Genomic DNA, 114,008 nt, shown 5'->3' with positions numbered 1-114,008 from the left:
GCTGTGTCAGAAGTTGTGGCTAAATTTTATTATTTCCATTCATGGAACAAGGTGATGTTAAATTATGGTAAATACAACTTTAACCTTCGGCCGGGGGGTTCCTAAAGCAACTTGCACCGGGACCCAGCTCAAACTTGCTACACCACTGGTGAAAAGTTAGCTCCTTTTCCACCTTTTTCCCCTGGAGCTCACATGTTGAGTAATAACCAACCAAATGAATAATAGATTAAATGAAGCCGCGAGACCAAGACTGAGCGCGCTGATGTCTGGAGAATCAAGCAACAAGTGAGGAGGCATCCAACATGGCGGCCGCACTGGTGATAACGAAATGATCCCAAGCTAGAATAGACTTTATTGATCCCACAGGGGGGAAATTCAATTGAATAGAATAATTTGAAGAAAAATAAAAACAATACATAGACCACCTAAAGTTTGGGTCAGGACCCCACTGTGGGTCACAAAGAGCTACACAAGTTCTTGAGATGGTTTCCAGAAATTGAAACACATTTGAAAAACATTTACTGGAGCTTTATTTCAGGCACAATTGTTATAAAAACTCAACTGAGTGATGATGAATGGATATAGGTCAATGTCAGCTGAAGTGTTTTGAATTATTTAGCTTTTTAAGTGTGTTTGTATTGTCAAATCAGGTATCTGAGGTCACGAGTCTTAACTTTTTCTATTTTGTGGGTCTGAAGCTGAAAGGTTTGGGAACCACTGGTTTAGACTGTTGATAGTAATCAATGAAAATAACATTTTAACATTATTTTCCAGGACCTATATAAAGTTTTTATGTCAACAACAATAGTTGCTTTATGTGCAGGTAGTGATTTTGTAAATAACAATGAGAAGAATTCATGATGTAACTGAGAACTGTTTTACACTCTGGTAAGAGCCTTATTATTACAAAAATCCTCACTTAGGCCTAATAAGCCTAACATTCAGACTGTAATCCATGTTTGTGAATTAAATGTGAAAGGTTGCGTTTCAACCAGGAAGTTTATTTTGTTTATGTTTATTTATTTGGCAGACGCTTTTATCCAAAGCGACTTACAATTTATAACCTATAGGGCATGTTGTGATCTGTGGGGGAAACCGGAGTACCCGGAGGAAACCCACGCATGCATGGGGAGAACACGCAACTCCACGCAGAAAGGCTGCAGCCGAGTTTCGAACCTGCAACCTTCGTGCTGCGAGGCAACAGTGCTAACAACTGCGCCACCGTGCAGCCCTGTTAGTCAACGAGAGTACAAATCTGGTGATATGGTGCTAAAAGGATCGTCGTGGTAGATTCAGGAATGAGCTGCAGCTATAAAACACTTTCCCCCTCCAGAGGAGATGGCTGTCTGACTTTAATGAGCACACAAACAACTTCATCAAACTTGTGCCATTGGCAATCCACATGGGATCACGTGAAAGCACAAATGTTACTCATTATCTGATCTGTTTTCAGTCAAGTTCCAACTATTATTTTACCAGATTTTGAGCAAAAACAAGTAAGGGTTCCTCTAAATAACAGTAAAGTCAAGGAACTGTAGTCGTGTGAAACTTGGTACACAAAAACAGAGGCTGTCAGTTGAGGCCAGAGGTGTTTCTTCAAGGCGTGGAGCAGGAAGCAAACTTTAGTGTTTTGGAAAACATGACGTGCATTTCTTCATTATGATGATTTAATAGTTTTCCATAGAAGAAACAGGTTCCCTTTCCTGAGGAGATTCACTTTAAATGTGACTCTGTAGTAGCCTGGCAAGCCAGACTAAATAAATGTATTATTTAGTCTGGCAACGCTCCATTGACGGCTCTCGGTTGTGGGGCGGGTTCTACCGTTGTCTTTCAAATGATCTCCGCATGCTACTGGACAATGAATGTGGCATACTCTTGTTTCACTCTGTTGCATCATCCCACCCACCAGGCATATAGAGTGCCCTGATTGGCCCACAAAGCGGATAAAGCTCTGTGATTTGTTCACTAAGCAGATGGAGCACTATGATTGGCCCACCATTATGGACCAATCACAGCTCTTTATGTGTTTGAAACCCCTCTAGAGAGCTGTGATTGGCTAGCCAGAGTCCTGGTAGGAGCTGCGGAGGTTCCAATGGAGCGTGCCTAGACCAAACTTTGCAAAGCAAGAATTTGGTCTAGTTCACTAGGCTAACTCTGTAGAGGTGTGTTATGTGCAGCCTACTTCATACAATAACCTTTACTTGTCCATGCAATCGTTGTATTTCTCACACATAAGCCCCGTTACATCAGCGCATCGAGATGATTCTACCAACTGATTTTGTAATTTTGAGTTAGGATGGTCTCAAACTGCTTTCCCGTGCGGATGTGATGTAACCTTAACCTTGTGAATTCATGGACATCCACGTCTGCGCTCGCCTCATGACAATGTTTGTCAGGTCTCCCTTGGATCTGTGGGAAGGGGGCAGAACAGATGTTGGGGCAGGAAGTTCCTAATGTCATCCAGATGCGAGGACAGAACACCGCCTCTGACACAACTGGAAAACTGTCTGCACTATTGGTGGTGACTGCAAACGTGCACATGGTACAATATTAAAGCTGCTTTCCAGAGTTTTCCCCTTTCAGAAACGATGTATGATTTTTCAGAAATCTTTAAAAGCGATTGTCTCATCATGTACTGTGATAAAATGTAAGTGATACGTCTTTTTTTTTCACAGCCAGGAAGAGGACAGGGATTGTATCTTTATAGTATTTTCTAAAATGGGAAAAGGGTTACAACACAAACGGTTGTTTTCCGCTTGGTCCTTGAGCTCAACCTGTCTATTTAATATAGCGTAATATTGTTTTTGGATGGTAAAAAGTGCAAGGGTCAAAATTTGACTTTGTTAAAATGTTAAACTCAGAGAGATTATAATAAAAAATAATCATTAAAAATGTTTGTTCAGTGTTCTACATCTTTAATGTAAAACAGTAAATTTGGTCTCTTTGGTTCCCAAAGTCAGAGACTCTCTTGGTCAGCTTGCTCCTAACACCAAACCTTCTGTCAGAAATCTTGGCGTGACCTTTGACCCAGCTTTCACACTGGATTCTCATGTCAGTTCTCTTGTTCGCTCTTCCTTCTTCCATCTCAGGAACATTGCTAAGCTGAGTCCCATTCTGTCCCGCTCTGAACTTGAGACAGTTCTCCACACCTTCATCTCCTCACGCTTAGACTACTGTAACTCTCTTTTCACGTGTCTGAGCAGAACCTCCCTGAACCGTCTACAGGTGGTTCAGAATGCTTGTGCTCAGCTTCTGACCAAGTCCTCCAAACACACCCACATCACCCCGCTTCTCCTCCAGCTTCACTGGCTGCCAGTCAACTTCAGGGTTCATTTCAAGATCCTGGTTCTGGTCTATAGGGCCTTAAATGGACAAGCACCATCTTACATTGGTGATCTTCTTAGTCCCTACACCCCCAGCAGGTCCCTGAGTCCAGTGATCAAAGCCTACTGGTTGTGCAGCACCAGGCTAAAGACCAAAGGTGACAGATCATCTGCTGCTGTGACCCCCAGACTCTGGACCTCTCTCCCCATGAGCCTGAGATCAGTGGACTCAGTGGTCTCCTTCAAAAAGCAGCTAAAGACTCACTTGTTCCAGCTGAGTTTTGTATGACCTTCTTCACCACTCTCTCTTTATTCTGCTCTCCCCACCTATTCCACCTTCCTCAGGATCCACCGATTTCCCTCTTTCCTGTTCACTCTCTCCTTAACATTTATTTAATCACAAATGTCTATTTTTGCTCGTTTGAAATATATTTTTTAACATTTTCTAAATGCTTTTTTATATTTTAAGTTTTTTGCTTTTGTGAAGCACCTCGTGATTTTTATCTTGAGGCGCTATAGAAATGATGCTTTCTTCTTCTAAATTATACAATTGTATCATTTAAAAGGCCCTCTAGTGGTGAAACTACATACTGCTGCAAAAAAGGATTCTTTAGTTGTTTTATTAATCAAAACACATTTTGCTGACATATAAAAAAAAAGTCCAAATTTAAAAGCGATCGAATGAGAAAACAAACAACTTTTCTAAATATGGAAAAACCTTTATATGAATAACCTGGACAGTTTTTCTTAACTGGAAATATTAAGAACACAGAACAACCAGAAGTGAACAAAGAGGCAATAAACTATGAAAAACCAATAAAAAAAGTTTCCCACTGAACAGATTACAGAATACGTTTTTTTCAACTTTTCTTTGAGCCGAAGCTTTTTCCATTATTATTCTCTGCTGTCTGGACACCAGCCCTCGAGAGGGTTGAACCACTTTCATAAACTCCTCTCTGCAGTCCATTAAAGACTTCCACTAATCTTCTTCCTCTTCATCAATTAGGACCATTTTCCGCCTTCGCTTCACAGGAGCAGAGATATCCTGGTCCAAGTCTGCGTCACCGTTTCTGTCTATGTCCATCACACCGCTGGAATCGTTCTCTGTAAAGAAACTTGTGTCAGTCAAATGTTGTTAGAAAACAAGGTCCTGGTGAAGGAACAGAGTACCTTTCTCTTCCCCGTCATCATCATCATCATCATCATCATCATCCAAAATTCTGTTCCTGCTTCTTTTAGCGGAGGTTTTCTCCTGGGATCTGTTCAATCGAGAGGAAAAATGAAAACATTTTAAACGGGTCTCTGCTGAGGTTTCACCTTAAATGCTGCATTTTGTAACTGACCTTTCAGTTTCACGGTTTGTATCATCAGCAGCAGCTTTACCACACACGGGGGCTAAAGTAAAAAATAAATGATCCAAAACAATCAATTTATATTTAAACTTCAAAATACAAACTTTTAAAAATACGCCATCTTTAATTAGCTTTGTAATATTTATTTATCTTCAACACATTTCTTAGCTAAAACGATACAGAAATAATCCGTTTAATGGAATCTAAAGAGCTGGTGTGACGTTATTCGTTCCTTCTGTAACAAATCCCTAAACTAGCGTCATCTAAAGCTTTTATTAAAGCAATTCAAAAATGATCATCTTTACAAGAAATGTTCTCCCATTTGAAACTAGATCCTCAGACGAAGCCAAGGCTGCCTGTATGAAAGTGCTTCGTGTGTAAGGTGACACTTAGCTTAGCGTGAGAGCTGTAATTAAGCTGAGCTAAAGACGATGCTGCCACACTTGCCTGCATGCTCAGTCTGATGCTTCCTACCACGTGCAAGCAGCAGAGCTCTGAGAGCCTGGGACCTTTGATTGGCCGAGACCTCGTCCTCCTGAGGTCCTTCCTGTTTTTCGCAGTTTTCAGCTTGGCCCTCTCCTGGAGCCAAAGCTGCAGCTGCACTCCAGAGCTGATCTGGACTTAGCTTAGCTGGGATCCTCCAGAAAATCTCCTAGTTGCCAAAAAGTGCACATCAGATATTCTCATTTATTATCTCTTGCAGCGTATCAGGCTTTTTTAGATAATCCAGTATCACAGACACACAAAGACACACTTGTTCGTTTGCAGGCGGCCGGATTCCCAGTTTGAGTAACAGCTTCTGGAAGCGCTTGTTGTCCATGGCGTCTTCATTGGCCTCACCAAAAGGGACAAGTGGGACAGGCTGAGACACTTCTGTGAAATGGACCAGAAGTTCATTAACACTGATTAAATTAGCGTTGTTCCTCCTTCGTGCTGTTAACGATAACGAGAACCATCCCTGAACGACCATCAGGAGAATGTTTACATATGAAGTGTTGTTTATTTCTCCCCCTCCACACTCACCGTCATCTTTACGGTGTTCTGCAGTTTTGTTGAGCGAGTTCTGCAGCCACAACAACGATCCAGACATGCCTTTTACAGAAAAACAAAAAGCATCTCTGAGCTAAAGAACAGTAGTCATGTCCGAGTCCAACTAAGGAAGCTGAAGGTTAGCTGGTCTGACCTTCTCGTTGCAGTGCGTTCACCATGGTGCTTATTTCTGCTCTCTTCTCTCCTGTCAGCTGAACGTTTTCACTTCTTTTCCCACCCCTCTGGTATTTCTCTCTCTCCTGATCTCCTTCCTCACTATCCTCAGACTCATCTTCTCTCTCATCTCCATCCACAGAACTGTCTGGAAGGCCTTGTGTTATCTCAGCCAAGAAGTCTTCTTCAGTCTGTGACAGAAAACGTTTTATATTCACAATAAAATGATGCACCACACAAACACGATCCAGGACGTTTATACCCAAAAGTTCCTCTACCATTCCCTTTCCAGAGCTCTTCCCTTGAGCGCCGCGACTTCTCTTTTTATAAAGTTCTCGCCTCTCGGACACCAGGCCCATGCTCAGCAGCTTGTCCACCACACGTGCACGCGACCGCTTGGCCGTGAGCTTCTTCAGGATGTTACCCAGCACATCTGCGGAAACACAAATACTTCCTATTGACCCAAAACCCAAAATGTTGAGAGCAAGCCTCATCCATCTGATTCTATTTAGTATCTTAATACCATCAGAGTCTTTGAACTCTTCAAAAAGCATCTGAAGCTCCAACTCCTGCTCCTCCGTCCACAGAACAATCCGCGTGCCAATCCTTTAAACAGGACAAAAACACTTTAAGAATTAAAAGGTTCAATTAAATCTAAATATTCTGCCATCAAAAAGTATTTTTTACTTTATTTTCCTTAAAGGTTCTCATTTAATCAATACATTTGCAGTGGTCTCTAGTAGGAAGGAATGCCTTGTAAGTCATACTCAGGGTTGAAAAAAACCCACAGCGACACCATTTCCAGGGACTAGAAGCGAACCACATCACAGCTGAGCTTCAGGTGGCATGTACTGAGTCTTATTTCCTGATATTTGGACATCCATCCCTGGATTGTATAAAATTCCCTGGATTGTATAAAATCAACATGACTACCACTGACTTGCAACACTGATGTTTTATCTCCACAAATAACACGAGTTTGAAGGAGTGTTGCTGTGTGGTGGAGTTGCTAATGCTAACGGTTAGCTTCTGCAAGTCGAGACAATCTCTGATGTTTAATGGACACTAAACTAACAACAACCATCCTTGTTGCGAGTCCATGAATTTTAAAGGGATTAATGCAACTTTTTCATATTTTTAAACCATTTTCTTGTGCCCCACCCCCTATCGCCCTCTGTGGTCAGAATATTTCACTTGCAGCTTCACAGTTGCAGGTCCAGTCTGATGGACTTAAACTTGAGCTTACACACCTGGGTCCAGCACGTTTCCTGCATGTTTTAGATCAAGAACACAGCTGATTTGTTTAATTTAGTGATAAATCTCCCCTGTAGACACTAAAGAAGGCTGGGAGACGTTTCAGCTGTTAGATTAAGATTATTAAAGACGAACGCACAACGAGGAGATTGGTTTTGGTTCTACAAACGGACATGAGGGGGTGCTAAAAGCAAGCCAAAACTGCCTCGTCTCTCTGTAAGTGACACTGACGTAGATCTGTCAGGGTTTTTTAATCCTAGAGTTTCAACGTCTATTTTCTATCAGAAGCTGGCGCAGGAGGTACAGTGGGGCAAAAAAGTATTTAGTCAGCCACCGACTGGGCAAGTTCTCCCACTTAAAATGATGACAGAGGTCAGTAATTTTCATCATAGGTACACTTCAACTGTGAGAGACAGAATGTGAAAAAAAAAATCCATGAATTCACATGGCAGGATTTTTAAAGAATTTTTTTGTAAATCAGGGTGGAAAATAAGTATTTGGTCAATAACAAAAATTCAACTCAATACTTAGTAACATAACCTTTGTTGGCAATAACAGAGGTCAAACAATTACTATAGATCTTTACCAGGTTTGCACACACAGTAGCTGGTATTTTGGCCCATTCCTCCATGCAGATCTTCTCGAGAGCAGTGATGTTTTGGGGCTGTCGCCAAGCAACACAAACTTTCAACTCCCTCCACAGATGTTCTATGGGGTTGAGGTCTGGAGACTGGCTAGGCCACTCCAGGACTTTCAAATGCTTCTTACGGAGCCACTCCTTTGTTGCCCGGGCGGTGTGTTTGGGATCATTGTCGTGTTGGAAGACCCAGCCACGTTTCATCTTCAAAGCTCTCACTGATGGAAGGAGGTTTTGGCTCAGAATCTCACGATACATGGCCCCATTCATTCTGTCCTTAACACAGATCAGTCGTCCTGTCCCCTTAGCAGAAAAACAGCCCCAAAGCATGATGTTCCCACCCCCATGCTTCACAGTAGGTATGGTGTTGTTGGGATGCAACTCAGTATTCTTCTTCCTCCAAACACGACGAGTTGAGTTTATACCAAAAAGTTCTACTTTGGTTTCATCTGACCACATGACATTCTCCCAATCCTCTGCTGTATCATCCATGTGCTCTCTGGCAAACTTCAGACGGGCCTGGACATGCGCTGGCTTCAGCAGCAGAACACGTCTGGCACTGCAGGATTTGATTCCCTGCCGTTGTAGTGTGCTACTGATGGTGACCTTTGTTACCGTGGTCCCAGCTCTCTGCAGGTCATTCACCAGGTCCCCCCGTGTGGTTCTGGGATTCTTGCTCACCGTTCTCATGATCATTTTGACCCCACGGGATGAGATCTTGCGTGGAGCCCCAGATCGAGGGAGATTATCAGTGGTCTTGTATGTCTTCCATTTTCTGACAATTGCTCCCACAGTATATTTTTTCACAGCAAGCTGCTTGCCTATTGTAGATTCACTCTTCCCAGTCTGGTGCAGGTCTACAATTCTTTTCCTGGTGTCCTTCGAAAGCTCTTTGGTCTTGGCCATAGTGGAGTTTGGATTCTGACTGTTTGAGGCTGTGGACAGGTGTCTTTTTTACAGATAATGAGTTCAAACAGGTGCCATTAATACAGGTGAGGACAGGTGAGTGGAGGACAGAAAAGCTTCTTAAAGAAGACGTTACAGGTGTGCGAGAGCCAGAAATTTTCCTTGTTTGAAGTGACCAAATACTTATTTTCCACCCTGATTTACAAATAAATTCTTTAAAAATCCTGCCATGTGAATTCATGGATTTTTTTTCACATTCTGTCTCTCACAGTTGAAGTGTACCTATGATGTAAATTACGGACCTCTGTCATCATTTTAAGTGGGAGAACTTGCACAATCGGTGGTTGACTAAATACTTTTTTGCCCCACTGTAGGTGTAGGAGACTATTTTCATGCTCAGCCTGCATGAATAACTCAGACAGATTCTAATCAGAAATAATCATAAAAAATATTTTTTCCGTGTTCTAAGTTCTTACTTCTGTTTCTTTAGTTCTTTGGCGTTGTCCACTAGACCCATGTGCACCAGCTGAGTCACCACATGTCGCCGAGTGCGGGCGCTGTTGCTGATTAACGACAGGAGAGTCTCCACGATGTCTGGCACTAGAAACAGAAACGGTTTCTTGAGTTTTTTGTTTAAGGCGACTCATTATTTGTTTTACTAGCAGCGTAACCCAGAAACAACAAGTCCCAAATATGAAACTAACTTAATGCAACATTGTTGTTTATAATCAGTGAACACATCTCATCCTCCTGGTGGTCATCTCAATCTGGTGACTAGTAACACAACAATAAAGATCAAGGCAGACCTTCTGAGTCCCGGTGCTCCAGGTAGAGCTTCCGCAGCTCCTCCTCCTCTTCTTCGGTCCACGTTGGCTTCTTCCCCTCGCTGAAACATTTAGAACAATGACAAAAGTGACAAACATAAACACACAAGCCCTAGGTTGCATTTTTAGTTTGTAAACAACGTCTGCTTGATAAACACAAACAAAAGCAGAACTCTCACCCCTCCTTCCTGTAGCCTTCGGTCATCTCGCGTACAGCCCCCACGTTCTTCCAGAAGAGCAGTTCCACATACGCCTTGTTGTTCTGAGCCGCCACTGAGAAGAAGCGGTTCACCACGTACTTGGAGAAGGTCACTAGTTCCTGTGAAGGAAGAAAAACAGGATTGTCTCTCACGTCTGACCAACAGTAGATTGGAGAAGCAGCGGTACCGACGCACCTTGTACGCGGCTGCAGCTGGATCGCTCATGATTCGATTGAAAATGTAGAAGACCGACAGCTGGAAGAGCAGGGCGTCCATTTTCAGGTCGACAGCCAAGCGGTGCAGCATTCGCGCTATGCAGTGGTTTGTGTGGGGGGTGTTTTTAGAGTAAGACTTTAACAGCAGCAGGTAAGGACGTACGACGGCGGGGTTGGCAAACCTATCAGAGTGGAGATGAGACAGAAGCTGTTAGGAGACTGTACCCACCCAGAGACGACGCTTTTACCCTCGCTCACCTTCTGAGGAAGTCCAAAAAGTTAAACTCTTTTTCAGTGACTTGAACAGACATCAACTCTTCCTCTTCTAACTCGACTCCATCATCCTCATCCTCCACTGTCTCAGGAGGTGGTCCTGAAATTAAAACGAGGAGCTAACAAGCTGCACAGATGCAGCGGCGCTGGACTAAAGGCACATTAAACTCACTGGGCAGGTTGGCATGGAGGATCTGCTTGAGAAGCTCCAGTTCTTCTTCAGGTTCCACGTCAGCTGAACCAAACACGTCGCCCTCTGGCCACACCTCCCTGAGCACGAAGGGAGGAAAACCTCACTACTTATTCTCAGAGGAAGTCTAAACTCAGAAAGCTAGTTAGTAACAGTGTCATAAGAGGAGGCTGTTTTACTGACCTAGCAGCGCGCATCAGGGCCAGAGCTTCAGGTCCCAGTCGAGCCAGCAGCGCATCTTGAACTCGGACCACCGCCTCCATTCGCTGCTCCTCAGGAGGAGTTTCAGACGCGGCGTCAAAAGGCACGATGGTCTCGGCCAAAGAGTCTGACAGCTGAGAACAAATGTGTTGAAAGTAGGGTTCGTTAACAAACTACAGAAGAATCACTTGTACTAGTTCATAAAGCTGCATGATGCAGAATGCTTTCCCACGGCTCCCCCTAGAGGCCAGAACCCCCCCCCCCCCCCCCCCCCCCCACAGACCTGAAACCCCACAGCTCTCAGTTCCTCCTCCACGATCTTCCAGGTCTCCGCCAGCGTTTCTGGGGTTGATTCTGGAGGCAACTGCTTCCTTCTACTGTGAGGCTTCCTTCGTTTCACTTTCTTCCTCTGATTGGGGCGAGTTTAGATATAAACACCTCGGGTAGAGATAAACGCACACCTCAAAGAAGCAACAATGAATCTACCTGCACAATTAGATTACTGCGACCTTTGCAGAAGCGCTCCAGCATGCGCAGGAACAGATGCGTTGACTCAACCAGGTCTTTGAGGTAGGACTGCGGCTGCTTGGTTTCATCGTATTTTCTCAGCAGCGTCAGAAAGATCTCCCTGTACTCCATCAGGTAGAATATGTTACCTGTAGAGGAAACAAGCAAGGTTTCAACCCTCTAAACCGTTAAGATCTTTGTTTTGAGTCATTTTAAAGTGACTGGAGAGCATCTCACTTTTAATGACATTGGAGCTCTGGCGGATGCTTTCGTCATGTGAGCGGTCCATCTCGTTCACAGTTAGCAGCAGCTCTTGATAGGCTTTTAGAGCCAAATGCATCCTAAAAGAACAAAAACATGAGCAAATGATAAAAAGGCTTCGGTTTAAGTAACTATAAACAGCTGTCGGGCTCACCTGCGGGACCAGGATGTGGCCTCTTTGCGGTCTGTCAGCATCATTTCATAGTAGTTGGTAATGTTGCGTTCAATAAAATGAAACGCACGAATGGACATGGTCTCTGACACCAAGTCGGCGCGGAAACCGTTGCCACGGTTGAAGGCCATGAAGAAGCTGAGCGCCCAGAGGTAATAGGTCTCATCGTGCTGCTGAGTCTGCTCCCGGATCAGGTTTTCCTGGAGAGAAGCGGGAAAAACAAAGTTCTGTTGAATCCTCTGAGCTAAACAACTGACTCAGTCACAGAAGTTTTTTAAATAAATACTTTATAAAAACCTCAAGTCAGAAAACGACCTCCAGCTTACAAAGTCAATAAAAACCACAATTCTAAAAAAGCTGGAGGCCAAGTATGAATCTGATTCAGTGCGCAAATTAATGCGAAAATGCACTTTCCTCGATCCTCGTTACCGCGGCAGATATGAGCTTGATGACAACGCACTGGATGAAATCAAAGCTGAATTACAGGCTGAGATTGTGAGCTTAGAGGGGCAAGCAGCACCAGAAGCAGTGGCCATCCGAACCATAGAGGAACGAGCACAACCTGAACCCCCACGCAAAAAGATGTCTCTGGGGGCTCTCCTGCAAAAACGAGCCGCTGACGCTGCGCCGGAGGGTCCCGTCAGCGCAGAGCAACGAGCTGGAGCTGAAATAACAGCGTACTGTTTGGAACCTGTTATTTACGGGGACGAAGACCCTCTTCTCTGGTGGAAATATGGTGGCAGTCGTTTTCCCCAGATGTCACGACTGGCCCGGAGGTATCTATGTATTTGTGCCACCAGCTCACCATCGGAGCGGGTTTTCAGCACCGCAGGTAAAGTTGTTGGTCCACAACGTGCAAACTTGAACCCAGAAAAAGTAAACATGCTGGTTTTTCTGGCGAGAAATCTTAACTAGATTTGCTGCAACATGCCGTAATGCTCACACACCCGTGTGTGTGTGTGCGCGCACGCGTGTGGTCGTGTGACAGTTTTCTTTTTATAATTTTAATGCAGTTGTTTTGGTTGCAATAATTTTTATAATTTCAATGTTTATGGTTATTCAACTCTTGTTGACTGTTACGGCCTATTTGCACTGTTTCATGCTGCTCGTTGATAAGTTGTTCACTTGATTTGCGCACAACAGCGGTCCAGGGTTTTTACGTTGATTTATTGCTGTTGGACTGTTGACTCTTTGCACTTGTTTATAAGCTGCGTTTTTTGTGTTAATAAATGTTGTTAATAGTATGTGAGTTGCGTTGTTATTTTTTTAGTAATTGTTTGGTATTCGGATTCAAAAAGGTGAAGGTCCACTTGAGGCTTACGTCATACTTTTTAAGTATTCACGGTAATACTGTATACCGGGGTAAAATTAAGTGGAAGTTAGACGGTATTCAAATTTGGATACCGCCCAAGCCTACATGAAACAGAGAAGAGAATCACGCTGGAAGTGACTGACCTTCACCAGGTACATCAGTCGGTTGTAACAGTTCTCTAGAAAGTCGACACAGAACTCTCTGAGGAAGAGTCGAACGTTCAAGGCCGAGCGCCGCTTGTCCTTACATTCTTGAGCCCGTCGATTCCTCCTAGGGACGCGTCTCACTGCTTTGCCGAGGTCGTGGGTGTAATTTTTAAACTACAAAATAGAAAGTCAAATCAGCTGCAGCTACCTTAGCAGGAAGTTTTTCAAATGACAGAAGAGATACAGCAGGAAGACGACTCACGTTGTTGAGATTCTGGTGGTAGATCACATCTTTGTCCCCGATGGCTTTGAGGCCTTGAACAACGTAAGACCCACCGAAGCGAGAATGTCTGGAGGGAAAAGCCTCGACGATGAAATCAGCCATTTTTTCTTCATCTAAATTGGCCTTTAAAGGTGTGGAACACTTATTGAATCAATCTATTTACAGCGGTCACTAGTAGGAATGAACAGGGGGAAAATACCAGTGCACCATTTCCAGGAACTAAAAGTTACAAACATCACGGCTGAGCTTCAGACGGCAGGTTTTGGACTCTTACTTCCTGATATTTGGACATCCATTCTTGGACTGGATAACAGCAACTCGACTGTACCACTGACTTCCAGCGCTGATGGAGGAGCGTCTGCTGTGTGGTGGTGTTGCTAATGCTAACGGTTAGCTTCTATTAGCGGAGATGTTCTCTGCCGTTTCCTGGACGCTAAACCAACGACAACCTTCCCCGTTACAAGCCAGGACGGGTGAGTCCCTGAATGTTGTTCAGTGTGATGCAGATCGGTCAGGATTTTCAAATCCTCGAGTTTCACCGTCTATTTTCCATCAGAAGATAATGCGGGAGAAAGGTGTAGGAGACGATTTTCATGTTCAGCCTGCATGAAACACTGAGAGTGACTGATCATAATCAGAAATGATCATTAAAGTGGGTTTTCAGTGTCCCACACCTTTAATGTGTGTAGAGATTAATAAACAGAACCTAAAAATCTTACATTTTCTCTTCTTGAATATAAAACAGTGTGTAGAAGATGTTGTTTCTGCTACTTAAGAGAAGATTTTTTATGTCACAGCATCAAACCAGCTCAACTGGCATTAAAGCTCACTTGTAATTCAAAATAATAAATAAATGTCATAATAATAATAATAAATAATAATAATAATAATAAAATATTTGAATTTTTACATTCCCAACATTTCTAGTGAAACCTTTTTGGAGAAAACGTTTCATTGTGGTTATCTAATTAATTATTAACTTAATGTTCTTATTGGAGAAATGAATAAATATACTGCATCTAAAGAAGAAAATTCAAAAGGACCCAGTTGTAATGGACACAATCCTTTACTGGTTGCTGAAGGAGTTTTTTTTTCTGAGACGACAACAACTATAAAATGATTATGACTAACTGAGAAAGAGTCACACATTATTTGAAGAGGAAAGTCCAACTACTCCATAATCGTTACGCCGACGCCACGTTCATCATTACCTGGTCCCTCTCTGCAAGTTACGAGAGCGTTTCTCAGCGTGTTCTTTCTCCCTCAGTGCCTCCAGCTCCTGGGAATCTCTTTGTTTCTCTTCAGTTGATCGAGCATGACCGGCGCTCACCAAAGCCTCTGGCGTCTGGAAATGGACGCAAACAAAGTTCAAGTACAGAACAGATGTTAGTCAGACAGTAAAGCCCAACGGACGCAGTCTAACCTGGTCTCTGAACATGAGGGAGATGATTTCCAGCACATGCATGCTCCACTGCTGCTCACTCTGAGCACAGGCGATGAACTTGACCAGGTCATCAAAACCACTCATGTGAAGGGCCCACAGCACCCGGTCATGAACACTGGCATCATCGTCCACCTTCTATACAAAAGAGGTGACCACAAATTGGGATTTAAAATCTGGGAAAAGGTTGGAAAACAGCAAAAGCATTTATCAGATGAAACACGCATTTATTCTCAGAGACGAACCTTCTCTTCACAGGGGTCTGCAGGGACATGAAGCACGTTTCTGACCAGCAGCAGAATCCTCTCTATAAGCAGGTTGTCTTCTTCCTGTCTCTGCTCCCAGTCCTGAACACGACAAGAGAAGACCAGTAAATACAGAATAATCCATCAAAAAGAAATTAAAATAAGCACAAAAGTGTCGAGTTCAACGACGCACGAGTTGTAGGAGGCTGTACAAGGTCTCACTCAGAATGCCAAACACTTTCTCGCTTGCAAAGGCCTGAAGCAAATAAGAACAAAGAGTATAAATGCAAGCGTTGCTTTAAGGTAACTGATAAAAACATAAATATTCAATGTAAAATGTTAATAAGATACCTCTTTATAGGCTTGTAAATGGGATGTCACTTGCATAAAGTGATGCCTGAACACCGGGTCATCCGGGACTTTACCAAAACACAGCATGGCAGGCTGAGTAAGGTTGACCACAAGTCTGAAAAATGGAAAAAAAGGAGATTATTAGGGAGGCACAATTAATCAGCAGATGTTAGTCATTTTTTAACATATCAGTCAGATATATAAAACTGGGTTGATATTAACAACTGATGTATTTTCCATCTTGTTTGTATTTGTTTATCTGTTTCAGAGGGTGAGGGGGGTGATGGTATTTGTTTAGTCATGTGACAGTGATTATAATCATCCCAGAATCGTAAATGTGTCTTATGTGTACATAATAACGTAAATTCAGCTTTAATAATTTCCATTCTATAGAAAATCTGCTGCTTTTAGAAGCATCAACGTCAGTATATCGGTATCGGCAAATATTGGTTATCGGCCACAACAGTGATATTAATATCAGTATCGGCCCCAAAATTTGATACTGGTGGATCTCTAGAGATTATTTTTGTGTTTGAGGTTATTATTACAATAACATCTAAAAAAAAAAAAAAAGAAAAGCTCTGTTGAGGGTCACACCTGATGCAGGCATCAAATAAGGATTTGTCTTGTCTATACTGAACAATAATTGGCAGAAGATCGTTCTGAACGATCTGGCTTTCCCCGAGCTGCTGGCGGACATCACGGGTGTCATCTTCATGACGTAAATATCGGATCAGGTCTTTTACGCTCTCTGAGGAAAAAAGGACAACAGCTTAACAAAAGCTCTATGAGAACATGAACAAATCCATTTCTAGTTAAAAAAGGCTCTCACCCAAACAGTCTGGCTCCTTGTGATAGGTGTCTCCCTCAAGGTATCCAAGGGCACTGCAGGTTGCCAACAGTTCACAGTTCATCCTGAATGAGTTTACACAGCATCTGTCTGCCTCAGGTGTAAGGGTTCAGTCCAATCGGTCAAATCCAGCGACCTGTCAGGACACCAAGGGCCAAATTCTGTTTTATTTTTGGAACCAGGTCATGTACAAGGTGCATCAGAAATAATACACACTGATCTAGTTCACTTCTGGGTCACTAAAAGTGTGACTGTTACCGATGACGAGCTTTATTAAACACTTTCATCCACAAACTTAGCTTGAACAAAGAAAAAGTTAAGAAATGATGAATACTGATACAAAAGGCCAGACAAAACAGTTCATTCTCCTCATTCTGACGTGGTCGGAGCAGAGCTGTTAGCTTACAGCGGACACCAAATTAGTTCAACCGTAAAAACAAACCAATGCGAAGCTAACCTGTCCGCTCAGAGAACGCTCCGTGTCCGTAGCTGTTGTGTTTAACGTCCGTCTGTGACAGAAGTTTATATTTTCCTACTTTTTACGAAACGACGTCGTACAGCTGCTCTTAAAACATACCTGCAGCAACAAAATCTCGCGCCAAGACCTAAAGCGGAACCGGAAGAACGTCACCAGTGCGGTTCTGCGTGCCCTGAGTTTTGTATTTCAGTCAAAATAAATAAATACATAAAATAAATCAGGCAAAACAAAAGCGGCTCTTCGGACCTTCAGAAATAAAACAAAAAGTAGCATTTGAGCGACAGAATTTTTTAATCCAACGTACTAACGCCCTGCAGCATGAGTTTGTAGTTTCTAATCAATCAGATATAAAACTATAGGGCTTGGGCTCACACGTGATTATGTGTTGCATTCTGGGATATGGAGCATGCTGATGGTCTTACCAGTGTAAACAAACCATGAAAACAAACAGTATGTGGCAGAGAAGAAGCAGATTTGGGAGAAAGGAAGCATTAAACAACATGCTAAAATCCCAAAAGGATGCAGAATATACATGGACATGTTAAATAATGACGTCAGGGACAGGTATATGGACAAAATCAGCTGTATAAAAAGTTTAGATCCATAAAAGACCTAAGACTTGTCGCCGCAGTGCTGCATAATGGGCATTTTCGGCTATCTTGTTCGTGGTGTGAGCGGATGGCTACGTCCAGATGAGAGGTAAACATTTTATTTGCTGGTTTGTCTTGAAAAACAATCAAAATTGGCATCCATAGCATAGAGGTGTAACAGGAAAAGTTGTGTTGTGTGTCAGTGTGCCCGCATTAGCCTAATGGTGTGTGTGTGTAGCCTATGTGTGTGTTGTGTGTGCATGTCGCGATTGAAGGAAAGAAACAATATATAAAAACTGTACACCATCCGAAACATACCAGAATGAAAATATTTTGGAAGGTGATGTTTGGTCTCCTTACAGCTACGATCCAAGCGAGCCGACGAGACTTTGTTATGTTAGACACTTGGTTATGCCTCCAAGCAGGAAAACTGTGGAAAGTTAGCCTGTTTTCCCTGGCGATCACATGTTGCACCCGATGGTTGCACCCCACAACACAGCAATGATTTACCATGGTTGTGGAATATAACCGATCAAATGAATATTAGATCACACACACACACACACACACACACACACACACACACACACACACACACACACACACACACACACACACACACACACACACAGAGACATTCATACAGACATATAAATTATTTATTTAAAGGCACAGTTTTTTTTGAACGGGAAAAGCATAGGTGTATTTAGATTTCACAATAATGTATGAACTATTCAAATAAATAAAAAGCAAATGCAGCATAACGACCAGCAACAGAATAGAAATGCTGTTCTTTTTAACAGTTTGTTCTTTGTCTGAATAGACTTTTAATTTCATTATTTGTAATCTGCCTTTTGGTTTTATTGATGGTCACATGTGGTCTATAAGAGGTTTATATGTTTTTATTTAGGTCAACCGGATGTAAACACGAGAACTCAACAATCAAAACAATGAAATTAAAACCAAATACAAACAACTTACTTATTTTAGACATTCTCCCTCTCCTGATAATAACATTTTACTTACTTTGACATTGAATGTGCTACTACTAGTTTACCCGTTGAATTAATTATACATTCACTAAGATGAATACAATAAAGTTTCTCTCTCACCAAATAGAATATTTACTAAGAAATCACAATGTTACCATAGAAATACTACTTTGTATATATGTTGCATGTGTCTGTGTGTGTGTGTGTGTGTGTGTGTGTGTATGTGTGTGTGTGTGTGTGTGTGTGTGTGTGTGTGTGTGTGTGTGTGTGTGTGTGTGTGTGTGTGTGTGTGTGTGTGTGTGTTGGTGTGTGCGTGTATGTGTCTGCTCTGTCTTCTCGATCCCCAGTGAGTCGTGGAGGATGGCTGCTTATACTGAGCCAGGATCCTCTGGAGGGTTCTTCCTGTTAAAAGGGAGTTTTCCTCTCCACTGTCGCTGCATGCTTGCTTAGTATGAGGATTGCTGTAAAGTCACTGACACTAGTCAGTGACCTGATGCAATCTGCTGGGTTCCTTATGTAGGAAACTTTTTACTGATTGGCTTAATGAACTGACCTGTATGTATTGGAATGTTTACTTTGTGAAGTACATTGAGACGACTCTCGTCGTGATTTGGCGCCATATAAATAAACTGAATTGAATTAAAATTGCTCTGAGTCTTCATTAGATTATTTATTGCTCTTCTTTTGTCTTCTTAAATAATCAAATATTGACTGCACTGCTTCAGCTGTTATTGTTTTGTAGCACTGCTATTGTAACTAATATTGAATGGGGTTTGTTGGGCTTTGAAACTGCGGTGTTCAGGTATATTTATCATGTTGACAAAGATGTAAACATATTTCAAAGGTATAAATGTCAACAGAAAACCAGTATTAGCGCCAATGAAGTTTATTTGCACATACATTTTTATTCATTAACCGTGCTACATCATTCAAAAGCACATTTTGCAAAAGTCTATTTAGTTGATCATCTTTTCAGTTTCATCTTTTCTTGCCTGTTACATGTTCATTTATCATCCACATCTCCAATAAAAAGACAGTCTTAATAATAAAAGGGTAGCAAAGCTTCAAAAACAAAAGCAGACAGATTGAATTAACCTTATTCTGCCATTTAAGGTGTGTGGGGCAATAAAGGGCAGTGTCAGCACATTTGTTAGTAAATCAGTCTAAAATTAAGCACTAAAATCTTGTATTTAGCTACTTATTTCTGCCTGTACTTTAAATGTCTACTATAAATGTGTGGTAGCCTAATTCCACAGGATTGCACTGTAAATCAAGGCCTCGAGTGGTACAGTAATAAACGGCATAACACGAGCGTTTAGCAAAAGTTTGGTGGCTTACGTAGCACCAAGGTGATTCTCTAAAGGTTGCACCTTTGCTGAGGGATACATTGCTAGACAACAACACACATAACTAATGGGAATGAGAACTAAATGTGCCAGAATTCTTAATTTCTTCATATTTTTCTCTACCATGGCACATTGTCTAACTTCACAGCTTTTATCTAGTCGTCTATGTCGGTTTTTCCAGAGTCACTCTCCTTCTCTCTCCTGGATTCCTTCACCACCTGATGCAGAAAGAGAAACACACTGGTATGAAAGTTGACCACTTAAGGAAGGGCAATGCAGTTTTGCTTTAAATCATTTTACTTCTCCATCTCTGGTCTCCACAGTTTTAATCACCACAGTCTTCTTGCCCTGAGTTTCAGGAGCTTTTTCATAATCTTAAAAAAAAAGAAAGATTAAATCACAGATGACTGCTTTGAATTACTACAGACAGTCCTTCACATAATCACCCACACCTCCAGTTCACAAATGTACAAGACACACCAACAATTAATCCAAATTAGTTTTTAGAAATAAATGGAAAATATCTCACCTCTGTCACCAAGATGATTGCTCATTCCTACGTTGAAGATGGGAACAGAGATCCTGTGACAGAAACAAATAATTTCAGGCTGTTGTTCTGCAGTAAAATTGAATTTGCTCTACTTAAACTTAGCATGCATGTAATTTGGTCTGAAAAGACTCAAGAAACCCAACAAAAGAATTCAGGTTTAGAGCCTTGAAGTTGTGGTCTGATCCTTTAACCCTCCCACTGCCCAAACGGGTGTGACCCCGCGAGGAAAATTGACCATTGAGCAGGATTGATGGTTCACCCCTTGGGTCCATGTGGCAGGGGTAAGGAGTGAGCACCACCTCACCCTGCCACGTGGACCTCAAGGGATAAACCATCAATCCTGCTCAATGGTCAACTTTCCTCACAGGGTCACCCATAAAGAGAGTGGGGGGGTTAAGCCATCGGTGTCCAAACACTAATGAAGGTTAAAATTGCCACGTAAATAGTACTTGTGGTCAACAAACATTTTATTTTGGTTGCATTTTATAATAAGTAAATAATAATGACTTATTAAGCATTAAAGGTATGGGAAACTTGTTTAATCAATACATTTGCAGTGGTCTCTGGTAGGAATGAAGGCCTTGTAAGCCACACTCAATGCAAAAACAGCCCAGAATTTCTTGGATCAGCACCAACTATCCTGCTGCTGCACAGCAGGATTTAAAGTCATGTTTCCTGATATTTGGACATCTCGCCTCAGATTGGATAACAGCAACGCAACTCTACCACTGACTTGCAACGTTGATGTTTCATCTCCACAAATAACACAAGCCTGGAGGAGTTTTATTTTGTGGGGGTGTTGCTAATGCTAACATTTAGCCTAAACTAGTCGGGAGGTTCTCTTCTGATTCCTGGACATTAAAACAGCAACCTTCCTCGTCGTGAGTCAAGATGGGTGAATCCATGAATGTTAAGTGACAGTGTGACATGGATCTGTCAGGCCTTTCAAATCTAGATTTTCACCGTCTATTTTCTATCAGAAGCTAATTCAGGAGATAGGTGTAGGAGACAATTTTAATGTTCAATGAAAATACATATCTAAGCAGATATCCCCCAGTCCTGAGCCCTTTGTCCTGACCTTAAGGACAGTAGCTTTCTGGAGTTTTCCCCTTTGAGAAATTATGTATGATTTTTCAGAAATACGTAAAAGTGATTATCTTATTATGTACTGTGATATAATGTAAGCAACACGTCTTTTCTTTATTTTTTTGCTAAGCACGCCCCCTGCCCTGCAGAGCTCTGTGCAATAGGAAACTGAGCGCCAACCAGAACTAAACAACAGCGTTAGACTGCCACTTATGTGCTTCAAATGTAAGAAATACCTCGGCTGATGCAGAGTTGATTAACTTTTCACAGTCAAGTAAGTCTTTAAAATATAATTATATGAAAACATACAATACTTGTAAAACAGCGTGTTTTAGCTCGGTTTGTTGGCCACAGATGCACATTTATAAACAAGAAACGTGAAGTCGCCATCTTAAAAAAAACGCATCGACTGACTATTTGTGTGATATGCTTGTTAGCCACTAGATGGTGCCATCAGATAAGATAAATACTCCGGAAAGAGACTTTAATAGTTAACAATAATGATAATGTTAATAAAGGGACCCTTATTTTAAAGTGTCCCTGTTAATGTTTTTTACTTATTTAAAATAACAAAGATAATTGTTTATGTATTTTTTTATTTGCATTTCTCAAAAATAGTTCCGACATTGGAGCATCAGTACAAGTCTGAAAGAAGAAATGTTGAAAAGGGTCTTTTGACATAAAAATCCTACTGGTGAGACTAAATTCATCCTCCTGGAAATTCAGTCAGGGCCAAACAGAATCACCACCAGGGCGGCAGGTGGCCCCCGAGCCACACTTTGGACATGGTCAGTGTAATGCACGCGTCTTTGATATTTCTTCCCTCACCTGCTTTCCTCTCCCTCCAGCAGTTTACGGTAAGTGGCGATCTCGATGTCCAGGGCCATCTTGACGTTGAGGAGGTCCTGGTACTCCCGAAGATGGCGAGCCATCTCTTCCTTCAGGTGGCGAATCTCGTCCTCGAGTCTGCCCACGTTGTCCTGGTAGTTGGCAATCTCGTTGCCAAACTGGTCCTCCATTTCACGCATCTGCCTGAGCAGAGCTTCATTCTGGGGAATCACAGCAGCACAACAGATTTGGAGCAGTTGCGAATGCGTACCACACATTCATGAAGACGGTCTGGTCTTACTGTGTTCTTAAGTGCATCAATTTCACAGTTGAGGGACTGAATCTGCCTCCTGGACTCGTTGGCGTCCTGCTTGGCCATCCTCAGGGCATCAGTGTTGCGCTTTGCAGACTCAGTCAAGTCAACAAACTAATAAAGCAGCAAAAGAGGAAACAAAAATAAAGGAATGAGTATGTTTGTGTTCCTGTGTGCTCGAGAATGTGTCTGTCCCATCTGCACACCTTGGACTTGTACCAGTCCTCAGATTCCTGCATGTTCTTCAATGCAATGGTCTCATACTGGGCCCTGATGTCCCTCAGAGCACCAGTCAGGTCCGGCCTGGAGGTACTGTCCACCTCCATCTTCAGCTGCTGGGTCTGGACACTCACTTGGACATCTTGGATTTCCTGAATTTGCAAACAAACCAACTCACCGACACAGTAAAATCTATTTTCATTCATTTTATGATAATAATATTTGTTTCCTGTTCTAACAGGATTTAGATTACTGTTAGCATTTTAGATCAATTCTTTCCCAAGAGTTTTGCTTCTACAGTAGGAAACCACTGGCTAAGAGTCAGCATTACTTACTTCATCGTGGAGTTTCTTTAGGAATTCAATCTCATCCATTAGAGATTCGATCTTCCTCTCCAGCTCCAAACGGGACAACGTAGCATCGTCGACATCCTGAGTTTAGGAGACAAAAGAAGAGCTAAAGTGTAAATTCCCAAGAAGTGTTTAGTATTTGTATTTATTTTAACAGGCCAGTGCAGCCTTGAGTGATCAATACCATCTAAGGAATCTGCCCTGTCACACTGTGACTCTGTTATGAAAGTGCTGGAGGCGTAACAAAGCTAATCAATGAGTCTCATCATCAGAGACAGCCCAGCGACTCTGGCGTTTACCTTGCGGAAAGCAACCAAGTTATTTTCAGCATCAGCTCTCTTCTGGGCTTCGTCCTCCAACCTGAGAGCAGAGAACAGTTTTATAATGGGTTTTAACAGGAATTGCAATTGTATATGAGAATTAATTTAATTTAATGTTTTCCCTCTAATATCAGCCAACAGTAGAGCATCAGCTGGCGCTAAGCTTCCTGGATCCATTTGGGAATTTGCTGTCTCGTTAAAAGGAATTTGAGAGTGCAGACCTGCAGCTGCTCCTTTCAGCAAATGTTGCAGGTCAGCATTTCGCTGAGGTCGTCTGCACAAACCCGATTTGATTATCTAAACATACCTCCACCTTTAACTTAAAAGACTGTTTTCAACATGACTGTGCAGTAGCAGAAAAGCTTTAACCTTGACTTTTTGTTCTGCTCTAATAAATCATGTTCTCTCTTGTGTTACTCAGAATGAGCCATGACCCAGAATGCACTTCTCTCCTGATCAGCTTTTTTCAGATTGATCATCTCTGAGTGCAGCTGAACCCAGCTTCATCCATTCAGTCAGGCAGGTTCAACCCAGGATGGACATAGAGTATTAGTGGGTCCCTGGTTCTCATCTTTAATTCATGTGGAGTTACGCCGGGCCTTTTTTGTCCTAATGGGCTCTCTGGCACCATCCCATCAGTAAAGAGGGACACTGTCTGAAACACACCTAATGGAGTTATTGAGTCACATTGATTTTCCCCCCTGACACCCAACCCCTCTATCACCCTCTCCCTCTCTCTCTCTCTGCTCCCATTTCCTCTCCTCCTCCTCCCTGCTTCTCGGCCTGCCCCACCCAATGTCTGGTCCCTCCCCCCACCTCCTTTCTCTGCAAGCATGCATCATCGTGTGTCTGCTATTTAACAAATTCACATTTATATTATTTACTTAATTATGCAATGATTCCTATATCACATGGTTCTATTGATGATGTCATGTGCTGTTGTTTACCTCCATATCTCATGAAATAAATGTATCATTTGCAATCGCACATCACATCATTCTGCACACGTGATGTGGTGCAGCATCATGCTCTGGTGCCACGCCCAAATCTATCTATCTATCTATCTATCTATCTATCTATCTATCTATCTATCTATCTATCTATCTATCTATCTATCTATCTATCTATCTATCTATCTATCTATCTATCTATCTATCTATCTATCTATCTATCTATCTATCTATCTATCTATCTATCTATCTATCTATCTATCTATCTATCTATCTATCTATCTATCTATCTATCTATCTATCTATCTATCTATCTATCTATCTATCTATCTATCTATCTATCTATCTATCTATCTATCTATCTATCTATCTATCTATCTATCTATCTATCTATCTATCTATCTATCTATCTATCTATCTATCTATCTATCTATCTATCTATCTATCGTACTGACCTCTGTTTGAGGAGGGTCAGGTCATCGGCCAGGTTGTCCCTCTCCAGCAGGTACTGGTCCCTCTCTTTGCCGATTGCATCCATCTGACGCCTCAGCTCCCTGAGCTCCTCCTGGAAGAGCTCCGAGGCCCGGTTGGGCTGGCCTTGCTGGTACTGGCCCTTGTACTGGTTCAGCTCCTGCGTCAGAGCACCGTTCTGCTGTTCCAGGTACCTCACCTTCTCGATGTAGCTGGCAAAGCGGTCGTTGAGCTGCTGCAGCTCCGCCTTCTCATTGCTGCGGGTGGCAAGGAACTCCTGGTTGACGGCTTCAGCCAAGGTGAAGTCCACCTTGTCGTAGGAGATGCGAGGGGGCTGGGGGCTGGAGCGGGTACGCTGTTGCTGGTAGGTGGCGGGGCGGGACGCCACCATAGGTGAGACTGAGCGCATGTAGCGGCCTCCAGAGACGGGAGGGCGAGAAGATACGGGGGTGAAGGAGGACAGGGAGATGGGGTGTGGGCTTCCAAAGGTGCGCCTGTAGGAGGTGGAGGAATGCACTGAAGAATGGCTCATGGTTGTTCTGGCTCTGTTCTCTGTGGCTGTGGAAAGATGAAATGCTCCTGAAGCAACAGGACATCCGACTGAGGAGTGAGGAGGGTTTTATACTCTCAGGCCCTCTGAGCATCACACCTCCTCCCCCCTCTCCTCTCCTCACTCCACCCTTCCTTTCTTGCTCTCTCATCACCATACAGCTCTGGCCACTCCCTACCCCTCAGAGTTGGACCATGCCTTTTTCTGCAGTTTCACTGGTCTCCATCCATCTCCTAACCAGAAAAGCTGGCAGAAAGCCAGACCAACTTCTTAATTCTACTTTGATGTAAAGACATGTGCCTAATCTGTCTTCCCCTGGATTCTCATCCATAAATAATTTCAATCTGTTCTTATCCTGATTATCACAAAATCACTCATGCTCGTGCCGAGGATTTGATTTCCTGGTTCCCAGTAGAGAACCTGAAACTCTACCCTAAACCGAATCACATGGATGCATTGATTCAATTCTTTTTTCCGCTCGTCCATTTGTCTCTGTGTCTCTCTGCTCCCTGTCTGTCTCTCCTTTTACAGTAATGGAATACTTTATTGATATTCTGGCCGTCTGGGGTAGAGACATGACTCTGCAGTTATATTATCTTTTTGGAAAAGAATCATCCAGTAATCTCTGTTTTTCCAGACAAGTGTGGGTTTTTGGTTCAGATCATAGATCAGCAAGTTCATACAAGGTGGCAGACAATTATCAGTGATGTTCTAGTTCAATATGACTTGCTTGTCTCATTAATAGTACGGCATTTCTTAGAGGTTAATGAGTACACAACACTGTTTGCTTCGCATTTCACTGCATGTGTGCTTTGCAGCATTGTGCAAAAGCAAACATATTTAAAACTAACACAAAATACTTTCTTTGGGTAAAACTGCACGATGGCCATGTCTCTGTAAAATATGATAAAGGAATGCACGAAGTTTACTCGACAGATTTGGACAACTAGTTCAATGCTCAAGTAGTTATAGGAGGACTATTAGTTTTGTAGGGAGTGTTTATTAATAATGATGTGAAACAGCAAATAAATAATGTGGGATAATTTTTTGCTTTAGTAATTTTTTGGAAGGAATATGTTCACAAATGAAGAAACACTGTAGACGCTGACTTGAGTCATTCTTAGAATAAGTAAAATTTATTTTTAGCTGTCAGAAGAGTGTTTACACATCGTGTTTATTCTGTGTTTGAAGTACAAAAAATAACTTGACAGCTAAACATAAGCAAGACATTGAACTTAAATCGCTTTAATTCACTTTAACAAATTAAATCAACCTAATTTTCTTTCAAAAAGTCATAATAAAAATGATGTTTACATCCAAAGTTATAGTACTTGTATTGTACTTTGAGAGTCTGTAGTTTTCACATTCCTAATCCTCTCTGTGTGTTGGTTTGATTCATCTGTGTCTGAACTGAGCACACAGACATTACTAACAGAGCATGCTCCGTTTTAGCTGGGCGTGGCACGATCTTCTCCTTGTGTCTGATGACATCACTTTTCTAGAATATTGAGTTTAACAACCTTGCATAATGTATTTCATGTCTTATTCACAAATTCCTGTCATTTTAATTAAAAAAACAGCAGTTTTCTCATTCAATAAGTTTCCTTTTATTTTTTGCAGTAGCTCACATATTGGGAAGAAAACGCAACTCTTTATTTTTTATTATCTGTGGTTTTCACCAATACACACACTTTTGCTGGTTGTGAACACACGGTCAAAGCTGATCTGTGATAAAAGGCCTGTTGGATGTTTCTCTGTAATCTAATCAACCTGCTTCATGGTCAGTAACTCTCTTCTCTCTGACTCATCCTCTCTTTCCTCTTGTCAAACAGAATCTCTCATCCTGCCTTGGAAGATGGTTCACTTTAGCCTAAATTTAGGAGATTTTTAGAACATGAACCTGCACACACACACACACACACACACACACACACACACACACACACACACACACACACACACACACACACACACACACACACACACACACACACACAAACACACACACACACACACACACACACACACACACACACACACTATTTATAGGTTAATTCTGGATTCTGTGTGTAACACTAACCCTCAACCAGATGTCACCATTAGTAAATGATCCTTCCACAGCTCTTATCCCAGAACTCCCCAAGGATCCCCGCGTTCAGCCACCTAAACAATAAAATATCTGTTCTCATCTTCAGCTCAATATGTGTGTCCAGTTTCAAACGTAAACATGCATTCAGGTGTCTCAATGATGTTGGGATGTAAACGTATTTATTGCGTTACATTTTCATAAAGATGAGCTCCATCTAATATATTCTTCAGTAATGTCGGGTTTTTGCCCCAGATGGAAGCAGGTTTAACCGTCAGTAAGTGGCAGCAACACAAACTCACAGTGTGAATTTTTCCAATAAACATAAGCAAAAAGTAGATTTATGTGTCATAATTTCAGGTGAAAGTTGATTAAAGAGGCTGATCAGATCTGAAAGGTGAGTGAAGTTCTGCCAACAAAAGGGTTAAATGGGTGGAGATAAGGGAAGAAGGGAGCTAGTTGAGCAGCCTGGTGGGAATGATTCAATGATCGATGATAAACTGTTCTCACTGGCTGGCTGGTTTCTTTAGAAGTTTGGAGGAGAACAAAAGATCCAGGTAACTGAGGAGGGGTAACCATTTTTAAAACCTAATTCTGTTAGATGAGTGAGCTCTGGTTAGCCGTGAACTCTGCCCTGACATCTATTCAGATCATTGGCAGTAGTGATTGTTATCGTGACATCCCTCTAAAGGTTTCTGCAGCGCGGAGGAAATACGGAGGTAATTAGATCTCTTAAAGATCTGTTGCTATGGGAGTGGCGAGCAACATAACTGGTCCAGATTAATCAGAGCTGCGTGGCTCCCGGGGAGATGTCCCTCCCTGACTCATCTTCACTTTTACAGTGAGTTTTAACATGAACGTTGGGTTGCTCTCTGTTGGTGAAGCAGTGACTTGTTAAAAGCTGCAGGTCAGAGAAAGAGACGACCTCCCGGGTCGCCTCCTGGCTGGAGAGAACAGAGATGGCTCATACGGCTGAGAGACAAGTTAATAGCTGTATGTGATTAATGGTTGTGTTTCAATCCCCTTAATGGAGTGCTGCAGTGTTACATGTCTGTTAAATTCATGTGGACTGTGAGTAAAGAGACTGATAGAGAATAATGTGCACATCAGCAGGAAACAACCAGGTTGTCTTGTTTCCGTCCATCTCTGTAGCAAACAGACATCTGCTTCCTGCACGTACAAGTGAAATTAGAAAATAAAGCAATGTATATAATTCACAGGGAAAGAACTTTGATCCATTATCGCTCATTTTATGTCCTCGTAGCTCCGCGTCTTTGTTCACATTGAGGCTGTAGTTTCTTCTTCCAGTAAAGGATTTTCTGCAGTGACGTCAGGTTTTATTCCTGCTGCAGGGCGTTGTGGAGCATCGTGCAACAGTCAGGGAGAGGATAATAACAAGAAAGGATCTTAATGCCGTTCAAAATCTTGAGTTATTTTGTTGTCATTTTCTTTTGACTAAACGTGTTTTCTGTTAAACGCGCTCACTTCCTTTCATTGTGGTTGAACACGTTAATTATTTATTTTGTTAATCTGCTAGGAAGTCTGCCAAGATCCTCGTGCACTCTTCTGTTAATCCGCGTTCTCTAACACTAAATCATTTCAATGTGGATTATTCAGACAAAAATACATGCGACTGCCTGTAAAACACTGGATTCGTGTTGCTTTGTGTCTTTAAAGACTTTTATTTTATATGATAAATTGTATAGCGCCGCTCAGAGTAAGGACTCCAAAGTACTTTACACTACAGTGCATCACTCATCCATTCACACACACACATTCACACACTAAAATGTTAATCCTCACTTTGCTCCCAAACTCAGAACACAACAGCTTACATTTATTACATAATTTAAGTTATAAGATAATGAATTTGCCATAAATAGCTCCTAACCTTTTCATGGAAGCTGTATTAATAATGTTAGCGATGATCAAGCTTCCCTGATGGTATTTGTAATGATTTCTGCTGTTCTCTCCATAGCATAAAACAGAACTAAAGTGGTCCAATGTCCAGTGAAAGGTTATTAATCATCACAGAGCTAGAGCAGGTTTGATCTCCTGAGATTAAAGATGCAGATACAGCAGTTGGTTTTAAGATGCAGCACAAGTACTGGTTGGACTTTTTGGTTATAAAATCACCTGATGCATGCAAAAATGTTCATCTGTTACACTGAGTAAATACATCATAGACCCGTTTGTCCAGATTTAAATGATTTTAAAAGGAAACGTGTCATTAATCAGCAAAAACACGAAAAACTTTGGTTTTACCAGAGTTTTACCTGTTGATGATGTGATTCTTGCATCCAGATGATTTGGTAAAACAACTTAAAGAAACACATGATGGTAATTAGTTGAATGTTTTTATTTCAGAGTCACTCACATGATATTTCTGTGGAAAACTTTATTAAACTGTAAGAAATTAATTGAAATCTATTTCATATGTTTAGTATAAGCAGGCCACAAATACAGCTGTGATAATTATTATGTGATTATAAAGATGTTGTAGAACAGGGCTATTCACAGCCTCGAGGGCCGGCATCCAGCACATTTTGGTGGTTTCTCTGCTCCAACACACAAGATTCAGCGGTTAAAGCACCTGTGCAGCAGCTCATCAGGCTCTGCAGAAGCCTGTTAATCACCTGCTGATTGAAATCAGGTGCGTTGAAGCAAGGTTAAAACTAAAAGGTGCTGGATACCGGTCCTGTTGTAGGACATAATAAATATTTTTCATTATTTCAGTAAAAATCCTGATTTGTACATGAGTTGGTTTTCTCAACATGTGCATGTTTCAGGTGTCTGGACCATCTGGTGTCATTACAGAGTGACAAACATGAAGCCAAACTGTTAGCAGATGATTTTAGCACGTGGATTGATTTTCACACAACCCTTCCCTGAAGAAGTGGACGGCTTTCTCCTGGTGACTGTCGACTCAGCAGATTCCACAGCATCAAAGGTACCGACGTTACTGCGAAGCTGCCTCTGTTAGCGTCCTCCTGGCTCTCCCTCAGTGGCTGGTACTGCTTAAACCGCCTGACACAAGTCAACATTTAAAATTTGTGTTATGTCCTGCAACCAACAACCCATACAGCCAGGAAAATCAATAGATCAATCAAACAATAGATCAATTAATCAAAGTTTGCTGAAAGTCATAAAATTACACTTTTGTTAAATGAATTTATCAACAAATAAAAATAAAAAGGGGCATATGCAATACTCAGATCCTCCACCAGATGGGAGAAGATATTTAGGATTTGAAACTGGGTTTTAGAGGAAAGCACTAGTGCTGTTTGAGAGGTAGACATGCTGAACATTAGAGATATAATTCAACTTTTACAGTTTAAATCATAAAGAATCCGAAGAAATTTTTTTTCATTTTTCTAAATGGTCACTGAAGCTCTTGACTTGGTTTGGTTGCTAAAACCAGCTTGCTAACGGACAGATTCTGGTTTAGACTTGTGGTGATCTGACACTCACCTGTACATCAAACCCAAACAACAAACCACACAGGCCAGGACCATCCCACCCAGCACAGTTGCAGCAGTTCCAGCTGGTGATCCACCAGAAGCTGAAAGAAGACGCATCACATCACACCAACACAAAACCACCTCTTTCTAAGTCATTACCATGTACATTGATCACTGTCGCTCTCACTCACCCACTGCCACATTGACTCTCGCGCTCGCCACGGCCAGACTGACGTCATTGGTCAGAGACACGTTGAGGCAGAAGACTCCGGTGTCGTTGAAGAACTGACGAAGGACCAGCTGGCAGTCTGGAGAGGGTGAGGCTGCATTGCAGATGGTTTGGATCGGTGTGATGCAGTCAGCATCAGAGATAACGGTGCACACCTCGCTTGGCAGACTACAGGAAGGAATGCAAAGGAGAAGTTTCAAGGAGAATAATCAGAGAGGCTTTAGAGCTAAAAGCTGTAAACGAAGAAGTCACAAATGAAATACAACCAAAGGAATCTATTCACCTTCCTTGACAGGAAATAGTGACATCTACAGCATTCTGGTCCAGCTCAGTCATCATTGACACGATATTGGAGACTTGAACAATCTCCACACTTTCTATTCCCTCTGCAGGATTGAAAGAGAACAAGAAGGGTGTTAAAACCTCTTTTAAACAGCAGCATCTGATTTGTGACACGCATCACAGTGAAAGACTTACGAACAACATCCACAGATGTAGCGAGGGAGCCGTAGCGGTAGATGGTGCAGTCTGCTGTGAGCTCTGGCGCTTGTCTTTTGGCTACAACCAGAGCAACCTGAGCAGGATCTGCTTCCACTTCAACCTGAACCTCAGCCTCAGCTGGAGCTGCTTCTTCTTCACCCGCACGAACATTCAAAGAAAAACAAATTTGTTATTAGTTAGTACTTTTGTGTCTAGACATATCTTCTTACACTTTGATGCATTTTGAGTTGGAAGGAACTCTTCACCTGCAGCTGCTACAGTAGCTGTGACTGCGTTTTCCACTATTTCAGCCTCATCAGCTGGAGCTCCCCCTTCTGCAGCCGTGGCCTCAGTGTCAGCGAGAGCAACAACATTTTCAGCAGCGGCTACGGTTTCAGCTTGGATCACTTCTGTGGCGACAGAAGTAGCCTCAGCAGTCTCTACAGGAGCATCAACAGCTTCCTGCTCCACAGCTACATCCACCACAGGAGCAATGGTGACGGCGTCAGCAGCCTCAACTGCAGCTTCTTCGTTCTCTGCAACAGGTATGGCTGAAGCAGCAGCATCAGCCACAGGCACGATTTCAGCTCCCTCAGCAGCTGTCTCCGCTTGTGTTTCAGCTGCCGGTGCAACAGTGGCTGTATCTGCAGCTACATCAGTCTCCTCCTCCTCAGAAACATCTGCTTCTGCAGCAGGAGCAGCTGTGTTGGCAGGATCTTGCTCTGCAGGGACAACGGCTTCATCTACTCCTGCAGGAGCCACTGACGCAGAGACTTCTACTGCCTCTGTGTCGGTTTCAGCAACCGGTTCCTCCTCAGCTGGCTGCACTGGAGTGGCATCAGAGGCAGAAATATCCAGGGCAACTGCATCTCCTCCTTCCGCTAGAGCAGCTGGGACAGCTGCAGGGGTGGAGGCCATGACTACAACAGCTGGAGCTGCCGAAGCATCAATGGGAACAACTGGTGAGGAAAAGAAAGTCAGCTAATAGAATCATAATGATATTGATAATGGTGACACGTTAAAATTCCTACCACCTGCTGGGTCAGGACACGTGTTAGGAATGCTCGCCATCAGGACCACCTGAGGTTTGAAGGTTCCTACTGAGAGGTAAGTGTGTGTGACAGAGCGCTCCCTGGAGATGAGTGTCCCACTGGTGTCACCAAAGTCCCAGCTGAAGCTGATGTCTGCACCAGTCAGGTACTGGCTGGGGTCGTGGAGCGTGATGGTGAAGGCGATGGCTTGGTTCTGGATGAAGTTCTGGTCGTTCTGATTCACATCGTTGACTTGAGAAAGTGAGATGCTGAATGGAATCTGGTCTGAGGACAGAAAGGGAAATTTATGTTAAGATATTTTCCAAAGCCCTGAGTTTGGCAACAGTTCAGCAGTTCACCTGTGATGGTGAAGACCGTTGAGGCATAGCCGAGGGGGATGAACTTGTTTTTTCCTCTGCAGTGATAGATGACAACCTCCATGTTGTAGGAGCCCAGAGGGACATTGTCTGTCCCGATGGTGAGTGAGGAGGAAGGTCCGTCTGCAACCTGCCAGTACCGACCTGCAAACAACACAGAGTTCACTCTTTAAAGGTGTGGGAAACTCATTTATTCAATACATTTGCAGTGGTCTCTGGTAGGAATGAATACCTTGTAAACCATACTTTGGATAAAAATAAAAATAAAAAGCCCAGAAACCTCTTCCTCAGTATACGGAAATGTCTGCTACATCAAAAGAGAGCTTAACATGACAGGATTTGGAGTCTTATTTCCTGAAATTTGGACATCTTGCCTCTGATTGGCTAACAGCAACGCAACTCTACCACTAACTCCATTTGCTCTGCGATATGGATGTTTTTTTCTAACAAATAACAACTGCCTGGAGGAGCTTCTGCTGTGTGGTTGAGTTGCTAATGCTAACGGTTAGCTTCTACTAGTCGAGACGTTCTCTGCTGTTTCTGGATGCTTAACCAACAATAGCCTTCCTCGTCACGAGCTAGGATGGGTGAGTCCGTGAATGTTAAGTGACAGTGTGATGTAGATCTGTCAGACTTTTAAAATCCTAGAGTTTCACCGTCTATTCTCCATCAGAAGCTAATGCAGGAGATAGGTGTAGGAGACTATTTTCATGTTCAGCCTGCATCAAAATGATAATCAGAAATTATCATCAAAAAGTTTCAGTGTTCCACACCTTTAATATTGGTTACTAGCATTTTACTAACAATTGAAAATTAGGTGTTTTTGCTTATTTAATTTTATCCTAAATATTATAAAAAGAAGCCAATTAAAATAAAACTATAAAGATGTTAATACAGAATAATTTAAAGCTTGTGTTGTTTGACGAGTAATATAGCATATCTAGTCTCGAAGCCTAGCCAGCACACATAGGTGGACATATATGGGCAAGCCGTATTGGTCCCAGCAGGGGTTGTCCGCAGTTTTCACGGTGGCCCCACATAGGTTTGCCCAGAAAGATTCAAAACCCTCTGAAAATCCATAGGATATTTGCCCAAATATCTTTCTGGGCAAACCTATGTGGGGCCACCATGGAAACTGCAGAAAAACCCTGGTGGGACCCATACGGCTTGCCCAGTTATGTACCACATGGGGCCCACCTATGTGTGCAGGCTGGGAAGCCTTTCCATCAACTATGTGACATTTATGATTTAGATTTTAAAGGATTTGTCACATTTTTTGAAGCAGACATTTACATGAAAATAAAGAAACAACATAATTTCTAACAAAACTTAGCAAAAGCTGCTTTTGTTTCAAACATCAGAATTTACCTAAAGTCTTCCACACAAACACGTAGCGGGGTTTCCTGTCCTGGGTCCGGTTCTGAGTTCTGGTGAACGCTGTACCGTCAGGGAAAACTCCAGTCCACTCTGGGTTCTGGTCCGGATACACAGCCTGACCCTCCTGATACTGGCGTCCTGCGTAAAGACAGGGACCCATGGTCAAGATGAAAATAAAACGGGCCAGTCATTCGCTGCATTTGACACGTCACCCCCTACCATTGATGGTGCAGTTCTGCGCCCACACCACCTGACCATCGGGCAGAGCGGTCTGGTTCGGGGGGAAGTTTAGGTTGATGTTGAAAGTTGCTTTTGCTCCTGTCAGAGTTGGTGCGTCATTCTTCAGGTCAAAGGTCACCTCACCTCCTTGAAAACAACATCAAAGACAAGTTAACGTCTTTAAATGAACTCAGGGCCGCATTCCTGTGGCAGCCTGACCCCAATTTTAACTTTATTTGCACATTAAACACTTCCACCAACGACAGTCCACGCAAACACACTTAGGGTCTTGGGAGTGAGCACACTCAACGGCATTTGGCAAGGGGATCTTTCAGCCTCATCCCGAGTGCCGGTGCCCACTTCCAATTTTAAACTGCACTTAGACACAGAGGGCTGTGAGGAGTAGTGGGGTTGTGTGGTTGCATCAGCTGGCGTAGGCCAAACGATGCCTGCACCGCCCGCTCACTACAGCCATGGAATACACCTCATCAACACGCACTAACACTATATTGGAGCAGGCGGAGGGAGACTAGGGGTCTTAGCACACCTCTGTTGTCGCTTGGCTTCCCGGGGCTGGAGGCTAGGAGGGGGAGCTGGCTGTCTGATTGGAGGCTGGGATGGTGGGTTGCTTTGCTCAGCGTTGGGCGGGGGAGCCTGCTCATTGTCACCCCAACAGAACGGGGCAAACTCTGGGCGTTGTACCCCATGTGCAGCAGTACCGGGACCAGAGTGAATAGGGTGTGTATGGGGAGCATGAGTGGGTGTCTAGTGTTTATTTAGTAAGTCTTGGGTTGTATGTGTATGTGTGAGAATGAGGGAGGGAGTGTGTGATTGTGTCTGTGTTTGGCTGATATGTTGGGTGGGGTCTTGGACTCCTCCCCTCTCCTGGGACTTCTTGTGCTGCTACACATCTTCGCCTCCCCTCCCCCTGCCACATTTGGTGTGGAGTATGGTGCCTTGGTCTGCCCGAGTGTTCACAGCTCCCGGGTCAGGGGATTTAAGATTTTTGGCATTGGTCTGATCGATCCCGGTGGCTGCCTGGTGGGATCTGAGTAAATGGGCTCTGTTGGGTCCCCGGCGGGGCTGGGTCCTGGGCTCGGCCGGCCGGGGGTGGGAGGCTGTGGGCGGGCCTGTGGGCTTGCCACTGATATCTCCCGGGACTCTGCTGGCTGCCCCGGGGCAATCCTCTGTGCCTCTCAAGAGGGGACAAGGGCTTTTCTGGTCGCAGTCTCCCTGGGGTTCCTGTGCTCTGGGGCAGCTCCTGGATCTCTGGGACTTGGAGCTCCCTTCGTCTCCTGCACATCTTTAGGGGGCAAATCTGTGGCCCCTCACACTCTCTATTGGATGCTCCTATGGAGAAACCTTACATATACAAGCACGTGTACACACACAGGTGCTCACATGGTGCTCTCATAAGTATGGACTTGGACATTTTCAACACAGGTCTTAAGGCTGTGGTTGGCACTAAATGCACTGTGATTTATTATCGTTTGATTGTTCAGTAAAACAATGTTGATTTTATAAAAAAAGAAAGAAGAAAGAAAAAAGAAAAGAAAGAAATGAACTCATGGTGATGCAGTTGGCAGCACTGTGGCGTCGTAGTGAGAAGGTTGCAGGTTTGAATCCCAACTGCAGCCTTTCTGCGTTGAGTTAGCATTTTCTTTCCATGCAGCCATGACTGAGTGAGTGAGTTTACAGGTAAAGACAACGAGCCTCACCAAACCAGCAGTTCCTGAACCTCGGGTCTCCATCCTGCCAAACCGGATACATCTGGGAGTTCCATGATCGATAACGTGTGAATTGACTTCTTTGTCCTGCAAAATTAGTCAAATAAAACCAAATTTTAAAACCACTGACTCATTTATTGAGACTATCTGGAAGCAAAAATTGAACAAAATTTTCCGAGAAAAAGATGACAGCGTTAGTTTTTATTTGTTGGGGCCGTTATCTTTTTGACTGTTTGGTTTGTGTGAGAGTTCTGGTTCTGGACGGGAGTGGAGGGTGTGAGGGGTTCTTGACTCGGGAGTCACACGACCCACAATCCCCCCTCAATCCCTTTCATGTGACTCTCAGCTGAGTTCAGCACCAGTAATCCCTGTGGGAGCTACGGCGGCTCCCAGACTCCATTTCAAGACCAAAATTAAACTTTTTTGAGCAACGGCAAAATTTGGTAAATGTTTCGATGCAGACATTGGACATTATTTAAGGTCATTAACTGGTTACTGATTTGAATATGACGTATGAAATCAGCGTGTTAATGTGAATAAATCTTTGCATCCTCAGACAAAACGTTGAGTGTGTGAGCGTGAAACATGCATGGAAAAGCAGATCAGAATGTTTGCTGTTTGATTTTTGGTCCAAAGCATGAATAACTGCAGTAAATAAAATAAATTCCTATGCTGTGTTCAGATTAAATTATGTCTCTGAAATAATGTCATGCAAAGGTTGGAGCAGAAACCTCTGAAAAAAATCTGTTTCAGAAAGAATAATAGGCAAAGTTATCAGTAAAGTTTAGAAATGTTTTGAACTTTTGCAGATTTCAGCTGTTTTGTTATCTTGTGAATATATAAAGCAGTTTAAAATGGATTCATCTTTGTGTCCTGAAGGAGAAAAAAAGATTAACTCAAGAAAACATTTATTTTCAATTTGTTCATTTCATTGTTTTAGGTAAATTGTGTTTTAAATGATAAATAATGAAATTAACTCATGTTGTCTTGTGTAAAATCTCTTTTTGCACCATAAACATTTTTGTCTTTATTTTCTGATGTACTCACGGATCGCCGCGGCCGATATGAAAGCCAGAAAGAGCAGCACCACAGTCCTCATCCTGGTTTAGATGGTGTTTCCTCTCTGATCCCAGATCCTCACCCTGCTGTCCTGAATCCCAACACAATTCCAAAACAGACTCCCAAGCACCTCCTCAGTCTTTTAAGACAGTCCTGAACCTGAATTAACATAATATATGTTCTCAACCTCTGACATCACAGAAAGCTGGTCCCACCCCCTCTGATGAGAAACATTTAAAATGAAATGTTATAACTTTTTTATTCTAATGCTTAAACCCAGATTGTTGAATGGCTCCTTACAAGAATATTTGTGAGTGTAAACTGTTCTAAATTAAATAGAAATCCTCAAGTACCTTCATGGAAATCCAGTTTCAGCACAATGTCAGTCAAATTTGTGATGCCTGTGAGCAAAGCCCAAGTTCTGGTCTGGTAACGTGACCTTACAGCGATGTGTGCATGGGTATCACAAGATCACAGCGTTCAACAGCATCTTTTTGTTTCCTTTGTCAGTCCTGCTGTTCACCTCAGGCTGCGGCAGCTCACAGAAAAGGACAAGAACATTTTCAGACTCTCTTTCTAGATGTTCATTCAGAGGAAAAAAGAGGACAGAAATTAGCATTATAAAACAATAAATCAAGAAACATGGGCATTTTACCACATAGCCATACTCTGGTGTTAAACACAGTTTAAATTGTGTGGACAATTTTAAATGGAGCCAAATATGTCCATATGGGCAAAGGGGCTAAGCACATTAAATTGCCTTTGTGAATGAAATGTGTTGCCTTGCCTGGCCTAGTGCAAGAAATTGTAAAGGCAAATGTTGACGGAATTGAATCCATAATCCAGGGATCTGCCTTAGCTTCCTCACCAATGTTCACAGATGATGTGATCGTGTTTTCTGTTAAATGTGTGGAACACGTGTTTATTTAATACATTTGTGGTCTCTAGTAAGAATAAATGCCTTGCAAGTCATACTCAGGGGGAAAAAACCCTCAGATGTGCTTGTTTCAGGAACTAGCAGAATGCCACGCAGAGACAAATATACGCAGATGCCCCGTGGACTGGCGCTGCTGTAGTGGTTGACCGCCATCTTAGATGGGTCTCTATTCACCCCAGTGCGTTTGTTATACTGAGGAAGGTGCTTACACAACTAAAAACACATTTTATTAGCTTTTTCACAAAATCAGACACATGGTATGGCATGAAACTTAAAATATAAATATAATGAAACAAAATACATTAAAGTAAATTCAAATAAAAAAATGTCCCATCAGGTAGGCTAGAAAAGTCACTAGTAATCCCACATGATCTGTTTTAAATATTATGTTGGTTGTTGCAACCGTACGCTGCACATAAACAAGCTGAGTTGCTCACTCTGCATTGACTTTGGAGAGCGAGGAGACCTATCCAATATGGCGGTGACGCTGTTACGCTCTACAGTGCTTAATGAGGCTACGTATTGGTGTCTATGGAATGCCACAACAGGATTTGGAGCCTTATTTCCTGATATTTGGACATCTCTCCTCTGATTGGCTAATAGCAACGCGACTCAACCACTGACTCTGTTTGCTCTGCAATGTTGGTATTTTATCTCCACAAATAAATTAGGCTTTGAGGAGTTCTACTGTGTGGTGAAGTTGCTAATGCTAACAGTTAGCTTCTATTAGACGTTCTCTGCTGTTTCCTAGATGCTAAACTAACAACAGTCTTCCCCGTCTTGAGTCAACATGGGTGAGTACATGAACGTTAAGTGACAGTGTGACGTAGATCTGTCAGGCATTCCAAATCTTAGAGTTTCACCATCTATTTTCTATCAGAAGCTAATGCAGGAGAAAGGTGTAGGAGACTATTTTCATGTTCCACCTGCATGAAAAACTCAGAGTGATTGATTATAATCAGAAATAATAGGTTAAAAAATTTTCAGTGTCCCACACTTTTAAATTTATTTAAAAACAGCTAATTTTTAAAATGATCTTAAGCATTTTTGTTGAAATCTTGGCCTCATCCAGTTAATCTTGTTTGGTTTTGACTCGTGTTTTGCTTTGCAGCTAAAGTCTTCATGTAAAAGTAAAAAAAAATGTAAATTGCGATTTAAATACTCTTATTACAGATTAAAGTGCTCCAAAATAAAATGACGTTGTCAAAGAGAAATAGTTGAACAGCCAAATAAAAGCTGCAAATTATGAGAGATTAGTAAAAGAGTTTTACATCATGATCACATCTGTTATAACTGTGACAAGGATGCAGCAGGACTGATGATCATTGGGTTTTTCCTAGAATTCATTTGAAAAATGACATTTAATTAAAAAAACATACAATTAACGCTTAACGGTTTATGTTTTATTATTTTTTATGTTTTAGAATATATATTTTTCTAAATCTAAAACAAATGATAAAGCTTTTTATTCTGTATAATTTGGCCTTTTCAGGTCTCTTATCACAGCGACGGCGGGTGGTTTTCTTCAGCGATGATGTCTCATGGCTGTGAGGCTGTTCAGGCTGCACCACATGTGACCCCTCGTGCTCACAACACAGCTCAGGAGGAAATAAATCCCCGGAAAAGAGCACCTGACTCAACATACCACAAATAGTCAACCTTTTCCCTCTGCTTTGTGTCATCTAATGATTGTCCCGACTCAGTGGGAGCAAATTTGAACCAAAATCAGAATAAATCTTCACTTTCTACAAAAATTAAACACGAAAATGACAACCAAATCTACATACTACTTTCTTTTATTTCTAATGTCCATAATGGCATTTTCTTGAAAAAAAAATGAAACCAGAAGAGAAATGATGAATAAAATAGTCTGAAGTGTTTGGTAATGAACGTTTCCTGATGTTAACAAATTTATACTGAACATTTTCTAAGAAACCAAATCTGATTTAAGAACACTTATAAAGCAAAAATAATGAGAAATGATAGCTTTGTAGAGAAAGGGTTTGTGTAGTAAATCTGTTGTGTGCTAAGCCTCAGGGATTTGGTCATGTGCATTATTAAAATGTGAATTATTTCTATGTCTGAACAGACACAGAAACCGTTCCTCACAGAACATCTGACTTGAGATGGTTCATCATATATTTCTTATGGAGCTACTCAAGCTGCCATCCGTTTGGTGTGAAGAAGCCAAAATTTCAAATGAAAATGTCACGTTAAATAAGTTCTGGTCAGTCAGAGTCCCCTTTGTGACTGGATGTTTACTAATGTGGAAACACTGCCTTAGATGAGATGGTGGTGCTTCTCACCCAGAGGGCAATCCAGATAGTCTGAACCATGAACAGTGGTGTCAACATGGTCTAAAGAGCATCAGATACATTCTTCAGGAGGAGCAGCAGATCTTTTTTATTTCAAAGTTCAGCTAAAATGTTTAATCCTGCCCTTCCATCTAGAGATGAACGCTGTTGTCTGCATGCCTGGGAGAACCACGTGAAGGAGTCAGTCAGTCCCTCATAATACGCCACTGTGCTGTAAGATCTGTTGTCATGGAAATAATCAGGTTTTTGTTTCTAAACAATAAAATATATTCACAGAAATTATGAAAATGATGAATGGAAAGAGTACAGACAACAGAGCTAAGAGTCTATGGGATGCAAATAAAGACAGAAATAAATAAATGTTTGTTTCCACTAGAGGGCACTACTAACTCTATTTTGTTCTGTCACTGCACAAGATTACCATATACATTTACCACATTACACACAAAAGGATCAAAAGCAATTTAATGTCCTTATCAAATGTTCTGAAAAAACAATGAAGTCATATTTTGAGAAAAATTTCTTTTTTTTATATGTCTTTGTTAAACCATTTTTAACCTCCACTTTTTTATCTTTGGTGTCTTATGACTTGGACACATTGTTTTTGTCTGGAATAAAGTTTGATTGACTGAAAAAGCTATGAGAATGTGGAAGAAAGTAACAATAATGTAAGGTATGTTTACCTTTTTCTTTCTTCTCATTCATAGATTTTTGTGTTGTTTCAGTGCATCAAACATACACAGGTACAAAAAAGTTTTGAACAATAGGGAGAAAAAAAGACAATATATAAATAGGTGAACAAAATGTTTAAAAGTCATTAGGCCATTATTAATGAAGTGCAAAAAAGAAAATGTTGAAATAAATAAATAACAGTTTCATCTCATGTTAAGAATCGGTTAGTTTGTTTAATCTTTAAATATAAATTTCAGGTTTTGTAAAGGCAAAAAAATTAGCCTCTAAGGCAGTGAACCTCAACTGGAGGCTCGTGGGCCACATTCGGACCACCAGACCTTTCCACCTGGGTCCCAAGTAGAGCCCTGCACTGAAGCCGTGGGCCCTCGGGTCGGCCCGGCCCGACGGCCCGAGGGCCGGGCTTCGGGCCAACGACTGTGTAATTACCTCGGACACGGGCCGGGCCGGGTGCCTTTATTTTTAAGTGAATTCATTAAAAAAAACTGAAATACTTAAACGCAGCAGCACCTGCCTGCTTCTCACGCACTGGCACCCATTAGCTCTGTTAAGGTCTGTGTGGTTTATAAATGTGCCTATATAAACAAATTCTCAAACTACTGATTGAAACATGTGCCCCTATTCTAATATGCCATTTTATGTCCACTTTGATATGTCAAAAACCATTCGTTTATTCTCATGAAAATGGCAGCATTCTATTTTTCTGTTAATAAATTCGCTCTGCAGTAAAAAAAAAATACAGCATTCACTACTGGGTTGGAGAGCGCATTTTCAGAGTGGCAGATTAAATTTACAAACGCTATATTAATTGGGGGTGTTTCTGAAAATGTGCTCTGCAGTTAGAAAATTAGAATGCTGCTTTTTTTTTCCTAATTGCACAAGAGCGCATTTTCAGAGCAGATAAAATTTACAAACGCATCCAATTAATATAGTGTTCGTAAATTTCATCTGCTGCTCGAAAAATACGCTGTTAGAAAAAAAAGCTGCATTGAATGCTGTTTTTCTTTCTTTCCTTTCTTTTTTTTTTTTTTTTTTTTTACTACGGAACGCTTCCCACAGATAATTAGAATGCTGAGCCTTCTATCACGCTAAAACATCATGAAAGGTTAAAGAAAAAAAGTCGGCCTCGGGCTCGGGTTGGGCCAGAGAATCCTGAAAACTTTTTCGGACTGGTTTGGGCTGGGGCTCCACCCCCTCGGGCCGGGCGGACACGGGCTCAGATTTTAGGCCTGTGCAGGGCTGTAGTCCCAATTCTTTGCCCCCCCCCCCCCCCCCCCCCCCCCCCCCAATAATTGTTTACATTCTCCAACCACAACTAAAACTACAATGAAGACAGTTTAGGTGGAAAACAAAGTCATTTAAATTATTGATAAATTAAGATACAATAATGCTTTTAGTTATTTTAGAGTGCATCTGGCCCGTCTACTGTAAAAACCTCAGGACCAAACTTGGTTGAGGACTCCTGTTCTAAGGTAAAGAAATTAATTAAATGTTTAAAAAACTAACAATGGCAACTTTAAACTTATATGATGGTAGGCTAAAATGGAATTAATGTTTGTGAAATTAGATCTAATTGACAAGAAAATAATTTTATAAACACATTTTTTACAAACAAAAGCACTCCACATCCCTCTAAGATGACGTCAGGGTACGTCATCCATTTTGATCATGTGACCAGTGAGGGCTGCTCATTTAGTGTCTCCGTCTCATCCCAACTTCTGGTGATTTCTAACAACACGTTAAATTTAACAAACACCAGAAGTACTTTTGTGAACATTTTTATCTAATCTAAAGCGTTGGATTCATTCATAGCGGTCCCCTGTGAGAACACTGCAAGATAAGCAATAAAATAAAGAGTACAGTGCCACCCATTCGAAATAATCGGTGTATCATGAAGTCAAAAACGAACGCTCCTCTTACAACGCGGGAAACGCCGCTGTGTTGGTTCAGTTTTGTGGACTGAGCTGCGACCGTCGCGCTCCCCTTTTGAATTAATCCACATAATTACTATCGAGGCTGGGCACACATGCCCATATACCTGTTTTTGTGTTGTCGTTTGATCTGAGAGCGTTTCATCTTCTACACGAACCCCCTATCTCCCGCTCGGCTGTTTCCGGACTGGCCGAAGGGAGCCGGGGCGGCGGTTAGTGTCGGTTTGTCCCCGCGTTGCTCCTTAACATCGCCCCTCTGTAGCCACCGAGCCGCTGTCGCTGCTGCTGCTAGCGCGCACACAAAGAGACCAGTATTGCTAAGCAGCTAAACTTTAAACAGTCCCGCTCTTGTAAGCAAAATGGACTCATTTCAGAAAGTGGAGAAGATAGGAGAAGGGACGTATGGAGTGGTGTACAAAGCCAAGAATAAAGTGACCGGAGAAACTGTTGCTCTGAAGAAAATCCGCCTGGACACGTAAGTTAAGAGGCAGGAGTTATCTCCAGAGCTAACGCCGCGCTAAAAACATCCACTAATGCTTCAGATTTTTTTTTTATCCACGACCTCGTGGCTGGTGATCGTCTGCCCACTTCCTGCAACAACAGAAATAAGCGTTTCTCGTTAAACTGTAATTATTCAGTGCCTAATATAACCTCCACACAGGACTAAGTGACGTAGCATCCTTGGATATAACCCTGTAGGTTAGCTGGATATGTTTGTTTATGTTTATGCTTATGTGCTTAGCAGACGCTTTTACCCAAAGCGACTTACAATTTTTTGCAAGTCGCTTTGGGTAAAAGCGTCTGAGCAAGTGAAATATGTAACTATTTAAGGGAATTTTTCATTGTCTTGTGTTTTAGTCTACGATCAGATGTTACTAGTGAGTGATCAGAAGTAGTTTTCTGACTCTACATTGAATGCTATTCTGTTTCATTCCTTTGGTTGATTTATTAGTTGAATGGACATGTTTTATAGTTTTGCTGCTGTAGGAGGGTACCTTTCAGTATCTCAAGCTGTCAAACTACCAACATACCCAAACTTCAGCACTCTGAAAAAAGCATTTGGATCCTTATCGATGTCTTCCAACACAAATACCAGAGATGATCAAAGTAAAAACAGAAAGCAGTTTTCAAATGATGATTTAATTTATTTATTAAGGAAACAAACAACCAATCAACACCCTTAGCTGCATAAACATCCATCAAGCATCTGTGAGAACTAATAACAAGGCTTACATTGCTGTGAAGGATTCCTAGACCACATTTTTTTGACATTGTTTTATTCCAGCCAAACGAGTGGGTTGACATGTTTGAAGTCATGGTTCCATCAATTACAGTAAGTGGTCAAGGTCCTGAAGCAGCCCCAGACCATCACTCTGCCACCACCGTGTCTGACTGTTGGTATATTGATGTGTTTCTGAAGTTAGTTTTTCACCAAAATAGTCTCACCACTCCAGAGAATATTTTCAAAAAAGTCTCAAAGATGCTGTTGACTGAAAAACCATTTTAAATATGTTTTTCCTGATTATGGTTACTGAGTTTTTCATGCAGACTGAACATGAAAATAGTCTCCCACACCTTTCTCCTGCATTAGCTTCTGATAGAAAATAGACGGTGAAACTAGAATTAGAAAAGCCTGACAGATCTACGTCACACTGAATAACATTCATGGACTCACCCATCTTGGGTGTTGTTGGATTAGTGTCCAGTAAATTTTTTGTTCTAGTGTCCAGGAAACAGCAGAGAACTTCTCAGCTAATTCAAGCTAACCTTTAGCATTAGCAATGCCACCACACAGCCGAAGTTCCTCCAGCCTTGTGTTATTTGTGGAGATAAAATGTCTATGTTGCAAATCAGTGGTCGAGTTGCATTGCTGTTGTCCGATCCGGAGTGAGATGTCCAAATATCAGGAAAAAGACTCCAAATCCTGCCATCAGAAGGTCTGCTGTGATGTGGGCAAATTTTAGGTCAGAAGAATGGTGCACTGGGATATTTCTTCCCCCTGCAAACAACTTACTCGTCATTTATTAGTACTAGAGACTACTACAAAAATGCATTGATTAAACAAGTGTTCCACTTTCTAAAATATCATCAAGATGCTCTTTGGAGACGGTGAGATGGGTCTTTGTGTGGTCACCAGAGATGTTTTACGGAACTGTCCCATAGAGGCTTTTTTGTCTCATCTCTTTCTTATTGTTGAATTTGACCTTAAACTAGCAAAGGCACCATCTGCTGCTGTGTGGGATCATTTAGCGTACTCGATAGCCATGTTTCCACTATTGAAGTTCCAGGAAAACACAATGGATCAGTGTTTTCAGCCGTTGTGTCTGTACAAAATCAGCCTTTTCAGGACTTTGCAAATACGTCAGCATATCATCAGCATGTTTGCAATGAGTGACGTCACTGATCAGCGCGTCCATAGACAATTAAAACATTTTAAAAGTGTAAGAATATAGTAAGAATTTTACAGTGAGAAAGTCCCAAAAGAGTCTAATGTTTCAGTCATTTTGGAAGAAAGGTTACACTGAAACATATTTCATATCCAGCTGGTTGTGGGGATTGCCACTTTTTCTCCATTCAAAACAAAAGGAGGGTCGTAACTACTGTTTACCATCAGTGAGTGAGGGGGTGCCATATCTACTGCAAGCTAATACCGCAGCGCCGACAGTTGTAATTTGACAACTGCCGGCAAAAAGCACAGGATAAAATTTTGACTTCATTTCTACATAATGCACCTTTAAAATTTTTATTCCGTCAAAGTACGCCATAATTTAATCCGTTCGAGGTTAGGGTTGCAGGGATTAACCGGTTTGACTGTTAACCTCGGTTAACTCCCCGTACAGACGTATCCAACACCATCTATAAAAACAATAAAAAGACAATATGGCGTGAGCCGTTAGGACGAAAACAAAAGCGAAAATGAACGCGAGCATGCAGCAGAAGCAGTGACAACAACCATCGGGACCATTTGGGATATGAGGAGAGCAGCTGCGTGACATGAAAAGCATTTTGCGTTTTACTCATCATCGGTGTCTGATATGGCAATTTGTAGAATAAATTCATAAATGAATGCCTAAAACAATAAATGTGTAAGGGAGTATATGTTTTTGCAGCACTGTATAATCCTTGTTAAAGGGAATGACCGTATTCTAGGGATGGACAATATATCAGCATCAATATCGGTATTGGCCAATGTTAGTCATTTTTTAACATATTGGTATCGGCCTGATAAATAAAAGTGGGCCGATATGAACAACCGATATTTTTTCAATCTTGTCTCCATTTGTTTATCTGTTTCAGAGGGTGAGGGGGTGATGTGTATTTGTTTAGTCATGTGACAGTGAATGAAATCATCTCAGAAGCATGTGTGTGTTGTGTGTGTACATAATACGGTAAATTCAGCTTTAATAATTTTCATTCTATACAAAATCTGTTGATTTTAGACAGATTAATGTCAGTATAACAGTCTAGGCAAATATCGGTTATCGGTCATAACAGCGATTTTAATATCAGCATCGGCCCAAAATTTCATATCGGTGCATCACTACTGTATTCAGCAATGCCTGCTTGCTGGTCATTATTTGTTTTGGTGTAAAGCTCTGGTTTGTTTGTCCCTAATGCAGAGAAACAGAAGGCGTACCAAGCACGGCCATCCGGGAAATTTCACTCCTCAAAGAACTCAGTCACTCAAATATTGTCAAGTAAGTTCTTAGTGTTTGAGCCACGGCCAGAGCACGTCTGAACCGTTGCCAACTGTCATCATTTGTTTTTGTTTTTTTATTAGACTCCAGGACGTCATCCATACGGAGAACAAACTTTACCTTGTTTTTGAGTTCCTTCATCAGGATCTGAAAAAGTTCATGGATTCCTCCTCAGTCACAGGAATCCCGCTGCCTTTGGTCAAGGTAGTCATCACTTTGTGACTGTCAGTCCTCAAAATGTTAGGATTGAATCTTCTGTGCAAATTAGATCTGATCTTACTTTTGTTGTTCTTTTAGAGTTATCTCTTCCAGTTGCTGCAAGGCCTGGCCTTCTGTCACTCCCACAGAGTTCTTCATCGAGACCTGAAGCCTCAAAACCTGCTCATCAACGCCCAAGGTGAGATCAAGCTGGCTGACTTTGGCCTGGCGAGAGCCTTTGGGGTACCCGTACGAACATACACACATGAGGTAAGCTGTCTAAGTGGGTTTTATCAGGACAGCTTAGTTTATTCTTTTAGCTTCTTGTACAAAACCACTTTTCTGAATTTCCAGGTGGTAACACTTTGGTACAGAGCACCAGAAATCCTCCTGGGCTGCAAATACTATTCCACAGCTGTTGACATCTGGAGTCTGGGGTGCATCTTTGCTGAAATGGTGATAAACACAGCCTCATAAATCAAAATAAACAGCGTTTGTGTGATGTGGAGTGTTGTTGACATCTAACTAGTACACCTGTGTCCACAGATCACCAGGAGGGCTTTATTCCCCGGCGACTCTGAGATAGACCAGTTGTTCCGAATCTTTCGAACCTTGGGAACGCCTGATGAGACCGTTTGGCCTGGAGTCACATCCATGCCAGACTACAAACCATCTTTCCCCAAGTGGGCTCGACAGGATTTGTCTAAAGTGGTTCCTCTCCTTGATGAGGATGGAAGGGAACTTCTAGGAGTAAGAACCGAAATAATTTCCCTCATTCTGCTGTACATCTTACAGATGGTAATACCAGTCATTTTTTTTACTTTGTTTTGACTCTATCTTTTAGGAAATGCTGAACTACGACCCAAACAAAAGGATTTCTGCCAAAAATGCACTGGTGCATCGATTCTTCCGGGACGTCACCATGCCAGTTCCTCACCTGAGACTTTAATCTGTGCAAATTAGCAGGCTGTTTTAAATGCCAATAATCTCATTAGCAATAAGGACCACCATGCCTTGCTTCAGTTCTGTGCCTGGGATGCACACTACAGGATACGTTATGATTCTTCAGCCGCGTTCAAGAAGCTGGTTTTCCTGGAAGTTCCAACTCTGATGTTATCAAAGTTTGAAGTGTTTAACTGTAATTTCTAATTATATTTTGCATATTTATGTGCAAGTGCTATATTTGATCTGTTTCTTGTGATTATCTATGAGTTCACGTCGGAGAGACACATCAGTGCCTTTCACTGAATTCTTTAATTTAAATGGTATGTTCGCATGTGGATGCCATCATCCAAAATGTCTGGATTAGAATTTCATTTGATCAAATTTGTGGGATCGTGTAAATTATAAACGATGTTAAACTGAGCTGCAACCAGGGGAAAAATGGGGGGATATTACATGGTTGGTGCTTAAAGAAGTTAAAATTAGTACGATTATCCTCCAGGTTCAAGCAGCGTTTGGTCCCAAAATATCTGGAAGTGGTTTTAAAATGTCATCTTTGAAGCGACGGTTCTGATATACAAGTGTTCTACGACATTTTACAGAACAAACTTTGCTGTTGTATCTTTAGATTTTATCCAGACTCAATGCACAGTTTTTATAGATGTTTATATACATTCAGACAAAATAAATGTGTTTCAGCACTTGTTTCTGGTTTTATGGCTGTTGTCAAATCAAATGGTGACATTTTTGATGTTTCCACTGTGTAGTTGGCATTATTTAGGTTTTATAGTGAAGGTAAAAGGCCTCTATTTGTGTCCTTCTTAGGGTTCTACAACCCCCCAAGGCTCCTCACAATACAATCCGTCATACACACATTCACACAGCAGTGGGGATGGGTGCACTGACAGAGGCGAGGCCTGGCGGGCACCACCAGCAGGCAAGGCGGGTTAAGTGTCTTGCCCAAGGACACAACAACAGCGTTTTCTGGTCAGAGCCGAGATGGAACCTGCAGGTGACGCTCATGTTTAATCAGAAATAATAAATCACAATAAAATAAAACAAGCAAAGCAAGAAAACTGATTTGGGTAGATTAAAGAAAGCTGTTTTATTAGAAATGCATTTCAATAAGTGAGATGTGGTCATGCACTCAAAAAAAAAAACAATAGTGCTAGCCAGCTAGCAGGTTCTCACACCAGATTACATTAATGATGTAATACAAATACATTATTATTACTAATGCCGTCCTAAAGATACATTGCATTCATTGTTTAGGAAGACATGTTTATGAGTTATGATGGATTTGGTGTCACTCATGCTGGAGCAACAAAACAAAAGTTATGAAAACAAAATCAAATTTGTTTGACCAATAAACTTGACTGGATGTATTTTAACCTAAAAAGAGTGAAAATAAGTGGAAAAGTTGAATCTAAAGCATAAAATAAACAGTTAGCCCATGAGGTTAGTAGATGGTAATGTGACATGTGTTCACATAAGTTCCTTAAAAACAAAAACTAATCCTTTTATTGCGTTGTAGACAAAGTCTACAATTGTCATATGATCACAATACGTCTGATACTGCAGTGTTTAAAATCAGTCTGTTGTCCAAATCGCTTGTTTTACTAGGACTAGTTCATTCACCTTAAATAAAAAGACTAAAATAACAGTAAATAACTATGTTTAAAATGACAAATGTGCTTATCATTAATAACCACTACTGCTTCACTTGAGAGACAAACGTCATTTCTAAACATTTAATTGGGAACAGTTAAAAACCTCGACTTGCTGTTTTTCAGTTCAGATTTCTAATTTCGTTTTCATGGTGAGCTTGTAGAGGACTTGGTAGCCGTCGTCCCACGCGTACAGCAGCTGCTCCTGCGGGTTGTACTTCAGGCTGGAGTGAAACCCGTAGCGTTTGGGGAAGTAAAACAGAGGCGCCTCCTCGTTCGTCACCATGTCGTTCACGTCAAACACACACTGCAGCCGTGAGCGACCAGGCTGCTTGGTGTTGTACACGACGTACAGAGTGCCACAGATGACAAAGCCCACCTCTGCGTTCTCTCTGGGACAATTTGTCTCCCACATCTGCTCGATGTCCAGGGACCTGCTGTCCATTTTAGCCAGAGAGATGTACCTCTCGTTCTGCCGCGTGGCGTAGATGGCCCACAGGCCTTCCTCATCCACAGCCAGGTCTATCATGGTGTCAGGGTTCAGCTCATACACAGGGATGTGGTCCTGCACTGGGAACACTGCACTATCTGTTAGAACTTTATTCATTATGTCGTATTTAACCACTGACGTCTCCTCAGCCTGGTTTACGTAATACACATGGTTGTTGTAGACCACGTGTCCAGTTCCCTCCCAAGCAGAGGGGAGCTTCAGGCCAGTGGACAGGGAGAAACCCAGAGAACGGGTCAAGTCCTGCATGGTGCCGAACTCACTGATGGTGTCCCCAGATGTCCCGTTAAAAATGTAGACCTTACCAGTGGTGTCTTTGCTCCAAATGCCCTTTGACCCTCCGACTCGCTTCTGGATCTTCATGGCTTTTATGCTGGAGATCATGTCGTTGCAGTCTGGAAATGAGACGGGAACATGCTCAACACTGTGGTTTGGCTCCATGACACATAAGGTGGGCCTTGTTAATCTTCATGATTATACATAGATTTATTCGATATAAATCATTGGTTGTTTCGATAAAGAATTCCCATTAAATAAATCATTTAGGAGACACACAGAGATACAATAACAACCTCTGAACGCTTCCTATAGCTTCTAATGAGCGTCTGGATTCTGGCTGAAGGTATTCTGGACCATTTTTCTTTCTAATTCATCTCTAGTTCATTCAGGTTTGATGGCTTCTGAGCATGGACAGCTCTCTTTAACTCACACCACAGATTTCCAATAATATTCAGGTCTGGGGACTGAGATGGCCATCCCAGAACGTTCTACTTGTTCCTCTGCATGAACGCCTTAGCAGATTATGAGCAGTGTTTAGAGTCGTTGTCTTGTTGATAGATCCAGCCCCGGTGCAGCTTCAGCTTTGTCACTGATTCCTGGACATTGGTCTCCAGAATCTGCTGATATTGAGTGGAATCCATGCGTCCCTCAACTTTAACAAGATTCCCAGTCCCTGCACTGGCCACACAGCCCACAGCATGATGGAACCACCACCGTGTTTTACTGTAGGTAGCAGATGAACTCTATAGTCTATAGAAAAAACCCTGCCCTTGAGCTCACCTGTGAATTTGAGATATTTTTCCTTCTGCTTCTCCTTCACCAGAGTCACCTGCTGCTCGATCAGCTTGTCGTCCACGTCCACGCACGGCTGGACCCCGTTGTGCGTCTCCAGGTAGTCCAGTTCCCGTTCCACTCGGTCCACCCTCGTCCCCACGCCGTCCAGGTTTATTCTCAGAGTTTCTTTTTCTTTATCGAGACTCTCCAGCTGTGACACCATCTGCTGCTTCAGCTCTCTGAGCTCTGAGGCGTAGCGTGTGGTCTGCTCCTGCCACAAAGAGATCCTGTCCTGTTTTCAATCAGAAAAATTAAAGCAGCAAAGTGTGAACTCAACCTGTTTACATTTCAGTAGAGATAACACACAGATGTTTGTTTTTTACATAGTCGTACAGTAAAGGTCTGAAACAGCACAGTAAAAAAATTTGGTCACTAGAGGTTGGAGATGAGTTATATTTTTGTGAGTTGGATTTAAAATATTTGTTTTAGAGGGGATTAATATAAAATAAAAAGATTTTTACTAAAGATTCTGGCATAAACAGAATATATTTGGTAACACTTTATTATAAGGGTCTCTTTATTAATGTTACTTAGTGCATTATTAAGCATTAATAAACAAAGGGTCCTTTAATTAGTGCTACTAGTATTTGTTAAGTATGTGGGGTCCTTACGGTTAGGCCAAAGAACCTGTAGGGGGGTATCTGCTCAGTAATGCATTACATAATATGGTTAAGCAGTTGTCAATACTTCATTTAGTAATGTTTCATAAAGCACAACATAATGTTAATAAAGGGACCCTTATTGTAAAGTGTAACCCTAAATTCTGACTTACAGGCTATGTGGAGTTTTTGTTTTTGCAAACTGAAGTTTTGTCCTGTAAAAAAATCGTGTTTGTTTGTTTTGGAAATGGCCAAGATGATTAACATTTCCTACATTTTAGTTATAAAAAATATTTTATGCGTCGTAATTTTTGCAAAGTAAATATTTCTTCTGATGCTCTGAAAGTCTTTCAGTTTTTCTTTGAACATTTTTGTCACGTTTTGGAGGGATGTTAGAACCCAAAGTGCAGAAACCCAGGATGACACGAGGCTGGGGAAGATGTAAAGTAAAATCCTTTATTTTAGGAGTAACCAAAAAAACAAAAGTAATCCAAAAGGCTGGGAGCCAACAGTCCAAAAATCCAGATAGAGATCTGGAGATCCAAAAATACAAGAGGCACGAGAAGAACTTGACAGAATTACAACAAACAACAACAATGAACCAACAAACACAGAGTGACAAGACAGGGCTTAAATAGACTGGGAAGATGAGAGGGAGATGAATTGCAGGTGTGTGGGGAGAGGGACCAGGTGAACACAATTACTAACTCAGGGAGGAGGAAGAAAACACTGGTGGGAAAAAACACACTAAATAATGAAAGGCTGTAACAAAGGAAAATGACCTAAGAGAAAAAAACAAAAGACCAGAAGGTGTGAACCATAACTAATATTCTAAGGGGAAGCTGACACTAAAGGAAAACACAACAGAAAGAAACTACAGGGGCGTGGCTAAGAGGGGGCCAAGAGAGCACAGGACCTGGGAGAGGGAAGTCTGAGGGGGGAAACCTAGAGGGCAAACGGGGAACACCAGGAGACACATGAGGAAGATGCAGACACGACACATGAGGGCGCTAGTAAACACAAAAGGAGAACCTGGAGTGGGAACTGGAGGGGCTGGGGAACAAAGGGACACAGAACGTGACAATTTTTTGCTCTTTCATCAATTTTCCCCCAAGAGCTGAACATCTGCAGACAACAGTTTTATTTTTTTATTTATTTATTTTTTGTTTTTTTTTAAATCACCTGAATCATCCAGGCATAAATAAACTCATAATTTCACAAAATGAACCAGCTGATAACCTACTAAAGAACCACCTTTTAGCGATGTTTCTCAGCCTTCTGCCACAAACACACAGTTTGTTGTTGTGCCTTCAGCTGAATGCAAAAAAGAAATAACAAAAAACCCATTTTGACGTATAAAATAGCATTTTTCCTCCATAAGGATGATTCTCAAAGAGCTATTAGCTGGAAACTTGGCACACAATGATGATGCATCACTCAGGTCGTGTTTCAGGTCTTTGCTGGACTTTTTCTGTTTCATATTCGTCAGTTGGGCATAGATCATTATGTCTGAATGTTTTTCTTTTAAAAGTGGATTCAAAATGAGTGAAAAGGCTTCAGAATGCACAAATAAATGTTGTTCCAGACCAGTTAAAAAGACTTTAAGAAAGTCAGGTAATCATGTTGGCACAATACTGCACAGTCAAACGTTTTTCTTCTAAACCAGTTGAAAAGCTAAGAGCTCATGTTCGTGGAAATGAGTTGCACTTTCCAACATCTGCATTCCATTGCATCTACCGTGTCCTTGAAAGTTTCCTCTCAGGGGGACTCTGGAGCTCAGGGCCCGGTAGGGAGGTAAAGACAGTCTTACCTCTATAGCAAGCAGCCTCCTCTCCAAGTAGTCGATAAGAGCTTGATGCTGAGCCGTGGCAAGGTAGGCCAAAGTCACCAAGATGACGAGTCGTCTCATTTCGAGTCTTTTAGCTCCCTTTAAGATCCCGTTCTGAGTGAGGGAACTCGGGAGCCAGCAGAATCCCAGAGGTGGGCTGGAATGTTTTACTAATCTGTCTGGGAGGAGCCAGAACCAAGTGGAAGAACAAGACAATACTTCTTACTGCATTTCCTTAAAAAAAAAAAGACTTCTCTCGACCGGTGGATGGTTGTTAAAACAACACTTATTAAGAACGCTCTTTTAAATGTTTAGCATGTTTTGCTCTGAGGGTTCTGGACACATTTTGTGCAGAAAACTAATGTGGACCGTGACCACCAGGAGTTACATAAGAGAAGGAAGGGACGAGTCTGGAGTCAGAGGTGTTCTGCTTCTGCGTGATGGGAGAGAAACAAGAGTGGGGAGTAGATTTAGGATAAAAGTCGTCGTAAAATATCTGAAAGGAAATCTGGATGTGTTCTCGTTTTCATCAAATGAGAAGCAAATCATTCCACAACTCCACTTTGGCATTTAAAAAATCTTAAACACATTATGGAATAAAGTTGGCACAATGGGAATTTTACTCTGGTTTTGTGAGGTTACTCATAAGATTGTGCATCCAGTATAGAACCAGCTGAATAGTTTTTAGCCTGCTTGCAGTAATTGTGTCCCATTTGCCACATATCCTCTGCTGGAGACAGATGGTCCAGTTGGGTCTATGAGATGCTAGCATTTACAAAACAAGACTTTCTGTGAAATGTTTCCAGTAACAGAAGCTGTTTCTGGAGTATTTATGACCTTAAGCTGCTAAAGTCAGTTTCTTAACCCCCTACAATAAATTAAGAAAAGCCTGGATATTAAATGTGGATTGTGTTATAAAAGTATTTATTTATCTGATCACAAAGCAATTCCACTGACTGACAGTTTTGTTAGATCCATCTCAGAGACTTAACATAAAGTTTATTTCCTTTGCAAACTAAAGTTTATGTACTGTCTGAGCAGTTCTTAAAAGATGTAGTTTAATCCGATTAGAACACCCAGGTGTTCGTGTCAAGTTGTATTTTTTGCCTTTCGTGCACTAAATTTCATTCAAATTCCTTGAATCATTCTTCTACATGATGCATTACATCAAATTTGCTCTTCGTGGAGATTTCTAGACCAATAACAATAAACTTTAGTATGCAACATACTGTAAACGTTAATGTTTTCATCTAAACTTTATTTTTATTTTCAGGTATTTTATAGACCAAAGAAGCTCAGGACCACCTAAGAGACTGAGACAGGACTCAAACTAAAGTTTCTGCAGGGTCTTCTAGTTGTGACTCAACAGCCAAACAAACACAGTCATTAATGGACCAAATTAAAGAGAAAAGAAGGGACAGATTTAAAACTGCCTCTCTATAATTACTCGTCCACCTTTCTAAACAAAAGCCAGACGGTGGCGCTCTCACAGATGTGGGCTGTTTGAAACATGTCCCATAATGTTTGGTAGGATGATAGAAGCCGAGAGAGGTTCCTTTGTTGTTAGACGTGTTAGATCACAGATGTTTGTTGATCTGTCCATCTATGGTCATGAAACCCAACGCTGACCACACCCCGAGCCTCTGGTGAATGGACTTTGCAAAACAAAACAGAGATCATGCCATTCTGTAAGAACTGCGAGAGAATTAGTTTGCATGTTCGTGTTAATTAAACCGCAGCAATGCATATCAGACAGTCTACTTCCATGATTGGTCATTTGGTGTAGAGGTTATTTCAGGAAGTCCAATTTTACTCCTCCTTGTCATTCTGAAACTCCTAGAAATAAATATATTTGGACTGGATTTTACTGAGCATGTATTTTGCTTCAGTTTAAGTTGCATTAGATATAAATGAATTAAACTAAAGAAATGCAATGTGTTTAAAATAAGCATGGAAGCTGCCGTTTCTGGGGGGGGGGGGTTGCTGCAGACACCAAAGAGAAGTGAGTAATCAGTACTGGATGTGATGAGGATGAAAGGGACGGCAGTAGCGTGAGGATAAGAGATGGACGGAGATGGGAAATGTTACACAAATGAAAATAAGCAGACCGGATAACATTATAGATGTGAGATTTAAAAGTGTGCTGTCGAGGACAAAACCCTGGCCCTTAAAGGTGCATTATGTAGAAATGAAGTAAAAATGGAATCCTGTGGTAAAATTTGGTTACTGCAACCACTTTAAACAACTCTGCAGCTTTTTACCGGCTGTTGTCAAATTACAATTGTCAGCGCTGCAGTATTAGCTCGCAGGAGACACGGCAACCCCTCACTCACTGATGGTAAACAGTAGTTACGTCCGTCCTTCCTTTGTTTTGAAAGGAGAAAAACTGGCAATCCCCACAGCCAGCTGGATAAGAAATATGTGTCAGTATAACCCTTCCTTCCAATATGACTGAAATATTAGACTCTTTTGGGATTTTCTCGCTGTAAAACTCTCACTATATTCTTACATACTGCACCTTTAACACAAGAACAGGGAACAACTATTTAACTGTCAATAGAGATGAGGAAACTGTTCGATTTGGAGAGAACGTGGGACGTACCCACACCTGCAGGAATTCAGCTTTAGAACTGTTCAGTTTAAAAAAGTAAACCAATGAAAACGTAAACAATAATAAATCAAACATAATTGTAAAAATGAAAGGGTATATTTTGTTTTAGTCACAGTAATATTGTAAAAATATTTTGAGGGAAAAAAAGAAATGTATTCATGTTTCAGAAATGTTTTTTTATCAGCCAGAAACACAAACACAACTAGTCTTTGTTTATTTATTTTTAATTTTAAAAAAAGAAGAAAAAAACTATGCATGGCGTGGTGAAATCGTAGCGTTCCATGGGAATATGGATCAATTTCCAATGATAAATGAGTTGAATCATTTGTTCCTCTAGCAAACCACTGGTCCTGAGCATCAGGGTAACAACTGGGGGACACCATGGGCCGGTGACCAATCCATCACAGGGACAAACAACTAGTCACACTCACACCTGGGGACAGCTTCATGCACATTTATGATCTGTAGGAGGAAACCAGAGTCAACCCACTCATGCATGAGGACAACATGCTATTTCCATGCAGAAAGGCAGCACCTGGGATTTGAACCTGCAACCTTCTCACTGGGAGGAAACCACCAAGCAGATACATTCTGAAATAAATAACAACAATTTAGGTTTTCTTCTAAATTGCCTAAATGTTTTTTTAAGGATTCAGATCATGACACATAACTGTACCTAAATGTAGCACATTAGCATCGGCGCTATCAGCTGTAAAACAACACATTCAGCATCGCAGAAGCAGGAAGAACATCAGAAAACAGGAAGTTTGTTGGATGGATTCCAGTTTCTCCATTTTCTCTTTGAACATGAAGCTTCACTGTACAGGAGCTCCACTGATGAGTTTATAAACCAACACACATGCTTTAGCTATCACGTGAGCGTAATTTTATCATTTATTTACAGCATCCATGCTGTAAATGTGGTTGTTATCAGACACACAGACCTGTTAGACATACTCAGGGTAACTATGTTTGTACATTTGAATATGGCTCAAAGCTTTTTTTTGTTTGGCTCATTTGCCTACGGGATCTGGATTTGTCCTCCGTGATTGGGCGGGACATCATGAGAGGCCCTGAAATGCAAAAACAGGCAAATCTTTCAGCAGAGCTGTCAGGAGGACTGCTGGTCTCTTGTTTTCAGATGACAAAAATCAGCTGCTGGATAACCATATGAGCTAATTGTAAAAACACACCTGGCAGGTAAGATCTGATCACATCAACAAGATGTGGGGCTTATACTTTTGAAATCGTTGAATGATGTGTTACACTGAAATATTTTAATTCACAAAACAGTGTATGGTTTGCTTGCTTTCTTGCAAAGAAGAAACTAGTAGAACTGAGCGCACCGAGGCAACATGGAGCAAACATTCAGGGCGGTAACTCGCAACCCCGGGATTATAATCTGGAGGATTGAGGTACTTTGATTTGACTATCATTACATCATTTAGCAGAAAGCTGCTGCTCTTTCTGAGATGACTAACTTGAGATTAAACTGATTCTTCTGTTTCTGTGCAACAGAAAATGGAGCTGGTTCAAGTTCCTGAGAAGTCTTACGGGAATTTCTTTGAGGGTGACAGCTACGTCCTTCTGTATGTAAGTCTGGGGTCAAGGATCACTCCTGGTGGGGGGGTTGTATAGGAACGTGTAGATGTTGTAATTATATACTAATTAAACAGCCTAGCGTTTAAGAATCCAAATGTCCTCTTTCATGTCAGAGATTTAAAGGTAGTCGTTTAGGTAAAATCTTGAAATTAATGATGAAGCAAGTTGTAGTTCGATCTGTTAGCATGCAGATCATGTGTGACGACTCTCGGCTACTGCGGCATCAACGTTAATACAAAATCTGTCAAATTGACTGAAATATGACCAGCTTCAGGTTTGGGTTGATGGCCCATGGTGGCAGCAGGTGATAAAAACAATACCATTGTTAGATTTTCCACCAGAGGGCACGAAATGTAAATGATAAAGTGCGGCATTTTTCATGAGGAACACACAAATCCTGTTAAAGGGGTAGAGCTCCCAACAGTTTGGGTTAAACTGATGCACACACACGTTCTTTACCTTTGTGCTTCTGCAGACCCAGAAGCTGAAAGGAGCCGTGTCTTTCAACATCCACTACTGGATCGGTTCGGAGTCCTCTCAGGACGAGCAGGGAGCAGCTGCTGTCTACACCATACAGCTGGATGAGTTCTTAGGCTCCACTCCGGTGCAGTACAGAGAAGTTCAGAACTACGAATCCGATACTTTCAGGGGCTACTTCAAACAAGGAATCATGTCAGTGACGGATGTTTGATGAATTTACCTGAAGGAAAGCACAAAGGTAACTGTTTCTGCTCTCTAGCTATAAGAAAGGTGGAGTTGCAACAGGAATGAAGCACGTCGAAACCAACTCCTACAATATTCAAAGACTGCTCCACGTCAAAGGGAACAAGAAAGTGGTCGCCAAAGAGGTGAGCCACGTTTCTCCAAGGTTCCTTGGCTTTAAAGGACAGAAGATGGCATGTAGGTTTTATTGTTTCAGGTGGAGGTGAGCTGGAACAGCTTCAACCTTGGAGATGTCTTTCTGTTGGACCTAGGAAAGACCATTGTCCAGTGGAACGGCCCAAAGAGCAACAAACAGGAACGGCTCAAAGTAAGAGCTGATACTAGTATCCACATTTTGATATAGCTTCAAAAGGAAACTAAAGATAACAAAAGGACATAACGGATTGTTATTTCTCTATTTTTGGAAATGTTTTTATAGGAAAAAAAATTTAAACTTTGCCTTAACATTTTATAATCAGAGGTGCAGAAACTGACCAAGGCCAAAATGATTTATATACTTCTGCCATGTCTGAGTCATGCTGTAGATGACCTTTCTTTGATATTCAACAGGTCCTCAAACAAAATAACTGCTTTTCATCAGTGTGCTGTTGGACTGCCTGGTATTCAAATGTGTGGTGTGATGCATGAGCCAGGCTCATTCAAAATGATGGAACAGGATTTTTGTTTTGCAGGAAAAATAACAAGCTAAATATTTTTAGCTGCAGCAAAAATGTTTGAAGACCTACTTGTTATTTTTTAAATGTGATCGGTCCCACTGAGTTTCACATGCCGGCTAAAACTGTAAATAGAAAATAGATGGGGAAACGCTCAGATAAGAAAAGTCTGTCATTTGCACATCGCAAGGAAAATTGGACTCACCCATCTTAAGAGAGCAGAGCACGTCTTGGCTAGTAGGAGCTAACCGTTAGCATTAGCAACCTCACCATACAGCAGAACTCCAGGCTCGTGTTATTCAAGAAGGTAAAACATCAATGTTGAAGAAAACAGTTATTGACAGTGTTACGTTGCTGTTAGCCAATCAGAGGAGACATTTTTGAAATATCAGGAAATATGACTCCAGAATCTGCCATCTTCTGCTCTGGCTCAGTTCTATTTTCTGAAACAGGAGCGCCTGAGCTGATCAACCGGCATATTAGAGAAAACTGCAAATTTATTGAAAATAAGAGTGAACTTGGTTTTTAAAGTTTCCATATTTTAAACCTTTGAGAGCAAAAGTAGGCACAGTATATGAAAAAAATTTACCGTTGGCACTATTGAGATGTCATTTAAATACGAGTTATTTTCATCAGCCTGAATTTATACCCGGAAATAAAATGATTTTTTTCAGTGAAACTCCGCCCACACCCGCTCCAACAAAACATGCATGCAAGAGCATCTTAGGTCAATCGGTGCGTTGGCTATGGTAGTCCAGTGGTTAAGGTGTCTGCCTGGTGCTCTAACCACTGGACTACCAAGTCTGTTAAAGGACACCCGTCGCCCAAGTCACATAACCTGTGCTGGCCAGGGGAAGGCAGGTTTCAGACCAGAGACTATAGCTTCCGGAAGAGGAGCAGGGCCTGATGATGAAATAAGTTTCCATTGAGGATTTACAGGATTTTCAAAGTAAAACTCAAATTTTGCATGTGAGCATGAATGCAACCAAAATGGGTTTGAGTGTTTTTTCATTACGAGGGATCAAAGAGCAGCCCGAAGACCTCTTATGATGAATCATATAAATGGAAACCGTGTTCCCTCGCCCAGACGTGGGTCTCCGGGGCCCCCCTCTGGAGCCAGGCCTGGAGGTGGGGCACGTTGGCGAGCGCCTGGTGGCCGGGCTTTCACCCATGGAGCCCGGCCGGGCACAGCCCGAAGAGAAAACTTGGGTCCCCCTTCCCATGGGCTCACCACTCGTGGGAGGGGCCAAAGGGGTCGGGTAAAGTGTGTGACGGGTGGTAGTCGAGGGCGGGTCCTTGGCGGTCTGATCCTCGGCTACAGAAGCTGGCTCTTGGCACATGGAATGTCACCTCTCTGGTGGGGAAGGAGCCTGAGTTGGTGTGTGAGGTAGAGAGGTTCCGACTAGATATAGTCGCACTCACCTCAACTCATAGCTCTGGCTCTGGAACCAGTTTCCTTGAGAGGGGTTGGACTTTCTACCACTCTGGAGTTGCTCCCACTGAGAGGCGCCGAGCAGGGGTGGGCTACTAGTTGCCCCCCATCTTGGTACCTGTACGTTGGCGTTTACCCCAGTGAATGAGAGGGTAGCCTCCCTCCGCCTACATGTGGGGGGATGGGTTCTGACTGGTCTGTGCTTACGCACCAAACTACAGTTCAGACTACCCACCCTTTTTGGAGACCTTGGAGGGGGTGCGCTACCAACACTATCTATATTGGGGATGGTGTACTGCTGACCTCTACACAGGACGTTGTGGATCGGTGGGCAGAATATTTTGAAGACCTTCTCAATCCCACCAACACGTCTTCCAGTGAGGAAGCAGAGTCTGGGGACTTTGGGTTGGCCTCTCAAATCTCTGGTGCTGAGGTCACTGAGGTGGTTAAAAAGCTCCTCTGTGGCAAGGCTCCAGGGGTGGATGAGATCCGCCTGGAGTTCCTTAAGGCTCTGGATGTTGTGGGGCTGTGTTGGCTGACGCGGCTCTGCAATATCTCGTGGACATCAGGGGCAGTCCCACTGGACTGGCAGACCGGGGTGGTGGTCCCCTTATTTAAAAAGGGGGACCGCAGGGTATGTTCCAACTACAGGGGGATCACACTCCTGAGCCTTCCTGGTAAGGTCTATTCAGGAGTTCTGGAGAGGAGGGTCCGTCGGATTGTTGAACCTCAGATTCAGGAGGAACAATGTGGTTTTCATCCTGGCCGTGGAACACTGGACCAGCTCTATACCCTTAGGGGGATCCTGGAGGGTGCGTGGGAATTTGCCCAACCAGTCTACATGTGTTTTGTGGATTTGGAGAAGGCATTTGACTGCGTCCCTCGGGGGGCCCTGTGGGGGGGGTGGGGGGGGGGGGGGTACTCCGGGAGTATGGGGTACAAGGCCCTCTGATATGGGCTGTTAGGTCCCTGTATGACCGGTGTCAGAGCTTGGTCCGCATTGCTGGCAGTAAGTCAGGCTCGTTCCCAGTGAGAATTGGACTCCGCCAAGGCTGCCCTTTGTCACCGATTCTGTTCATAACCTTTATGGACAGGATTTCTAGGTGCAGCCAAGGTGTGGAGGGCATCTGTTTTGGTGGCCTGAGGATCAGGTCTCTGCTTTTTGCAGATGATGTGGTCCTGTTGGCTTCATCAGAACGTGATCTTCAGCTTTCGCTGGAGCGGTTCGCAGCTGAGTGTGAAGCAGTTGGGATGAGAATCAGCTCCTCTAAATCTGAGACCATGGTCTTGATTCTGAAAAGGGTAGAATGTCTTCTACGGGTCAGGGATGAGGTCCTGCCCCATTTGGAGGAGTTTAAGTATCTCGGGGTCTTGTTCACGAGTGAGGGAAAACTGGAGCATGAGATCGATAGGCGGATTGGTGCTGCATCTGCAGTGATGCGAGTGTTGTGCCAGAAGGCGACGCTCTAGATTTACCGGTCGATCTACGTTCCTACCCTCGCCTATGGTCATGAGCTTTGGGTAGTGACCAAAAGAATGAGATCGCGCATACAAGCGGCCGAAATGAGTTTTCTCCGAAGAGTGGCTGGGCTTTCCCTTAGAGATAGGGTGAGAAGCTCGGTCATTCGGGAGAGGCTCGGAGTAGACCCGCTGCTCCTCCACATCGAGAGGAGCCAGTTGAGGTGGCTCGGGCATCTGGTCAGGATGCCTCCTGGACGCCTCCCTGGTGAGGTTTTCCAGGCACGTCCAACCGGGAGAAGACCTAAAGGTAGACCCAGGACACGTTGGAGGGACTATGTCTCTCACCTGGCCAGGGAACGCCTTGAGATTCCCCCGGAGGAGCTGGCCCAAGTGGCTGGGGAGAGGGAAGTCTGGGTCTCTCGCCTTAGGCTACTGCCCCCGCGATCCGACTCCGGATAAGCAGATGACAATGGATGGATGGATGGATGGATGGGTGTTTTTTCATGGTGAAATAACAATATAAATGGTAAACAGCTCCAAAAAGTGGATTTTTTATGATATGGCCCCTTTAGGCGAAGCACAGTGAGTTTTCACCATGTAGAGAGTTGAAATATGTGCTTAGGGTTTCTTGAATCATGAGATATTTTGAACAATGACAACAACTTTAATTCCTTTCTTTAACCATACCTGTATGTCTCCCTCAGGGCATGCTGCTGGCCAAAGACATCCGGGACAGAGAGCGAGGAGGTCGGGTGGATGTCAGAGTGATCGAGGGCGATGCAGAGGGCAGCTGTTCTCAGAACATGCAGGTCATGAACAGCGTTCTCGGTGAGCGATCCTGTGAGCTCACAGATGGTCAGCCGGATGAAGTAGTGGACCAGGAAACAAAGGCAAACCTCACTCTTTACTGGTGAGCTCCTTCCTGTTTCAGATATATTTATTCTGAGTGAGGACCGATCCCTGTTCAGCTTTGTTTACACGATTGTGTCTTTTGGTTTCAGTGTGTCTGATGAGGATGGTCAGATGACGGTCACAGAGGTTGCCACCCGGCCTCTGGTTCAAGATCTGCTCAATCACGATGTGAGTCAATGCATCACTATAAAGTGTCATGATCCAATGATCGATTCACCAAACTAGGACATGCGTTGATGGTGACATCTCCTTTTAGGACTGCTACATCCTGGATCAAGGAGGGGCAAAGATTTTTGTTTGGAAAGGGAAGAAAGCCAATAAAGCTGAAAGACAGGCCGCCATGTCCAGAGCTTTGGTGAGCAACACAACATCTTTTTCTTTTCCCTAATTGATCCAGCTCTTATTTAATTCCACTGTTGTGACCGGCTGTTTTTTACAGGACTTCATCAAAGCTAAAAACTACCCGATCACCACCAACGTGGAAGTAGTGAACGACGGAGCAGAGTCTGCTCTCTTCCAGCAGCTCTTCCAGAGGTGGACTGTGAAAAATCAGACTAAAGGTCTTGGGAAAGTGAACACCAAGGGAAAAGTTGGTGAGAGGGAACCTCCACAGCACAAGACAACTCCAAAAGATAAAAACAGAAACATAACTGTGCCTTTTCATAGCGGTGTGATTTTAATGTCATATTTGTTTAAGCTCACATCACTCAGGAGAAATTTGATGCTACGCTGATGCACACCATGCCAGAAGTTGCTGCACAGGAAAGGATGGTGGACAACGGGACGGGCCAAGTGGAGGTACATGTCCTGTTTGAGTTGGAAACCCCTAGTGCATTTGTGGATTTTCTTTAAAGGATCACTGAGAAAAAAATTTTAACGATTGCTTCTGACAGTATAACAATAGGCTGAATATAAAAATAGTCTCCTACACCTATCTCCTGCGTTAGCTTCTGATAGATAATAGATGGTGAAACTCTAGGATCTGAAAAGCCTGACAGATCCACGTCAAGCGGTTGCTTGGATTCACCTATACTCATGATGAAGAGGGCTGTTGTTGTTTTAGCATCCAGAATCAGCAGAGAACGTCTCAGCTAACAGAAGCTAACTGTTAGCATTATCAACTCAACCACATAGCAGAAGCTCCTCCAAGCTTGTGTTATTTGTGGCGATAAAACATCAATGTCGCAGAGCAAACAGAGTCGGTGGTAGAGTTGCATTGCTGTTATCCAATCAGAGGCAGTGTGTCCAAATATCAGGAAATCTGTAGTAGCAGACCTGTCCGTGCTGATGCAGGCGTTTCTGGGCTTTTTTTGCTAACTGTAATTACACCATTTAGCCTTTTGGGGAATAAAAAGTTTGAAGCTTTTCACTGCAGCCATCTTTACATCACAGATAATCTGGAATACATTTGTCTTTGATTCATCCAGGTGTGGCGGATTGAGGATCTGGAGCTGGTCCCAGTGGACCCAAAGACATATGGGTATTTCTACGGAGGAGACTGCTACCTCATCCTCTACACATATCTGGTGAACAGTAAGAAGTGCTACCTGCTCTACATCTGGCAGGTGAGGAAGAGCACTCTGGATGTTTGATGATCTGTGAATCATAAAGTCACAGTATTGACATGGGTGTGCTCGCCGTTACAGGGGCGTCACGCTACACAGGATGAACTGGCAGCCTCGGCCTTCCAGGCTGTCAATTTGGATCAGAAGTACAACGATGAGCCGGTTCAAGTCAGAGTAACGATGGGCAAGGAGCCGAGGCACTTCATGGCGATGTTCAAGGGAAAAATGGTCATCTTTGAAGTGAGACTGAAACTACAATTCTAATTATTTATTCAAAACAGTTTATATCTATCTAAAAGACACATCTTTGGCTCTTTCTCCATTAGGGGGGGACCTCTAGAAAAGGGTCTTCTGAGCCAGAGCCTCCAGTTAGGCTGTTCCAGGTTCACGGTTTTGACTCATTCAACACAAAAACCATCGAGGTTCCAGCCCTGGCCTCCTCTCTGAACTCCAATGATGTGTTCCTATTGAGCAGCAATTTAGGGATTTTTCTGTGGTGTGGAAAGGTAAAAGAAACCGTTTCTAATACCGTAAATGTATCATTTATTATGTTTTCATGTTTTTTCATTAAGGACCTGAGATTTTACCTGGTGTCTATTTTTAATCTGGCAAATCCATGGCCATGGTCCTTGACTAGAAAAGGGTGGATTACTAACTCCAGGTCAGGGCAGAGGTCCTTAATACACACAATTAATGAATTCATTAACTAAAATGTAAAATTAAATTCAAAATTAAATTCATTGCAAAAAATGGTCTGACCACAACATCCTTTTTGATAGACTAATGAACTGGGTGGGACTTTCAGGCACAGTCCATAATTGGTTTCAATCATACCTCGCAAACAGGAGTTACGTTGTTTCCACTGGTGAACACAGATCAAAGCAAATTACCCTGACATGCGGTGTCCCCCAAGGCTTGATACTTGGACAACTGCTTTTCAATCTCTACGTGCTCCCACTGGGCCAGGTCATAAACAATAACAACATTGCCTATCACAGTTATGATGACACCAAGATCTACTTAGCTCTATCACCAAATGAATCTGGTCCCTTAGACTTGCTCTGTCAGTGCCTAAAGTAAGTTAATGACTGGATGCAATCAAGTTTCCTCCACTTAAACAAAGCCAAGACTGAAGTTATTGTCTTAGGAAATAAGAAGAATAGGATGGAAGTTATTTCTCAACTTAGCTCCAAAGGAATCAAGACAAAGACTCAGGTTAGAAATCTTGGTGTTACCATTGATTCAGACCTGAGCTTCACTGGTCACATGAACTAAATCAGTGTTTAATCATCTCCATCAATTAGCAAGACTCAGAGGTCTTATGTCAAAACAAGACCTAGAGAACTGGTCTCTGGTCTTCCTAAAACAGCTGTAAAACAAATGCAGCTTATTCAGAATGCTGCTGCTAGAGTCTTAACAAGAACCAAGAGAACCGAGCACATCACTCCTGTTCTTAAATCTCTGCACTGGTTACCAGTAAACTACAGAATCGACTTCAAAGTGCTTCTACTAGTTCCCTCAGTGGCATGGGGCCAACGTACATGTTGGATCTCCTTCCATTATATACACACCCAACAGGGCTCTCAGATCCTTAGGAAACAGTCAGCTGGTGGAACCTCGGGTCAGAACCAATCAGCTTAGCTACTGCGCTGCACACAGATGGAATCAGCTTCCTCATGACCTCAAATGTGCCCCAACTATAGAAACTTTTAAATCAGAATTAAAAACCTTCACTCATTAATCAGCCTTTGAATAAATGTTTGTTATGCTGCACTTTCTGCACTGTAACTGCTACCCTTCTACTATGCCTTTAATCTGTTTGTTAAATCTGAAATGAATATTCTTCATTTGATTTATTTGTGTTTGCTGTTTTTGCTTCAGTAAAGCACGTTGAATTGCCTTTGTGTTTGAAATGTGCCATACAAATAAAGCGGCATTGCCTTGACTAAAAAAGTATTTCCATGAGTAATATCAACAGATCTAAGATAAAAAATAAGAATAAAGAGTAAGACTAAAATGGTACAGGGGAAAAAGCAGTTCAGTTCAGTTCAGTTCATTTATTTATAAAGCACTTTAAAACACCCAGCACAGGAACAAAGTGCTGTGCAGAAAATACATTAAAACAATAAATAATAAAGCAATGTTCACACGTTCAATAGCTTTCCAGCATATGAACTAACATGAACAAATAATAATAACCAGGAAACAAGGAGGTTGTAAATTTAGAAATTTCTCTATATTTTGCACTGTAAAATATGTTCAGCTAAAACGACAGGAACCGAGGGGAAAAAACAACACCATGTATAAATGTATTTTTTTTAACCAATTAATGAAAAAAAAGTTCAAGTACAAACAAAAACAACTAGTGAGAGATGACAAGTAAGCCTGACTCCTTGGGAAAGAAAGAAAGGTCATTTAAAACTTTTGCACTGGCATCCAGCCTAAACTAGTATCATCAGATTTCACTATTTCAGACTGATTGCTTTCTTCTTCTTTAGGGATCAAGCGGGGATGAGAGAGCCATGGCCAAAGAGGTGAGCGCTGTGATTGGTAAAGGCTCACAGAGAACTTTTGAGGAGATTGTGGCAGAGGGTCAGGAGCCTTTTGAATTCTGGGAGTTCCTTGGAGGAAAAGCTCCCTATGCAAGTGAAAAGAGGTAGTGATGATTATATTCACATTAGCTACTAAGTCATTAGTAAAGAAAGCACATTTGTTGGCACCTTCATACAAGCTAGTGTTGTTTTCTGCAGACTACAGCAGGTGGTTTTTGACCATGCGCCGCGCCTGTTTGAATGCTCCAATAAGACGGGCCGTTTCATTGTATCTGAGATAACTCAGTTCACACAGGACGACCTGTGTGAGGATGATGTCATGCTGTTGGATACGTGGGATCAGGTAGGTCAAAGCATACTAACAAACAAATATCAATTCTTTGTGTCAGCTTAAAGGTAGAGTTGGAGTTCCTGAAACAGATGTTGGAGACAGCTACTTTTTAAACATACCCTTAGTCACACCTCCAGAACACGGAAAATCACAATTCTAATGAGAGTAATCAGACTAAAAAACATCTGTGTGTGCAACTAGATTTGTGCATGTGTAACTGGAGATCTGTGTGTGTGTGTGTGTGTGTGTGTGTGTGTGTGTGTGTGTGTGTGTGTGTGTGTGTGTGTGTGTGTGTGTGTGTGTGTGTGTGTAACTACATATGTGCATATGGAACTAGAGACCTCAACAATACCCAATGACAATAAGCCGCTAAGTCAAAAGGCAGAAAAAAGCTAAATAAATACACATAACGACAATGCAATATGATCCTATCCACAGAAGCAGCTGTTTAAATTAAAGCCCAGACTCTCCTCTTTACAACAATACAAGCACCATTACTCTACCTGCAAAACTCTTGGAGCGACACAGCAGCAAAACAAAGCTAATTTCATGAATACAAAAGTGTAAATTAAGTCTTATCTTTGCTCGTTTATGGTCATGAAAATCTGTTATTGTGAAAAAAAATTCCATTCGGTTCAAGTAATCCAATGTCCAAACATCACACTGAGCTGATTGCTGCCTGACTTGGGCTGGTTTTGCCTGCTGGAGAGTGTTTACAAATCTCTGACGCCCCATTTCATCATTTTCCTGCTCTTCATAATGAAAAATCTCCACGAGGTGTACTCAGCTGCTCTAAAACGATCAGCGAACAGTGAACAGAAAACCGACTACCACAAACCAGAATCCACATTTTGGAACACAAATGGGAGTTATCGGGACTTGACACCATTTAGCTGAGAACATTGCCACAAATAAATTAGTCTTAACTTAGGCTCTAAATGTTTAACATTGTGCTACAAGTTAAAAGGCTAAGGCGTCTCTTCTTCGTCTTCCTCTACTTCTTTGTTAATATTTGGAAGTTGAAAGCCAGTCTCCGTGGTTTTTCTGCTGCCGCTCCGCTCCACTGATGCTTCCGGTGTGAAGTAGGGGTAAGTCAGGGCAGCAGTGTGACGGATGGATTATGGTCCAATTATTAGGAATGAGACATTCACAATGACTGGACGAGGTTTTACCTGGATTACACATTTCCTTTACCGGTAGATTGTGACACCCAAGATGTAAAAAAGAGCTCTACCGTAGATCATTCCTTCCCACTGCAGTAAGATTGTATAAATCCACAGCTTAATGCTACTGTAATTATCCTGATACACACTCCATCACTGCTGTTTTCAGTGCATGTGAAATACCTGTGTAATACCCAGATGCACTTATATGTCTGTGTCTTTTTGCAGTTTCTTCTTAGAAACTCTATTTTTAGTCTATTTCTGGAGTGCTGAAGGTAACACAGTAATAGCCTAATGCCTTTGTGTATTTACCTGTATTATTTATACCTATTACTCTAAGTGTATGTGCTGCTTTAAAGGGATACTAGGCAGTTTAGCTTGCTTGTAGTACCCCCTAGTGTGATATTAATTCACTGTGGTTATACCAGACAGAAATTAAACTTATCTCCTCGCTGTGCGTTCGTCTTTTTAACACCTTAATCTAACAGCTGAAATGTCTCCTCAGCCTTCATTAGTTTCTAGAGGAGTGGTTCATCACTAAACCAAACAAATCAGCTGTGTTCATGATCTAAAACATGCATGAAACGTGCTGGAAGCAGACTGCAGCTCCACCATGTCAACTCCACTCCACTCTACAACTCCTCCCCTCCAGCACGGATCTGACCAGCAACTCTGAAGTTGCAAGTGTGATATTCTGGCCATGGGGGGAGGTGGGATCTGATTGACATTTATTTAACTATGCAAAGGATCATTTTAGCACATATTAGCTCAAGAAAATTATTTGAAAATATGAAAAAAGTTGCAAGTGAATTTCCTCACTGTGGGATTAATAAAGCCTATTCTATTCTATTCTATTTCAGAGGTTATTAAAATTGTGATTTTTCTTGACAAAATGTATTATATTGGTTTCCATGTGTAAGTGAAAAAAATTCCAAGCAATATTACAAAAAATCCTGCAGAGAAACATCTTCCGCCCCACCATTAAATGTTTTTTTTTTAATTATTGTTGTCTCAGCTGTTTCTTTGGATTGGTAAAGAGGCTAATGAGCAGGAGCGTAAAGAAGCAGTGACCACAAGTCGGGAGTACCTGATCACCCACCCAGGAGACAGAGACCCAGACACTCCCATCGTCCTGATCAAGCAAGGATTTGAACCCCCCACCTTTACTGGCTGGTTTACAGCCTGGGATCCCACAAAATGGAGTGTGAGTTTCAGAATTTTTAAATGTAAACAGAACTGCTTCAATATCCCAAAAATAAAATGTAATATAGATAAAACATTTCTGCATTTCAGGGAGGAAAAAGCTATGAAACACTGAAGGAGGAGCTGGAAGATCTTGCAGCGCCCGTTATTGTTCATGTGGTATGTTATTTCTTCAGCTTTTCAAATGGAGTCTCTGCATTTTGCATCTTTATGGGTTTTCTGTACTTGGAATGATCCTGAGAGGAAAATGCCCCTTAAAATGAAGAAACATCTAAGCTTCAAATACCTCAGAGAACAAGAACCAGAGTACCTCTACACAGGGCGACAGGATCATCTGACTATGGAAGAAAAAAAGAAAGAAACCATGGACTATAAACACTGGGAGAGAGAATAGTGGACAATAAGCTGCTGGGTGATAAATGAAGTACAGATAAGTGAGCTGAAAAAACAGACACACACACACACACACACACACACACACACGCACGCGCGCTCAACAATAGCAAATCATGACGAACGTTAGCTCTGTTGCCTTTATGGGATTTTCAGAAGCAAGACTTGTGATACGATGACGAGAAATAAGAGTGAGAACAGTTTTCTACTCTTCCTGTTTTCTAAAACGTTATAGTTCAGGAAGCAACAGTCGTGTGGTAAATTCTATTATTGATCCACAGAATAAATGTTTCTGTCTTTTTTTTTCCCAGGAGGAAAAAAACCCAGAGAAGGAAAAGGTCTTTCAGTCGTTTTCACTCGACCTTCTGCAGAACAAGAAAGCCAACGAGCTTCCTCAAGGAGTCAACCCCAGCGAGAGAGAGGTGTGTGCTGCTTCTGGAATAATAAAATATTGTCATATGGAAAATGTATGGGGGAAATCATCTCATAATTACTCCTAAACATCTTCTGTGGGCCTCTGAACACTCTGAATGATGTTTCATAGAATGATCAAAACATTTTATTTGTGATTCTTTTAAAAAAGAAAATCAGCCTTTACCACATTTCTTTAGTTTCATGTATAACATCCAGCTGTAAGTTTACAAAACGCTCTTCCCTCTTTGATTTTCAGTCTCTAACCTGTTTTTCAGAAACACCTGAGTGAAGCCGACTTTCTCAGCCTTTTCAGCGTCACCAAAGAGGACTTTGAGAAGATGCCGCAGTGGAAACAGGCCAAGCTGAAGAAAGAGAAAGGGCTGTTCTGATGCTCATCACAAACCAGCTGTTGCAGTCAAATCTCCTTCTGCATTCTACTGATTTGCTTTCTGCAGCCAAATACCTCAGATTTGTTTACTAATGTTTATTGTCATATTGCTTTGTTTGTGCAAAATTAATACAGCTTTGTTGGTTTTGCAATTATGTACAATCAGCTTTAGAAGATAAAAATAAAAACATTAAAACTTGTAAATGAAACATGGGCAGTTATTCTGCACAGAGGGGATGTCAGAAATCACTGATTATATTTAACAGTTTGCCACCTGTTGGAAAAACGTAACAACCAAAGACAGCTTTCAGGGATTTTAATCTGTTTTCTATCTCAAGTCACAGCTAACTTGCATCTTCGCTATTTTCTGTTTTTCACCCTTGAACATCATTAAATTGGTTGTGAAATAATTTCCTCTATTTAAACTGCTCCTCTGAGTGTGGAAATAAGCAAACACAAATAATAAATCATTATTCATCTTTTTATTTGGATTAAAAATCATCTTTACCTTTACAGCTGAACATTTCAAAGCTTAGAAAAAAAGACCAAAAACCAACAAAAGGCATCGAATCAGAATAAAGGACAAAAGTAAAACCCAAACATCTGATTCCTCAACATTTAAGGGATTTTATGAACTTGATAAACAAAATCCCTTTGACCGGATCTACATCCAACAACAGATCATTTGTTTCATGATAAAAAGTTTGTTTATAAACCGACTACAGCTCAGTATAACAGCACTACAGTCTTTTTGTGAAGGAAAAACGCCAACAAGGCATTTGAGCGGATATTTAGTGCATCTTGGCAGCAAAATACGGTAAACAATCAAGTGAAAACCAGCACCAGGCAAATCAGGAATGTCAGAGACGAGATACAAACGTGCTGCTTTTACCATGACAGAAACAGCTAATGCTCTACAGATATTCATGTTTATATATATATGTATATATTTATGTTTCAGCATTTCTATAATAGAAGCATTTACCAAGTATTTATTCTTGCTTGATATGTTCAGAACTAAAACTATTTTTGTTTCCCTGGAAATAAGAAACAGTGTATAAAAAACAACATGAACCTGATCTAAATCCCTTCAAAAGTCAGTTTTCTGGAATAAATATGATATTTTATAAGCGTGCAAAGTTCCAAGTATATAACAAAATATGTCATGCTAAATAAGTCACAAATAAGGTGAAAGTTTACAGAAAAATGTGTGAAAATACAAAAGGTTTACAGCAATCAGACCAAAGTGACTCATTTCAGCAAGTTTCATCTAAAAATGTGCAAAACAGTGTGTGTTTAATGTGCAACGAGTCAGTTATTGTTCCTGTCTGACGCGTTTGTTTGGAGAAGGAATGTTGTTGCTGATGTATTAGACATGTTAAACCGCTTCAAAAAGTGCCAAAAAAAAAAAAGTCCCATCAAATTAAAAGCAAATCTAGAAAAACTGTATTTCGGATAAAAGGGAGAAAGTTATGAAATCCAGTAAAAAACTATGTAAATATGACTTGAACCTTCTGCAAATGAACTAATCTGTGTTTCAGTCTAGGTTTTCAAATCAAGCAATAACGTGGATACAAAACTGAAGGTGTTTTGTATACAGATAAATCCTGATTAGCATTGTGCCAAAGAAAAAGCCCAAAACCCACCCCTAATTATCCTCATGTAAAAAAATAATGAAATTTTAAGACAGACTTTTAAGAAAATGTTTGGCAACTAAGTAGAAAAAAGTAAAACGTTAAGAAAATAAAACCCTCTCAAACCTGATCTTTTTGTTGGGGATTTGAACAGCAAATATTCAGTTAGAAAAAGATAAAAAAAAGAACCTTTTTACTTTTCCTGAAGATAACTTCGACAGGCTTCAGTGCAGATCTAAAAAGATTTCCCAACAACTTTGTTAAAAAGGCAAAAGTCCACCACTGAGAAGCTGAAACCAGCTGGTTTGCTGCTCAGCTCAAAGTGGCTAAAACAAAGAAGGTGTAATATAAAGGGCTAAACCAAAAAGATCCCGATTTGTACCAAATAGCTAATAAATGTCGCTAATCTTAAAAAATTAAGACAAAATGCAGGCATCAGTGTTGTTGAGCTCCAGGGTTTGGCCGTTGTCAGGACCCTTCTCTTTGTTCTCTACATCATGAGGCAGCTCTTCATCACCTGGAAACAGCTTGTCCTGCTCGGGAGTTTCAGCTGAGGCATCCTCATAGGCACTTTTCTCAGAGTCGTTCCTGTCTGGAGAAAGATCCCGCCCATCCTCTGAGGCGTGGTTTTGATACGGCCTCCGAAGGACTCCATCGATGGAGACCATGTTGTTCAGTGAAAGAGAAGGCATCTGGCCTAAAGGCTGACTGACCATCCTCTTCAGCTTCATCATGACGCCTCCTTCACCTTCTCGAGCCGGTCCTCCATCTAAAATGTCCTGTCCATGAGGTCCATGTAGCGTGGAGTCCTTCTCCTCTTTCTGCAGGTCTTTATTCACTTCTGAGGGGACGTTTAACGGCAGTTCATTCATGATGGTCACCGGAGCTTTGTTGTGTCTTTCCTGTAAAGAAAAAAAAAAAAAAAACAACTGTTGATGACTTTAATAATCCAAACACACACACGTCTATACATACACACACGCACACATATATATACATTTTTTAAAAACATTTATATAGTTTTAAGGATTTAAAATGTCACTTTTTCAACCTTGGTTCTATTTTTTAAGTTTATTGAACTAAATCAAACTAAATTACATTTTATTTACTAACAGGAAACTCAAATGTAAGCTCAACTCAGACTAAACCTTCTTGAAACTGAGTAATTGAGTAGCACATAAATGTATTAAGTGTTAAATAAGCTGTTCAGACACTGGAGATAAACCCAAACACGGTTCCTTTCTATATATATATATCCTGATGTTTGGACTCAGCTGAGGTTTTCTGATTGATCAGAAGTAAGTTGCTTTTTCTATAATCACAGATATTTATGATTAAAAACAGTTTTTTTTAAGCTTAATACTTCTTTAAGGTGATCAGATGAGCTGCAGGCTATGAGAGATTTAAGTAACATTACAGTAAATCACAGCAAGTAAAAAATTAACCCGTTTATGGAAGTGGGTGGTTTAAAAAGCAGCTTCAGCACAATTTATGATTTCCTCAGATGCTAAAGCGGAATTGTACTTCTCTTAACAGCAATCTTTCTTTGTGCGATACTTTATTTTACTGACCGCTTTGCAGTAAAATCCAGAGGGAAATTGTGCCATAAGTAAACATCATCACGCCTCTTTTATTTTGACCTATGAGGCTTTTAAAAACGACTATAAACAAACAGAAAAGGCTCAGGTTTGAATAATGAATCATTTATGTTTATTCATTTAGCGGACGCTTTTATCCAAAGCGACTTACAATTTATAACCTGTTGTGCATGTTGTGATCTGTGGGGGAAACCAGAGTACCCGGAGGAAACCCACGCATGCATGGGGAGAACACGCAACTCCACGCAGAAAGGCCGCAGCCGAGTTTCGAACCTGCAACCTTCGTGCTGCGAGGCAACAATGCTAACAACTGCGCCACCATGCAGTCCATTTAAATACAAACACAGAACATCTGTGATTTTTATATCAAGTTCTACTTTCAGTTCCATTTTCTTTACCTCTTTTAATCTCTCCACTTCCTGCATCAGGGAGCTCACCAGCCTCTCCATTTTCCTCCTGGCCTCTCTCTCTTGCTCCAGCGCCTACAAATAAACATTGTGACTTTTTTCTGCACCATCAGAAAACACAACTTCACAAACAGGCGGAGGGCTCAGATGGAAAGTGTCTTTCTAATGTTGGTGAGGAGTCCACATACCAAACCAGCCTGTCCAGCTTCCCTCTGGGCTTCAGCCAGCAGCTCCTCTACACCCTCCAGAGAGTCCTGCAGGACATCCACCTGGAACAACAGAGCCTCTCTCTGCACCTCCAGCCCACGCAGCTCCTGCACCACCTCATCATAGCTGGCCTGCAGCTCCAGCTACACACATGAATTAATTATCAGAAAAATGGAAGAGGGAGCACTCACTCAGAGGCGACCGTGGGTGGGAGGCCCCGTGTGAACGCACATATGTAAGGAAATATTCTGAAACACAGTGATTCAATCTTGGACCTGAATCAGAATGATACCCTAAATAACTGCTATTTAAATAGATGATAGCAAGAATACCAGTTACCATATCTGGAAGTCCCATGAGGAGGTCCTGGTCAGACTGCTGGAAGAAAACAAATGCATGTTAAAGAAAACTGCCAACTGTTTATGTTGCCAACCTGTACATAATAAAATAGATATGCCACCATTACATTGTTTCTAGTAGATAATAAATATTATTATAATTTCCAGTAGCTTACATGTTACTGCAATAATTAAATTCTACTGATAATATTTGAATATATTTAGGTATGTTTAGACTCGGATGAGTAATATTAAACCTAAAATTTTAATGAAATGTAAGTCAAATTTTGTTCCAGAAAATATTTAACTGTAAATATCAGGGAACAAGACAGCATCATTTTAATACATGTTGTTGATCCCTTTATCATTTTCTTGTTTTTTTAATGGTTTTAGCAGCAGACCACAGTCTCAATTCACTTGAAACGTCATAAAATAGATTACTCGATTAATCGATCGATGATTCGATAGCTGCAGCCCTAGATTGTTTTTCATATTTTCTGTCTATTTTTTATCCCATCACACTTTTTTTCAGTTGAAATTGTTGATTGCATTACTGTTTTAAATTAAGATTAAGGATCGCATATAAAATATAAATAATTTATAAAATGATTATTACATCATTAGTTTGTGTCCCACCAATAAGAGCGCTTTCAACTCTTCATAATTATATTTTTCAACTCATAATTGTGAGATGGCTTAGACCAGGTTTAAATGTAATTTAATTTAAATTTAAAGGTTTGTTTATTTATTTATTTTCATTTCATCACTTACTGATTAAACTACTCAAAATGACAAGTAGCTGGAGCTTTAAAGCACATGTTGGGATGATGTCGCTGTGATAATAAACCCTGTCAGACTGGGTGGAGTAAATCACGATAAGCATTGTTTACACCATTTTGTACAGATTATTCTTACCTGGCTGTCAGTCCTTTTCCGGAGAGATCCTGTTCGGCTTTCGCTTCGGATCAGGCGTCTGGATGAGCTCTCCGCCTGATCAAAACAAACCGCAGAGTCCAAATTAACATCACAACAAAAACACAACAAGCTAGCAAGTGAGCTAATATGGGGAAGTAGAAGTGACGCCATAGACCCGAAGACCAAAATTATTTCAATTGTTTAAACATTAAGATTGAAACTAACAAAAACAAAACTAAATAAAAAATACATTTTTAACATTATTCGTTTTAAATGTTGCATCAGTAACAGTTAGCTTTAGCTCCGGTGTTTACCGTTTCGCCGCCTCACGTGATTTTTCTCCGCTCACCTCTTTTATAATGCTCAGGAGAGACTCATCCTCACTCATTCCCCGAGAAATTGTGCGTTTCCTCGGTGAGCCACTGCCGTCCACTGAATTCATTTCAGCGAGTTATGTGAAGTATTTTTTTATGTAAGAGACGCCTACGAGTGCAGTGTTGTTTGGTACTTGGCTCCTACGCAGCAGCTGCTGCGGTACCGAGTGACGCCCTAACAGTGAACTACGGAAACCAGGGGGACCAAAAATGTTGCCCTCGTTCCGCCAACTGACGCTGTGAGCGAGATACGCGAATCCAATTCACTTCTTTATGAGTTCATACAATTACAAAGGCGTGTGACAAGTTTTGCGTGACGACGTGAATCATTACCCAGGGTTGCTGCCAAATATCAGATAGTTTTACATGAAGTTCCTCAATAAATCACTAAACATGAGTGAGTTAGTGTCTTGTTTTAAATGAATATTCAGACACAACGAATGCACATTCATGTCATGCAGATCTGTACCTGCACATGTACCCTCCACGGACTAAATGTATACTGATGTCACAGCATGCGTTCACAGGAACATGTAAAAATGTATTAGAACTGATTTTTAATACTTGAAAATGGTTTTTGAAAGATATTGTTTCGTACAGGATCAATCTGAGCAGAACAAGAAAAGCTGGTCTAACTGAAAATGATGCGTTTACAATTTTGTCCAGCAGGGGTCACTAGTGAGGCAAATGCTGGAATAGTTAAATTGTCCTAATATGATAAAAATAACTTATTCACACACGCACACAAACAAATGAGTAAGCTTTAAAAGTACACAAACACTAAAAAAGCTAAACACTAAACATATATTAGTCACATGAAAATAGGCCTTAAAGATTGAAACGGATCATTCAGATAATACAATCATTTTTTTAATCCAAATGTGTCCTTACAACTTTTTTCATTTAAAAATGTCTGTAATGTTTCAGTTTTCTATCAAATTTGGCTTATTTTGGAGAATATTTTCATTTGACACGCGTGTAAAACTTCACAATAACGTGCATGTGTGACGCACATGCAGCACGCACAGCGGCTAAAAATGCGCCAATTGTTTCACATGTCATTTATGAACTGACGTGAGTTTGAGAAGATTTGCACGAATAAGCCCCGTTTTAGTGCACATCTAACCAAGCTGTCATTCCACGTTAATTGATTAATATTTCTAATAACACTGTAAAACATGTCCATTCTGATAAGAGCGCGCGCACCCTCCCTTGCTGTGTTCCTCTTGACTTGGTGACAGACCTAAAAGCCTTTTGTTGTAATCTTAGCCAATGGAGACGGATTACGACACCGGGCAGCTGAGATATATAAAGAGCCCCTTTTTGACCGTACTTGCACATTTTTTTCAGTGACACTTCTGAACACACACACACACACACTCACACACACACATACACACACTCACACACACACCACCTCCACGGACTAAATTGGACCCCTACACACCCATTTCACTTCCACGTGCGCGGGCTATGCATTCATCTGGCAAATAATTCACCTTTCAATCAAAGAGCTTTTTTCGAGGCACACTGGAACGCACTTTTTAAAAAACTTTCTTCAAAAAAAGAAGAAAGAAAACTCCAGCTGCAAAAAATATCATAATAATGGCTGACATCTACTCTGGGTAGATCTTTTTGGAATAGATGGTCCGATTTCTTTTGCAGACTAAGACAAGGAGCGGCTCAGACCTGAAAACAAGGATAAAAACGGAATAAAAACGAGTCAAAACAAATTGAAGTGAGGGGAGGGGGGGTGGGGGGGTGAAGTTTCCCGTCCCGGTTCTGCGCATCGTCATGTCGAGGTACAACTTTTTATTGTGCTTAGTGGTGCTCATCTTCCTGGGACTGTCAGGGAGCGACGAGCCCAATCTGCTGCTGCCTCCTGCCAGCGAGACGCCCACGGATGCTGCGGTGTCTCTGATGGACGAGGACGCCGGTTCCCTCGAGTGCTCCGCCTGTGTTTGGAGAGAACAGAGTAAAGTGCTGCGACTGGAGACCATAAAGTCCCAGATCCTGAGCAAGCTGCGCCTGAAGCAGGCGCCCAACATCAGCAGGGAGGTAGTCAATCAGCTGCTGCCCAAGGCGCCGCCGCTCCAGCAGCTGCTGGACCATCACGACTTCCAGGGTGATGCTTCGGCCCAGGACGAGTTCATGGAGGAGGACGAGTACCACGCCACCACGGAGTCCGTCATTACTATGGCTTCTGAGCGTAAGTAGACCCTCGTCCCGTGCGTAATTGGGAAACGGTTCATGGTGACCCGTGCAGCAGGTCTTTAAAAAATCCAGATTAAGATATGGTTTCAGAATGTCTTTGAAGCCTCCAACGACTCCGCTCAGTTGTTACACAGCTGTCAAAACAAGGATTATGCTCTAATCTGGCAAATCAATGACCAGAATCATGAGGTAAACATAAATAAACAGCTCCCCCGTGGAGATGGAGCGTTCAGCTGTCATGTTCTAACTTTTTCTTTGTTGACATGTGTTTGACACGGAGGAGAGGCACGGCCTGAATGTCAAGTGCGTTTTAATCATAAAGTCGCATTTTTTTCTTCTATCTTATTTTACACGTGAGCAATAAAAAACCCAAAGGTCACGATCCCACCTCTGGACGCTTATTGCGTCCCAACAATTTGCTGAACCTCTCATGCTTTCCCATAAATCCACAGGCAGGTCCCTTGGAGACGTTTTATGAAATTACTGTTGAACCCTGGCAGCTGTGCTCTATCGCTCTTTTATAGGAGGCTCTACCGGTTTCCCTGCTGTTCATCGCAGTGAGAAAAAGTGTGTCCAAAAAGCTGCCATTGTTCCCCTCATGCAGCGGCCCCCCTCGGCCGCACTTGTCTTTTAAATGCGAAGTTTATAGGCACACTTTTTCCCTTCTTTTTAAAACCTCAAGTACACAAAGACTGAGAATCACTCAGGGTCGAGGGGAGTGTGTGACCTTTTCTTGGAAAATCAGATGGTTCAACAAAATTTACACATGTTATATATTCTGCAACTGGGTGACAAAGCACCCTATCTATCTGTCTATCTATCTATCTATCTATCTATCTATCTATCTATCTATCTATCTATCTATCTATCTATCTATCTATCTATCTATCTATCTATCTATCTATCTATCTATCTATCTATCTATCTATCTATCTATCTATCTGTCTATCTGTCTATCTGTCTATCTATCATCTATCTATCTATCTATCTATCTATCTATCTATCTATCTATCTATCTATCTATCTATCTATCTATCTATCTATCTATCTATCTATCTATCTATCTATCTATCTATCTATCTATCTATCTATCTATCTATCTATCTATCTATCTATCTAACTATCTATATCTATTTATGATAGATGATGAGTTGGTTGGGACTTGGTTGATGTGATGCATCGTATCCTCAGGTCGGTGCAGGTTGTTTGTTATTTGTGCTGAAATTCCTAATTAGAAACGCTTCACCATTTGCACAGACCATGAAATAGATGTCATTTGGTGTCAGTCTATATCCTGTTCTATGGATCTTTAATTTATTTAAATTTCAAACAAATATCTTCTCTTCGGTGACTGTTATGAAAAATAAAATAATGACATTTTGCAAAAGAGTTTTGATAAATCTTGAAAACAGAAGCTTGTAATTCTAGCCCCTTCTATATCCTCTTCACACACACACACACACACACACACACACACACACACACACACACACACACACACACACACACACACACACACACACACACACACACACACACACACACACACACACACACACACACTGAGATGATTTGATAGCTTGTCAGTGCACATGACACCTCCTAATTGTGCGTTCCTGACGGCCCCATGCCAGCAGCAGAAGCTAATGACGGAGATTATACAGCTGAATCAATCATCTTTGAGCACTTCCTTTCTCTTCTGTTTGCCTCAGCTCTTTTACCTCAGCTGCAGTTTTGATCATCCACTCTCCGCCTCACCTCCCCCTGCCCCCTTCCACCCCCCTGCCTATTCTTCCCAATTTTTTATTTCTTTTTCCTCCGATCCTCATGGAGGAGTTCAGAGTGAACCAGCGCACATCCCTTCCTTGCCTGTGGGGCCTTGGTGATCCCACAGGATTAAAAATGCCTGACTCCATCTCTCTGATAGAAGGAGAACTTCAAACACTATTCCCAGCGCACCTCAAACCCAATCACCCTTTCATGGTTGTGCACACTGCCTTTGATGAGCCTTGGGGGTTCATACAACACATTCTGAATTGGACCTGTGCCAGAGTTGCTTCTTAGTATTCACTCAAGGTACGTGGGTGACAGAGTGGGGGTTGAAAGGGTTCTGCTTCCTGGTCTGTAATTACAATCAAATTTGAAAAAGTGAGTCTGTTCACATCATGTGCAGGACTTTATGAACTGAGTCATCCTCCCACAGTGTGCTGCTGGGACAACTGTGCTGCACGTTGCTTTAAAAACAACTTGGTTGAAAGCAATTTATAATTTTTCCACTGCAGATTTTCACAACCACACATGAGCTGCTGTGTTTGTGATGATTGCTATGGATGCATCTGCAAAGTGTTAGTGCTCACTCTGCTTCGGATTTTGACACAAATCATTATTGGCTGCCTAAAACATTTTCTCATGCCATTCTTGAGTTTGTTTCTTTGTTTTTGCGTGTTTTGATTAGCGGCACACATTAAGAGATGGTCAGTTTCATTTGAGGCAGAGTTTTGTTGTAGATCGCTCTTTGAATTATCTCGGTTTAGAGATACTTGAGTTCAGAATGGACTGATAAGCTAACAGCTAGAACCAAAGCAGGTCTGTAAAAGTAGTCGGTGCGTACAAACATAATTTACAAACCTTTATGTCATCTCTGTTTTGTGTAACATGGTTATTCCTGCAATAAAAAAATGCAATACTCCAACTGTAATCGCCTCAGTCTGCAAAGAAAATGCTATTGCTAGCTACCGCTATTCCTGTTAGCACCTGAAAATAAAAAGACAATGTCTAAATATCCTTGTTATACAAAGCTGATAGGGATGAAAGGTTTATAAAATGGTGTGTATAGAGCTCCGGGAGTCGACGTCACTTCTCCCGGCATGCAACAGTTCAAATCGAACGGCGCCATCTTGGCAGGCAGTAGCCCACAGCTAGGCTATTTGTTATTGTCAGAAAACTCAATCAAACAGAAAATATGGTAGATTCCTGTTGTGCCCCAGGATGCCAGAACAGACGCGGACGAGATAAGGGAAGAGCCATCTACAGGATTCTCCAAGATCCGGAACGCTGCAAACGTTGGATCATTGCAATGAAACTAGTCTCCAGGTTAAAATGAAGCTGTGGGATCCCGAGAGTAAAGGTTTTCGCTTATGCAGCAACCACTTCACATCAGGTACTTAAACAAACGTTCCCTCAACTATATATGGTATTTATTTTAAATGCTTTTATTATGATTCTTAGTGGGCTTCCTAAACTTATTTTGGAGTGGCTTTTTCTGTCTTAGTACTCATAGCAACAAGTAAACGTCACGTAAAATGTTGCCTCGTGATTTCTGCGTGCTGCCGTTTACGTGTTTTATGATCACAGCAATTAACCGGCTAAGCTGTATTTAATTTTTAAGCATTGGTTGATCAATTGTCAGATCACACAGACATAACCTTGCAACGGGCTGTTGCTAATGGTAATAAAAATCTCCACTTACCCCCCCGGTGACAACAGCGCTGTCGTTTGCAGGAAGAATTCAGATCTAGATACTGACAACAAACCCAGATTGAGTCCATTTGTATCCCTCCAGGCTTTTATATGCTCTTAGCAATGCTCCGAAGTAGGACAAGGGAAAATTAACAAGGGAATTATAAATGTCAGGGTATCTCAAATCCGGTAAAAGGTCCGCTCCGGCAGCTTCTGGCATTTTGTAAGGGTCGGAGATGTTTAGTCTATTTAATTTCTGACTATGTAAAACGACTTCTTTGGTTTTAAAGTGTGAAGTAAACTCCGACGGAGTAAAACCCAAGCTGATCCCGTTAATTTTGTTTACCTTTTTTGCCTGCCAACATGGCGTCTACCCTCTGAGAGTCACGTGACGTCCGGAGCTCTATAGGACCTGTTGTGCATTTTGAGAGATTGGAGTTATTTTCAAACTTTAGTCTGCTTAAAAATGGGTCCCACTTAGCTTAAAGAGCAAGTCACTCCAAATCAACATTTTTTGCTGATAAAGTACATAAATCAGTGCTGTAGACAAGTATAGTCAATAATTCGGCACTTTGGTGCATTTTAGTTAAATTTTAAATTTTCTGCCTAATTTGAATTGAATTTAAATCAGCCATTGCTACTGGCTAAGAGGTACACTATGATGTTAGATGGTAAATTATGATGTCACAATGTCGTGAGTGTGTGTATTTGTTAGCGGCTCCACCCTCTCGGACTGCTAGGCTACAGCCTTTGTTGCATTTTTCAAACAGGAAGTGGGAGTTGAGTAAGAATCTGGTAGGGTGTGACTTGCTCTTTAAGAATCAAGTAAACCATAATCTGTTTTTTCTCCAAGATCAGGTTATTGAAAGAGTTACTTGGAGATATATCAGGGAAGATATTTATTGGCGATTATATTGTTCATATTTTTTCAATTGAAATGTACTTTTAATGAAAATTTTGCATGAAGTCATGTAGAAAAATATTGAAACATCAGATGGAAGTAAGACAACCACTCATTGCATCATCATTTGTTCCAGTAAAGTAGAAACGTAGAGAGTTGTAGTCTTTTTTATTTATCTTTTGTTTTGCGACTGCAACAATGTAGGATTAGACAAAATGCGTGGATTACCCACCCTTCATCCGCCCTAATTTCTTATTTGAAACTGGGACTTCGTTGTGGCTAAAACCAAGTAAATCAGTGACTGTTTACATCCAGTTTGGTGAAATCCTGAGCATACCGACTCAGCCCCCAATAGACTTTCAGCAGCGTAGGATTGGTGCACCATAATTACACGCAGGCTCTCGTTTGGACGTTCTTGTTCTGGTCCTGTTATGTAATCCTGTTGAGATGAAGCACACTCTCACAGTTCTGCCCATACGCACACATGTCAATGGATGAACATGCAAACTTCCACATGTGCACTCTTGTGCCAACACACACGGATGCCCACACACGCCCCCTTTCACACACACACACCCACTCACTCACCCACACACACACACCCACACACATAGAACCCAGAGAAAAAAGTTCTCCTATTGACAAAAAAGGTCACAGAGTTCACAGCTATGTGATATATTGGACGAGAAGACTATTAGCCTCATCAGGTCTCTTTCTTTGTCAGAAAAGGCGAACCGGTAGTAACTTGAACACTTATCCCCCCACTGCACACACACTCTCGCACACATACACACTCATCCACTAACCACTCCCAAAAACAACAAGTCTTTTATAGTGTTGACCCTATAAAAGGGTCATTTCCTGAAGGTGCAGGAACCATAAAAATAAAGAGGGAGAGCGCTAAAAGGACAGAGCAGCAGAAGCCGGACAGTCTTCCACTGCTCAGTGTTTGCTGGAAGTCGATGACTATGTGAGGTTTTTATAGATTTATTTATTCCATGGAGGTCTCAGTTTGACGATGACACCTGTTCTTCTTGTGTAGTTTTCCGGAATCGGTTTGGGGAAAGATAAACTCTGGTGTTTGGCTTTTTGGATGCTGGGGCAAAACCAGTTTGTTTAAGGACAAGAGCAGGACTGTACAAAGTGCACAACATACTGTCAATTTTATGGCTAATGAAATTTCAAAGGGACTCAAGTCTATTAATAAAAGAACAAAATTTCCCTCGGACCTCAGGAATCTCACTCCTTCAACCCTTCTTCCTCCATTCCCACGCTCCCGTGCACCATTCCCTGCAGCTGGTAGTCTCTCTGGACGTTTGGGAATACTTCAGAGCACGAAGACAAATGGAAAAAAGCGTTGAGATGTTGAGGAGTCATTGCTATGGGAGACAAATGTTTCTTTCTCCCTTTTTTTCTCTTGGTTTTTGTGTTTCTGAGCTCCTCGTTCCCTCTTTGAACGATTTAAAAGAGCGTGATCGAGTTGGGAAGCTTATGCTGTGAGTCCGGAGGAGAATGGAGGAAGGACGGTGGTGAGTCCACAGGGAGCAACAAGCAGCCCAGTCCTATCCTAAAGGGACAGAAATAATAGAAGGTTTTATAGGTACAATTAAAAAGACCTGAAACAGATGTTACGTTTCACTAATAAAGAAAATAATGACTTCACACCAGTAATTAAGCACTTTGTAGGTACATGATTAAGAAGTGGGAGGAAGAGGGTGGTGAAAAGATAAAGCGGACATCATTGAAGGGATTATTGTTGATGGATGTGCTCAGGCTGTGTGTGCTGGTGTGTTAGGAGGTGGATGAGTTTATGGAAGAGTCTATTAAATCTACGAGGCATTTAAGCAAACCAAATGCTGCATGGGCACAACGCCGGATCCCAGGAGGGAGCCACCTTGTCGCCAGGAAGCACAATTAACGCTGGATTACCTTCTGATTATCGACATGAAAATTTAATTAGCCTGTTTTCTGAGGCAAACTGGAGCTGCTGTATTTAAATCTTGTGTTGGTTTATTTCATGCCGCCCATACAACAGATGCTCGTTAATTGATCTCTGGAAATGTGATGTTCTAAATATTTAAAAATGCAGTGTCAGGAAAATGTTTCCGGTTTGGCACAAATGTCTAGATTTTGTTTGTAGAAGACCCCGACGCATTTGGGGCCCGTAGAGACTTTTCTTTAGTAAACTGGTTCGCAGGTTTAGTCTACGAGCACAGCACGAGTGTGGTCTGGGCCACGCTTTCACAGAAAAGCTATAATTACAAAAAAAAGGTTTCAGTTTATTAGTACAAAAGGATGTTAATGATTTTATTTTGTCAGAACAAGGCAAGGCAAGACATATTTATTTATATAGCACATTTCAAACACAGGGGCAATCAATGTGCTTCAATGTGATCGAACAATATTCTGTTTCGTTGTGTTAAAAAGAAAAGATAAAATCCACATTTTGAGATTTTTAACAAGCAGATTTAAAGTAAAACCAAAATGTTGTATTTACATGTTTATTTGATATGCAATGATCTAATTTCAGCAACTTCTATTTTTTATTGGTGCCTGAGAGACCAACTCTTGTTCATAACCATGAAACAGGATTTTATTGCTGTGAAAATGAAAAATTCCCGACCTTGTTTTAAAAACATAATGTGTGACATGACATGACTGACTGTAGCTTTGAGTTTTTATCCTAACAGGTAAAGCCTGAAGATTCAACCTGTGTTTGAATAACTATTTCTGATTATAATGGGTCACTCTTGAGTTTTTCATGCAGGCTGAACATGAATAATCTCCTACACCTTTCTCCTGCATTAGCTTCTGATGACGGTGAAACTCTGGGATCTGGAAATCCTGATAGACCTGTAACTGCCTTTAGACGAGAAAGGCTGTTGTTTAAGGGGTCAGAATCAGCAGAGAACGTCTCAGTTAGCAGAAGCTAACCGTTAGCATTAGTGTTATGGGCTCGACACACAGGAGGTGACAAACGACCGCGATCAGCGAAATTTGTCGCTGTCGCTTTTATTACCTGTCACAAGGGAGGCGATCCGCGGCAGCGGCCAGCGGCAAAGCCGTCTACGCGTTCTGTTCCATGGCGAAATCGAAACTTCCGTTGTTTTGTTTGGTTGTGTCACGTTGGAGGGAATTAAGGTTATTTAAGCGGTTCAGAGTTAATAAAGTGGTAGATATGATGTTTCACAAGTTGCTGCTAGAGTTATGTGAAATCTTACTTGTGATTTTACTATATAAAACATAATAATAACCAACTTCTCCTCCATGTTTGCTCGGAGATGTGCGGAGCATCCTGTCCGCTCATTGGTCAGTGAATGAAACCTCCGTTGATTGGTCCTCGCCCAAGCGACAGCGATGAAAAGTTAAAAATGTTTCAACTTTCTGGGATCGCGCCGCTGGGTCGTACGTGCACGACACTTGTACGAGTGCAAACTTTCACACGCATGTTTTTCGCGTTTCGCTTAGTAGGAGAGAGACCCGCGATTATCGCTTTGTTGCGCATGTCTCATTGAAAATGAATGGAGGAGAGGCGATGTCGCCTCCCATGTGTCGAGCCCAAAAGTAACTCAACCACCTGTCAGAAGCTTCAACAGGCTTGTGTTATTTGTGGAGATAAAACATTAACGTTGCAGAGCAAATGAGTCAGTCGTAGAGTCACGTTGCTGTTATTCAATCCGAGGCGAGATGTCTAAGTATCAGGAAATAAGACTCCAAATCTCCTCTGATGTAGCAGAATAGCACTACTGACGCAGGCGTTTCTGGGATTGTTTTACCCTGAGTACATCTTGCAAGACATTCATTCCTACCAGAGACCACCGCAAAGGCATTAATTAAATGAGTTTCCCACACATTTAAATAGTTAAAATGAACAAATCCTCGTGCATATTCAGCATTCTTTATGCATTGCTTCCAAGTATCTAGATTTATTTTTACCATTTTAAGTGATATTGAGGAATAATTATTAAAACATTTTCTGATAACTATAGCTGCTTTTCAGTCTTTTTCTGTCGCATCCTTGTACCTGACCACTGCAACTAATTGTGAAGCTTCTGTTGAAAAAAATAAACAAATAAATTGGACAAGTGATGGTCAAATGAAGAAGTGTCAAGAATAAAAAAATGTCTCCAACAAATGGGCAAATGTCCATGAATGACCCAAAGCACAACCTGAGAGATGTCATGTTTTCAGCTAGTTGCTCCATGGATATCACCTTTGGGTGCTACAGTAATTTTTCATTGACTGTTTTAAATAAATCAAAGCAAATTGTGTTTTTGTGACAAACTGTTAGTAACTGAATTAGTGGCAATTATCTTTTCTAGCTAAAGATTCAATTTGAAACGATTTATTTACGCCCTGCACTGAAAATATTTGTTCATCATACTGAATAGGTAGGAAACGCTTAAGATCTGTAGCACATTTAAACAATCGAGATTGTGTCGCACCACTGACGCGGGCGCCATATTGGCGGCTTACGAGTCCTTACTAGTTGCTTACTACTACTGACAACGGCGTGCTCAGTCTTGTTCTTGAGTCTTAAGTCAATTTATTGTACATTTTAACGGTTATATCACACAACCATAGTAAATCATTGCTGTGTTGTGGGGTGCAGCACATGATCACCAGGGGAATAAAGGTGGAAAACTTTTCACCAATTTCCTGCTCGGAGGCATAACCACTGAGACCAAGTATTTAATATAAAGTCTCGTCGGCTCGCTTGGATCACAGCTGTAAGGCAACCAAACATCACGGTCCGGAGTATTGTCATTCTGGGAAGACACAGATGATGTTCGTTTTTTTAAATATTGTTTCTGTCCTTCTACCGCGACATGCACACACAAAACACTCATAGGCTACACACACGTACCGGTAGGGCGCACTGACACACAGCACAACTTCTCCTGCCACACTTCTTCTATGGGACGACAATTTTGAATTTTTTACTACAAAAACCAGCAAATGAAACGTTTATCTCTCATCCAGATGTTTACATCTGCTCACACCACAAACAAGATAGCTGAAAATGCAGCACTGCGGCAGACAAGTTGTCGTGTGATTCAGTCTTGAGTCTTTCACATGAATCCAAATCTTTTATAACATTGATTTTGTCCATACACCAGTACCCAACGTCTTTATTTAACATGTATTGTTTATTTAACACTTCCTTTCACCCAAAATCTGCTTCTTCTCTGCGATGTACTGTTTGTGTTCACGGTTTGTTTGCACTTGTGAGGCCATCAACATGTCTGCGCACATCCCAGAATGCTATGCTTAATCATGTGTTTCTGAAGTAACAGTCTTGCTCATCTCAACAGTGTACATGTGATTTTCATGACGATAACAACAGGATTCAATGCGTCTAAAATGCAAGCTCACCTAAAATAGTTACAGAAACAGTTCTAGAATATGATAATATATTGTAAAAACATGATCATATATTGTGATCATATATTGTAAGAATGTGATAATATATTGAAAAACGTGAAAGTTCTATTGTTGGATCAATACAGTTTTGGTGTTATTATGTTATATCTCTAATTTTATTTTGCATGGGTGGCAGCTCAACGCTTCTGTAGAATCATTCTCTAAAGTTTTGTTTTTTTCAGCTAAGCATTGTTTTCAATTCTGGGAAGTAAACAAACAGCCTTCAAAGTTTAAACCACAAACGTAGAAATTCAGTTTCCTGAAACAGATGTTTTAGCCTGAAAACTAAAGGTTCCATTCTACAGCTTTATGAAAAGGCTTTTTATCAAATAAAATATGTTTTTTTTTTAAAAAAAAGAAGGTATCTATTCTAAAAGAATTTTACAGTAATTTCGAATCATATTAGTTCAACTAAAGCCAACAAACGCTGATGTGGACAAAAAATTCAAGTCAAGTAAATTTTTTTAAACAAATACACAATATTTTACTTTTCACTGAACTTGTGAATTTTTTCTGCATAGAAAATTGTCTAAAACTAAACTGGCCTAAACTTGAAACAGAAAAGAAATGAAAATGTTATGGAAGCAATGCTGAAGAGATTGGAGATCTGTGCAGAAGGGAGTAAAACATCTCATTTAATTAGTAAAAAAAATTGAGATTTCTCAATGAGATTCAGTTTCTTTCTGCTGTGAAAGCAAAAGCATCTTAACACACAAAATCTCCAATTCTACAAAACTTCATCAAAGTTTTGTTTTAGATATTTTTATATAGGAAATGCAACATTGTGCATTTTGTCCCCTGACATGAATGCATGCATGAGTCGATGTGCACCAACAGCAGCGATCCCACCCCAGCGCCATGCTGTCCAGCTGTCCACCTTATCTCAGTGCTCCTTCCTGTCCTTCTGTCTAGCAAGCGTTCTCACAATACAAACACATGTAACACTAAAAACAATGAGTTCTGAGTGTGTTAGCTGGAGGCTGTTAGTGCATGTTGTGTGTTTATGCAGGGCTGCCTGTTTCCATGTGTGTGTGTTCACTGAGCTAGAACAGGGAGCATTAGGAGGTGTCTTTTGTTGCTCCTGTGGGGCTACCGTGCTCAGTCCTAATAGGAGTCTTGTGCCTGCCGTTGTCCCAGGGGAGGCCTCTGAATGAGGGGGTCTGACTTCACACACACGCTTGCACACACACACACACACACACACACACACACACACACACATACACACACACACACACACACACACACACACACACACACACATGAACACACACACCCCTCTCCATCCACAGCTCGAGCTTGGCCTCCCCCACCATCCTCTCTGCTCCCTTGGGATGGGCTGAGAGACAAAGAGGGAGTGGGGCCGGGGTTGGATGGGATGTTTGAGGGGGTGCACCATAGCCCCTGTCTTATTAGAAGGGTCGTGAACGTGTCACGATGATTAATATGCCGAGGTGCGTGGGGATACCCTAGAGTCACATTTATTCAATGCAAAGGCTCCTGGACACACACACACACACACACACACACACACACACACACACACACACACGCACACACACACACACACACACACACACACACACACACACACACACACACACACACACACACACACACACACACACACACACACACACACACACACAACAAAATGGCACATTTGCATTTCCCATTAAGAGAAGAAATTATAAATAAATATGCAAATGAAAGTCCTTTCCAGATTTGTGTCATTATGCTTTATCCATTTGGATATTAACAATGGAGCTGCCCTCCTCAACCCATACGAGCTGTCCGTTTTCACCTGGCTGGCACATGCAGCCACATCTCTGTGCAGCATATTTAGATCAGGTAAACCGTGTCACGTGTGTTACTCTCGGATGACCTCCTGAAAGATCACAGAAAGGCTGTTTTTAAGGCTGGAATACTGATGGGCGTATGGAGCCAATCAAGCCACCCGATCATTAGCAGATTTTCAATTCAAGTTTGCTTCCTTGTGTTTTGATTTAGTTTGACTTTTTTGGACTGTGTTCAACACACATGGCAAGAAAAGAAAAGAAAAGAAAAAGAAAGAAAAGAAAAGAAAAGAAAAGAAAAAAGAAAAGAAAAGAAAAGAAAAGAAAAGGAAAGAAAAGAAATTAAAAAAAAGAAAAGACAAAAAATAGGTAACACTTTACAATACGGGTCAATTTATTAACATTACTTAGTGCATTATTAAGCATCAATGAACTGCTTAAAAGAGTATTAAAACTGTTATTAAGTAAAGAATTACTAGGCAGAGGAAGCTTAATAGTTAACAACACTGGGAACATTAATAAAGCAACCCCTTGTTTATTAATGCTCAATAATGCACTAAGTAGCGTCAGTAAAGGGACCCCTATTGTAAAGTCATTTATTCGTAGATGTGTTTATCATTTTGTTGGATAGATGCTGCAAACATTGTCTTATTCCTGTTAATAAAATGTTTCTTTTCAGCTTGGAGACAAAAATACTTTATCATCCATTAATAAAAAGACCATTTTCATTGCAGGTTTTAGGCGACATTTCACTTATTCATTGTGCTCCTTAACTTCCCCCCTCCATCTGTTTTCAACAGTTTCACTGGCTCAGTTCTCGACTACGCCTCAGTGACATTACAGCTAAAACCATTTAAATGGGGCTACTATTGGATGAAAACGAACAGATGGCACGGTGAATAAACCCCTATATCCTATATGCCTCCCCTTGCATGCATGTATAGGAGGCTAACTATGGAACACCAGGTACCCAGGGAGCCCACCAGATGTTTGATAGGCCCACCTGCAGGCCTGCTGCATGTTGGCAGTAAAATTCATGTGCCGCGTATGCTGTAATTATACCACAGGGAAACAAGCTGCTGTTATAATGAAGCAGGCCGGACACGAGAATGGGAATATTAAAACAAACCTGTTTCTTTTGGAGGGAAAAATGCACCCACTGTTTAGTTCATGAGAACGATTTCATGAGTTGATGTTGTTTGGGTCTCTTTGGTTCGGTTGTGTTGATCCAGCAGGTGGTGCTGAACACAAAATCTGAGTTTTCTATTTGTCCTGCAGGAATTAGGTTATTAAAGTTCCATGCTGTAAGCTAAGCAAATTATGCAGGAAATTATGCCATTAAAGTGCTGCAGTAAAAGTACTGGCCTCCACCGAGTAATGTGCTCTGGTGGCGAGAAAAAAGTTCGTTCAGGTGGAAGCATTAAGTGTCCCTTTGGTTCCCTGGTCTTTACAAGCTAAATTTGCTCATTTTGCCCAAATGGAATGCTCTGCCAAGACGCGGGGTGTAATTAAGCCACAGGCATTCATCCCCGCCTGCAGCTTGTGCATTTACAAGATCTATAAAGGCACAAATTGATTTCCCGTATCAATGCAGTCATTGTTTCACATGACATGGCTCATGTGTTGTGCAGGTGTGTTTAATAACTTGGGTCCTGAATTGGATTACGCCAAACATGCTCCTGCTTCTCAGGTTACTGCTTCTCCCCTCATTTCATCTTCGTAGTGTTTTCCGTTTCTCTTTTCTTTTCTTAGAAATCCAACCAAAACAACAAAAATCTGCTTTTTCTCCAAAAGTCGTAACCAGAAGCAATCCCTAAACGAACCACAGCCTTGGCTCTTGTGCTGATGAGCAAACACAACAACGCCCACGTTAATTGCCGTGAGCTCAGCAACCCAGTAAAAGAAGAGAACATTGACATATTGTTTATTGAGCGTGAGACTGTGTATAATTTACACTCGCTAATGACTGTGCTTGGAAACAGGCTGAAGGATCCCGTCTGTCCCCGTCTTGGCTCTTAGTCAGTGAATTCATGTCCCTGAATGCATGCTCATGATTCAATTACATCACTAAGATAACAAAAATAATAAACACACACACACGCACGCGCGCGCACACACACACACACACACACACACCTTGGCACAGTGTTCTCTCCTGGTCAAAAGAGTGGGATAAACAATCCACCATTGGCTGGAGGATCTCCACTCTGATCAAAACAAAAACAAACGGCTGGTTCGGCGCTGCTGTGTGGCTGAGCTTTGGAGTGGTTCTGTGCTGAAAAGGCGAGATGTGAAGAAAGACATATTACCATTGCCATAGGGTTGACCTTGACCTTCAAACTCAATCTGGCTGTTAGGCCTGCACCCCCCCCCCCCCCCCCCCATATCCACCTCCTTCACCCTCCCCCAGCACCCCTGAGATGTAAAGAGGCTGACGGTTTTGACCCCTGATCCCATTTCTTAACTAGACTGAGGTGCCAAATAACCTTTTGACCCAGGAAGCATTTGCAGGTTGCCTTAGCAACCTCAGATTTAGCGGTGATTGACAGCTCCGCACTGTTTTCTCTTTACTTTTCTTAAAACAACCGATTTGCATCAACGACTCTTTCACAAAGTACAACTAACTAACTCATGTTTTCTCCATTTTGGGGCTAAAATGACAAATTTACTCAAAGAAAACGGGCAGAATACATTTTCTATTGTGGTCTGTTGGCACATTGTCATGCCTGTTAGATACCGAATAAATTTCCCTTAATAAAAGAACACTTTACATGGAAATGAATGTATGAATTCAACGGATGGATGTCATTAGATCAGATGGAAGTCTATGTAAATGAACTAAATGCAGATCTGACATGGACCGCAAATCACAGGAACACCAGGATCATGATAGGAATAAATCTGTCCGTTTCAAGAGACAGCTAATGCTCTCTGACATAACTCTTAATCCACATCCCAAATATATTTGCAAAAATGGGGGAGCTGCTGGAAGAAATAAAGAACATGAGATGTTTTAATTTTGCTTGTTTTAATCTGAGGGTAGTCCATTTCATTACGGCTGACCCAAGGGAATCTGAGGTTACCATCTGGCCTCTGGCCACCATTACGGATTCTTGTTTTAATATGCAAATTGATCTGTTTTAGACCCTTAAAATAATCACAAATGTTCCCTAACTGAATGGGCCAAACAAGAGGACCATGTGCACATGTGACACGGACAAAGAGTGGACAGTTTGTTAGAGAAATGAAAGCTCAGGATCAGATGTGTTTTATGATTAACACGGATTATTTCCTCACGCTCTTAATTACAATTGTTGTAAATTATATTTAAAAACTTTGCTGCTTTTTAGTTCATTCGTGATGGTGTCACCTCTCTGTACCATAATTCAAAACACACACACACACATTCTCTCTCTCTCACACCCACAAGTTCGTTTTCTGTCCATTTTAGTACTTTGAATGACTTCCATTCATTTTAGTAACTGCATTTATGCCTAACCCAAACCCTTACCCTAGCCATAACCAGTGTATTCCTAAGCCTAACTGTAATAAAAACTCACTTCACATCTTACCTCTAAAGCTCACCCCTAAGCCTAAGGGTCTGCCGTATTAGGACTGGGTTTTCGTCCCAATAAGACCAGTAGGTCTTCAGAAGATTAGTGAATATGTCAGCTTTGGTCCTCCTAAGTATGATAGTTTAACAAGTACACAAATACTCTTCTCTCTCTCTCTCTCTCTCTCTCTCTCTCTCTCTCTCTCTCTCTCTCTCTCTCTCTCTCTCTCTCTCTCTCTCTCTCTCTCTCTCTCTCTCTCTCACACGCACATGTTGTAGAACTGAGGACTACAGAAGTAGCTTTCCTAGAATGATGTTGAGTGTTCTTGCAGAATATGTTGCATGTTTATCTTGTAGAGGGCTGCATGGTGATGCTGTTGTGTTGGTCTCAGCTGTGCAGGTCTTGTGCAAATGTGTTTTCTCTCCAGATGATCAAAAACATGGTGGCAAATCCAAAATGACAATGGGACTGAGTGTGAACATGCGTGGTTTGTTGTTGTTCTGGTCTTGCATGGACTGACCTGTGTTGGGTTCATTTCTGGTGACTTCAGACCCAGAGATTTTAAAGGGTTTTTCATTTAGCTGCTGCTAGTTTTAGAGAACATAACCAGGAAACTGTGTTCAGGATGTAACAGATGCATAAACCATCACTAGCTTGTATGTTGATGATATTTTCATTCATTTTTGTTTTTTATTCCACAGCGGAGCCCTTGGTGCAGGTGAATGGGAAGCCCAGCTGCTGCTTTTTCAAGTTCAGTCCCAAACTAATGTTCACCAAGGTGCTGAAGGCCCAGCTGTGGGTGTACCTGCGGCCGCTGCAGCAGACCTCCACCGTCTACCTGCAGATTCTGCGGCTGAAGCCCATCACAGAGCAGGGCAGCCGCCACATCCGGATCCGCTCCTTGAAGATAGAACTGAACTCCAGGGTCGGCCACTGGCAAAGCATTGACTTTAAGCACGTGTTGCAGAACTGGTTCAAACAGCCGCACACCAACTGGGGGATCGACATCAACGCCTTTGATGAGAGCGGCAATGACCTGGCAGTTACCTCGCTGCGACCTGGGGAGGAAGGGCTGGTAAGGACCCTCAGACCTGTCCCTGGGGCTGGTAGTGGTGGTGGTGGTGGTGGTGGTGGTGTGTGTGTGTGTGTGTGTGTGTGGGGGGGGGGGGGGGGGGGTTGTCTCCTTCTACATGGATCAATGTTTACACACTCAAGTCTTGCTAGGACTAGAACATACGTCGTTACAGAAAGGAGAGCAATAGAACAAAGGGTGGTCTTTTTAAAATGAATCCCTAACACCATCACCACAGTTAATAATAATATCTAATAATAACACAATTAGAGCTCCCAAGCATATTCACAAATTCACTATGAAAAAATAGTTCATGTGTTTTTGCAAACATTGGTTATTGGTTAATGCACAAATAGTCAGGTTTGTTAAATAAATCAAACACATTTCCAAGTGTGTTTTCTTTGAGACTGTGTTACTTTTAACAGCTGAAATGAAAGATCTAAACAGAAAACGTCTAAAGCCTTAAAATAAAACTGCAGAAGGATGACTGTGATTTGAAGCTTTAGAGATGGCAGGATGAGGATATTCAGAAGTAAAAGTTGCTTTTGTTTGTCAAAACAAAGTTTTTTGCAACTTTTTCTGCAAGTACACAGACTGAATTTGTCACTAAGGGAAAACGTTAAAGGTGTGGAACTCTGTAAAACCATATTTTAATGATTACTTCTGATAACAGTCGATCACTGCGAGGTTTTCATGCAGGCTGAACATGAAAATGGTCTCCTACACCTATCTCCTGGATTAGCTTCTGATAGAAAACAGACGGCCAACCGCTAGGATTTGAAAAACCTGACAGATCTACGTCACACTGTCACTTGTGGGCCATTTCTCTGTATGCGTACTTGTCTGTACTTGTGTATACACATTCTTGTGAAACGTCACCAACGTTGGCCCAAGTGTTCCAATCATAAGAACACTGTCTTGCAAGTATGCTCAGATTTTCTGGATGTGTTCTTGCTCCGCCCATTATATAATGAGGATGCATTGGATGCATCCTTCTGTGGACTTGGCCGGTATCCCACAATGCATTGCATTGCAAACCCTTATGCTTTGACTGGATGAGGAGAAAACTCAAAGCTGTAGTGTTTTATAACAGAAATACAAATAAAGAAGTATAAAGTTGCCTGTTATTGTAAATAATTGCGTATAGCCTGTTGCTGTGTGTATTTGCTTTTTTTTTTCTTCAGACTTCACAATCCCTCAAAATGCTAATTAGCTAACTCACTTGAAAATAAAAGCAGTGGTGCCTTAAATTGCTCTGTTAGAAAATGCTGGTATTTTATCAGTTTTGATCAAAAGTGAACCAAACATTATATAAACCATATAGTCTTTGTTATTTCGATATTTAAGGGACAAACTAGACTTATTTTTTTGTCAGGTCGTAGTTTTAACTGAAGTAAAAAGCAGCGCTTGTTGCCATGATGTAATGGAGTTTGGTTCTGTTCTAAATGCCGTCCTCGTCCATACGTACTCAGTAGAACAGATTTCCTGGTGTCCTTGCCAAGAAAATACTTGTCAAGTACAAAGAACGTAGCATTTTTGGCTATTGAGAAACAGCAATGGACTCACCTATCTTGACTCGTGACGGGAAGGCTGTTGTTAGTTTTAACGTCCAGGAAACAACAGAGAATGTCTTGAGTAGTAGAAGCTAATCGTTGGCATTAGCAACTACACCACACAGGAAATTTTCCTCAGGGCTTATGTTAGGGTAAAAGTTAACCGATACCAAGAGCCGATACCAATGCAGTTGCTAGAAAGTGGCTTCAATGTAACTTGTCGTTTGTGTTTTCCTAATATTTTAGTTTGGTGATGCTTTCTATTAATATATTTTACATTTTATCTGCCTCACAGTCTTTTCCTGTTGAAAGCAGAGATGAAAATAAAACCTGTATTTCAATTCATTGCTTTTTGTGTGTGTGTGTGTGTGTGTGTGTGTGTGTGTGTGTGTGTGTGTGTGTGTGTGTGTGTGTGTGTGTGTGTCAGTGTTAGCTTCCTGTCACAGTGTCCCGATTGATCATGCGCCCTGGCTACTTGGCCAAGGGGGTGTCCCTTTGGCAGACTAGCAAGCGTGCGTGACTTTCACCCGGGAGTCTGGGGATTGAATCCCACCTGGGCTCTTGTTTCTCCACCTTGCCACATGTGGTAGAAGTATCAGTATCAGCAATCTGTGTCGGCGAGTACAAATGGGCCATTCCCATCTGTACCGGGTCGGCCCGGGCCGGGTAGCCCCAGTCGGCCCCAGCCTGGCCCAGTTGATTCCACACATCCTTGCCTTAAGCCCATGTGGGCTGATTCTACCCACCAATCAGAGGCTTGCTCTAATGGAAGGTGTGAATTTGCTGTCAGCAGTGGGTGTGTTGGCCCTGGTCGGCCTGAAGAAGACCCCCTCGAGAAGAGGGCTGAGAATGAGCCTTGGTTGGCCTGGAAAAATACCAGGCCACCCAGATATGGAAACAACCTATGCTACCCGGCCCGGGCCGACCCAGTACAGATGGGAATGGCCCATTAGATCCAAGTATCAGTATTGTATCGGTTTGGAAAAAAGTGGTATAGTTGCATCCCTAGCTTTTGTTATTTGTGGAGATAAAACTTCAACGTCGCAAGTCAGGGGTAGATTCAGGTAGCCTTTATCCAATCCGAGGCAGGATGTCCACATATCAGGAAATAAGACTCAAATCTTGCCATTTGCTGCCACTCTCTGCAGCAGCAGACATGTCCGTGCTGATCCAAGCAATTCTGGGCTTTTTTTGTGCCCCGAGTACAGCTTGCAAGGCACTCATTCCTACCAGAGACCACTGCAAATGTACTGATTAAAAGAGTTTCCCACACCTTTAAAATAAAATAGTAGATTCAACCTATTGTGTGTCAGTAAATTGCAGGGATGTTTTTATTGCTCGTTGATGCTGTATTCCATTTAATCCAGAGGAAACCAGCAGTAACTGCTTTGTTGTGATCAGTCATTCAAGGGTTACTGGCTGCATGTACATTCGCATACATTCAGGCCTTTTTACTTTTTCCTGCCAAATCAAACAAAGGTAAAGAGTATAAGTCTTTTCGGGTAACATAACACGCAACATCTGCACAGATTTGCTACAAGTGAACTTCTGGGTCTGATTTAATGAATGAGTTCAAACTTCAGTGTCAAAACGAGAACCATTAATCTAGTTAGAGTTACTGAAGCTGACTGAAACTGTTAAATGCAACATCTTGGTTGAATTATGTAGGCCACCTTAACCCGGCCCTAGTTAAGCAACACCAAATATTTACCGAGTGGTTATTTGGGTCAGATCTTCACAACACATCAGAGGTCAGCTCTGGTGTCTTGGCCAATAAATCGCTGCCCTCTGAGCACACAGCAGTGTGCGGTATTTTTCTTGAACAAAAAGACAAAAAAACTAAACAAAACAAAGTTCCAAAGCAAAGACAAGTGTTCGTTATTATCACAAACAAGGAAGCCAGGAAGGCAAGCTCGGCTTCTCCTTGATCAGTTGGGTCTTTATTCTAAAATGAAAGCCTCAAAGGCCGACCTGACACGGTCTCACCCCGGCTGCCTTTCAGTTTATTTCCTCTTTTGAATGCGTCACAAAAACCTCTGCAGCAGCTCAGCTGGAATCACCGCGGGGAGAAGAAGGCTTTGTAAAACAAACATGCTGAAGTTAAATATTTGATCTGCTCGCTGCACCCAAAGGTCAAGGTTATGGTAGCCTGCTTATGACCTCGTGGGTCAGAGGTCATAGCAAGCATGCACAGTCAGCCATTAGTGTTAGAAAAAGCTAGTTTCTGTCAATGCTCATCCAGTCAGCCCCCGAGGGCCATTGTGCTTGTTCTTAAAAACGACAAATTGATTGGAGAGAGTTTTTGTTAATTTTGAGACGAGGTGCTTGTTGAATTTTGATCAGGGTAAAGTCTGTTTCTTTGTCACGTAGGAAGGGATTCCAACATGTTTTTGTTATTAAACCAAAGTGAGGTCAAAATGGAAAGCTCTGTGTCCACACTGTGACCCACTAGCTCCTTTGGCAGCACTAACATCAAGTATCATCTGTAGGACTTCGTTAGTTTCTCACTTTGCTGTGGAAACTTACTGGCCCACTCTTCTTCTCAACATTTGTTAAATTCATTGAGGCTTCTGCACAGCTATCTTAATGTTCCACCTTCATGGTGACTTTTACAGGGTTGTGAATTTGCCCTGTAACTGGAGGGCTACTGGTTCAAATTCCAGCTCAGTTAGTGTTGACCGTTGTGTTTTTGAGCAAGACACTTAGCCCGCCTTGCCTGCTGGTGGTGCTTGAAGGAACTGGTGGCGCCTGTGCTGTGCGGCCTCACCGAGAACGCCTGGGGCAGCTGTGGATACAATAATCTAGCTTGCCACAAATTGTGTGGATGTATGTGTGAATGCTGCGTAGTGGCGCAGTGGTTAGAGCTGTTGCCTTGTAGCTAGAAGGTCCTGGGTTCGCTTCCCGGCGTGGGATCTTTCTGCATGGAGTTTGCATGATCTCCCTGTGCATGCGTGGGTTCTCTCCGGGTACTCCGGCTTCCTCCCACAGTCCAAAAACATGACTGTTAGGTTAATTGGTCTGTCTAAATTGTCCTTAGGTGTGAGTGTGTGTGTGCATGATTGTTTGTCCTGTGTGTCTCTGTGTTGCCCTGCAATGGACTGGCTCTCTGTCCAGGGTGTACCCCGCCTGATTGTCCGTTGACCGCGCAACCATGCATGGACAAAGTGGGTTCAGAAAATGGATGATGTGTGAATAGGCTATTGCACCATCTTAATGTTAGTCTTTATTTTAGATTGGCTGCTGTGTTTTGGGATTAACATTTGACTCTGGAGTACTTTGGTCTGTTAACTGGAGAGGTGTCCTGGGTATGTGGCTGCCAGACAAGCCCAAACCATTGCACTCCACCACCATGCTGGGAAGTGGTGAAGATGTTTATTCTTAGCCTGGCCTGCCAGACTCGTCCTCTGTTTAATTCTGCACAAGGAAAGAGTCTGGGAACTCACAGCCAGAGAGGAACTTGAGGGGCGGGACTAGGCAGCTCAAAAATAACCAATCAGAAAAAAGACAGAAATGCCGACTGTACCACGCGACGCAGTAGTTTTTTTTAGCTGCGGTCAAAAATGTCGTCTGGCAACTGCGCAAACATCTTTTATTTAGAAGAAATGCTTTTAATGCTTCTACTTGTTGTGGTTTTAAAGATGTCATTAAAGTCATTTAGAACAGAGGAAAGAGCCGCAGCGAACTTCGCTTCAGTCACCATGTTTATAACAATCTCTGCGCTATGGTGTGTGACATAATCTACTCAGCTGAATGGCTCGGTTAGAATTCCCACGGGGTGGGGTTATATGAAGAGGAGAGTTCCCAGACCCTTTCACTGTGCAGAATTAAACAGAGGCCAGGCTAGTTTAGTCTGATATGACGTATTTGGTTTTTTGGGCATTGTGGGTAAACATCTCTACACTGATTTCATCTGTCCAAGGGTCCATTAAGGTTATAATTAGCTCAGTAATGCTGCTGCATTGCTTTAGAGAGAGGGTGCTAAATAAAAGCCATTCTGTTACAGTTTTGTCTTCATCCTCTACTCGGTAAAACTTTGGATAGTAGAGTCTGAGATGTAGTCATTGTCTTGACTTTGGCTTGGATCACAAGACAAAAAAAAAAGAACAACAACAACAACAACAACAACAACAATAATAATAATAATAATAATAATAATAATAATAATGTTGATTTTTGACCCAATTCTCCTTTTCCAACGGTCTTGGATGCACCTGATTACCGTAATGGCCCTTAAGATAATTTTATCAGATATTCCCACCATGTGTGGTGTGTTAAGAGATCTCTGGTTATAAGAATGTCAGGACCACTCCAATCGCATTTCAAAAATATTAAACATGTTGGATGGTTTGGGTTAGGTTTTGATGACAAATGATCGCGCTACCTGTTGAATGTGACGTGTAGCCAATCAGAAAGTCAGGTGATGGAAGAGCGCTGTATCTGTGTGCGTTACGGAGTGTGTAGGGCTGAATATTGTGGCCACAGGCCAGAAACAGACCGGCCATTCTGTGATTCTCCACAACACACAGATGACCAGTCTTCCTCTGCTTCAAAGTCAAGTTTGTTTTGAGAGATTTCCCGTCTGACCGGGAAAAGTTCATGTGTTAAAACTGTTTGTGTGTGTTGTGTTGATTTTGATATGTACCCACACACCACACACTAGGGCCAGAACTGTTTTATCCGTGATTTTTAACTACCATGTGGGATCTCATGTTTTGAAAATGTCTAACAAATGTGAAATCCTGTCATGTGAAATGGATTTGAAGGGTTGGGTTTTTTTTCTCCCCATGTCTACTCCTGGCACTTGTCTTGAGAATGACCACTCTTGTAAAATGATGGACTCCAAAGTATTTGGAAGTTACCTTTAACTATTTTCACTTTGATTGACAATTGTTTCTCTGTGGTCATCCAAAGGTTTCAGATGAAGGCAAATGTTTCGCTTCTCATCCGTAGTGCTTTGTCAATTCTGACTAGAATATGGGAGGGTCAGGCTTATTAACTGTAGCTGTCTGTTGTTGCTTAACGAGCAGAAACCACTAACGAATATCCCTCCTCACTATCCCCAAATGAGTCGTTGATGTTGTTATGTCCGATTGAGTTAGAATGGTCATTAATGATATCTTTCTTTCATGGCATTGTGTTAGCACGCACCTATATGCTCCAGACCAGCCACGACTTTTGTAGAGGCGGTCACACTCGGGGGCATCAGCAGCTCGTTAGCTCGTCAGTCCTTTAGGATATAATCTTATAATATTATTTATAACTTTTACACAGAAATACACTTCAACATGACCAACATGTCCCTTTAACTGACTTTTACACGAGAGAAAATTATCTGTTCAGTACAAAGTTTGAACTTCAGGTTAAGAATCGTGTGCATTGAAGGAAGCCAACATGGCTGCATCAAAGTGAACAACTTCTAGGTTTCTTTGACTTTCATTGTGCATTTTAACTCATTAATTGGACTGGTTTGATGTGGTGAGAAAGGGAAAAGATTTTCTTTGAACGTCATTTTTATACCAACATTATTTCTTTAGAAATTATAGTGCTCTTAAATTTGATAAGCATTTGTCTTTGGATTTATTTTCCCAGGAGAATTTGCAGCAGGAAGTGAGAAGATTAAGATCTTTAAACCACCCATTCACATACATTTCATGTTATGATTACCTGCAGATTGCAGTGGTTTGCAGTGAAGTACCACTTACATTGTTGTGTTTACTTGGACATCATCATTTTTTAGGTTGTTGTATGTATACAGTCAGTGTTGTTCTCTTATAACCACCTATTTCTGTCTCCTGTACCTCCCTCCCCTGATTCCAGCAGCCGTTCCTGGAAGTGAAAGTTCTTGAGACGACAAAACGTTCTCGGAGAAACCTCGGGCTGGACTGCGACGAGCATTCCACTGAGTCCCGCTGCTGTCGCTACCCTCTGACGGTGGACTTCGAGGCCTTCGGCTGGGACTGGATCATTGCCCCCAAACGTTACAAAGCCAACTACTGTTCTGGGCAGTGCGAGTACATGTTCATGCAGAAGTATCCGCACACCCACCTGGTGCAGCACGCCAACCCCCGTGGCTCTGCAGGGCCCTGCTGCACCCCAACCAAGATGTCCCCCATTAACATGCTTTACTTCAATGACAAACAGCAGATAATACACGGCAAGATCCCAGGCATGGTGGTGGATCGATGTGGCTGCTCTTAGGTCATGGAAGGAGACACATGCATGTTTAACAATTACAGCCCCTCATCAAACCACAGAGATCTCCCTTCTTCAGCATCAGATCACACTTTTGCTCTGCTATTAAAACAACCCCCATCCCACTGTTTTTCCATTTTTTCCAGTAATTAAATTGATTCTGACTGTATAAAAAAATTATAAATGAAATAAGAATCAAAAAAGGACCGAATGATGGAAATACAGTATATTACAAATTATTTGGAAAAGGTGTACTTGTGGAGAAGTTTCAGAAAATGAGACAAAACTATGTCATAGAGTTTGTGTTAGTTTTGTGAAATTGTTATGGCATCTTTGTGAACTTAGTGGAATGTGGTGACAGGAGACTTAAGTTTATTTCATGAAGCAATGTCAGCTTTTAAGGTCAGTTTGAAAACACTTAATTTTTACAAATACACTTACTCATAGTAATGGAGTTTCCATCTATGTGTTTGCAAGGGGGGCATGATCAAAATTACTCTGCAATCTGTCACTTTAACAGCCACAATTCAGAACACTAGAAACAGTTTTATGAGTAGAAGTTGTATTTGTTGAGATACTAATAGAATAAATCCAAAATTTTGTTTACAGATGTTGAGGCGATCCAAAACAAAACCTGCTGTAAACACTCTTCTAATACATAAACACCCTTGAGGATCTTTGAAAACTCTTTCCGCTTTTATTTTCAGTCTTATAAAAGCATGTTCCCTTTTAAATAGTGAAAAGGTTATGCTGGTTTATTGTTCTGTTTCTAAGCAAGTCAAAATTAGTAAAACTGTTTCTGCACTGCAAAAGTAGATCATTTAGTTTTAGTTTATCCTGCAAAAAAATGGTCTCAATTAACACATGAACACAGATGCAGAGTCATCCTGTAGTTTCTTGGAGAGGAGAAAAAGAGCCTGTCCTACAGGATGACAAGGACCAGATTTCCATCTGCAAACAATATAAATTTAAAAAAGAAGAAATATTACCATTTATGGTAAGCATATAGAATGTGAATGCACGGTTTCATCACTCAAAGGGGACTTTAGAATAAACATGTAGCAGCAGATGCACGAGGGGTGTCATTACATCCCAGCAAGTTCAAAGTAGCACCAGATCCAATTAAAATGTACATCTGCAAAGACATACACGTAAAGGGGATTTTGGGCCATTTTGAAGTGTTTTCCTTCATAAAAGTTTTATTTTACCTGCTGTTAAAACCTTCCTGAATCACATCCATTCAAACATATTGTTTACATCCAACAGGATTGATGAGCTAATGGCTTGTCCAAGCACAACTGAGACCGCACTGCAGTGTTGCCGTTTTAAAACATATTACCTTTAGCATTTAAAAGAGTGTTATGGCCTGTATCTGTATAGCACCTTCTTAGGGTCACATCAGTCATTTACCCATTCACACACACATTCACACGCTGGTGGGAATGAGCTACGATGTAGGCACAGCTGCCCTGGGGCGCACTGACAGAGGCGCCACCGGTCCCTCTGACCGCCACCAGCAGGCATGGTGGGTTAAGTGTCTTGCCCAAGACCACAACAGCAGAATTCTCTGTCCTGAGCCAGGATCGAACCTGCAACCTTCCGATTACTGGACAACCCGCTCTGCCTCCTGAGCTACTGCTGTGTAACATTATTTCATAAACCTTTACCCAGCTGTCAGTTTAACGTTTCTGCCTATTTACATGGATTTTTGTGGTTATTTAAGCAACAAAATGTATTCATTTACAATATATATACAATCAAGTCTAGCAATAATTTCTTATTTTTGTTCCAAAGGCTCAGTTCACACTACAAGAAATTTAAAAACTGCCAATATTCAAAGCATAAGAGACCACACACGTGGTGATAAAAACAGTGCGTCATGTGCAGCAACATGGCAAAAACTACACATTACACACAAACTAAATTCACACGCAAACATTCCCTGGTCAGATGGGAAATCTTGCAGAACAAAACATGACTTTGGAGAAATCAAACATGAAGGGAGGAGGAGCATGCTGCATGCTTCAATTACCGTGCTTTTTGATTGGCAACATGTCATATTTGACAGGCAGCACGCTTGTTTGTCATCAAAATCTGGCCAAGACAATTGAAAATGTTTGAAAGCCTGGATTTATTATATGAGAGGTCCTAACATCTTTCCAGCAGACCAGTGTGCCCACAACACACCACACATGGTAGGGACATATAATAAGATTATCTTTAGAGCATCGTGGTAATTGTGAGCAACCCTAAAACTGTGGGAAGGGGTGGAGCTAGTTAAATATTTCCATGAATGTCCTGCCTTGTGAACCAGGTTTAAAATTACTCTGTAATGTGAAGCTGACAATTATAAAGGTTTATATCATAATGTTCAGACTGAAGAAGCTTTGGATCAAGGTCCATTTGAACAGTACTGACCCACACCCAAAACCTGCCAAGATTTCACTGCAATTTCCTTTAAAGACCAAGTTCACGCAGAAACCATTTTTTTACTTATGATTTTTGAAATGTCATAGGTCACTGGGAGTTTAACATGCAGACTGAACGTGAAAATAGTCTTCTACCCCTTTTTTCTGCATTAGCCGCCGATAAAAAATAGACGAGGAAACGCTCGAATTAGAAAAGCCTGCCAGATCTAGGTCACGCTGAAAACTAACATTCATGGACTCATCTATCTTGACTCACAACGGGGAAGGCTGTTGTTCATTTAGCGTCCAGGAATCAGCCGAACGCGTCTCGGCTAGTAGAAGCTAACCGTTTTAGCAACCCCACCACATGGCAGAACTCCTCCAGGCTTGTGCCATTTGTGGACACAAAATATCTCCAAAGAGAACAGAGTCAGTGGTAGAGTCGCGTTGACAGCCAGTCATTGGCGAGATGTCTCAATTATAGGAAGACTACAAATCCTGCCGTCTTCTGTTCCCCACTCTTCTGGTTCTCTACTAGTTCCTGAAACAGGAGCACCAGAGTTTTTGCCCCACAGAGATTGACTCACAAGGCATTCATCTATAATACAGATCACTGCTAATCTACTAAAAAACAAGTGAACTTGGTCTTTGAATTAAATTATTTTTGGACTTGACCCATTAATGTGCAGCATTTTGCTGATGGTGGTAATGTGTGTGCTGCTGAATAATATAATTCTATTCAAATAACCATTTAATGTGTTACACAGCAGTGAAAAAGTTAATAGATTACTTTTCTCATGAACTGCTATGAAATGTAGAAGATTTGAGCGTTTTTTTACGACTGCAGTAACCTATGAATCTTGAATGAGTGTCAGCTAGCTGGTAGCTCATTGGTCCTTTAAGATGTAAAAGACGTTTTGCTAAACAAATGATGTTTTGGAAGCTATTCACATTATTTATTTCAAGACCTTTTGTACAGAAACATAAATCAAATTGACCAAAGTATCCCTTCAAACACAGAACAAGCAGGCCGTTTCATTGATAGTTTCAGTAAACAAGACAAAATTATAAAGTCCTCTAACAGCAGAACTGTGCTAAGAATTAACTTTTGTAACTCACAGCGAAACGCATAGGGTGCAAATAAAACAAAACAAAATAAAATCAGGCTGACTCAAGTTCAGACAGTGTGTTTGATTGCAGTTTGAAATGCCCCCATTCACCCTCAACCCGATGATCATAACGAAGAAAACAATGTTAGTGCTTAAACTCTGAGTAGATTAGTTTGCTCGAAGCTTGTCTTTGTCTCCTGGATGTCGAAGCAAAGATATCCTTTTGTTATAAACGAAAGCACTATTCTGTTGGATAAAGTGAGAGCCTCTGACATTATATATAAATGATATATGTATATATTTTAAAAAAAGGGGTACAAAAACCTTTTTTTGGGGGGCACTCTACCTTACCAACAATAAATTTTGCACTATGGGACGTTCATGGCGTGAGGTGTTGTTGTATGCGTTTTACCAAGCACATGAGAGCTTGTACAGTATAGGATAAAAAAATTATTCAAGTTTCTGGTGATAAGATATAAACTTAGGGGGAGTTTCCACTTCTTTTTTGGTACGATCACACTTTCCTGACTTTGTCTGAAGCGGGGGCCTGTCCACACACCCAAAACTCTTGGAACCTGGATGTACTGTAGCAGCAGCCTGAAAGGCCTCCAATAAGCCGTGTGTGTGTGTGTGTGTGCATGTGTGTGTGTGTGTGTGTGTGCGCGTGCGTGCGTGTGTGTGTGTGTGTGTGTGTGTGTGTGTGTGTGTGTGTGTGTGTGTGTGTGTGTGATATGTGCCCAGATCAGAGAAAAGTAAGATGCTTTAACTGTTAATGACCAACTCATCAACTTTAATCTGTTCCCAGTCAATGATTTTTGTTTTTTAAAGTTTGCTTCCTTTTAACTTAACGTGCCATCTGTCTTGCATGGACATGTGTCTTTGCCTTGAGTGTGTTTAAGCGAGAGCAGCCATGTACAAATGAGAGGAGTATCCAGGGATTGTTAGCCAAAGCAGATGATGACGTGTGCTGTAACCTTTGCAATTGCAGGAATATGCTAGATCTTTTCAAAGGGAGGGAAAAAGGCTGGTTTAGGGGCTGTGGTTGGAAAACTATTGAACTGATCAGTTGTTATTTATTATTACTTACAATGCATTTAAAAGTCTGTCTACCTCACTTTAGCCTCCTAAAAAAGCCCTACAATTTTTAAAACTAATTTGTTAATCATTGTAAAGGTTTAACTCATCAAAGCCACCTCCATCCCCTCCAAAAATATAAAGCACAGGGTCCCCTCGCTCTCAGGTTCAGGTTCAGAGTGACTGACATTAGCGACTCAGGTCACATGTGGTCAGGAGAAATAGTTAGGTGTACCCACATCTGTGACTTGACTGCGGTCAAAGCTGAGAAGTTGTGTTTCTGTGTGTTTAAACTGGTGTGTCTAAAAGTTTTCCATTGGTTTCATATAAATATATGAGAGTAACAAATATCTATGTAAGAACATACCCAGATGTAAAACCTTTTTGATGTTTTGGACAGGTTCACCGCTTCTAACGTGTTTCTCTCTTTCCCCTCTTCATCCCTCTGTTCTTTGTGTAGTATCAAAAATATCACCCCAACTTTGTAGTTCAATAGTTGTGCATAACTGTACTATTATTTTTGCCTTTTGTTGTTTATTTACTGTAATTTTTCTTTTGTACAATAAATCATTTATTTAGCTTATTGTACTTGAGTTATTTTTCATCAGTATCGAGTCTAACTGTGCAGAAAATGCTAAATGAGTAAGTAGTTCACATAAAATGCCAAACAGAACCCATTCTGATCCATTTGCTGAATGTCGACCTGCACACTCATTAATTATAATAATTTGTCGATTTATTAAAGTGACAGTGTGTATTTTCCCTGGCGACACGGGGCAGTACATATCTAAATCATTGCAAGCAAGCAGTATTTTTGTATTCGAGTAAGACCTCACCAACGGATGGCCATTAGGGTCAAAAGTTCCTGGAAGCACAACCTCCAGCAAAACGATAAGCACATCAGTTTTCCTTTCATCACTGGCAACAAGTGAAGATGTAAATGTGTAAAACAATAACCTTTATGAATGGCAAAAGGTTTGTATCCGTTTGTTACAAATCAGTAAATGCGTTTTGTCCTCACAGGCTCCCATAGTGTCAGGTTCGGTGGCTGAAGCGTGGCTGAGAAGGTCTGTTGCCCAGATGCGGAGTGATGGAGATAACCATTGTGGTTATATCCTTTAGGTCAGGTTTGAAGGTTTGAGGGCTGGTAAGCCTGGGAACTCGATACAAAGTCTGGTGAGAACGATAGAGTAATGAATGAAAGCCGGCACTTCCTTTTATAGTGTCGGCGTGATGACGTAGGCGGCCACGTTGGTGGCGGGAATGTTGGGAAGTGGTGGCGAGAATGCTGGGAAATGGAGTCAGCTGGAGGTGTTCGTGACAAGACCCCCCCCCCCCCCCCCAGAGGGACGGCTCCCGAAGTCCCAGGACGCCGGGCCGAGAAGTCAGAAATCAGGGTAGGATCGACAAACAAGCTCGTGGGCTCCTAAGAGTGCTCCTCCAGGCCATACCCCTCCCAGTCCACCAGGTACTGCCAACCACGTCCCCGGCGGCGAGCGTCCAGAACCCTGCGGACCGTGTAGATGTGATCCTCCTCCACACAGCGGGGCGGAGGCACCCGGGTCGTCGGAGGGTGGAGAGGAGAGGAGACCACCGGCTTCAGCTGGGAGACGTGAAAGACCGGGTGGATCCGGAGAGCAGCCGGGAGGCGCAGACGGTAAGTGACCGGGTTGATGACCCTGAGGACAGGGAACGGACCCAGGAGGAGTGAGCTTCCTGGAGCCAGTCGGCATCCTCAGATTAGCAGAGGAGAGCCACACCTGGTCGCCAGACGGGAAGACGGGGCCAGGCCAGTGGTGGTGGCGATGTTGACGGGCATACTCCGTGTTGGTCCGGGTGATGGCTGCACGGGCCCGGATCCAGGCGAGCCGACAGCGGCGGACCAGCGTTTGGGCAGCATTGACCTCCACCTCAGGCACCTGATGGTCGAACAGAGGGGGCTGGTACCCATAACAGGTCTCTAAGGGAGACATACTCGTGGCAGAGGAGGTCTGGAGGTTGTGGGACAGTTCTTCCCACAGGAGGAAGCGGGGCCAGGTGGTCGGCTGGGACAAAGCGAAGCAGCGCAAGTAGCGTCCAAGCTGCTGGTTAGCTCTCTCCGTCGGACCATTCGTCTGCAGATGGTAGCCAGAGGACAGGCTGGTGGAAGCACCGACCAGGTGACAGAACGCTTTCCAGAAGTGTGAGACGAACTGGGGTCCTCGGTCGGAAACCATGTCCTGAGGGAAACCATGGAGCCGCACCACCTGTTCTAGGAGCAGTTCGGCCATTCTCTTGGCAGTGGGGAGGCCGGCCAGGGCCACTAAGTGCACGGCCTTGGAGAAACGGTCCGTGATAGTCAATATGGTGTCCAGGTGGTCGACAACCGGCAGTCCCGTGACAAAATCCAGCCCGATGTGTGACCACGGCCGCTTGGGCACAGGGAGAGGCTGCAACTCTCCAGCGCCGGGTCAGTTGGAGGACTTGGAGCGAGCACACTCATCACATGCAGCAGTGAACTCGCGGACGTCCTTCCTCATGGACGGCCACCAGAGAGCCCGACGGAGGAACTGGAGGGTACGGGCTTGTCCTTGATGTCCCGCGAGCCGTGAACAATGCCCCCACGTGAGTGCCTCTTGTAGGCAGGAGACTGAAACGTAGAGACGGTTCGGTGGAGTCTCCGGAGGCGCCGGATCGCCAGGAAGTGTGGCCCATGTGGACTGCTCCAACGGCCATTGGAGGGAGGCCAGGAAGCGTTGAGTCGGCAGAATGGTCAGAGGCTCCGGGGGGCTTGACTCTGGTGCAAAACGCCGAGAGAGAGCGTCCGCCTTGAGGTTCTTGGAGCCGGGCCAGTAGGCGATATGAAAGTTGTACGGCTCGAAAAAGAGGGCCCACCGAGCTTGACGAGGGTTGAGTTGGCGGGCAGTCTGTAGATGAATGAGATTCTGGTGGTCGGTCCAGATCAGAAAGGGATCAGTGGTCCCCAAGAGCCACTGCCACCATTCCTCCAGAGCCCATTTCGTAGCCAGCAGTTCTCTGTCGCCAACCCCATAGTTCTGCTGTGTGGGGGAAAACTTCTGGGAGAAGTAGGCGCATGGGTGGAGCTTAGAGTCTGGACCCAATTGCGAGAGCACGGCCCCTGCTCCCACATCAGAGACGTCCACCTCCACGACGAAGGGCCGGGTCTGGTCCGGGTGGAGGAGGATGGGTTCTTTAGTAAAACGTCCGACCAGCTCATGGAAAGCACGGACAGCCTCTGGAGTAAGGCGGAAAGGGCGAGGCTGGTTGGTGGTTTTGGTGAGGGAGGTCAGGTCTGGACCTTCTGAGGGTCCATCTTCAGACCCCGGGAGGAGATGGTAAAACCCAGGAAGGAGGTGGATTCCTGGTGAAACGCACACTTCTCCAGTCTACAATACAGTCCATGATCCAGGAGGCGGGACAGAACAGCCCGAGCATGCCGGATGTGCTCCTCAGCCATGCGTGAGTAGATGAGGACATCATCTAGGTACACAAAGACCCAGCGGCCCAACATGTCTCTTAGCACATCTGTGATGAATTGCTGGAAGACGGCGGGGCTGTTGCAGAGGCCAAAAGGCATCACCAAATATTCATAGTGGCCGGTGGGCGTGATGAAGGCGGTCTTCCACTCCTCACCCTCCTTAATACGGATGAGGTTATACGCGCTGCGCAGGTCCAGTTTAGTGAATACAGCGGCTTGTGTGATGGCATCCAGGGCGGTGCCCATGAGAGGGAGAGGGTGACGGTCCCGGATCGTTATTTTATTTAACCCTCGATAGTCTATACAGGGCCAGAGATCTCCCTCCTTCTTCTTTACAAAGAAAAACCCCACAGCCCCTGGGGATGTTGAGGGACGGATGAATCCCTTCTGGAGGGCATCAGTTATATAATTGTCCATTGCCCGGATCTCCGCCGGAGAGAGGGAGAACAGGCGACCCCGAGAGGGGGGGGTGCCGGGCTGGAGCCTGATCTCCAGGTCATAGGGTCGATGAGGAGGTAGCCTGGTAGTGGGTTCTTTAGCGAAGACCTGAACGAGGTCGTGGTATTGAGGAGGGACGAGCGTCAGGTCTACGTCTTTGGGAGGGGCTGCTCCAGTCCGAGGTGTAGGGGAGCCCTGGTGGTTCTGGCAACCCGTGCCCCAGGCCAGGACCTTACTGGTGGACCAGGAGATGTGAGGCTCATGACGGCAGAACCAGGAATGACCCAGGATGAGTGGTGTAGCCGGAGCCTGGATGACCAGGAAGTGGAGGGTCTCCAGGTGTTGGTCAATAGTCTTGTGGAGACCCTGGGTTCGGTGGGTGAGAGGGTACGGCATGATGGGCCGGCCGTCCACAGAGATCACGGGAATGGGTCGGTCGAGAGCGGTGAGGGGTATCTTGAGCTGAGTAACCAGTCCTTGATCGATAAAACACTCCACAACCCCAGTGTCTAAAAGAGCCTCCAGTCTGGTCGGGCCTTGGTCCAGGTGGAGGGAGACCGGGAGAGTGGTTTGTTGTGGAGCCGGAAAAGTGGAGACTCCAGGCGGGACAGCCCCTACTCCGACCCGGAGGGACCGTTTCCCGGTCGTTTTGGGCACGTGCCACGGTGGTGACCCAAATCCCCACAGTACGCGCATCTTCCCTCCTGATAGCGCCGTGCCCGTTCCTCAGGGGGGAGATGTCCAAGTTGCATCGGCTCCTCCGTCGGTTAGTGAGCCGGACGGCGGGGTGACGTTCTGGTGTGTACGGGAGCTGACATGGTGCTCGGCCGGTTCAGGATACAGCGGTCCAGTTGGAGAGCCAGATCCACTGCCAGGTCCAGGGAGGTTGGGGCCTCGTGCCCGATCATGCCCTCCCGGATTCTAGGTGACAATCCCTCCAGGTAAACGGCTTTTAGGGCGGCGTCATCCCACCTCAACCGAGCGGCTGTCGTCCGGAAGCGAGAGGTGTACTGAGCCGCCGTCTGGGAGCCCTGGCGAAGCTGAAGCAGCCGAGTCTCGTCCGAGACCTCGCTGCTGGGGTGCACAAATGTCTTTTTCATCTCCTTCACAAAAGTCTCATAGTCATTGCAGGCAGGAGATTTTTGATTATAAAGAGCCGCCGCCCATTCACCGGCTCGACCCGTCAGCAGTGAGGTCAGCAGGGCAACACGAGAGCAGGATGTGGGGTAGCGTGACGGCTGGCACTCAAAAGTCATGGCCAGGGTCGCCAGCATGCCCTCCGGGGACCCCCTGGTTCCGTCCCACTTCTCTGGGAGGCTGAGGTGTGGTTCCATCCTGTCGGTGACAGCTGCGGTCTGTCTTGCAGAGCGGTGGAAAGCTGGAGAACTAGCTCGGTGAGTGACTCGATCTTTGTGGCTTGGCGATCAGCTACGGCACGGAGCTGGTTCATCTCTGCCGTATGCTGATCCATGGTTGCGCGCTGTTGAGCCACTTCAACACGCAGACGAGCGAACTCCACTGGGTCAACTTGAGACTCTGTCATCCTGTCAGGTTCGGTGGCAGAGCTGAAGCATGGCTGAGAAGGTCTGTTGCCCAGACGCGGAGTGATGGAGATAACCAGCGTGGTTATATCCTTTAGGTCAGGTTTGAAGGTTTGGTAAGCCTGGGAACTCGATACAAAGTCTGGTGAGAACGATGACAGAGTAATGAATGAAAGCCAGCACTTCCTTTTATAGTGTCGGCGTGATGACGTAGGCGGCCACGTTGGTGGCGGGAATGTTGGGAAGTGGTGGCGAGAATGCTGGGAAATGGAGTCAGCTGGATGAGTTTGTGACACATAGAAGGAAACATGGCGTCTAGTATTGTGCTGCCCAGAGACTTATTCCCATTTCCATGTATTTTAGACCCAATTTTTATCCTTACGTCACAAAGCCGTCAATATTTTAGATCAAACTGGGTGTCATTTAGTTCACTTTCAACAACAATATGATGGATATTTCCAGAGATTAATGATAAAAATGCATTGTCTATTTCAATTTGTTTAGTTTTTTTTATTTGAGTGTTCAATTTTGATGTTTTGAACAAATAAGGGTTTTTATTTTATGTTAAAGGTACATTTTTGATGTATATTGGTTAGCATGAAAGTTGTAGGTTGAACACCTGGCTGGAGCCTTGATGTGTGGAGCTCATGCACAGACATGAGTTTTTCTGGGTTTACACTTCAAAAACATGCATGTTGGGTTAGTTGCAGATTCTAAATTGACCTCAGGTGTGAGTGTGTGAATGGATTTCTGTCTCAATGACCCTGACCCTGTGACTAGGCTGCTCCCATCTGACCTCTGGAAATGGGAACCTGCTCCCTGTGACCCTGAGCAAGATCAAACAGAATTGAAAAACAGCTGGTTGGATGGTGTGTGGTGGTGTATCAAATATGTGCAAGGAAATCAAAATTTTTGCTCTTTGTTCTTGTTTTAAATCGAAAGTATTAACATTTCTGTGCAGCTAAAAACTACAGGAAGTTTAAAAAGTGGCTTTTAATAACTTCTGTCTCTGCAAACATATGTAAAAAAAAGAATATTTTTTCCCACTATATTCTTTTTTCATAGAGTTTGTAACAGGTAACAAGACATCTGGAGGTAGGAGCAAAAAAATGGTAATGGCCTGTAAAGCGTCTTCTTAAAGCTCTGAACTAAGATGTAAAAATGACAGAGGCGTGGACTCGAGTCACATGACTTGGGCTCAAGTCAGACTTCAGTCATTATTTTAATGACTTCTGACTTGACTTGATAAAATCCATAA

General features: G+C 42.3%; 8 protein-coding genes across 12 annotated transcripts; 3 read left to right on the top strand and 5 right to left on the bottom strand.

Annotated features, from left to right (window-relative positions):
* Positions 1-3,927: 3,927 nt before the first annotated feature.
* timeless (timeless circadian clock) lies at positions 3,928-16,790 on the bottom strand. Of its 2 annotated transcripts, none has more exons than XM_015959702.3 (30): positions 16,724-16,790; positions 16,129-16,282; positions 15,894-16,047; positions 15,297-15,411; positions 15,139-15,201; positions 14,946-15,047; positions 14,683-14,838; positions 14,471-14,604; positions 13,239-13,326; positions 12,974-13,150; positions 11,501-11,718; positions 11,323-11,426; positions 11,065-11,234; positions 10,862-10,987; positions 10,561-10,712; positions 10,360-10,457; positions 10,173-10,287; positions 9,895-10,096; positions 9,679-9,818; positions 9,482-9,561; positions 9,152-9,275; positions 6,402-6,484; positions 6,157-6,311; positions 5,859-6,069; positions 5,699-5,767; positions 5,430-5,548; positions 5,123-5,327; positions 4,667-4,718; positions 4,494-4,582; positions 3,928-4,427 (listed from the first exon to the last, which is right to left on the bottom strand). In XM_015959702.3, the coding sequence occupies exons 2-30, from the start codon at positions 16,208-16,210 to the stop codon at positions 4,303-4,305; spliced, it is 3,708 nt and encodes a 1,235-aa protein (XP_015815188.3). In that variant the 5' UTR covers positions 16,211-16,282; positions 16,724-16,790; the 3' UTR covers positions 3,928-4,302. The 2 variants fall into 2 exon arrangements, with proteins under 2 accessions (XP_015815188.3, XP_015815187.3); XM_015959701.3 differs by having other exon boundaries at positions 16,604-16,769.
* Positions 16,791-19,076: 2,286 nt separating this feature from the next.
* prph (peripherin) lies at positions 19,077-25,252 on the bottom strand. The gene is made up of 9 exons (XM_015959703.3): positions 24,624-25,252; positions 23,198-23,258; positions 22,884-22,979; positions 22,536-22,700; positions 22,318-22,443; positions 22,017-22,237; positions 20,082-20,134; positions 19,853-19,926; positions 19,077-19,770 (listed from the first exon to the last, which is right to left on the bottom strand). The coding sequence occupies exons 1-9, from the start codon at positions 25,169-25,171 to the stop codon at positions 19,708-19,710; spliced, it is 1,407 nt and encodes a 468-aa protein (XP_015815189.3). The 5' UTR covers positions 25,172-25,252; the 3' UTR covers positions 19,077-19,707.
* A 4,682-nt stretch (positions 25,253-29,934) lies between these two features.
* On the bottom strand, positions 29,935-37,383 carry pmela (premelanosome protein a). Its single transcript, XM_015959705.3, has 12 exons — positions 37,224-37,383; positions 36,168-36,263; positions 34,450-34,596; positions 34,222-34,368; positions 32,836-32,997; positions 32,480-32,761; positions 31,712-32,404; positions 31,443-31,598; positions 31,249-31,351; positions 30,928-31,133; positions 30,747-30,837; positions 29,935-30,302 (listed from the first exon to the last, which is right to left on the bottom strand). Exons 1-12 carry the CDS (start codon positions 37,273-37,275, stop codon positions 30,149-30,151), a joined length of 2,289 nt encoding a protein of 762 aa, XP_015815191.3. The 5' UTR covers positions 37,276-37,383; the 3' UTR covers positions 29,935-30,148.
* A 5,942-nt stretch (positions 37,384-43,325) lies between these two features.
* On the top strand, positions 43,326-48,647 carry cdk2 (cyclin dependent kinase 2). The gene is made up of 7 exons (XM_015959706.3): positions 43,326-43,583; positions 46,729-46,806; positions 46,890-47,010; positions 47,104-47,274; positions 47,359-47,460; positions 47,551-47,754; positions 47,849-48,647. The coding sequence occupies exons 1-7, from the start codon at positions 43,468-43,470 to the stop codon at positions 47,951-47,953; spliced, it is 897 nt and encodes a 298-aa protein (XP_015815192.1). The 5' UTR covers positions 43,326-43,467; the 3' UTR covers positions 47,954-48,647.
* Positions 48,648-49,509: 862 nt separating this feature from the next.
* On the bottom strand, positions 49,510-53,894 carry olfml3b (olfactomedin-like 3b). Its single transcript, XM_015959707.3, has 3 exons — positions 53,644-53,894; positions 51,181-51,466; positions 49,510-50,516 (listed from the first exon to the last, which is right to left on the bottom strand). The coding sequence occupies exons 1-3, from the start codon at positions 53,740-53,742 to the stop codon at positions 49,741-49,743; spliced, it is 1,161 nt and encodes a 386-aa protein (XP_015815193.3). The 5' UTR covers positions 53,743-53,894; the 3' UTR covers positions 49,510-49,740.
* Positions 53,895-55,649: 1,755 nt separating this feature from the next.
* Positions 55,650-72,536, top strand: avil (advillin). Of its 2 annotated transcripts, none has more exons than XM_015959709.3 (20): positions 55,650-57,472; positions 57,597-57,687; positions 57,791-57,865; positions 58,350-58,546; positions 58,614-58,722; positions 58,794-58,904; positions 62,848-63,053; positions 63,145-63,223; positions 63,312-63,410; positions 63,495-63,648; positions 63,753-63,853; positions 64,483-64,620; positions 64,702-64,860; positions 64,947-65,126; positions 67,119-67,276; positions 67,371-67,515; positions 69,682-69,870; positions 69,960-70,028; positions 70,574-70,684; positions 70,952-72,536. In XM_015959709.3, the coding sequence occupies exons 2-20, from the start codon at positions 57,628-57,630 to the stop codon at positions 71,063-71,065; spliced, it is 2,454 nt and encodes an 817-aa protein (XP_015815195.3). In that variant the 5' UTR covers positions 55,650-57,472; positions 57,597-57,627; the 3' UTR covers positions 71,066-72,536. The 2 variants fall into 2 exon arrangements, with proteins under 2 accessions (XP_015815195.3, XP_015815194.3); XM_015959708.3 differs by having other exon boundaries at positions 57,594-57,687.
* Positions 71,532-76,763, bottom strand: si:ch1073-456m8.1 (leucine-rich repeat flightless-interacting protein 2). 2 transcript variants are annotated; one of them, XM_015959711.3, is made up of 6 exons: positions 76,513-76,763; positions 76,164-76,238; positions 75,250-75,285; positions 74,892-75,053; positions 74,695-74,778; positions 71,532-73,600 (listed from the first exon to the last, which is right to left on the bottom strand). In XM_015959711.3, the coding sequence occupies exons 1-6, from the start codon at positions 76,603-76,605 to the stop codon at positions 73,115-73,117; spliced, it is 936 nt and encodes a 311-aa protein (XP_015815197.3). In that variant the 5' UTR covers positions 76,606-76,763; the 3' UTR covers positions 71,532-73,114. The 2 variants fall into 2 exon arrangements, with proteins under 2 accessions (XP_015815197.3, XP_015815196.3); XM_015959710.3 differs by having other exon boundaries at positions 75,250-75,288; positions 76,513-76,762.
* A 1,129-nt stretch (positions 76,764-77,892) lies between these two features.
* gdf11 (growth differentiation factor 11) lies at positions 77,893-107,876 on the top strand. 2 transcript variants are annotated; one of them, XM_015959713.3, is made up of 3 exons: positions 77,893-78,746; positions 94,587-94,960; positions 102,331-107,876. In XM_015959713.3, the coding sequence occupies exons 1-3, from the start codon at positions 78,332-78,334 to the stop codon at positions 102,706-102,708; spliced, it is 1,167 nt and encodes a 388-aa protein (XP_015815199.1). In that variant the 5' UTR covers positions 77,893-78,331; the 3' UTR covers positions 102,709-107,876. The 2 variants fall into 2 exon arrangements, with proteins under 2 accessions (XP_015815199.1, XP_015815198.1); XM_015959712.3 differs by having other exon boundaries at positions 102,328-107,876.
* The last annotated feature ends 6,132 nt before the right edge of the window (positions 107,877-114,008 follow it).

This window comes from Nothobranchius furzeri, chromosome 3 (genome assembly GCF_043380555.1).
Source record: "Nothobranchius furzeri strain GRZ-AD chromosome 3, NfurGRZ-RIMD1, whole genome shotgun sequence".
NCBI classification, from domain to species: domain Eukaryota; kingdom Metazoa; phylum Chordata; class Actinopteri; order Cyprinodontiformes; family Nothobranchiidae; genus Nothobranchius; species Nothobranchius furzeri.
The sequence above is the reverse complement of the archived record's forward strand: the minus strand, read 5'-3'. Positions and strand labels throughout refer to the sequence as shown.

Coding starts and splice junctions, on each gene's coding strand:
- timeless (XM_015959702.3), bottom strand. CDS start 16,210: ATGAACTGTGAACTGTTGGCAACCTGCAGTGCCCTTGGATACCTTGAG. Junction 13,151..13,238: donor ACCACCAGAATCTCAACAAC/GTGAGTCGTCTT, acceptor TCTATTTTGTAG/TTTAAAAATTACACCCACGA. Junction 5,549..5,698: donor AGAACACCGTAAAGATGACG/GTGAGTGTGGAG, acceptor TCCATTTCACAG/AAGTGTCTCAGCCTGTCCCA.
- prph (XM_015959703.3), bottom strand. CDS start 25,171: ATGAGCCATTCTTCAGTGCATTCCTCCACCTCCTACAGGCGCACCTTT. Junction 22,701..22,883: donor TAAAGAAACTCCACGATGAA/GTAAGTAATGCT, acceptor TTGCAAATTCAG/GAAATCCAAGATGTCCAAGT. Junction 20,135..22,016: donor CTGGAGGGAGAGGAAAGCAG/GTGAGGGAAGAA, acceptor TTTCTGTCACAG/GATCTCTGTTCCCATCTTCA.
- pmela (XM_015959705.3), bottom strand. CDS start 37,275: ATGAGGACTGTGGTGCTGCTCTTTCTGGCTTTCATATCGGCCGCGGCG. Junction 32,762..32,835: donor AACGGTCTTCACCATCACAG/GTGAACTGCTGA, acceptor TTCTGTCCTCAG/ACCAGATTCCATTCAGCATC. Junction 31,352..31,442: donor TACATCTGTGGATGTTGTTC/GTAAGTCTTTCA, acceptor TCAATCCTGCAG/AGGGAATAGAAAGTGTGGAG.
- cdk2 (XM_015959706.3), top strand. CDS start 43,468: ATGGACTCATTTCAGAAAGTGGAGAAGATAGGAGAAGGGACGTATGGA. Junction 47,011..47,103: donor TCCCGCTGCCTTTGGTCAAG/GTAGTCATCACT, acceptor TTGTTCTTTTAG/AGTTATCTCTTCCAGTTGCT. Junction 47,461..47,550: donor GGTGCATCTTTGCTGAAATG/GTGATAAACACA, acceptor CTGTGTCCACAG/ATCACCAGGAGGGCTTTATT.
- olfml3b (XM_015959707.3), bottom strand. CDS start 53,742: ATGAGACGACTCGTCATCTTGGTGACTTTGGCCTACCTTGCCACGGCT. Junction 51,467..53,643: donor GGAGGCTGCTTGCTATAGAG/GTAAGACTGTCT, acceptor GATTGAAAACAG/GACAGGATCTCTTTGTGGCA. Junction 50,517..51,180: donor AAAATATCTCAAATTCACAG/GTGAGCTCAAGG, acceptor TCTCATTTCCAG/ACTGCAACGACATGATCTCC.
- avil (XM_015959709.3), top strand. CDS start 57,628: ATGGAGCAAACATTCAGGGCGGTAACTCGCAACCCCGGGATTATAATC. Junction 57,688..57,790: donor TTATAATCTGGAGGATTGAG/GTACTTTGATTT, acceptor TCTGTGCAACAG/AAAATGGAGCTGGTTCAAGT. Junction 69,871..69,959: donor GGGATCCCACAAAATGGAGT/GTGAGTTTCAGA, acceptor TCTGCATTTCAG/GGAGGAAAAAGCTATGAAAC.
- si:ch1073-456m8.1 (XM_015959710.3), bottom strand. CDS start 76,605: ATGAATTCAGTGGACGGCAGTGGCTCACCGAGGAAACGCACAATTTCT. Junction 76,239..76,512: donor TCCTGAGCATTATAAAAGAG/GTGAGCGGAGAA, acceptor TGTTTTGATCAG/GCGGAGAGCTCATCCAGACG. Junction 73,601..74,694: donor AAGTGGAGAGATTAAAAGAG/GTAAAGAAAATG, acceptor TTTTCTTTACAG/GAAAGACACAACAAAGCTCC.
- gdf11 (XM_015959712.3), top strand. CDS start 78,332: ATGTCGAGGTACAACTTTTTATTGTGCTTAGTGGTGCTCATCTTCCTG. Junction 78,747..94,586: donor CATTACTATGGCTTCTGAGC/GTAAGTAGACCC, acceptor TTTATTCCACAG/CGGAGCCCTTGGTGCAGGTG. Junction 94,961..102,327: donor GACCTGGGGAGGAAGGGCTG/GTAAGGACCCTC, acceptor CCCTGATTCCAG/CAGCCGTTCCTGGAAGTGAA.